The sequence below is a fragment of the Dermacentor albipictus genome, chromosome 6 (genome assembly GCF_038994185.2).
Source record: "Dermacentor albipictus isolate Rhodes 1998 colony chromosome 6, USDA_Dalb.pri_finalv2, whole genome shotgun sequence".
Lineage (NCBI taxonomy): Eukaryota > Metazoa > Arthropoda > Arachnida > Ixodida > Ixodidae > Dermacentor > Dermacentor albipictus.
The window spans coordinates 116,510,283-116,654,461 of NC_091826.1; the positions used below are offsets into that span (position 1 = coordinate 116,510,283).

Consider the following 144,179-nt stretch of genomic DNA (forward strand, 5'->3'; position numbering starts at 1 on the left):
ATCGAGCTGAAGCCCTTACCCACATAACAATAAATGCAGTTAAATGCGAATTTATATGGTGAGTGTTTACATGTATCGAGCCGAAGCCCTTACCCGCATAACAATAAATGCAGTTAAATGCGAATTAAAATTAATTAAACAGAGGCGCACCAGTCAGTATCCAGAATCGGTGATCTGTATGGGGTTACCGGTAAGTAACTCGCTGTCTGTTTTAAATCGTCAGCGAGTTACTCACTAGTTACAATAAGCTGCTATTTACAAATTTGGTCGACCCTCAAATAATAACATTAACTGTAAATGTAACATGTTTCTTTCAAGCACCGCACTGTGCGGAAACATTCAGCTGTCGTAGCGAGCTTTATCCCATGTCTTTGTAATGTTGGACGAAAAAAGCAAGGAAAGAGTGTTACAGGACCTCTAACCACGTGATCACAAAGTCGCTCGAATGCTCAGTCAGTGCCGATTTATGTTCCACATTCGTGTTGAATATATAAGAGACCAGCAAGCGCTGAAGGAACCTGATGACTATTGCTTCAATGTAAAGACTGAATCACGCCGCCATTGTCCACCCTATCCCGTCACTGTCACGTTTGCGTTGCGAGCGAGCGTTCTTTTTTTTTTCGTTGCTTTCTCTTCAAGAACGCTCTAAGGTCGCCGGCATACCAATTGTTTAGGAGAAAGCGGCGAGGACGCATTCACCCATGGCACAAAGCGGTGTAGCGCTAGTAATGGGACGGGGTGGATAACGGCTGAGGGAATGAGGCCTAACTGCGCCACACGACACTAATATAAGCTGGATGAGCAGAGGTAACGTGCCTCTGACAGGCTAGCCAACGCTTCGGCAGGTGGACCTATCTAGGTCTACCTATCGGAACGTTGAACACTTTCGCATAGGCGGCTTACCACCGTTCATCCCTTTTTTATCCCGCAGTATGTTTTCATTGGTTAGACGCCTTCCTGACTGCGGATGAAACTTTTATTTTCCTTTCCTTTGCGTAGGCAAGCCAGAAGTGAGCATCAAGCTGGGTACCGGTCTCAACGCCAGCCGCATCACGGAGGGAGTGGACGTGTACATGGAGTGCTCCGTCCTCGTCACCACAAGAATCACAGACGTTAAATGGAGCCGCGACGGCCAAGAGCTCGACGCGGACCTGATTGAGGGCATTGTGATGACTTCTCGCTACTTGGTGATCCGAGGGGTGACTCCCGGCCACGCCGGAAGCTACACGTGTCGAGTAACTAACACCCACGGCGACACCGTCGAGAGCACGCCGCTTCTCATCCGCGTCAGATGTAAGCAGCCGGTTACCCACTGCGGTGCTTCAATAACTATGGCGTTCGGCTGCTGAGCATGAGGTCGTGGGTTCGAGTGCCGGACGCGGTGGCCACACTCTGGTGAGAGGGAAGTGCACAAATGCTGATGCGCTTAGATTTATGTTCTTGTTGAAGAATCCCTGATTTCTAAACTTAATCCGGAACCCTCCACCAGGATGCGTTTTACGGAACCAGTGCTACTCTGGGCGCGATAAACGCAATCAATCAATCAATCAATCAATCAATCAATCAATCAATCAATCAATCAATCAATCAATCAATCAATCAATCAATCAATCAATCAATCAATCAATCAAGTAGCACGTTTGTGAATGTCTTTAGTGGGCCGAGTGCTGAGCAGACTAGACAGCACAGAATGAATGAAGTCGCCACGTTGCTTAGACACCAGGCTGAAAGGGAGTCATTATGACTATTTTAGCGGGCCTAATAGTTCCTCCACTACCTAACTACATAGTGGAACGCTATCGAACTCCTTAATGGAAAACGTTTGTTCACGTGTGGAGCACACTGAGTAAACATACTCCTTTTTCGGGTAACAGAACTCTTGGAAATGAAGCTGAATACGAGGACAATAGTTTTCCAGGGGGAAAATTATTCTTGGTACCCCATTGATTTTACGTGTGAGTAGTTCACAAATATCTATCTAACAATTAGGGGTCTGGTCGAATCACATTACTGTGTTTATTCGCCGACTGATAGGGCCAATATCTTCTGCTGCAGCAATGCACTAGCTTTATTTGCGCCCCACATTTCATCATTTTGTAGATCTAAACTGAAACTGCTTCACTTGTCAGCTTATACGTTAGCCTAGAAGGTTTTGCAGGACCACTCTTACATTGAAGAAGGCCGCACAAGCGCAACTAAAACAGCTATGCTGAGTGCACGAATGCGCATCGCCTTTCACAGACGTGGTGTTTTATGAACCTACCGGTCCCACCATAACTACTTCATGGAATATGGTCCGATAGCGATAAACGCACATGCGCATCCTGTTAAAGTTCTCTACCGCCGCCTTGCTCCTGTATCCACAAAATTGATATCCTTACCCAATTTTTAGGTGCTCTAAGTTGTAAATTAATTCAATCTCACACTGCCATGAGATCACTTCCTGCTTAGCTCAGATAGTGTAGCGATCGCTCCAGAGAAACACTGGTCCCGAGTTAAATCCACCCCCCCCCCTCTCCACGCTGGATGAATTTTTCTTCAACTTCGAAGCATTCTTTCTGTGACACGCGCATGTACGGGTTGCCTTTTCAAAGCTTTATGCGACACTAACGCGTCGCTGACAATGATGTTCTTGTTTCATTAAGAAGACTGTATTTGAGGCTACTTGGTCATATAACGATACGATTGAAACGTTTTCTCATTTTTGAGGTGCCCATAATGTTAGAAACCAAACTGCTAACTAAACAAGGTTTAGTTATCAGTTTAAAACACCTGGTATCTATATTACACGTCAAAAGTGTTCGGTTATTTCACTTGATACAATGGACGTGATTTTCCATATTCGAACCGCACGCCGCTAATGTGAAAAGAATATCATGTGGAGAGAATGTGCTGTTCTGCTCTAGCCACCTGGTGTTGTCACTTTCATGCAGACCCTCCCAGGTGCGGTTCTGAGGAAGATAGCATCGTGCGTGTTGAGAGAGACGCTGCCGTCAACGTGACCTGCGACGTGCGAGCCGATCCTAGCGTAGGCCTGCGCTATTTCTGGCTCGCGGAAAGCGCTATGGAAGCCACGGAAACCACGCTGAAAAGCCGGCCCATTCGGCCCAAGCAAGCGGATTGGCCGCTCGTGACGGCGTCGAATCGCCTGGAGATCGTCGCCAACGCTTCGCTCTTCAATGCGGCTCTCGCATGCTGGGCAGAGAACGCCGTGGGAACCCAGAGGAAGCGCTGCCGATTCAAGTTCGTATACAAGGGTGCGTACGTAATTAGTCGTTCGAGACCCTTATCCTGAGAGTGAAATGATTTCAATGGGGTAGAATTTGGAGTGTTAAAGTGGCAAGAAGTGTATGTGAGTGGAGTGTGGGGGAGAGAGAGAGAGAAGGGAAGGAGAGGCAGGGAGGTTAGCCAGACTGAGTCCAGTTTGCTACCCTACATGTGGGGAGGGGACTGGGGAAAGAGAGAGAGAGAGAGAAATCATGAGTCTACACCGCACTTTCACATGAACTAAATCAGGTGTAGGATGTCTACAGTCGGGCACTCAAGCCTCTTGCCTTTAGGTAAGGAAGAAACGCTCGAACTGCTATGTGGACTGTGGGAAGCCGGTCACTTGCTAAAGGTGCAGAAGGGATGGGTGAGATTAGAAAAACGTGTGTGCGCGTATGCGTGTGCGTGTGCGTGCGTGTGTGCCTGCGTGCGTGGATCAACTGACGATGCGCTGCTCCGGACCTGTCACTTGCACCTCGCTCATTGAACCATGGACACGGAAGGTCAAAAAGGTGCGACGTAATGCTAATGCATTTCTCTTGCATTTACCAGTAAATCGCCACTAGTTTTTACCAGCCCTCCTTATTCTTCGAGCTACTGCAGATTGAAACGGCTTTCCCGTGATTTTTTGTAGTAAGATCTAACCCTTGAACCATTCCGCGTGTTTCCGAGAATTTCGACAATAAATCAAATATGACGAATGACGCTGCTGTATACACTTTGTATAGCAAATGTGTTGTTACTAGCCACAAAAAATTTCAGGGTCCTATTCTGAATCGCTTCCTTCTCGCCTTTCGTCAGTGGTCTGAGCGGCGCTCCATCGGCGTTGTCAACAGGAATGACCGGTCGTGGACGGCGAATGTTAAAAAGAATTATAAATGAATGAACAAAACTTTTATCGAACAGAGGTCCCGGATAATGAGACCTCCTCCTTTGGGTGTGCGTCCACATGCCCAAAAGGAACTCGCTAACTATATTCTCGGTAAACATTAGAGTTCCAGCTGTTTCACGAAGTCTTTGATCATTGATATCACTTATCAAACTTATGTCTTTGCTAAGCAATGGAATTTGTAGTGATACCTAGAAACAGCGTCCCTCTCTCGTGTGCGCAGGAGGGGACTCACCCAACCTGACTTGCACAGTCGGCAATTACACGGACAGTTCGTTCTCGCTGACCTGTTTCACACCTCTTGTCGACGGCACGACTATGACGACGTCAACGAGACTGAGACAGCAACGGCGACTCCGAGTACAGGTGCTTGACACTAGGAGGGGCAACCGGTCTGAACGGAGCTTCTGGAGCACGGACCTGGGCCCGATACTCGTCAACCGACTCCGCTCTTCCACCGAATACTTGGTCGTGGTTCGAATGCCTCCGGATGCGAGCTTCCGGACCTGGGTGCGCACTCTGGGCCCAGCTCAGACCCTGATTAGTCAAGGAGGTGAGACTGCGCTAACACGTGATGCTTCAATTCACGCTCTTTTTTGTCCTGAAGGTTTCGTACAACGTGTAAAAGAATACACTGAAGTACATCGTCGGCTCCGGTTCGAACCTGACAGGACTGTGTGACTGAGCGCTTGTATTCTTTTGCATGGGCAAACTTTTCTTAAGATAGTTTGTAAAGAATTTTGATTGTCTTACGCATAAAACGTAAAACTCCGACCTGTGACTACGCCACCAAATCTATGTCGTTTCTCTCTCGAAAGCGTTCGAAAGCGAAAGCTAGAGTGTGTCGGTTTCCGTCAACAGATGGCGTCACAGCAGTTAGCGTCAATCATGTACAATCATGTAGGGCCATCTGTTAGATGGAAGTCGACACACTTTTTTGCGTCCATCACCGGTGAGATCGAGTGGCGACAGCATGCGCCATCCCTGTAGGTCTAGCAGTGTAAAAAAAAAATACAAACAAGTGTGCCGTATGGTGGCTTTGCCCCAACATGCGTCTAACTACAGCGGTGCCCCCTTATCAGGGATGCAGTGCAACCTGGTAAATTCACGGCAATATTGACGGTAATTGCAGCCGTACCGTTGATTTTACCTACACTATGACTAATTCTTGCTTCTTGTGAGAACATCTGAAGCCACATTTAGTAATTATTGCCATGTGCAAGCACTGCTTAGTCCAATCGAGCTCGCTCCATTCACCCATAAGTATGTCACATCGAGGCTTTGTCTCATCAAGTCTCCCACTACGGCGGTGCACTCTTTACAGGGGTAAAGCGCAGTGTGGTTGATTTTTTATATATTGGTGCTAATTGCGCCTTTAGTGTTATGTTTACATCCTCTGCGAGTAATTGTCACTTTGTGTCTTGTTGAGACCTGAACTTCCTTTTTTGTACCTCTTGCGACGCGCGACGACGTTTTAGAGGCGCGAAAACGTTACAAGATACCCAGAACCCAGACATGCCAACCCATGTGAGTCAGCTGCGACCCTGCCTTCAAAACAAGAAAATATAATATCAGGTTATGTAAAGATAAGACAAAGGTGAATGGCGTTGATGTAAACGAGCTATGGGCTACGGATGAGGCCAATGTCTTGAAAGAATATCAAAAGGAATACTAAGGTTGCCTTAAAAGCACAGGACCTAGCATTTGTTAAAAAGTAGTGGTTCTTAGAAAGCATAACTCATTCTACTGAAATACCAAGTTGACTGTTTATTTTTTAAATCTGGAAACTCCCACAAGCTTTCCTCGTTGTTTGTAACGCACCAAAGCTATCTCAACGCAGGTTGGTGATCAATCCAAAGTGGTACAGGCTCATTAACCCAAGCTCCTATACAATCTTAAGATATGACGCTGAAATATGGTGAACACAAAATCTTCTGAACGACTCCCTCAGAGCCATTATCCTGACATTAACCTGACTTTGCACTATAATATCTCGGGTTTCTCAGGCATCTCTCAGGGATATCTGAGCAACTCAAGATATTAACGTTTCTACCAAATTTTGAATGCCTAATTTAACCCTCCCGCAGATATCAAGAGCAACAGTCATGACGTACGCTGGACACTTGTCCTGAGCGTCGTCGTGTTGGCATGCAGCCTGGCTGTCACTCTGATGGCAGTGATCGGCATCTACTGCACGCACACCCGCAGGAGGCAGAGGAGGAAGCGACGAAAACCACCGGACAAGAATTTCAAGAAAGACACCAGTTTGAATGGGTGTGAGGACGTTGACTCTGTGCACATTGGAGACCACAAGGCCTACCTCGCCACGACGGATAGCTGCTGACAGCTCAGAGCTCACGTGCTGTATGAAGTATACTGAAGTTAGATGGGTAGCTACCGAAATCACAAGGAAGAGCTACCGAGATTTCCTGATGTGGAATGCCGTTTGGTGATGCGCGAAGTAGATAGGGAAAGGAGCTTCGCGGACGCCTACTCACATTATAGAGTTTTGGCTCGCCCATAAAATTATGAATATTTATGGAATACAATGTTACCAGAGCCGTAGACGGCACTCGCAACGCTGGTAGCGACACACTGTGGTGCATTGTCAAACCTTAACGCGTGAGAAGTTTTTTTAGCTGCATGGGTGTTCCCGTCGAAGAAAAAAAAAAAGAAACGGTGTGTTAATGACCACGTTGCTACCAAATCTTCAAATCAGCAGCTACGTGCAATATGATTGGTCACAGCAGTAGTGCCTCTGTGTCCTCTCTGGTCAAATTCTATGCCACAAAATGTCGCCAACAACGCGATTGTTCAAGTTCTTGTCTCGCGTCAACCGAGAAGGGTAAGGCGTTTTACGGACAATCTAAATCACTCTAGTGTATTGCGAGAAAGGCGACCGAGATTTTATGGTCCGTACTGCGTGAAGGTTGCTAGCACCAAAACGACCTTTCTTTTAGATGAGGTATCTTTAACCAAGTAGAATAAGTTCGCATATTTTAAGTACTGGTGTGTTGCTTCGAGGAAGCCGGATTCTGCTACAGAATGTGACTGCGTCACATGGGGCTCAGTGTGACGCTGTATATCTGTATGCGAAACCGATACTCTTCGGGAGCATGCGACGCTTTGACATGCTTTGTCACGACGATAGAGGGACATGAGAATAGTCTGGATAGCTCGTTGTTTTCTTTTTCTTCTTCATCTCATTTTACTTTTCCGTCATTTCTTCTGTCCCTTTCGTGAGCACGAGGTCGCCTGTGGGATATATCGTCTAGTCTAGTATCGTTTCTTTATTTCCTTATCTTTGATCTTTCTGTTTATCTCTCAGGATATGCATGCCGCTTCTCGACGGGGAAGCAGATAAACTCAAAGCACAATTGAAATTAGAATCAACAACACGAGATCTCTGCTCAGCTCTATACCCAAGCCTTTTGTCGACCTCATCTCTCTTATCCGCACTTATTTCAATTTTTTGTTACACGTGTGGGGAGGAAATGCGCACTTCGTGGGGCTAAACGTTCACTAACAAATGCCCCAGTATCCGAAGAGGACATCCAGGAAGATTTGCCCCCCTCCAAACTTCAGAACTCTTAATGACATGATGCGTTACAGAGAGATCCGCCCTAGGCGTATACGCATTTTTTTTTTTTTTTTGCAACGACGAGTTCATACTGGTATACGTGAAAGCTACCCCCGTGCTTCGGCTTACCCTCATAGTAAATAATGCGCCTTAACTTGAAGGCAACGCTTGACTTCATCTGAATGAAGCCTGGAGTGAACGCGCCCGGGACTTCTATTGTGTTTCTTTCGGCACGTTCAACTCAGGCTTCATTTAGAGCTAGTCAAGCATGGGCTTCAACTTCAGGCGCACCTCAGAATACACGGGCTAGTCCCAAAATATGTGTTTCCTCTTTGAGTTGCGCACCAAGAAAAATAAAAACTTGCTCGCTTTTATATCTGTCCATGGAGAATCCATTTTTTACGAAAAATGGAATAAAATGTTATTTGAGTGAATGACTAATTATTATTGCAATTCGATTATTTGTCGTGATGAATTATCTACTAATGAAAATTTGCTCTGGCGTATCAAAAACGCTGCTACAGCCTATGCATTCAGCTTATTTTCATGCCTAAACCAAGGTTTTGAGGCAAAAAATCCATTGTAGCATGTATGTATATATGCATTTGTGCATGTATATATGCACATATGTATGTTTGTACGTTGGTAGGGGGGTTTTACGTACCAAAACCACGATTTAATTATGAAGCACGCCATAGTGCGGGATTCTGGATCAATTTTGACCACCACGAGATCTTTAACGTGCCCCCTATGCAAAGGCATTCATGCATGTCACCTCCATTGATATGTGGCCGACGCGGCTGGGATTCGATCCCGCGACCTCGGTGGTTGGGCGTACGCACGTACGCAAGGTACTCGCTGGTGCGTTCCTTGAAGAAACATGTCGCTCACGCGAGCTATAATCTGTGCCACAGCATGTACCAGATAGCGAAAGTTAAAAAACCAGTGGTACCCTTAGCAGGTACCATAGCGTCCGGAAATAACCACCACTGACGTGACATTTTAAAAGGACTTTCATGCCTCAACTGGCAACGCCATCGGTCAACCGTTTTACTTGAAGAAGGCTTTTAAGTAAATAAACGCGTATTTTTTTTCTTTTACTGTAGTCCAATATCATCAGCCGGCGAAAAAGATGACCCACAGCATGGCCTAAACAAACTTTTCAGCGTGTCGACTTGTGTATTTAAACATTTGCTCACTGCCTGAGGCGGCACTTGCTCACAATTTCCTGGCAAGTTCAAATATACGCCAACAGAGGCGCGAAGCTACTCTGTCGGCTCACGCGAACTCTCTGTTTGAAATTAACTAGAAATAATGTTATTTTACCCCCTACAGTCTGCAGTCTTTCGCACACTTAAGACAATCAGTACGTGAATATTTATACACTAACGTGTTCATCGATTCGAAATACTGGCTTTTAAATAACCTCTTAATTACAGCAGAGCGCACTAGACCTCATACGTGCCACTTTTTTCTTTTCTCGTAACGCTGCATAAATAATGAATGAATAAATTCTGGGGGGGGGGGGGTTACGTGCCAAATCCACGATTTCATTATGAGGCACGCCGTAGTGGTGGACTCCGGAATAATTTTGACAAACGGGGAATTTTTAACGCTCTACTAATGCACGGAACGTGGTGCAATTATAAAGGTATATTGAATTGACTATTTACTCCTAAAAATTCGCCATTCACTCCTGAGGATCGGTGCAAATGCGTGTATTCCAGATCACTAGGACTGCGTATTTTCGTTTTATAATCCTCTTCCACGAAGGGCTACGTGTCCGCGAGCTGAAGCTACTGTGGACACGAAGCTAATTATAAACGCTTATTTTTAAATCGGTGGCATCCCGCAGTTACGTTAGTCCCGATGCAGTCATACTGTGCAAGTGTTTCGAAAAAAAAATACTCACGCACAAATTTGGCAGGATACGTGAAACTCTGATGGTGTGACGTCACGTCACGTGATCCGCGGCGCAGAGGCATCGCAGCTGCTCTCGCTCGAGTCTCGCCGCTCTGTACCACGTGACTAGGCCGGGGTTTAACAGCTGCTTCGCCGGCGTTTGGTCGCGCTCAGCCTCACCATGGATGAAGCACGCGCCCGTACGAGCGCGTCATCTCTTCGCGGCAGGCTCCAGGCTGAGTCTGAGCACCCTACCGATACAGCTCGCCGGGAAGACGCACTGAAGAACCGCGTTTAACCATGCTTAACACTGTTTTCGCTCGTATAACTAGGTTAAAGGCACGTTGAACGCCAGCCATTTATTTTGGCGGCCAAAACGCACTGCGCGTCGCTCGAGGTCTGGCAACCCTGCCCCGTGCGTGGGCTGCGCATGCGCACCTCGATTGTTGGGCATCACTAGGGCGCAAAAAAAAAAAAACTTCCATGGCGCGAGTGCGCCTACAGTTTACGCGTAAATTGCTATCGTAATAGTAAAACGCTTCGGCTGCTTAGTTGCTATGGTGATTTGCTTTGGAGCACTCTGTACGTCTCTGTTTAGATTGTAGGTCACGACAGCCATCTTACGATGGAGACAGTATGCACAAACGCTGGTGCGCCGTGCTTAGCTTTCTGAACTATGAACCGCTTTCCTGACCTCAGCTATGCGTCAAATTTTTGATGATGTCAAGCGCTGAAAAAAAAAAGCGCTCGTGCCTTACGCTGATTATTGAAAAAGAACATGGAAGTGAGAGTTCCATTTTTTGTTTTTTGGTTGCGCGTCAGAACTCCAGTACTCATGCATAAATGTGACGTCATAAATTTCATAGTCTTTTCGCGTATTTTGGCCGCTGTGGCTTAGTAAAGCTTGGTGAAACTTAGCAAGCTCAGCCTCTGGCTCTTCTTTTTTTATATTAGCATTGCACTCCGCCAATGTAAGTAGGCCCGATCAAAGAACCTCAATATTTGTGACGTTGCGGCTGGATGCTGCGGAAACTTCAAGCGGTCGTCGCCTCATGCATTTTGTTTTCACACCTTTTATGCCTTTAGCAAGCCTTATCCCATGCTAGGAGTGGCTTTCAGAGTTATTCTAGAAAATATATTTGCCTAGACTGTCCAATTTACATGTTCTCCTTTGTGTCCCGTTGGAAAACTCTACGTGGTCAAAATAAATCCGAAGCCATCCAGTACGGTGCATGTTTTGTCGGTTGTCTTTAGTTAGGACTTGGAACATCAAGAATCAATCAATCAATCACCTTACAAAAATAAATGTGAGTGAATAGGGGAGCAAGCCGTCCTACTACGACTGTATCCTCTTGTCCCAGACTGATCTCAATATGGTCTCCGAAAACTGGAAATGCAATGGCCGGTGAGCTGTGGGGCTTACGTACTACGGTCAGAATTATGTCTTCCATACTTTTAGAAACAGTGTATGGAGTCATTAATAAATCCGCCTTCACTTTTAGGTTATTTGAGTGTAACGTCGAAGCAACGTTTGAAGTCTACGAAAGAAAAAAAAAAGAAAGGGACCGGAAAGCCAGAGTTGTCGTCAACCCCAGAGAGCATAGTGGCACTTCGTAGTAGTGATGCGAAGATAACATTTATTTCAATAATATTTTGTTATTGGCTTTCCAGTGCACCAAAAAAGAAATAGGGGGGGGGGGGGAAGACCAGAAATAAAAAGAATGGCTTCCCAGCCCCTCGCCAGCTAAGCATAGCACTGAAGATGAAGCGGCTCAAACATGAAGCGTCATATGCACGAAGCTCACGCTGATAGCTCTTAGCAAACTGAACAATGTCTGGAGCTAATAGCAAGCAGTGTAAAGCTGTAAAGTAAGATCTTCCACAATAGCCCGAGAGTGGCCTCTTTTCTGCAGTTCATGTCGGTATTCCACTCCGGAAAACGAAATAAGGTGCGTCATTCTTCCACTGCTTTTGCATTGAAAATATCGCTAAGCTAACTTTAACGCACATTTGTTTTTCTTTATAGAGAGTTTGCTAGACGTCACCTTGTCGGAAAGAACTTGCGTTCCTGACGTTGAAACTCTTAAGCAGTTTTTCCGATGTTGTCCACCTTATTGGCTTATGTCGCCGTTGGCTTGCTTCAAGAAGGAGAAAACAGAAACGCTTTGAGGCTTCCCTGGGGTCCTCGTGTCTCTCTCACTGATGAAATATCGTGTTAATATTGTACATACCCCCTTTGTTTAAATTCTTGCTATCTGTGTGCTGTACCCTTAGCAGTCCGTTTGTTTTTTAACCCATTATCCCGCCTTTCATCTGTTAGACGTTCAAATGTCAGCCGTACGTACGTAGGCAGTTCCGGTGTGGCCAACAAACTTTTTCTGTCTCTTATTTATCCTAGCAACCACAGCGTCAATATTATTCTAGTCATGCTGCTCATGAAGCAAAGGTGCATTTTTGGGGACTTACTTCTACGTACTGCTCCTTGTAGATATACTATTTACATTTAGATAATCCTAGTTTCCCAAAGATGGTACTTTTCGAGGTTGTTTGGCTAATTTGTCTGTCTGGTTTGGCTAATGGTAGCTGTTCATATTTACGCGCAGATGAAAAACAACATTGAGCTTCATCGGTGGTTATATACAACAATAGATCCAACAATGTCGTATAGACGCGCATTCGTTTATAATCTGATAATATTATGCAGAATATTAGATACGTGAATTCGGCAACGCTTGATATGCTTAAGCGTGACAACCTGATTTGGCGAAGATATGACAGTAGAAATTGTTATTTTCAAGATCACGAACTTTGGGATGGTACACTGCTAGACGCTGACAATCACAAGCATGTGCCAGATGAAAAAAATAAAAATACGCAGTCCAAACTTCCATTTTGCAACCTATTTGAAACAATGCATTCGTGAAGCGGATAATTAAATGCTATGAAAGTGTTAACACTATCACAAACGCGTCTTGCAGCTTAGCTATTGCGCGCCTGTCCGGAAGATCAAGAAGAGGTCTACGTGGACCACGTAATCTACGCTCGTGACATACGATCGTGATCTACGTCTACAATCTACGTGATCCATGCTAGCGCGGATTATGTGGTCTCCGGTGCTAGGTCCGCTTTTCGTCACGTGATATCTGCGCGGTAAGCCCCGTCCACTATCGCACTATCTTCTGGGCCGGTCCACCTTTTTTCGGCAAGAACCCGACCAAGCATGCGCTTCAAACTCAGAGAATGCGAGCATAACAAGCTTTCCTTCAATTGCGGAAATATGCGCACGTAAGCTTGTACTTGTCGCACTATACAGAGACATTTAGGCACCGTCTGCGGTTTTACTGCGTAGTTTCGCAGAGAAGAGAGCCGGAGACTAGCACATATGTAGGGGCAGTGCAGGTGTTTGTTTAGATATAAGCCGTTCTCTTATGCGGGTGTTATATTTGGCAAGACCGCAGACGCATCCATGGTCAAGAATATCCAGCAGGGTTCCAATGAAGTTAGGGTAGGGGCTTGGAGGAGTTGGTCGTGGTTGATAACGGCGGTGTTTACGTAGCACGCGAAAGTAGGAAATAAAGACCAGTTGGAAGTTAGCGCACCTTTACTCGTCTCTGTGCTTCCTTTCCTAATTTCGTGCGCTGTACGCAAACACCACCGCTAAGTTTGAACAGGAATTAAGCTTTGCTCTGAAAACGTTAAGCCACTAATGCAGTAAAAGTAAGCTGTAAACAAAGAGATAGGAACATTAGGAGCCATTGCGCAGTATTTGTGCACTTGAATCGCGTATTCGCAAGAGTGACAAAAGCATAATTGTGCTCCCCATCCTTGCTGGTTCATCGGCTTAAGAAAGGCGAACGCTGAAACGCCTGTTAACAAACTGCACAGCGTGCGCTTCTAGCTAACTTTTGTGAGGGTGACGAACAAGCTTCAAAGAACCTTGCACCCTAAGCCCCTTGGGAACAACTTGCCCAGAGGGAATCCGGCGTAATTATTCAGAATTAAAGCCGAAGTCCCTAGACACTGTTACCGGGGGCAACATTTCTCTCCGGTTCCCAGTGTCGCACACTTCGAGAGACACTTTGCGAGGCTTAGGAGGGACCTATCACGTTTGCTTGTTTAGCAGCCTTTATTTAAGCATTTTAATTAAACGACCTTACCCGACACGCTTCGTACTCAGAGGCTATGCACTCTAGTAATTAGTCGTTCGTGTATTCGCAGAACGTGGCACTCGCTTGGAGTTTGAAGTACAATCGTGTTTTCCGAAGAACAGCTTCTTTTTTCTTTCTAAGAAAACGGTTTCTCGAACATACCTAACCTCAACGAGCTTGCCCATGACCGTGCGCGAGATCTAACACGCCGCGGCGGCATGGAGGCCTTATGGGGACAGGATGAAATCCAGCAGAACGATCCGCTCCTTACTTTTCACGAGATAACATCTCACTATCGGCTTAGCAGAAGGGCCTATCCTCTTCCTCACCCGAAGTTGGACAGGTCTCAGACAGTTTTACTTAGAATGCTCCAGACGGGCTCATTCCCTTCGCTGGGCTTTCTCAGCCGTATCTACAGAGACGTCGATTCAAGCTGTCCGGACTGCAATGAGATCTATTGTTCCTTAGCGCACATGCTCTGGCAATGCCCCGCGTTACCTAACGGCCCTCTCTCCAGCGAAGCCGACTGGGAAGAAGCACTCCGGAGCCCATCGCTCCAGACACAACTAGAGGCAATCCAGAGGGCCCGAGAAAGGGCGGAACATCACGGCGTTCCTGCCCCGACTTGGACGCGGCCAGCGGCTTCCGCGGGTCCCCGATAGGGGCCTCCGCTGAAGCTCCTCAGGATCAAATAAAGTTCGTTGTCTGTCTGTCTGTCTGTCTAGCAGAATACTGATTATTTCTGAATGGGATAATGCCTCTTCTAAGAGAAATAATTTGTGGTCGTCATATGAAGAAAACATCGAGAGTCAACTAAACCGTACGACGCGACGACGTTATTAAGATGACCCGAGCGTTCTTTGCTTGGGCATTCGCCGCCGATGCATTCAAGCAGTTACGACAGGTGAGGCTCAGAGAAGAGCTCGAACGTATGCAGACAAACCGCGCGAAGTTGCTCAGTCAGTGAAGGAGTTTCGCTTAGCGTAACGCGCAAATAACAATAGTGAAACTGCTGCGACGAGTTTTCCTTCAGAGCACGGGTAACGAGTTTCTCATGCAAATTTCAAAGCCACTGCGGCATCTACCTTGCACTGCGTGGGTGCGTCCCGCTGAGCCGTGAATGTTGCAGCATAATATATGCCCGGCTGTCACGCTACCCCAGCTTTGAAACTTAGGTCACAGGAAATTTCGCAGAGGCATCACGGAGGGCTTGGGAGGAAGCTCTAGCATGGTAGCGCGAGCTCCCACCTAAGACATCATGGTTTCCTCGGGCCACAATGGTTGAGAAAAATATGCTTCGGCCATGTAATCGCCGTGGAATAATTCGTAAGCGGGTGGCGTCATGAAAGTTCCAACTTCTTTGTGTGTTGTTAAGAGAAGTTCGTAGTGCAGGTGCTCGCAGAAGAAAGTAGAATAGTCTTTCTTCTTTCACATGTCTATTATTATTATTATTATTATTATTATTATTATTATTATTATTATTATTATTATTTTGGAACCCTGATTTCAAACAAGAATATGTTGCTCCCCGTGCACTGCGGAAAACATTGCGTTTTGTAGTACCGCACTGCAACACAAGATTTGGTAAGGCTAGTAGGTATGCTTATGTCCCAAGAATATTCAATGATCTTCCTGATCATATATTTACTGCAACTTCGAAACGAAACTTGAAAAAAATGTTGAAGGCACTGTAAGATATGTATAATACTGCATTTCTCTTTTCTTGTATTTCTTTTGTCACTGATTTCAGCTGATTTTCTGTTTCATTTTGTGTGATGAACTTCAGGAGCTTGTCATTTCTATACATGTTGCCATTTTGACTTTGTTTGCCGACATGCCGGGCCAAGTCACGCAAGCCACTTCGTTGGCTTTGACGGGCCTGCCTTCTGATGTACGATTATTGTAAGATGGCAACAATAAATATTATTATTATTATTATTATTATTATTATTATTATTTTGAAACAACATATACACTTGAAAACAAAGGGAAAGAGAAGAGCAGCCTAAGGAGGAAACGGAAACGTAGAAATGTAAGATAGGAAAAAGGGGAGGAAAGAGGAAAGAAAGAGCAGGATGACAAATCTCGAAGAATAACTCAGAACACTCACAGTACAGGTCACGCACAGTGCAGGGCCGGTCACTGCAGGTCGCGCTGCTAAAGAATGTTGAAATAGAAGAACTAGTGTCTGAGGTCATGTCACTCGGAAAACGGAAATATGCTACAAACGTGAACCTAAGTGAGCGACTTCTAGAAAAGTAAGGGGAGCGCAATTAGCCAGATCGCGTGGAGACGCACGACCACTGGGGTGCAAACACTAAGAACATCGTAATAACGCGCAAGGGGAACCGAAGCGCGGAAAGCTTTTCTTCGTTTCTTAATGGACAGTCCCATATGCTAATTTATAATCACCTAAAGATTCTTCTTTTTTGTTGGTTTTGCAGTTTAATGTTCTCATTTTCACTTACGTATTCATTTTATATATAGATCTCTTTATCACATGTTTTTTTCCAGTGTGTATTGCTTCTACTTCTTTACGTATGTCGGTCACCATTGCGCCGGATGTCTTAACGCTTGCCTGGATCCGAAACTTTTTTTCTAATTTCGTGGTTTAATTTCTTCTTATTCTTTGGCAGTTTGTCTATGTGCCCCTTATATTAAGTGTCATATCCCACCTGCTAAATTCATCAACGATTCGCACACGATGACGCTAGTTTGTGAGCTGGTCACTGAGCCTAGGCGCTGATCTATTTTCATATTCATGGACACATATTTCTTACCCACAAAGGAAAAAACGCTTCGAAGAACACAATTGGGAAATTACTCAAAGAAATGCTTAAGCAAAATACGTTGAGCTTTGCCCGCGACTGTAACAATAAATTTTTTGAAACCTTTCTCAAATTGATTTAGCGCTTCAGCAAGAACGAAGTGGTCACTGGGGCGCAGGGCACGACAAGAAACATCACGGGGTGAAATATTTTCGAGACGACATAGGTACTTTATGATGAGTGTTCCTTGAAATAACGTAGCGAAACTGAACTTGAAGGTATCTCTCATTTAAAAGATAGAGTAATAAATTATAGTGCAACACCCACCGCCGCAGCTCAGTCGATGTGGCGGGCTTGATGCTGGTACTGGGCGTCTCATTCCAAAGGAGGTGGACTGCAAAAAAAAAAAAAAAAAAAGAAAACAACCTCAGGGTACCATTTATGGGGTGAAACGTAAAGAGCACCGGGTGGCCGCAATTAATACGGATTTCCCTGCTGCTGCAGGCCTCGCAATCCGGTCACGGTTTGGACGCGTAATAACTCGAAGTTTAAACCCGCAACGCTCGAACACCTTTCCACGTGAAAGGAAATAAAAAAGAAACTTGCTTACAGGTATTTCTGGTCAAAAAGTATATTGTCACGTGGTAGTGACGGCGAAGAAAGAAGCAGTACGGTGGAATACAAAACTATCTTTTATTGGGCGAACCTGTGCCCACAAAACATGCTACACTTATAGCACAACGAAAGCGGCGAACACAGTCGGCGATCGTCGAAAATCTGATCAGCGGGTCAAGCGCGTCGGCTTTTATAGATCAGTCGTCGAATGTTCCAGATTAACTGATGGGACCCGCGTGTCTTCCACAAAGTTCTACACCATTCGTGTCACGCGATGAAATCTGATAACACAAGGTTCGGCGACAACAGACACGCGGATAGAAGCGTCGATAACTTTCCAGAAACGTCGGATACATGCAGGCGTGTCCCTCGCTGTGCGATTACAGTTGTTAAGCGGCGAAACGTGGTTGCCCGATAAAGATAAGTACACGTGTCAATATATTCTTATAAAGAAAACGCCGAAACTTTATTTTAGTAAAATGAATTAGTACGATAATTACTTCGATAGTAATTCATTTGCTGAGCTATTCGCAACTGAACACTTCTTCCAGAGTATCAAAAAGGCTAGTATGGGCGGTACATCACGTTTACAGCACAAAATGAGGTTTTTCATGCATCAAATCCTGCATATAAAAAATTATACGTTGGGCTTTGTGGGGTTAATTAAATTATTGCGACTCTTTAGAGTGAGACTTTTTTTTTTTGGAGCCACGAATACATAAAATGGGTAGGTCTGATGCCCCAGTGCGACTTATACACATTGTTTTGTTTTGTTTTTTTCGAAACATGCGAAAACTGGGTGTGGATGTGAGGGTAGTCGGGGAGGGTGTTGCGAAACTTATAATCCGGAAAATGCGATACCAGGGTTCTGTTCGGCGGTTCACGTCCTCGCTCGAACGCAGCGCCCAGCAACTGCTGCAGTGTTCGAGCACGGTCGTAACCGGTGACGGTTCCCGCGCAGACTTCGACGCATCACCGTGGCATCAGCTCTCAACGCCGAGGTCATACAAGCCCCCAGCTGACCTCGAACACGGAGCCGGTAGAACGCTACGTGAGAAAACAAGAATTAGGGGTTCAAAAGTAAAGGAATAAAATTAGAATTGAAACAGACGTGCATATATTGTGTTTTCTACAAGGGACGTGCCGAAAGTAAGTTCCGTTGTTCTTTTTTTTTTTTTTTGAAGAGAAGGTGGCACGTACACCAGGCAAAACAAGCAATCGTAATAAGAATCCACGCCCGTTGCTGGTTCGACGACGGAAGGAGCTTCAGCGGAGGAGGAAGGACGCATGCGTAGAGCGCCGAAGAAGAGAGAGTAGCAGCAGACCTGCGTGCTCGAGGTTATTCGAGTACAAACCACGGTGGAAGACGGACGTGTGCTGACCACGTGGTCGCTTATGGAAGTGCGTGCTGTTATCCGGTATGAATGAGCACCTGTTCCCGGCATTTAAAGGCGCCCTATCGGGACGTCACTTCGAAAGCACTGCTGAGGTGGAGCAGGCTGGGCGACAACTCCTTCCATGGCAGGGGGGCACCGAGTTTTATCAGAGTGATTTCTTCAACCTGATTGCTACTACGAAAAATGTCTCAACGTCGGTGGCGACTATGCGAAAAAGTAGTGCAAGTAGTTCCTGATGCCATGGTGTACTTTCTTTTTGCAATAAAGTTTCGGGGTGAAAATAAATGACGAAACTTACTTTGGGAATTTCCCTCGTATTTGAGTGAGACGTACGCAAGAAAATTGTTTGTCTTACCGACACTGCCGATTACGTTACAGAGCAAATTCGTGGCTATGACACAAGATGCGTCACATTTAGATTTGGTGACGTCCATGCGGTTCCACGTCGCTGTACGAAAAAGCAATGCACAACTCACCTTAACAGATTGGATGTGAAAGAGCAAAAAAAAATGTTCACCGCGAAGTTTGTGATGGCACACACGCGCTCCAATGGCAGATATAAAATTCTGATAAAGTGCACTTGTTGAATCGTTTAACCCGAATCAATATTCACAAAACGTTTTCAGTTTGCTTGAAGTCGCGTTCTGTGGGATATCGCCTCTAAGACGCAGCGGCATTGAAATGCAATAGTGTCGAGAAAATGAGCTCGTTGCGAAGGGTGTATCAGCAGGTTCTCGAACATCATGATGGCAGCAATCACAAACGGCGACGTTGGAACAACAAAAGAAGTATATTGATGAAATTCGTGCTGGAAGTAAGAGCCTCGTACGGAACTGAAACCAAACAAAAGCAGCCGAAATTGCAGCAGTGACAACAAAACAATCAAAATAAATCAGGAAACGTCATTATACCTCGCTTCCTGTAGAAATCGGCGAGACGCATGCCTCTTTCACTCGGGCAAATGCATACACCAATGCAGCTACAGCTACACACACACACACAAACCGCGCAACTCTGCTTGCAACCTTTGCGCAATCAACCAGCCGGTGCTCAGCCGGCGACATTCCCAGACAGCGCGCGAATCCCGTTCCCTGTCACGTCCTCTCAATGTGAGCGCAAATCGAGCGTAGAGAGAAGGTCGTTTCCCCCGCCTGAACGGGGCGGTGGCTGCTGGCACGAAGAGCCTCGTCTTTCGTTTTGTTCCGGTGTCCGAAGGCGCGCGAAAGACGATTGTCGAGGCCGACGCTCGAGTTCGCAATGGGCAAGTCTCAGGAAATGGGCAAACCACGTGGTTTCTGCAAGAGCGAGATGGCGAAATCATGTGCCGAGGCACTCGCTCGGAGACAGGCCTCTCAAAGGTGCGTTGTGCGTTTCCGTGGGTGGTGGGGCGAGGAGAAGCAAGGCTCGGCGGTTGGGGCAAAGAGAGCGGACACCCTCGGCAAATCCTTACAAAAGCTAAGATTGACGTTCCGGAAGTGATATAAGGGAACTTTATTTAACGCTGTGTAAGCTCAACAGGAAACTTGTGTTCTGCTCTTTAGTGAGGGAAAATTGTTGCGAGACTACGTAGGGACGACCGGCGCCAAGGAGCATAAATACGAAAATGAGAACAAAAGGCCTATCTGTCCTCGCTTCTCTGAGTGTGTTCGTTCACGCTTTTCGCTCACTCAGCTATGTTTCAGAACAGATAGTTTCGTGAAAAAAAGTCGCAGTTTAGGCGAAGCACCGATTGCGATAACAAATTAGTGGATGGCTGTGCGAAGTAAAGATGGTAGTTTTAGAGGCTGACTGAGCTTGTAAACAATCGCTTACTGACTACAAAACAATGCTAAAATGTGTAAGCGTGACCGAACGAGGACGCCGGAAGAAACAGACACACAAAAAACGCTATCTTTCTGTGCCTGCTTCTTTCTACGCCTTTGTTCAGTCGCGCTTACACATCCTATCATAGATTGGAACCAAGTAGCCCGCCAACGTGTTCTAACTAAATTGAAAAGCACGGTGTCACGTGCGCACAGATAAACATGAACACATCTCGCTCGATAAACGCGGCAACTCGCTGTCAAATTGTGGGAGTGAGGAATCGCGGCAGCAGCAAGCGAACTGCCCTTCGTGAATCTCCCGCTTCTACGCGAACGAAACGTCGAAAACGCCGCGCATACGAAGCTACCGGCACTAAGCGCACTTTGAAAACATGACAGATCGCTTTGAAGATGAGGCCCGCGCGGACGCTCACCTTTGACAGGTCGCAGATCGCTTTCAAGACACACGAGCGCGCCAACGTTTTAACGCGACAGCGTTAAGGAGTTCGTGTCGCAGAAAAGCCGGTGTCGTCGGCGTCGGCGGCGGTGTCGGCGGCGTTGGCCGTGAGCGATAAATCCCAGCAGGCCCTTCATGAATAAAAAACAACTTGCAAGATGGGCTGGGTGGGAATCGAACCAGGGTCTCTGGAGTGTGAGACGGAGACGCTACCACTGAGCCACGAGTTCCATGCTTCAAAGCGGTACAAATGCGCCTCTAGTGAATGCGGTGTTGCCTTAGAAACGAGCTCTTCTAAGGCTCAGGCGTGCGTCGCTTGCTCAGGCGCACATTTCGTTGCCGCGCCGAACGCTGCGTTGCTCGACGCTCACCGCGTCCGATGCAGGGCGCGTAGTCGCTGCGCCGATGTCCATTGTCTTACATCCCTTGGCGGGTCGACGGGAACGCTGTGGCGTTTCACTCTTGAAGGCGAAGCTTAAGCGTCCTCCAGTTTTTTTTTTCGGCGTCCGCCAAAGGCGTCTACTACGGCGTCCACTAATCGCGTGCTAACACCGTAGCAGACGCCGCGGTTGTCTGCGCTCTGTATGGATCGGTGGGCGAGGAGGATGTCGACGCACCCGAGCAGCCGCCGGAGAGGTACGGCCCTCCTCCCTCACCTGACGGCCCTGTATCGCGCGCGACCGAAGAGGGCACGCTTCTGGCCCGCGTTCCTCGCTCACGTACGTGACACTGAACCGCGTTCGCCGGCTCACACTCGCACGCTTTCACTCGCGCATACGGCATACGGTGCGTGACGATGATTTTATCGCATTTGGACATTAAACGGAAACTCACGGCGACGCCGACGCCGTCGGCAGAAATGCGTCTGGAGTGTTCATATCATTGCTATCGCAATAAAAAATCTCGATAGGGTTAAGGAGCTTTTGAGAATCTGTACGCGTGTACAGTATCTGATCGGCTTAAGACTCAATGTCTTTTATACTCCTAGTTCTCAATCCCTGCGTATTATCGCGGAAATATTACAAAAAGCTTGTTGACAATCATGATAATGACGACGACAGCGAAGGTTATGATGACAATGATGATTGTGTTATCATAACCATTGAAACGACATGGTGGCACATGCTCCAAAGCTTTTCTTGCATCGTGTTTATTATATTAGCATATTTGAACATTTCTATACAGCGATAATTTCAAAGCCCGGGCAATTTCTACCCGCCTCGCCTCGCATACTAGGTTATCCGCAATGGTTCTCGGGGTAGAATCATGCCCCAAAATTTTCCTGGAGTTTGAAGGAAAAGGAAAATACGAGAAATTAAAATCACTCTTGCGCAGCAATCAGAGATATGAGAAGAATTTACTGCTTAGATTGTAATACTTGGCGCGTTTTAGACAACGAAGAGACCATGCTTTAAGCAGTTCGTAAAAGCACGTTTATAAATGTCAAAGAATTTCTTCTGGTCGAATGGCTATCTTCAATGTAAGGCCGCGAAATCGAAGACAGGAGGATAGGTTTGGAAATTTGGCATGCGCATGTAGTCCCGGTTGTGGATGTTTCACAAAGGGAGAGCAACACCGCTGGTTAGATGAGCGTGGGTCTAATGGTTGGTTCTAATGGGCCACATGTCTTTTTTTTTCCCGTTCTTTTCTTTCTCCACAAAGCGGCGCAGCACAGATATTGACAACGTGGGATGGTCATCCACGTCATTGCATTCGTCATCGCAAGAATTTCGATTTCATAACCGTCAGGGTGGCTCGGGACGTCGGAGAGGTCTATCTTTCTTCTATAATGCCTTTATTTCCCGGCTACGGCTCTTATTGCCCTCTTTATGGATTTGCCTGAAGGTACAGCATCGCTACCATTAGAGTGCATTCACTTTAAAACTCTTGGCACTATACGCTCACTGCCAGCAGATACAATGAATCTGCCGCCAGTTTCAAGCGGTTTCGAAGCAGTGAGTATCTCCTCCAACACACTAGATTCCTCACGATATCACGATTTCTAGCATTATGGCTTGCGAGAGTGTCTCACCGTGAGCGCGCCCAGCAATTAACTCTCTTAGCAACCCAGGCGGCGTACTTCCAGCCCATCGATCATTCGCGCACGTTACACTGGGCGCTTTGGAGATCATTATACGACACAGGCTTCCCTGCAGCAAAGTGTTCTCTAGCGAATGTTGCCGGTGTGTTCGAAGAACAAACATATGGCTCACTTGTTTGTCGCAAACTTGTTTAACTTGGTAGTAACAAGGAATCATGTTACGTGACGCATATGGGCTTCGAATTATTGCTGGAGGCCTGCGACAAAGAACGCAGCGCAAAGGAATGTATAGTCATTTGCTTTGGCTCCAGTACCACTGGACCTTTGCTTAAAGGGACAGTAAAGCGAAACAATAAATCAGTTTAGACTAATGAATCATTGTTTGAGAACCCTACAGGCAGTCATTTCAAAAAAATAGTTCGGTTAGTATATGAGAAAATGAAGGTCCAAGTGTCAGTATTTGAATTTCGCGCCGATGCCCCAGCACCGGTACGTCAGCGTGACGTCTGGGATTCCAAAGGATGTTGTCGCATTTGGGCCGCGTTGGCTGAGTAAAGGTTCCCGAATCTTGCCATGTTTAATATTTGGTTCCTTTACAACACAATGTAGTCAATAGTTACCGCTATATATAATTAGAAGGCGCTAGAAGACGCCATCAAAATTCAAGGCGTCACAGCCCCCAGGTGCGGGAACTCAAGTAGGCGTTGCCACTCGTATTTCATTCTTGCGATTTGCCCGGCTTACCAAACGTGTTATAGTTGTAAGAGTGCAATTTTTGGAGTCGTAAAAAGTTAATTTACCGATGCAGAAGAAATCATTTTTGACTGTAGTGTCCCTTTAAATACAAAATCGAGTCGCGGGAAGGGCTTTTGTTAGTGCAGTCACTGCAAGAGATGCACACATTGCCTCGAACCCTGGTGAGTACTACGAATGTTTACGCTGCCTAGTTCATGGGTGAACAAATTTTAAGTTTCAGTTCACGTTTCGGGCAATAGATAGCGCGCCCTGCAATTTCTCTGTTCCGATGCTGAATTCAATTATGTAAGCAACATCAACATATTGTTTTTTCTTGTAATTTCGTTCAAACGAAAACGATCAAAGCGAAACAGAACTTTATGAAAGCTTTATGATAGCAGTATGTATTCTTTCACGCGCTGCTCGGCCCGGGAAGACGTCACGAGGACTGTACATGTCCGCTCGGGGGCCGAAGAAATTAAGACAAAATATGAGAGTCATAATGTTTGCTAGTCTCACCACGAGATTGGATACCATGAGGAAATTCTAAACAAATGTACATGAGGTGCGTCAAAGCTACAAAAGGGCAACTCTGGCTTCGAGGCATGGGGAAGGAGCATGGCATCGGGCTCCCCTAGACTGGAACATTTCGGTATTGAACACCCCGCTTTCGTTTTCTCTGTTTAGCGATATAGATCCGGTTTATCAGCGCTGGTCGCCGATACGACGCCCTCTGTTCTCGTAGGATGGGCTAGCTCTTTGGCAGGTAGAAAATATCGCCTGGAGTATGGCTTTAAGCAGCTTCTTTCTATATCTCAGCTCCTGCTGCAGTGATAACTACACCGTCTTTTATTGCGCTGATCACGAATACAGCTCCGGGGCTCTTTACGCTGATTACACAGCGACGCCCTTATAAAGCAACGCGTGCGCTTTTTGAAGAGCGCATTTCATTTGAAACCAGAAGGACGTCGTTATTCAAAGGACCAGGCCTCGAGCAAGGAGAAAGGCAACGCGCTTGGAGAGCCCTTGGGATCACGTGTCACGTCGCCCATTATTCTCGAAAGCAGACGAAGAGCATCCCGTTCCACGCACCCTGGATCACCGCACTTCGTTTTTTTTTTCTCAGTGCGTGACCTATTTCTTTGCCCTTTTCAAGAGGGCCCCTACCAAGTTTGGCCGCTACCGAAGAGGAATCGCCACACACCTGTGCTGCTCACTTTTGTACTTGCTTTAGAAGACGAGCCGGACCTCAGCTGCTACGTGCCAGCGAAGCAGTGAAAGGCATCTGGTCTCGTCGCTGGATTTATCATGCAACCACGTCGCAAGAAAGAAGAAAAGCGTAACTCTGGACCTAACCTGCTCCCGTTATAAACACGATATAAGGAGGCACGGTTTACGCCAAGTAAAAAATGGGAGGGAGTTGGTGCTTAGCAATCTGGTCCAAAGCAATGCGGTGGTTAGGTGCTCAGAACCCAGCCGTAATGGGGAGCAGAACATATAAATCGAGTTATAGAACGAAACCTACGATAGCAAGGGAGAAGCAATAGGCAAGTAAGTGGTCAATCAAACAAAGGAATAAATGTCGTGAAATGAGTATACAGCGTATATAGAACCTGAAGAAGACAGAATAAGATGCATATTTATAGTTGAAGAAGCTCCTTAAGAAAAAAAGATATGTGGAGCACAAATATTTTCTGCAATAACAAAAAGAAGCCGACCCGACACTATTATCGCGAAAGAGTATAGAAAACCTGACACTAGATTTCATTTCTGTGACCTAATCCCGTCCGGGAAAGAACACTTATGTGGCGCGGCCACAGAAATGAAGACAAATGAAAGCTCGCTTAAGCCATCGTGTTTCCAGCGTCAGACTAACTCGCACAAAGGTGTGTTTTCCTGAAGCCCATGGCATATACTCCGAGGGCAATAGCAACGGCGCAGCTATAGCTTAACTGTATCGAATTCTAACCCGACATTCATTATTGTATGCGTCAGGTACACCTGCCAAATACCATTTCTCTCCCCCCCCCTCTTAGTCCAATAATTGCCAAACACCTTATGACGTCTACAAAAGTTACAACTTCACCTTTATTTCTGGCCATGGAAAATACATTTGCACAGAAAAAAAACCCAAGGAAACAAGTCCTGCTAGAGTTGTAAGATAATTAGGACTCTAATTTATTATTTAGTAACTTCTTTGCCAAGCTATTCACTACTGAAAATTTACTGCAGAGTATGGAAAACACCAACACAGGTAACGTGGCAATGTTTGCCGTAATAAATGTATACAGTTCGAGGTATCAAAGGAGCGTAAGTACACGATACACTAGGGACTGCAGGGTCGATCGCGACTGGTGTGTTGGCCGCTCACGTGCTCTTTTATTGACACCGCTGTCATCCAGTCTTCTAACATTTCGCCTGTCATTCTTTTCGTTCCACAGTTGTCGAAATTGTTCCGAAACCCAACACTCTACGGAAGCCCCTTCATTGTTTCGTGCGTACAACCCCAAAACTAAATCAAAATCGAATACAGAGCACGGATGACACTCAGAAGAGAATAAAGTATTTCTTCCTGTTGCCTTTCCTTTCTGTACCCACCTCTGATGACTCGCCATGGCCATCCTAACGCATTATACCCTGAAAGAACCCATACCAAGACCTTCCTGAAGTACTTATTCCTCACATATGGCGCAACACTCGAACGACCTTCCCTCCCATGTTGGTACCGTATTTACGGATGGTACCAAGTTAAAACGGCTACCAGGAGTCATCATCTAATATGTTCATCATCCTCATGTAACGTTCCGCCGGTACTCGTGATGTATGATTGAATGAAAGAATGAAATGAAATGAAATGAAGTGAATGAATGAATGAATGAATGAATGAATGAATGAATGAATGAATGAATGAATGAATGAATGAATGAATGAATGAATGAATGAACTTGCTTTAGCTGTGAGCCCGCTAGCTCAGATGAATACCGATCCCTCATGTAACGTCCCGCCTTTACCCTTGAGCTATGATTGAATCAACGAATAAAATGAATGAACTAATTAATAAATAATGAATAAATAATGAAATGTGCTTCGGCTCTGAGCCAGCTAATTCAGTTAAAAACCAATCTGTCATTTTTTAATAGAAAGCTTCAACCAATACTGATGCTGGACGTATTATTAGTGAAGGCAGCCACCCAGTGACAAAACAAAAGAATAAAGTTTTTAACAACAACAACCAGTGACAAAGAGCCCTTACGAAAGAAAAGGTTTTGTGAATTCGGCTTTTGTTCTTTTGTTGAGGAGGCAGCCCTAACGAGATTGAATGCCTTTTTGCCAGAGCTGACGCTTCCATCGCATTCATCATCGTGGATAAAACCTTTTTACCTTTGGCCACACTATCTTCACTCCGCACTTCTGAATACACCTTCGAATCTTTTTCTTATTTTTTCTTTTTTTTCTTCGCTCCTTTTTCAGGTGAGAGCGTCAAACGGTGAACCTACTGCATCCGCGCCGACAAAGCGCAGGTCAGGTGCTCGGGCGATTCGTTCGAAAAAGTTTTAGCCGCATGTATGAACTGCTTTTCTTTTCTTCCTGCCGCGGTCCTGTCATGCTACGTTCCCATGGTCGGTATAATATATCGTCCTTATTTTCGGTTATGCGGCCTTGTTTGATTTTCTTATGAATAAGTGAAACCTGCCGGAATACCCCGGTAAAATGATCCCGAGAACAAAGAGCTGATACCTTGAGCTTCATTACACATGAGGAGCTTTAGCTTTTCAAGGCTCCAAGTACTTGTCTTTTGTTTGGACATGAAATTTACACGTACAGTAAGTAGGCTGGCTGTGCATTACAAAGAGCGTAAGTTTGGCCATGTTGGTATTCCATAACTTTTACGCTTTTAGCGCACGAAAAGTGACGAAAGATAGAAGTACGTCGCGGACACAGCGCTGTGTCCGCGTCGTAAAACGTAAAAAACGTAAAACGTAAAACGTTAAAAACGTAAAAGTTATGCATTACAAACTTCCTCACATTGAAAGGAAGCAGTAATTAGGGTGCTTTCCGTAGAAAATCTAAATACGTGTAAGCGATTGAAGCACCAAAGTTACGTGTGTGCCTGTGTATATATATTTATATCGTTGTTTGCTTACCTATTTGTTCGCATATCTTTCATTTATTTACCTGCATAGCAAAAGACCTGGAAGGTCTGGAATGGACTATGAGAAGGGGTGGCATACTTTTCTTTCTTTATTTTTTGAAAGCCATTTATGCAAAATATTGTGGAATATTCGGAATGGGCGGAGAAAATTGGGCAAAATAATTACAACGCAACGAAACGTGTGCCAGAAGCATAGACGTTTCAGCAGACGTTATGCAGACCGAGGTGTTCTGTAAAATGACAAACAAATTAAAGAAAAAGTAAGGTATAATGACAAAGCGTTGCTGCAAGCAATTCAAGTTCGGTCGTATTACCGTATGGAGAAGGAATGTAGAAACACTTTACCACAATAGTCGCACACCGACACTTGTAATTTGACTTGCGTCGCCTGTGAAGACGCCCATCAGTGCTAAAGTAATCTGGTATCAGGCTTCCAGCTAGAAGTCGACCGCACAGTTATATCGGAACTACAGCATACGTTGAGTAAAAGCTTTTTTTTTTTTGCTGTGCTAGGTTAGTCATCCTGTAGGCAATTGTGTACGCTTGACAGTAGCAGGCAGCTTTTGCTCTGAGATGACTCCAATTTACCTATTCAAATAAATACAAAACGGAAAAATTCTTTTATGAGACAACCGCAAGACCGATTTTAATAAGATATGTTGAATTTGAGAAACAAGTTTATTGCCACGCAGCCCCGATGCAATTTCTCATTAGTGAAAATTAAAAGATGTGGATATTTGATTCTCGCGATGGTGAGTGTATTGTTACGAAGAAAACCATGAAATAATAATTCGTTAAGAATAAGTACTAGGGCAATCAGTTAATTGATAAATAAAATAAATTAAATTACGGAGTTTTACGTGCCAAAACTACGTTGTGATTGTGAGGCACGCTGTAATGGGGGACTCTGGGAATTTGGACCACCTGAGGTTTTTTAACGTGCCCCTAAATCCAAGTACATGGGTGTTTTCGCATTTCGTCCCCATCGAAATGCGGCCGCCGTGGCCGTGATTCTACACCACGACCTCGTGCTTAGCAGCATAGCTACTGAGCAACCTCGGCGGGTAGTTGGTAATTGCCGAACTGTCCACAATTGCAACCTCCCTCCAGAATATGAAGGATGCTATAATGGGCTCGTCATTGGGCTTTGGGCCCTTAAATCAGAGCATTTAGTTGTCAAACTCAGCATTTCAAAAGTCATACGTTGGACTTTGCGGTCTTACTTTATGGCTACTCCACCAGAATAAAATTCCTACTTATATTTCGACATTTATGCGGAAATTGCCGGAAATCCGTAAGCTCAACGCATAAACGAAGACAATAGGAGACAATGTAACCTTCATGATCGCCGTCTGGATACCGGTTGAGCGGTATTCATCGGCCTCGAATCTTCCGCCCACCCTTAGCATACAAAGTTGCAACCCTTCGAGATGAGCAGCAACATTGCATACGATGGTGCGGAACAGGACGGTAGCGTGTTACGCTCGGCCAGCGAATGCGGGCGCCGCCATCTGCAGAAATAATGAGTTCAATCTCGTTAGCGCTGTGGCCAGTGCCAAACTGCCACTATGGAGCGCCGTGGGCGAACTCTGGCCGAACCCCAAAAGACATGCTTTGCGCAGTTGTTCGGTCACCGCTACATTTAACTTTAATTTCCTTACATTGCACATCATATGCCTACAACTGGACCCAGTTCTGCCAACCAAACTTTCTGCATATAATTGCATGTAATTACAGCAATATATTAAATAATCAATTTGATCGCAGTGCTTAACACGAACATGGCATGAACCAAGTCTAATAAAAAGTGCACGCATAGCCATAGGAAGAGCGCTCACCAGGAGGCACTACGGCAATTTGATTGTACTGCTGAATTATGCTGAGACCGTCCTATAGGGACACGAAGGAAATGGCATGATTTCGTGAGCAATGAAAGGCACGCGCCTAATCAACATTTGCATCTGGCCAAGTTCTTTTTTTTTCCGTAGCAATTTGACTTCTTAAGAGGCGCACGCGCTCAGACGTTCTAGCCTGCACTCATATGTGCACTCACATCACCACAAGCTAGGCAGATGTGCCTCAACATGAGCGGAGAACTTGCTGACGTGAAATGAAAGAGTGACCTACTAAAAACTGTTTCCACCACTCGCCAGGCAGCGTAATGCGGCACTGCTGCTGCTGCTGCCACTTGAAATTTCACCACTGCTTCCCTGTTGGTCAGGACAGTCACCGCTGGAAGTGCCGGCGCTGCAGTCGTTCGTATGTCGACAGTGGGATCACGTGACACCGCCCCCCACACGAAGATTTTCATCCCGCGATTTCTGAGGTTCGTATTATTTTTTACTGATCTTGAACGATGCCCCTCGTTGTTCATTGGTGCTGACTTTCGTATTATAACGCTTTGATTTTCCTTGTGCTTTCTCTCGGGCATTTTCCTATGCTAAAAGCAGAAAATTACAGCAATATGACGTCCGTCCTATCGTGTACTTGGGCGCATGCGAACGAGACTTGACTACGCGGCAAGATAAGTTTCTTGTGCAGGCTATGACGAAGGCGCGCACCGATCCCGAAGGCTCTTCACTGCACGATCGATAAAGCTTGACCTGGTGCTGACGCTTTTCGACCGGCAACGTCGCCTGGTAAGTTATGTAAGAAATATATTTGCTGCATCAACATGTGCAGAGATAATGAATCCACTTTTCCTAGACATGGACGGTAAACGATAGTGACCTCACTGATACGAACGGTGTGGTACAGGTGCGGGAGCATGTTGTCCATGAGAAGAAAAAAGAATAATAAAACTTAGAAGTAAATTACGATCATCTGCGACAAGATTCCTTCAAATGGGAAAACCAACTAAGGTTACTTGATTTACGAAATTAGATGCTTTACCTCTGGCGTATGTTCGCTTGAGTGGCTGCATTAGTCGCGTATATCTCGCCTCATGTATTTCACAGCTTCCCTGTTGCCAACGGAACTTGGTAATTTTCACACGTATGTGCTCGCTTTAAAATGTTCCACCGGGATTTAACGATGACTGAGCTTCTGAAGGAGCTGCTGTGCTTTCCATTTCTGCAGTAGCACGTAAAGCAAAATCTGACTCACATCTGAAAGGAGAAGCATCGTACATTTTCATACAGCATACGAAATATTATAATTAAAATAAAGAACAAGCCCGATGTAAAACGTCAACGTTTAGCTTTTCGCGGCAAAAAAATGGACAGCTTCTTAAGTATCCTTATGTAAATCTACCTTAATCCACTTTATTTCACCTTCATTTATTTTACCTCACCTGAATTCCCTTTACTTCACCTTAGGCCACCTTACTCTAACTTCCCAGCTCCACCTTGATTCACCTTAATCGACTTTAATACACCATCATTCACTTCACGTGCAGCGGTGGCGTAAAGGTAGAACGCCCACCTTGCGTGCAAGAGGTCAGTCGTTCGAATCCCGGTGCCACGCAATTTTCTAGCGGATTAAAGAAAACCGCGTGTTGATAAAATTGCATAAACAGGCCTGGAGTGTGGCCTGATCCCGGTGACCAGAACCGGCGACGCACTCCCTCACCAGAGCAGGATTGGCCACCCTGGTGCAATACTTGGCCACAACCTCCTATATGAACACAAGAATCACAACCCGGCCCTCAGTCCCCAGCTAAGCCCCCACCGGGGCTTAGCGGAGAAAAGAGAACTAGGACTCGGATTCCCGATTAATAAGAATATAGCCGGTAACACACAGGAATTATATAGCATTAATGAGAGGGTGGCAGATCTTCTTGTGAAACTTAACATGAGGTACAAATTGAAGGTCGTACAGATCTACGCCACTACATCCACTTATGATGACCAGGAAGTCGAAAGTTTCTATGAAGACGTGGAATCGGCGATGGGTAAAATGAAGTCAAAATACATTATACTGATAGGCGACTTCAACGCCAGGGTAGGCAAGAAGCAGGCTGGAGACAGGACAGTGGGGTAATATGGCATAGGTTCTAGGAATAGCAGGGGAGAGCTATTAGTAGAGTTTGCAGAACAGAATAATATGCGGATAATGAATACCTTCTTCCGCAAGCGGGATAGCCGAAAGTGGACGTGGAGGAACCCGAATGGCGAGACTAAATATGAAATACACTCTATACTCTGCACTAACCCTGGCCTCATACAAGATGTGAACGTGCTCGGCAAGGTGCGCTGCAGTGACGATAGGATGGTAAGCCCTCGAATTAGCCTAGATCTGAGGACGGAACCGGAGAAACTGGTACATAAGGAGCCGATCAATGAGTTAGCGGTAAGATGGAAAATAGAGGAATTACGGATCAAGCTACAGAATAGGTATTCGGCCTTAACTCAGGAAGAGGACCTTAGTGTTGAAGATGTGAACGACGAGCGTAAGGGCATCATTATGGAATGTGCAATAGAAGTCGGTGGTAACTCCGGTAGACAGGATGCCAGTAAGCTATCAAAGGAGACGAAAGATCTGATCAAGAAACGCCAATTTATGAAAGCCTCTAACCCTACAGCTAGAATAGAACTGGCAGAATTTTCGAAGTTAATCGACAAGCGTAACACAGCTGACATAAGGAAGTATATTATCGATAGAATTGAACATGTTCTCAAGAACGGAGGAAGCCTAAAAGCAGTGAAGAAGAAACTAGGAATAGGAAAGAATCAGATCAGCGTTAAGAATCAGCATTAAGAGACAAAGCCGGCAATATCATTACTAATTTTTTTATTTATTTTTATTTATACAAGTACCTGCAGCGCCACAAGGGCATTATTGCAGGGGGGGGGGGAAATTGAAGAAAAATGAACATGTGGCAAAAACTTGATACAGTAGAGCACAGGTGGTAAAAGTAACAAAATACGTAACATCGATGAGCCATCTCGACGGCAAAACGGTCTTCAGTGAAATGCGGTGCAAATTTGCAAGACAGAAATGGAAAGGGTCACTACCGCATGAAGTGGAATGCCAGCCAAGTGATATAAAGAAAACGGGATAATATACTATGACACACTGCGTAACAACAAAGACAGAAACTCTGAACAGGTTTTACATTCACCAATGCTCCTGGGAAGCCTATTCCAGTGTGCGGAAACATGCGGAAAAATGAATTAAGGTAGACATCAGTACGACAGCGCATTTCAAGCACTTTCAGCTCGTGATCACATCGTTTAGAGATGAAGTGGGGAGGGAAAATGCACAAGTTCTTGTTTTCCTGTGAGATCAAAGTAGATCCGGAAAAAAATGCTAATTTTGCAGTTAATCGGCGGTGTGCTAGTGTTTTCCAACGAAGGTCCTCTTTAAGTAATGTAATACTGCTACGGAAGTTATAATTACCAGAAACAAATCTTGCAGCGCGGTTTTGGACGCGTTCGAGCTTTTCTATAAGTTTAGAGCTTTGAGGGTCCCATACCTGGCAAGCGTATTCGCAGCGTATTCGCAGTAAAGCAGTTATTTTACTTTCTGGGGGGCGTTATAAAAATTACGTCTAACAAGGTTTAGTATACGAGATGATTTAAAGGTTAAGTATTCAATATGTCTGTTCCATGTTAAATTTTCTGAAAAATAGACCCCGAGGTATTTGTAGTGTTGGACCTTTTCAAGAAGTAGTCCGTCCAATTTATACACTCATCTCACAGGAAAGCTTTTACAGGTGAATGACACAAGTTGGCATTTAGCATTGTTCAACGACATGCCCCACTTAATGCACCAAGCATGAATTTTGTTTAGATCATTCTGCAAACTACTAATATCACAATCATTTTCTACATTCTTGTATATGGCACAATCATCAGCATATAACCTCACTTTGCAGTCTAGATTGTGGACAATGTCATTTATAAAAACTAAAAATAACAAAGGCCCCAAAACAGACCCTTGGGGCACGCCAGAGGTTACGGTGACAGGTGTTGATTTAGTGCCGTTTATTAAAACATGTTGTGTTCGTCCAGACAGGTAATTTCCAATCCAATGTACTATTCCAGGGTTTATACCGAGACAAGATAATTTATGTAAAAGCAATGCATGAGAAACGGTGTCAAAAGCTTTCCGGAAATCCAAAAATATACAGTCTACCTTAAATCCAAGGTCAAAAGAGTAAAAGAGATCATGAGGGAACTCTACCAGTTGAGTCGTACATGACAAGCCGGGCCTGAACCCATGTTGAAAATCCGAAAAGAAATTATTGCTTTGGAGGTGTTTCATCACAACACTATATGATGTGTTCTATTGTTTTGCAACATACATAGGTTAGAGAAATAGGCCTATAGTTTTCTAGTACATTTTTGGGACCATATTTATGTATGGGAACAACGTGGGCTACCTTCCACTCTGCAGGTAATGAAATGGTATTTAATGATTTAATAAACAGAGCGACTAAAAAATGCGCAATTTCTTGAGAGCAAGATTTCAATACCTGCGACGGAATACAATCAGGACCGCCAGCTGCTTTGTTGTTCAGATTGGAAATAAGCTTCAGAACACCGTTATATGTCACAGTGACCATAGGCATATTCTCATAGACTATTTCTTGTATTTCAGGCGGTTCACCAGTGTACGTCTCAGAAAAAGCACTTTTAAAATAGGAATTCAGACAGCAAGCATTCTCATAATCGTTGAAGTGGCTGAGGAGTTATATAGAGATTTATACAGTACCAGTGGCACCCACGACGATAATAGAAGAGAAAACAGTCTATAGGAATTTGAAATCCCACAAGTAACGCCGGAAGAAGTAAAGAAAGCCTTGGGAGCTATGCAAAGGGGTAGGGCAGCTGGGGAGGATCAGGTAACAGCAGATTTGTCGAAGGATGGTGGGACGATTGTTCTAGAAAAACTGGCCGCCCTGTATAGGCAATGCCTCATGACCTCGAGCGTACCGAAATCTTGGAAGAACGCTTGCATAATCTTAATCCATAAGAAAGGGGAAGCCACGGACTTGAAAAATTATAGACCGATCAGCTTACTGTCCGTTGCCTACAAAATATTCACTAAGGTAATCGCAAGTGGAACCAGGGACATCTTAGACTGCTGCCAAGCAAAGGACCAGGCAGGATTCCGTAAAGGCTACTCAACAATAGACCATATTCACACTATCAATCAGGTGATAGAGAAATGTACGGTATATAACCAACCCTTACATAAAGCTTTCATTGATTACGAGAAAGCGTTTGATTCTGTCGAAACCTCAGAAGTGATGGAGGCATTACGGAATCAGGGTGTAGACGAGCCGTATGTAAAAATACTGACAGATATCTATAGCGGCTCCACAGCCACCGGAGTCCTTCATAGAGAAAGCAACAAAATCCCAATAAAGAAAGGCGTCAAGCAGGGAGATGCGATCCTTCCAATGCTACTCAGAGCGTGTGTACAGGAGGTATTGAGAGATCTGGATTGGGAAGAATTGGGGATAAGAGTTAAGGGTGTATACCTTAGTAACGTGCGATTCACTGATGATATTGTCTTCCTTAGTAACTCAGGGGACCAGCTGCAATGCATGCTCACTGACATGGAGAGGCAAAGCAGAAGGGTGGGTCTAAAAATTAATCTGCAGAAAACTAAATTAATGTTTGACAGTCTCGGAAGAGAACATCAGTTTACGATAGGTAGTGAGGCACTGGAAGTGGTAAGGGAATACATCTACTAAGGACAGGTAGTGAATGCGGGACTGAAATAATCAGAAGAATAAAAATGGGCTGGGGTGCGTTTGGCAGGTATTCCCAGATGATGAACAGCAGGTTTTCATTATCCCTCAAGAGAAAAGTGTATCACAGCTGCGTCTTACCAGTACTCACTTACGGGGCAGAAACCTGGAGGCTTACGAAAAGGGTTCTACTTAAATTGAGGGCGACGCAACGACCTATGGAATGAAGAATGATAGGTGTAACGTTAAGGGATAAGAGCAGATTGGGTGAGGGAACAAACGCGAGGTAATGACATCTTAGTTGAAATCACGAAAAGAAATGGACATGGGCAGGACGTGATAATGAAGAGGGAACATAACCGATGGTCATTAATGGTTACTGACTGAATTCCAGGGGAAGGGAAACGTAGGAGGGGGCGGCAGAAAGTTAGGTGGGGGGATGTGATTAAGCAGTTTGCAGGGACAACGTGGACACAATTAGTACATGACTGGTGTAGTTGGAGAAGTATGGAAGAGGTGTTTGCCCTGCAGTGGGCGTAACCAGGCTGATGATGATGATGACGATGGGTGAAGTAGCTTTACTGTGTCACATGTGGCCGGGCGTCGCATCTACCCATGCTTGTTCAATGTGAACAAGCTTTTAATATTGTTACGGGAAGGAAGAAGCGTTTGTCTATTTACAAGTGGCTTTTAATGGCTGAGCCAACAAGCGTAGAGCAGCGATAGTATGGTATGGTATGGTATGGTATTCCTTGAGCGATGGCGCACACCCACTGTGGGGGATTGGCCAAGATTTGGATGAAATTAGGCTATCTTTATTAAAAAACTGAAAATGGTAAAGCTAACTGGAGGAAAAGAACAAAAATAAAATGTTTATTAATTCAAGACAACCTCTTCGTAGCAATTATAAAATCCTCCACGGTTGAGCAAATATCCCTGTGGCACTGTCCAAGAGAGGAGGCTCCTAGAGAAAGGATATTTATAATTGAAAAGCTCAAACCAAGCTGTGTAAATCTTGATTCTAGATTTTATCTTAAAGAAGTGAAACGGCGGCAGAATATGAAAAAATGATCGATTGTTTCATCTTCTCCACAGACTGGGCACAGAGGGGAGGGCACCAGACCAGCCCTGTGACGATAAAAGTTTAATTTTGGTATTCGACAACGTAATTGGGTAAAGATGACTTCCGTTTTTCTTGTGTGAAAGGAATTTTTAGGCCAAGGGAATAGGAGGTGTCGATACTCGGAAAAATTTGCTACAGCTGGGTTCAAAAAGTCTTGAGTAATTGTATATCTCCTGAATCTAGTAGTCGTCAGGTAAGCTATTGTAGGAAGTAATGGTAATACAGGGCCACTGAGGGCCGCTCTCGCGAGACTGTCAGCCATTTCATTCATGACTAATCCTTTATGTCCAGGCACCCAAAGCAATCTAATTAAATTTATGTGGGCAGGTACTAGAAAATGAAATGTACGTAAAAGGTTAGTGACACCATTTGCTGTTAGCGAGGAACATAAGGATAAAGAATCTGTTATAATTACTACCGCCGATGTTGACAAATTTAGTTTGCGTAAGGCTAGGACTACAGCTAGAAATTCAACCAAAAATACGGAATAAAAGTCCGGAATCCTGATTGCAAATGACCAGTTTAGAGCGGGAGAGAAAATGCCAATTCCAGATTTTTCTTCACACTGTGAGGCGTCTGTCGCAATGACCGTACTTATAGATAAACCCAATAAATGGTCCTGTAATAAGCCGTTTAATATATTATAAGGAAGATGTTTTGCATTATTTGGGTAGATGTCATCATATATAATTTTTAGGTTCTCTCGCACATCACAAATAGGCGATACCTCCCAAAGACGTACATTTAAGGGGTTTATCAATGTTTGTACGAAGACCACCTGTGGTGTATGAAAACGATGCCAGTGTACTCCGAAGAAAAGTGCAGGCTGGGAAATGAATATGTATTTCAATCTTCTAATAGGGGATTCATACAATTTCAAGACTGTTTGCACCGTCAGTAACCGAAATCTACACAATATTGAGGGCAACCTGACTTCTTGGTGTAATATGTTATTAGCAACATATTTCGGTAATCCACAACACAGTCGTAGGGCTTCCCGCTCAAGTAGAACAAGGGGACGTAATTTATAAGCTGGGGCACCAGAAAATAAAACACATCCAAATTCTAAAATGGGCCGCACATACATTTTGTATATCATTAAAAGTGGATCTCTCCGCATTCCGGACCGACTATTGCACAGCTTACGTAGCATACCAACTGCTCGTACTCCTTTTTTAACGATATGGTCGATATGGCCGAGCCAGTTGAGGGAACCGTCATATACTACACCTAAGTATTTCACCGACTCCACTTGAGGTATAGTCTCGAGGCGATAAGATATCGATATATTAACGGGATTATTAAGAGGAAAAACCAATATCGAGGATTTTCTAACGTTAAGTGAAAGGCGAATTTTGTTTAACCAGGTTTCTATGGCGTTGAGGTAGTTTTGTAGTCGATAATATAGAGAGTGAATATCACTGTCTGATGCGAAGAAAGCAATGTCATCCGCGTATACGTATGTTTGTACATCTTGATGAAGAGGAATGGAACACATCAGAATATTAAATAGTAATGGTGAAGTGACAGCTCCTTGAGGAACACCTCGTGATTGATTATATATACTAGAGGAAACGCCTCTCAGACTGCAGTAAGATGTTCTTCCATTTAAAAACTCACCAATCCAGTTTGAAAAATAATTTGGAATCTCTAGATTTCGCAATATATCTAATAAAATTAAGTGTTCTACACTCTCGTAGGCTTTGGAAATGTCTAATGTCACAAGAGCACCTATTTGCCTCTGTCGTCGTGCTAATTTTATTCTACTTTCTAGGTCCACGTGAGCATGCCAAATTGAACATGATGGTCGGAATCCAATTTGGCAGGGGCTAAGCAAGTCCTTGTTCTGTATAAATTTAATCATGCGGGCATATAGAATTCTTTCAATTAATTTAACCAAATTTGAAGTTAGCGCAATTGGCCTAATGTTATCTATTGTATATCCTTCCCCATGATTTTTAAGAATAGGGATGATTTTAGCAATTTTCCACGCAGACGGAATCCATGAGAAGCGAATTGAGTAATTTACAATAGCCAAAAGGTCATCAGGAGCTTCCTTAAATAAAATTCTGATCATAGTAGATGTTACCCCATCCACACCGGGAGCTGAATCTGGAAGTCGCTCCACGATTTCAGCCAATTCTAACATAGAGATTTCTGTAAAATCATCTGATGCCCTTCGTAAGCGAGAACCACTTGGTAAGACAGAAGAAAATCTAATTTCTAATCCCTTCGCGATTTCTTCTAGTGATTGTTTCATTTCATCGCTACTTAAGATTATAGAGTCAATATTAATTTGGCGCGGAAGAATTTTCCTACCGCGGAGAAAACGGAACAATGCACGCCTATTTTTATTGTTAGATAAGAAATCAAAATGCTTACAGTCGAATTCATCTTTGGCTTTAGAAACTGTATGTTTAAAGACAGCTCGAAAAAATTTATAGTCACTCCAATTTTGGGGACTCTGGTTATGCAATAATTTTTTCCAAGCAGCTTTTCTCTTTCTGTAGTCTCGAGTGCATTCTTCATTCCACCAAGGACTGTAAGAATTTCTTTTATTCAATCCAATCTCAAATTGAGCCTTTTTTTGAGAACTTTCCAAAGCGGAACAGATAATCGTGGTTTTTTGTTCTGTAGGCGCATCAGACAGAGATGAAAGAACATTTCGTAGGCATTTTTTAAAAATGTTGTAATTTATGAAGGTTCGAACCTGGTCACCTATAAATGTTACCGGACGTGCAACGTCAAATACTATCGGAAGGTGATCACTGCTTGTCGAACAATCAATAGTCGACCAAGAAGTTACGGAGAGACTCGGGCCAGAGAATGTAAGATCTAGTGAAGAGTAAGATCGGCCTCTAACAAACGTAATAGATCCGGAGTTTACACACGTGAGGCGATTGTCCAACGACCAGTTCCACAATCGGGTGCCGCACAAATCTGTTCTTAGACCCCATGAGATATGGTGAGAATTGAAATCACCTGAGATTACAATGTCACGTCCACAAGAGTTAATGACACTATACAGTGTGCTAGTGTCCTGTACGCCAGATGGAAAATATGCATTAACTACGGTAAAAGGAGCACATCCCGGGAGAACCAATTTTATAGCTAGGATTTCACACTCTGGAGTAGAAACTTGATATGAAATTTTAGCCTTATGGCAAATTTTAGATGAGATAAGTGTAAGTAACCCGCCGCCTCTTGTAGGACGGTCTAATCGAAATGACCTGTAGAATTTCAGTTGAAAAGACTTCTCAGGTTTTAGCCACGTTTCTTGTAACATAATTAAATCAGGATTAAGTTGAGAAGTTAAACAAGTTAAATCTACTGATGCAGAATATAAAGAGCGGCAGTTCCACTGAAGCACTTTTAGTGATCCTATTTTTTGGAAAGTGCCGCAGTCGAAACTGCCTTCTGCAGAATGTTATCCTTTAGCACATCACTGGACTGACTTTTCTTCGCTTTTGAGTGAGGACCGGAGGAGGAGTCTTCACTAATAGACGACATGGTTCTTTTATATGCTCGAGCATTTTGTTCTACCTCTGTCATCTCCAAATCTGTATTAACCAGATTACAAGTTGTAGGACCCGCAGAAGAGGGATTTGAAAGTCCAATATCATTATTGCAAGGATTGGCGTCTGATCTTTCATGATTAGTTTGGTGCTCAGGATCAACTGTTTGCGTTGGTACAGGAGCTGGGCAGGTAGTTTGCATCAAATGAGATAAATGACTAGAAACGGCTTGTGAGATACATTCACCAAGGCTCATTGCCAACCTTTCCATAGCCTTTGTAACTGCCTTTTCCACAGCGGCCTCTATAGTTGCAGTAAGTGATCGGTCCGGGGTAAGATTTTGTCTACCTATTATCCCCGCATAGCCAGATGCCCTTTCTTTCACAATGTTTATGGCCTCCATCCTAGAGCAGCGTCGACGATCAATTATTTCAATCACCTGTAACTCTTGAGCCCTAACAGAACAGTTTAAATAATTGGCTGGATGATTTCCATCACAGAGGCAGCATCGCTCTTCTTGGGCATTACAATCACTTTGAGCGTGTTCTCCCCCACATGCGCAACAACGTTGTCTTGATTTACACCCTGCCATACTATGGCCGTATCGCCAGCAATTGCGGCATTGAATCGGACGCGACGCCAGGGGTTCAACTCTGAACACAAGGGGCCACACCTTTAGCTCTGACGGGCAGGAAGTTCCAGCAAAAGTCGCAATCACTGATTCTGTTGGGACCCGCTTATTGTCTACCACTCGAGTGCATCGGTAAACAGCAATTACTCCAGTCCCAGACAATCTCTCAAGTGTTTCAGTGGGAGAAAGATCAGCATCGACACCTCTGACTATTCCCTTAGTGCAGGCGAGGTGAGCAGGGATAAAGGCACTCACCGGTAATGACGCGAATGACGAGCACTTTAGCAAATCCGCGACACAGGACTGGTCTGGTGACCGACACACGATACCTCCTCGGCCGAACTGCCTCACTTCCGTGATGGTCTGGTATGAAGAGGTAGCAGCTTGCAGGGATTTCTGGATCGCCTGGGGGTTGGTTAGACGTATAAAGCCTCCATTTGAAGGAACCAGAGCCACCGGGATGTTGCTCACACCACTGCGGATGAACAAATCTAGAGGTAATTCATCCGTTGGAATAGAGGCCGCCCATGGGGACAAACCCCTGCCTGGGGAGTTTTTAGACATCAGCCTAGGAAGAAGGTGGCGTTAGAATTAGTGAGAGCTCAAGAAATAAGATTAGTAAAGCCTAATATCACCCAAAACCTGGCCAAGTGACAGAAGCCGCAGCGAACGAGCAGGACGCAGGAGGAGCAGCTTCTTCTAGCGATACTGCTAAACACTGCTTCGTCGTCGCTAAGACCACCGTCAGCGTCGTCTTCTTTCCACATCACCGACTGTGACATTACCCCCGTCGGGAAAAGCACCTGATTGGTACGGCTCATCGGTCTGAGAAAGGTAAGGTTTGAGACGGCTGACGTGGATGATGTCAGAGAGAGGTGAAGGCACCGTAGTATTCAGCCGAGACACTTCATATGTGACAGGGGTCACCTGGCGAAGGATGCGGTAAGGCCATAGTATCGCGAGAGGAATTTCTCGGAAAGACCAACATGCCGAGTTGGATACCATACTAGCACAAGAGCACCTGGTTCGTAGTTCACGTCGTGATGGCGCTGGTCGTAACGGCACTTCTGGTGTGTCTCTGAAGCAGAAAGACGAGTGCGGGCAATCTGGCGTGCTTGGGTCGCCGTGGCGATTACATCTCGAGTGTACTCTGTCGGCGAGTCGAGTGTGTTCGAAAGGAGAGTCTCGAAAGGCAAAGTCGGCTCACGGCCGAAGAGGAGATAGAAGGGTGAATAGCCAGCTGTGTCGTGGCGCGAGGAATTGTAAGCGAACGTGACAAATGGTAGAGCAACGTCCCAGTCGCGATGATCGGAGGAAACATACATTGCGAGCATGTCAGTTATTGTGCGGTTCAGGCATTCGGTAAGACCGTTAGTTTGAGGATGGTAAGCGGTAGTAAGTTTGTGTTTAGTAGCACATGATCGAAGTAGGTCGTCTATTACTTTGGCAAGAAAGTATGTGCCGCGATCGGTGAAAAGTTGACGAGGTGCACCGTGGTGCAAGATAACGTCGTGAAGCAAGAAATCAGCGACGTCTGTAGCGCAGCTGGTCGGTAGGGCTCTAGTAATGGCATAGCGAGTTGTATAGTCCGTAGCGACGGCAATCCACCTATTTCCGTCCTTGGATATAGGAAATGGTCCGAGGAGATCAAGTCCAACGCGCAAAAAAGGGTCGGTCGGTATATCCAAAGGCTGCAGAAGTCCGGCAGGAGGCAGAGCTGGTCTTTTTCGGCGTTGACACGACTCACACGCGGCAACATAGCGCCGGATGGAGCGGTTGAGACGGGGCCAGAAGAACCGTCGCCGAATTCGGTCATAGGTCCGCGTGACGCCAAGGTGTCCAGCGGTGGGAACGTCGTGCAGTTGCTGCAGTACAATCTGTTGCAGATGCGACGGAATGACGGTTAGGAGCTCAGGCCCATGGGGTGCATGTTGCGGCGATACAGGATGTCATTTTGTAGTAAGAACATGTGAAGGGATGGGTCAGACGGAGCAGAGAGTAGGCGTTCGATAATGGGGCGTAACGACTCATCGCGTCGTTGTTCAGAGCCAAGGTCTTGCAACGCTGAGAGCGAAAGAACGCAGATCGGTGCGACATCCACTAAACCGTCCGGTACATCGACGGGATGACGAGACAGGCAGTCGGCATCCTGATGTAGTCGACCCGACTTGTAGACCACAGTGTATGTGTATCCTTGCAGCCGTAGGGCCTAGCGACCGAGGCGTCCGGTGGGATCCTTGAGGGAGGAAAGCCAACAAAGGGCGTGGTGGTCGGTTGTAACGGTAAATGGTCGACCATATATGTAGGGTCGGAACTTGCCCACCGCCCAAATGAGGGCGAGGCACTCGCGCACTGTAATTGAGTAATTGCGCTCGGCGGGAGAGAGGAGGCGACTGGCGTAGGCGATAACGCGGTCGTGCCCACATTGGCGTTGAGCTAAAACTGCGCCGATGCCGTAGCCACTGGCGTCAGTGCGGATTTCTGTCGGAGCGGAGTGGTCAAAATGGGCGAGAACAGGAGGTGTGGTAAACAGCGTGATGAGCTGCGAGAAAGCAGACGCTTGTTCACAGCCCCAACGGAAAGGAACGTCCTTCTTCAGGAGGTCAGTCAGGGGACGGGCAACATGGGCGAAGTTTTCCACAAACCTGCGGAAGTAAGAGCAAAGGCCCATAAAGCTGCGAACATCTTTGGCACAAGTTGGTGCGGGGAAATTCTGCACAGCATGAACTTTAGCGGGGTCGGGGCGAATTCCTGACGAATCGACAAGGTGCCCGAGCATGGTTATTTGGCGGTGACCGAAGTGGCACTTAGATGAGTTGAGCTGCAAGCCAGCGGTGCGAAAAACAGAAAGAACAGATGAAAGTCTTTCAAGATGAGTCGCAAAAGTTGAAGAGAATACGATAACGTCATCCAAGTAGCACGAACAGATGGACCATTTCACACCACGCAAGAGCATGTCCATCATGCGTTCAAAGGTCGCCGGGGCATTGCACAAGCCAAATGGCATTACTAGGAACTGATATAGGCCGTCTGGCGTGACGAATGCGGTCTTTTCACGGTCCATTTCATCCACGGCAATTTGCCAATATCCAGAGCGAAGGTCTATAGATGAAAAATAAGTGGCACCGTGGAGACAATCCAGAGCATCGTCAATGCGGGGAAGTGGATATACATCTTTTTTGGTGATCGTGTTTAGATGACGATAGTCAATGCAGAATCGCCAGCTGTTATCCTTCTTTTTGACGAGAACAACGGGGGACGCCCACGGGCTGGAAGAGTGTTCAATAATCCCTTTGGCAAGCATCTTGTCAACCTCGCTCTGGATAACTTGTCGCTCAGAGGGCGACACCCGGTATGGGCGTCTGCGAACAGGTGCTGCATCGCCGGTATTTATCCGATGCATCACGACCGTGGTTTGACGCAAAGGGCGATCGTACAGATCGAAAATGTCGGAGTAGGACTCGAGGAGGCAACGGAGCTGTGCGGCTTGTTGGGTTGAGAGGTCCGGTGCAATCATCTTTGTAAAGTCGTCGGTCGGGGCTGATGCAGAAGGCGCAGAATGAGCAGTGGTCGAAGACGGCGCGACAGATAGAGCAGAAATGTGGCACTCGTGCGTTGGTGACAACGTGGCAAGAGACATGCCTCGAGGAACTACTTGCGGGCACTGTCCGAAATTTAGGATGGGAAGACATGTCTGATTGTCCACAACAGAAACGATGGTGTGTGGGAAGGAGACATTGTGAGAAAGCAGGACTGACGTCGCAGGAGTAAGGAGATAGTCTCCGTCAGGTACAGGTGGGCTGGCTAAAACAGGGATGAAGGTTGCTGCAAGAGATGGCAGGCGTATAAAATCCGCGGAACAAAGCTGAGCTGAAGCTTGAGCAGGAAGGTCGATGGGAACACGTAGGGGTAGGTCAAGTTGTACAACACCGGCGGAACAGTCAATCAGAGCAGAATGGGCGGACAAAAAATCGAGTCCGAGGGTCACATTGTGAGGGCAGCGTTCAAGCACACTAAACAAAGCGGACGTGTGGCGACCGGCGACGCTGACGCGAGCAGTACACATTCCGAGCACAGCCGGAGTTCCACCATCGGTGACCTGGAGCAGTCGACTCGGAGCAGGAGTAAGTACTTTTTTCAAGCGCGTTCGAAGCTCCTCACTCATGATAGAAATTTGGGCTCCAGTGTCGATGAGTGCTGTAACGGGAAAACAATCCACGTCCACGTCCAGAAGGTTCCGATTAGTAGGCAGGGTCAGCAGAGGAATTTCAGGCCGGTGTTCTAGAGCAGCGTCACCTCCAGGAGCTGCTCCAGTTAGTTTCCCGTCGGAGAGCGGCGGCGGTAAGCTGGGGATGGAGAGCGACGCAGCTCAGGCGAACGGGAGCGGCGACTATGGGGTGATGGCGATCGGCAGGTCGCGGTCGCTCGAGCGTTGTCAGGTGCGTCTTCAACCTCGGTGGAGAGTAATGGCGGGCGAGGATTCAGTGGGGAGCGGCGGTAGGCGGGAAAGTTTGGTCGAGAGTGGGCTGGCCAGGAACTTCGACAGTGGCGAGAGATGTGGCCCACACGTCCACAGTAAAAGCAGATGGGTCTATCGTCATGGGTGCGCCATTCGGCCGGGTTGCGATAGCTCGGATATGGACCGTATCGGCTACGTTGAGCAGGGGCAGAGGCAGCAGACGGAGCAAAGTCAGGATGGCTGGCGGAGCAGATGGATGGAAGACCGACATTGGCAAGTTCTTGGCGAATGACCGACTGAATGAGGGACCCAAGCGGTCGGGAATCGTCAAAGCACTGCGTCACTGGCGTGACAGGAGACGCTGCTTCGATTTCTCGCCGAACGATACGTACGACGTTCTCGGAGGAGGTGGGCTCACGCGGTGGACAAATGTCTTCGCACGTCGATGAAGCTGCGGTATTAGGTAGACGCGTAAACTGTCCAACTATGCGGCGACTCTTGGCGTCTTCAAAGCGGCGACATTCGTTAATGATCTCGTTGACCGTTGTGATGTTCTTATAAACAAGCAGGTTAAACGCGTCGTCCGCGATGCCCTTTAAGACGTGGCTGACCTTGTCTGCCTCTGCCATATTGTTATCTACTTCGCGGCAAAGAGCGAGGACGTCCTGGATATACGCCACGTAAGATTCAGTGGACGTCTGTACACGGGTCCCAAGGTCCTTCTTTGCTGCACGTTGGCGGCCGACGGGTTTGCCGAACAAATCTCTAAGCTTCTGTTTACACTGCTCCCAACTAGTAATCTCTTCTTCATGTGTTTCAAACCAGACCCGTGCTGTTTTCTTGAGGTAGAATATTACATTAGCCAGCATAAGCGTGTTATCCCACCTGTTGTGTGCGCTGACCCGTTCATAATTCTGTAACCAGTCATCGACGTCCACGTTGTCAATCCCGGAAAACATGCCAGGGTCGCGAGGCTGGGCCAGGATGACCGTCGGTGGCGACGACGGGGCCGCGGTTGAACTCTCTCCTTCGGATGACATGGCGGCCAGGTTACGTCCGCTGCGGAGCTCCGTCTTGCTCGAGTTAATACCCCGCACCTCCACCAATGATGTTACGGGAAGGAAGAAGCGTTCGTCTATTTACAAGTGGCTTTTAATGGCTGAGCCAACAAGCGTAGAGCAGCGATACTGCTAAACACTTCTTCGTCGTCGCTAAGACCACCGTCAGCGTCGTCTTCTTTCCACATCACCGACTGTGACAATACATAAAATAGATGTGAGTTAAGAGCATCCCTTCTTATGGGATAGTACTGCAACGCAGATTTGATGAAGCTATCTCTAAGGAGAGCTTGTGTTATCCTGTATATCATGGGTGAAACGTCCGAAAGAATTAGAAATATTCAAGTTGCAAACATAATACAAGCGCCAATAAACTTCCGCTTTGAAACATCCAGCCACCCAATGCTTAAACGTATCTGCAATGGTTGCTGCGGTCGAGCTAGGCTGAGACCCACCAAACAGTGCCCCAGTGCTTCCGACGGGTGGGATCACTCATTCATACAGCTTCCCCGTCTTTTATTCACTAGTGGCCAAATTGAAATGCATCGGTGAAGCTTTCTTTCAGAGCTCTAGCTGTATGGCGCGAAATACGGTAACTACGGCTTAAGTTAGCGTCTGCTAGCCGCTACTTGTATAATCGCAAAAGTGTTTTGAAGAACCTGACACCACTCGTCTACCTCGGAAACCACCTGTAACTTGCAAGCTGTCGGCATTGGCGTTTTTAGCGTATGAACACGCGCGCGCACGCACACGTCGCACACACATGCACACGCTCACACGCACGTAAGCACACCCACACCCACACACACACACACACACACACACATGCACACAAGAAGTTGGCTGAAACATTCTGAAAAATCCTTTGATGTTTCTGCTGCTGCCTTTCCATGGCGTTTGCTTATTCTGTTGGCCCGCTGACGCAACATGGTGGCCCTTTGTGTAGTGACATGCAGATCCAGAGTTTGATTATCAAAATTATTGGTATCATTTTGACCATGGAGGAGAGCGACAATGCACGTGCACACTGGTTTCTGTGAACAGCAGAAAAAAAGAAGACGTTCAGAGTTGATCCGCATACATCGCATTTTCTGCCTCATAGCCAAACTGCAGTTAGGACAAAGCTCTTTGAATTGACGTCACTGACTGATTCGCCGACTAATGCTACCCAACATGACGCAAACGAGCTCGCCTACACACTAAACATCTTTACACCCTTATGGGTGTTAATAGGGGTGCTTTCGGCATTTACACCCATGCCCACACCCTTCTAGCACCCTTTTCGGCCAAAGCACCCTATCACAAGGGTGGATACCACACATAAGGTGTGACTTTGCTCAAAGAAGGGTGTTAAATCGACTCCTGAAGGGTGTTGAACGTATTGATGCATAAATCTGAGTAACGTGTACACGTCCACGCATTGAGCAATGTGTGTATGTATTGCATCTTTAATGCGAAAGCGTTTCATGGCCTTTCAGGTAGGACAGGTGGCGTTCTCCGCAACAACAATCCATACGGGACCCTGCTCATGCCAATCTAGTCATTTCCCTTGAAAGCATTCAGAACCGCGCCGCCCGTTTTATTTTCTCAAATTATTCACTTCATTCTAGCGTCACGCCCATGAAAAGAACACTAGGTGAACCTGACCTTTGGTTACGTCGCAAATACTTTCGTCTCTGTCTTTTTCATAGAATATGCTAATTTAACCCTTCTCGTAAAGAAAATCTTTTCACCACACCAAGTTCTCGTCTCGCATCGACCATCAACACAAAATTGATGTGCCATTCTTCCTTTTTGCCAAGAACAGCCACTGTATGCAACCGCCTTCCCGCCTCCACAGTCTCAATTTTTGACACCACTAATTCAAGGTCGCCGTTCAAATTATCTTATGGTTTGATTTTCTATTTTTGCGCTGCATTGCAATTATTGCATATTTTCACCACTTCTTTTTGTTGTGCCTACTAGGCCTTGAATGTATATAATAAATAAATAAAATGTGAAGTCATCACCGTCTTGTATGACGTCAGTAGTGATACAGAAGGTAGTAAATACAACAACGTTAAGTATGAGCAATTATGGGTAAATAATGTGAAATAATGTGAATAAGGGTGGAATAAATTGCATAAAGGTTCGTACAAACTATAGCACGGTGGATTACGGGAGATTAAGGTAGAATTGTGAAGAACACGTGACAATGTATGAACTAACGTATCATGGTCACGTGACAATTGCAAGTGTAGATGCGTGAAGCGACTAAGTTTTTCCATTCCTAAGTGACTGTTGATATTTCTTCAAGGATTCTGATGTTACTGGCATGACGGCCACTCCAAAAATGTATCATCCAGAAAAAGAACGCCCTTTCACTTACAATTCCATTATCATTATTTTTCGTGCTCACAGGAATATTAATATGCAATTAAACACTTCTAGAAAAACTGCAGTAGCAGAGCGAAAACACGAGAGCAACTTGCGCAATTCTGCACTAATATTTCGGTGCCCTTAATAGCCAAACAAAAAGTGGTGAAATGGAAGAAGCTGTTTGGATACATTGCTGAACAAACAGGGACGTGCTGTTGGACGAGCCTCTGCTGTACAATGGCATCAACGTACAATTTGCATGGTGAATCCATAAAGAAGACTTATAGAGGCGAGATCACGTTGGAAGTTCTCAAACCCGAATTTCCACGTACCTTGCCTAATTCATTCAGAGGTTTACTAAGCTACTGATCTGCTTTCTAAGTGCATCCTCAAATACAGCTTGTAAGGCTGAGCCTATATATTAAGGGCTGGTGTCGTCAAAGCTGTAATTTCTTGTCCAGAGCATACGCACTTGCAAACGCAGTCTTCAGTCTCCTCATGAATGTTTACGCGTCGCTGTCGCACGACCAAGATGTGAGCGTCTTTATCGAGCCATGATATAGCTGAAACTACGCTGTGACCTCGCAATGCTGCTTCGTTAGGACGCAGCGAATAATATAATCGCACCAGCAGAAGAGCGCCGATCGTCTCGCTCACGGTCCCGATTTGTGTACTGTACCCTCAGTGATGCAGCACAGACTGCGCCCCCCACCCCAAAATAAAATGCCCGGCACGAAACGTAGTAGCAACTACCCACCTCACCGCTCTAGTTAGAGACCACAACGAAGCAGCAGCAAACAGGCGGCCATGCGAGCAAGCAAACCTGTCAGAATAAACGTTCAATTTGCGCGGCCGCCCCATGCCCAATGAAAAGCGACCGGAAGTGACGGCCGACGCTGTACCATCACTTCGGCGCGCGGCAGGACGGGAAGGCGGAAGCTGCGCCATCATGCTCGTTTTCGCGTGCGTTCGCGTCGCGCGCTGTGCGAAGTAATTTTAAACGTGTGATTAGTTTTGCGCGCGGGGTAGAAAAAGATGTGGCCCATGCTTTGTGTATTAATCGTGCCCCACTTCAAAGCAAAGCGTTCGTACGCACTGGAAGATGATTCCACGAAGGCTGAAACGAGAAGTTGCAACGTGCCCGGTCGGTAGTACTGGCATGATGGAAACTTTCAGGCAAGTGCCCGTTTATTTGGTATTTGTTTTGTTCGCTTTAGAAATATCTCACTGTGATCTCGTAGCATAATTCATGATTCGCTAATGTAAGAGCAAGAGCAGCTGCACTTCTACTAGGGCAAGTTAACTACCTCGATCGCGTCCCATGTGACTAATGTTTGTCAAATCTACATCGGGCGTGGTGCGCCTGCATAGTTACGCTTTGTTTCTCAGCGCTTGAACGTTCATTGATGTGATTCTCTTGTGCGTTCAGCGCGGCTGCTTGTAATACGGTCGTTCGCACTTCAGTTAAATGTGGTCGACCACTTTTGCGTCGCGTAGAAAAAAGAACTGGCTTAGCCACCTTTCGAAGGAACCGGCGCGGTATTGGTTCTCCCTGATGCGGTCGCGTGCTGCTGTTGCTGCTTGCCGGACGCCTTCAGCATTTTTTTCGGCTCGCTTTGTCTGTGCGTGTGCGTGTGCGCGTGCTCGCGCTCGGCTTGATTTGTGTGTGTGTGCGTGCGTGTGTGCGCGCAGCTCAGCTCGCTTTGTGTGTGCGTGCGTGCGCTCGGCTCGCTGTGTGTGTGCGTGCGCGTGCGCGCGCGCGTTCAGTACATGTCGGTTTGTATGGGCCGGCGTGTTTGCGCGTGTCTAGTGCGTACGTGTTTTGTGAGTGTGTTGTCTGTGGGTCGCTGTGTGTGCGTGCACGTGTTAGCGTGTCTGCCTCCATGCATGTATGTGTGCTTGTTTGTGTTCATCAATGTGCGCGTGCGCGCTTTTGTGTCTGCGCTTTGTTTGTGTGTGCGTGTGGGTGCGTTTTCTGTGCGTGCGTATGTATTGCATGAGGCCGGTAGAGTTTTACTCGCAATAAAACTCTTCCGATTTGGTGCAGCGAGTGTTCCCGCCTGAAAGCTGTGTTTGGTTTCAAGCCACCCTGGACAACTGCTGTATGAGGCGCCGTTTCTCAGGAGGACCAGTGGGAAGGCGCCAAGTATACGCTTCGTCCTTTTTCCTCCCATGCCCTGATCAATCGATATGCTTGTTTTTTATTGTGAAAGGAACGTTACATCCAGAGCATAAATAAATGATTAAGAAATCTGGTGGTGTGTTTCGCCATTACAATAATTCCGATCTTAAAGACGTGGATTTCCCATTAGCCCACATTTCCTTTGATGCAGACAACTGCTGAAATTGTTAGCGGCAGGTTATTCGAGACGTTCTACGTATATAGCAATTGTATTCAGGAGCTTTAATGAATTTTGAAAATTTGAAGTGTTGTGCTTTAGAGGTATCATATACAAGCTTTAGGTCTCCGGGTAATTTGCATGCCCTTCGAGAGCTGTCGCCTATAGCCCTATTGAGATTCGTAACTACAGTTTGGAGCACTGGAGAAGCTAGAAGGCTTGTCCTGGCTCTCGAGAAAGTGTTTAAGCTGGAGGTGTAGGTTGAGGAGTTTGGGGTTGGTAACACAAAGGATTTTTTATGCCTTAGCACTAGGAGTGACACAGGATAAAAAATTGTATGTGTGTCAAGCACAGGAAGCTGCTCATGTGGTAGAAGCATGTGTGTGCGTGTGTGTGTGTGCGCCCATGCGTGCGTGTGTGTGAATTCTCTCCTCAAATGGGAGTATGTGTGTAAGTGAGCTATTTCATTGCTGCTCTGTTTGCCAAGAATTGGCAAGAAAACACAATAATCAATTTAACTTGAAATAATAAACTTCAAAGCATACTGGCGACAGCAGCATACAAGCATGAAGCTGTGTGACAATCTTAATGCGTGACTGCAACATCTGGAAGGAGGCTTGCTTCTTCTTCAGTAAGCAGCACAAAGTCCATATTCTTGGCTTTTCTCGTGCATACCAAAACGAGGCTCATTGCCAATGATCTTGTCCTTTGCTCTAATAGTATTTGTTTATCTTGTACTTAGAGCGTCGTTTCTCGCTGGTCATGCAGATGGTAGCAGCAATTTCACAATGCCCAGCCTTGGCGCCCCCCATCAAGAGCAAGCCACTTGCGTTCGCCTTCAGACAGATGGTTAATGTCTTCTTGAAAGCGGTTGAGAAGACAACATTGTAAGTAGATATAGTTGTGTAGTGTAATATAATAAGTCAAGTTATAATTTAAAACTCAGGCTCCTTGGCCGCCTAAGCTTGATATAATGTGCAGTTGTCTGTGGTTGTAAATATTGCCGATGGTACAATGCATACTGCAGGTATGACTGCTGATCCAAAGTATACATTTGCATTTTCTTGATGGTCTTTCATAATGAGGATTTTCTTTGGGCAAGAATATTTACAGAATACCGGGGCATTGTAGCATCATATTCTTTATTGTGCATTCACTGCTAATTTCGTCTGGCCTTCCTGCTACCAATTTATTTGCAGGAAAGGAATATTTGTTTACTCTCTGCAATGAGCCTGTTATTTGCTCATTGCATTACACTCTTCTACCTTTAATTTATTCCCATATAATTATCAAAACCTTAAAATTTCAGCTGTTTTTATTTTGAATACAATATCAAAATCAAAATGCACCGGATTGCAATCTAGACTGCAAGGGATTTGAAGAAATTACAAGAAACCAGGACCTCTCGGGAGCGTTAAAAAAACGTTTCCGCAGGTAATGTGCCTAATTGTACTGAGCTAGCTGCTCACGAAAATTGCAAGCATATTTCATTTCACATAGTTTTGCAGGATATAGCAGGCCTATCATAGTCTCTGAGCACAACCTTACCTCATTTGCATCATGAAAATGTCTCATGCCTAATTTGGGACAAGTTTTGAAAATTAATGTATCATAATTTTGAAACTACACAAAGTATTGGTTGAGGCTAGACAGTTTTCAAACAACTTGATCATGTTGAACTTAGCCATTACAGGACGAAAAAAAAACATGCACTGGAGCACTCATTCAATGAAATGTGATGCTTGTGGTTATTTTCCACATGCAAAATGTACTTTTAAGCGAGAGAGGGCAGGTAGCCAATTTACAACCATTGTGACTCATGCGGGTAGTAGCAACACAGGATGAGAAATGGTTGTGTCTCTGAGGTTCATTGAATATGTGAAAACTCATATGCAGTACCCCCCCCCCCCCTATGAGGGGTAACCGGGCAATATGTTTTGGGCAAGAAAGACGATTGTTCTAGGAGACAAGAAATTTCAGGCTCTAGTTGAGAGGCTACAGAACGAAGGACTATGTAAATAGTCACAGATTAACATAAACTGCATCGGAGTGGCATCACAGTTTAGAACATGAAGTGGGAGCATGAGGAAGGATCACAAGTTTAAATAAGGGAATACCACTTGTCAGTGCATCGCCAAGCTAACCCATTGAAAGAAGGGGGCGTGCTCTAACAAAAATAGTTGACAACACATGCTAAATTTTCGAGGAAAGTATGCCAAAATGCCCATTCTTACTAAATTAGTAAATAAGAAATACACGATAAATTTTAGGATGCAGAAAGTGTCTAATAAACTGCATTGGAGAGTTGGATATTGTTGGGCTGGATGCATGTATTGCAGGGCAAATGAGAATACCAGTGGGGATTCCCTCATTTTCATTTTGTGTGCACTCTGTAAAACAGTTCTCTTTGTCTCCTAGTGTAATAATGTCGTGTAAAAACAGTCATTTTTTAATGCCTTGTGCATTTCACTCTTAATGTGCCATATCCCGTAAGCTTCTCACCTGCAGTACTTATAAAGTGTAATGCAGATATATTGCAGATTTCTTAATGTCAATTTTGTATTAAGGTCACATACACACTCTTGGACAAATGTCTGTTGTTGAGAGATGTCATTGGTAGTCTTTAAACTTTATTCACTCTTATTTTCTATGGTGAAAAGGCTACTGTAAATTTATGTTTTTGCTGCTGTATGTGCCGTGTGTTCACAATGATATAGTGGTTTAGCATTCACAGTAACATGCAATTCCTTAATTTGCAAAATAGAAACTTCTACCTTTCACTTGTCTTGCCCAGTTGCCTGAGCGGTGCATTCTGCCCAGTCACATTAATTTTGTTACTTTGAGGAGCTTGTTGCTTTATAAAATTTTCCTCAAAGTACATGTGTAATTGCACGGACTGAATTCTCATGATTCTCTTCTTATTTTGCTAATGCAGGATGCAAGATTCCAGCAATGCCATGCGCTGCATTTATTGGTCAAGATGCTCAGAGAATGGAGTCCCTGCACCTCGTGGTTAACCGTGAACATTTCTTTTTCTTTTGGAAAGCTAAAGGCCATTTGCTGCATCACTTGCATTTTTGCAGCTCAGATGTGTACTATATTTTTCTAATTTTGAATCAATATTGGCTGTTCAGTATAAAAAATGACGTACAGCGTGAAGGACAAGGACTGGGAGAGACACACTCCACTGACTTTCAACAATATTTTATTGCGTTGCCACATCGTGTGTGTATACACAGAGGGGTCATGCGCAGAAAATGAAAGCCAGTCACAAGGGGTGTTCTAACAGCAAGTCATTGTGAAAAGAACATGGTCACATGAAAAAGAAACATCACAATTTCTATCTGTTTAGATACAAAATTTCACTAGGGGTCAGCGTGATAGAGGGGGCACTAACGCACACACTACCCAGTTTTCTGGTGAAATCAGCTTCAATAATTTACCGGGTGAGCTGTGTCTCGCTAAAATTCCGTATCCCAAAGAGGGGCATGCAGCCGCAGTCCCGGCAATGAATGCCCAAGTGGCCTTGAACAGTGTTATTGACGTTGTTATAGTGCTCTCTTAAACGATCATTTAGGCGCCTGCCTATCTGTCCAATATATTTACTGCCTCAAAAAGGGAATTTGGGAAACCACATTCGTGGCACACATCGCAAAACGTTTTCTGTGCCCGGCAGAGAAACTCTGACGTGATTTAGGCGCGTTTACACACTTACAGAGCCTTGCCAGCTTTTCCGGGGCTGAGAAAAGGACTGTGATTTCTGCAGGTTCCCTAATCTTTTTTAGCCTATGGGAGACATCATGAACATACGGCAGCACTGCAAACCTGTGTCTTTCAACCGGCTGGTTCCTTGACCGAGTGCGCTCATAATGTTTTGTGCACTTCAGAAGCTGTTCCGCTATGGCTGAAATTAAGGCCAAAGGGTAGCCAACCCAAGAAAGGTAATCAGCCTGTGCAGCAATGCTATGTTGCATCTCGTGTGAGCAAGATTTATTGAGGCTGTTAAGGAGGCAAAGCTTTACAGTATCTCATTTGACTTTGTTGGACAAAAAGGCAGGCGCCTAAACAATCATTTAGGATAGCACGATAACAACGTCCATAACACTGTTCAAGGCCACTTCGGCATCCATTGCTGGGACTGCGGCTGCGTGCCCCTCTTTGAAGGTACGGAAGCTTTAGCGAGACACAGGTCATCCGGGAAACTATAGAAGCAGATTTCACTAGAAAACTGGTTAGTGTGTGCGTTAGTGACCCCTCTATCGTGCTGACCCCTAGTGAAGTCTTGTATCTCAACAGATAGAAATTCTAATGTTTATTTTTTTCAAAGGACGATGTTCTTAGTACAGTCACTTGCTGTTAGACACCCCTTGTGACTCATATTCTGCGCATGCCCGCTTTTGTACAAATACACATGATGTGGCAACGTAATCAAATATTGTTGGAAGTCAGCGCAGTCTGTCATCTCTCGCAGTTCTTGTCATTCAAGCTGTACATAATTTTATCTCATTAATTGCAAACTATCCCAAGAAACTACCCTTGTTCAGTATAATTATGATGTTTGATACGACCATTTGCTGGCAAATGTTAGCAGTGTGATATTTAACTTGAACTTTTGCATGACTGCCTATGCCTGTGTTCTTTTAGTAACCAGAGTATGGCTAATTTATTAAACCATATTTGCTAATTTGCATGCTCACATGCTATAGCATGCCTTAATCTTGAATTACTGCATCTAAGTGCAAATAATTTAGAAATTTACTATGTATTTTAACACACTGTCCACATTTTGGGCTCAGCAAAATCGTTTAATCAACAGTGGTTTGTTTTTATCAGGCCTCCTACTGCACTTTGCACCCAGGCACTAGTAGATGTGGAATATGCACTCTTTTGATTTATAGTAAGAAAAGAACCTATTTTCAAACTACATATTGTATATGTACCAATGCCTTAGAGTTACAAAACAAAAATTTATAGAAACTGGTATTGTAGTTAGAAAAACCGCTACACAGCACCTTTAGCCCAGAGAATTCTCGTTTCACAAAAGAGGACAAACTATGTAGGCACTATGAAATTCTACGTATTTTTTGTGCTCAAGTAATCTTGTTGGAAATAGAAAATTAGCAATAAGGCTCCTGGCATAAACCTCACCTAAAGCATGTCTATGCTTGGAAAGTATTGTTTCAGTCTGAAAAATGTTGGCCAGTTATGCTTTACATCGACTTTCCAAACTTTTCATAATGCTTTGCAATTATATTAGTGTACAAAATAACAGGTGTCTTTCTTGTGCGTTTGCTCTGCATTTCAATTGCTTCCCTAATTCACCTTTGCAATATGCCTTTTTTTAAGGCATCAAAACTTGAATTTTCGTTCACTGGAGCCTAATACTAAAAATTTATTCCTTTATGTGGCCCAAAACACTGCGAATCAACCCAGGCTCTTTCAGTGCCGCTATACATAGTTTCTTCTCTAATAACAGATTTGATCAATACATATATTTTAGCTACCTTTGTGGGGAATATACATGTTCTTGTACTTACCGATGTGTTTGGTGATTGTGCATGTTTATATTTCATGTGATTTATGTATATGTTGTACTCTGTATTGCAGCATGCAATAAATATATTTGCGTTTTCTTGAAAATGCAGCATATATCTTACCAGTCTGTGTTGCATGTTATTTGGATATGGAAATCGTGATAACCTTGGTGTTGATATACATGCTCGAAAGTGTCAAGTTTGCTAGGTTGTATTTGTGCAGCGAAGACAGGTTTTCCAATATACACCATGAATTACTAATATGTAATGTGATCCACACGTATAGGTGTTGTGTATGCCCATCGAAGCTTCAAGGCCGGCTTTTCGACAGTGCGTTTGGTAGCCGAACTTGAACCTTCTGGCACACGCAATAGTTGCGCGTGGATCGCTGTACATAGTAGTAATTGAAGGCGTGTACTGCCGAATCTGCCTTCCATACACGCTAGAAATAAAAGGGTGCACACCCTTCCAACACCCACACAGATGGGTGTTAATTTGGACAAGCACCCTTACACCCTAAATTTATTTTACTGGACACCCTTCCTTTAGGGTGCTATAGTGGCACCCCAACTGTAGGGTGTAGACAACAGCACCCTTAGGGTGTTCGTCTGGCGACAAACTGATTTACACCCTTAAGGGTGTTAAAATGTTTAGTGTGTAGTCGTTACGGTGAGATATAAAGGATTATCCAAGAAGTAAAGTAAAGTAGGACACCGCAACTTTAACCCAGGCCAATCGTGAATAGCACATATTAAGGTTTACCAAGCTGATGTGGTCAAAACACCCGTGCGGGCATGTTCATCGGTTCATCGCACTCGCAATCAGGCTGACAAAAAGAAAACTCACACGTCTGTGTTTTCAGCGGCGACCTTCTTTATAGTAAATATATGCAGTTATTTAGGTTTGTAGGGACCGTCTGGCAGACGTGCCAGCAGAATTATGAAGATCAGACGCTCTGATGTCTGACACAGGTTCGTCATCAGCAACTCTTCTGGTCTCAGAAGAATAACAATCCAGAAGTATCGAAGCAATAGATTTGGTGTTCAAGACGTTACCTCCCCCAACTCCAATTATCGACAGATCTAGCTGCTGTGACAGTGCAAGGTGCTACTGCGTCTGATATTGGAGCTTTAAATACGACTTTCATCGACAGCGCAATACAAAGATATTGTCGCAAATATGGTTTTAAGTCATAACCGAAGGCCTGTTCCCTCCGAACGTTAACTTTGTCCGGATATTTCAGATAAAGGGCAACGCGCAGTACTACAGCGTAGCATCAACACGAACGCCGCCTTGAAATTAATCGCTTCAGCAGACGCACAGCAATAATAGAGAGAAAAGTATCCAGATGGGCGCATTAAGGTTGGAAACTTCAGAAATAGCACAAAAGGAGCACAATAATTAGGATCGCAAACTGCAGGAGCACAATAAATGAAAACAAAACAAACAGACATAAAAGTCTTAAATAAATAGGTCGACATTTACTAACCGTTGCCAATTTCGAAGAACAAGTTTCGCATCGCTAATTTTATTTGAATGAAAGGACATCAATAGTTCACTATGCTCATGTCGCGCGCATAGGAAGTGAGAAGGATGATTGAGCAGGGTAACACGCAATCATTGACCACGAACGTTAGGTGCTCCTGTGATTCCAACATTCATTTCTTGAACGTCGACATAGATGCAGAACTTCATCTTTCCGTCTCGTAAGCATTCACCAATTTTCAGGGAATAAATGTCTCGACTGAATGCGAGGTGAAAATGTACCGATACGTCTTCGTCGTGCTTGCAGTAACAAGGCATCAGACAGGAAATCTACGAATGATCTTTCTCTCCGATACGACCACACACCGTCACGTACCAAATAGGCGGAAAATACCTAGAGTCCTCCAGCACCCCGTAAAACACGATATCAATATCGAGATAAGAATTAAAGGCATTGCAGTGCTTCCAGACTGCAAGCGTAAAGTACGTGTCCCTCATGTGCAACACCGAAATCTGAGCAAACTTCTTTCGTTCTCCCTGCCATTAAATAACTTCGTCGCAGTTTTCCTGGGTCAGAACAAAAACCACACTCCCGATTTGTGTTACCGAGGCGGGTGTCGTTGCCAGCGCACTAAATAAATTCCGCATGCTAAATCGTAAAGGCGTGCAATAGGCAATAACACGGCTGGAGAGATTCCAGAGCATTGAGTGACCGGTTGGTGCATTGTTCCAACTTTCGGAGTATCAGTGCCTCTTCCGAACGCCACGACAGCCCCTACGACGTGATGGCTTCCTCCGCCGGATTTTGCAGAGAAGTTAACTGGTGCGAGACTCTCCGGGAAATCATGGCGGCCATTTGAGTCATCTCGCCCTTCAAATTGTGCTCGCATGCTCCGATCTCGAGAGTGATCCCAGCGAATCTGGTTTCCTGGCTTCTGACTTGTTCTGTAAGCTCACTCAACTGACTCTGGATCACTGCCAGCAGCTATTCGTGGTTTAGACATCCCAACATCGCCTTCATGTCTTGAAGGGCAGAGATCGTCTTCATGGGTCAGTGCTGTATGTTCTGAGGACTGGCACTCTGTAATCGCAGAAGAAACACGGGCAGTGCAACTGGCAGCGTAGTGCGTTGGCAGGTCTCTGTGCTGGACTCTCGCCGCATCGCAAACATTCCACGGTGTGAAATGTGCATTCGTTTTCGTTGTGTTCCAGCACGCGGTCCATGGTACCGGTGTACTCGCAGCCGTGCTCTTTGTTCCAGCAGTACCCCTTAATACCAGACAAAAGCAATCACCCCACAAGTCTACATGGGTGCCGGAGATGACGAGAAACGCTCAATTCCTAAGGCCCCCGTTTCCGTTTTCAAGAAATAAAAATGTATGGGCGTTTGTTCATTCATTCATTCATTCATTCATTCATTCATTTTTCTGTCAACACAAGCATTGCTTATGCTACACACAATAAAAACTTCAATGCAAAATATAGTTTTCGTAAAGGCTTAGGTAATAAAGCACGGTGTCTTAAAAAAATAACTTAGAGCATATGCTTGAGCGCTCTAAGCGTTCTAATTATATGCTTGAGCGCTCAATTATTGACAAATGGAAACTTCCGCCTCTGCAGCGAATTTTCGGAGGGATTTAGTAGGGTACAAGGAATTTACCTTTTGCCGAACAAGCAATATATAATTTAAAAAAGAACCTGCGCATTCAGCTTGCGCGGATATGGACTCAGAGTCTGCAAACTTAGCTACCGCGGCGCCGTTTCCCCGCCGACTTCTTTGGGTATTTATGTTTCATTCTAGAACCCTGGGTGTGTTAGCCAGTGCCACCGCTCACGAACGTTGACAGCGGATGTGGAAGATCCTTTCTGGCGCCGGCGTCATAAGTACGTGATCAATTTTGGTTGAAGGCAACCCGTCAATAAAGCCACACATGCTGCCTGAAGGCGTCAATATTGCCGGATTCGAGACCCTCGTTATGTAATGAGCCAAAATAAAAGGAGTTAACCGGGGGGCTAGACCTTTATTGATCCTATCAGAGGAAGCCAACAAACATCGACATGAACAACAAAATAGTGTAAACTAGTTGTACCCAATGAATACAATAAAGAAAATTATAAATTAATGGAAATGAAAGTTGATAAAAAACATAACGCCGCAGGTGGGGAATGATCCCACGTCTTCGAATTACGCGTGGGCTGCGCTACCAATTCAGCTGCAGCTGCGCTGTTTCACATTCCATGTTGTCGGATATATATATCTTTCCTAGTAGAACCCTGAAAGTGTTAGCCAGTGCCACCATTCAAGAAACCTTGGCGGCGGATGTGGAATATCTCTTCTAGAGAGAGACCATCAAATTTTACAGAAATATGTATTATTGCGCAAGTAAGAAAAAGTGCATGCATGCTTTTCAGAGTCTTCATGAGAAACCAAAAACAACCCTTTATTTTCTGACACCCAATTGGACTAATGAATTTAGCAAATATCTATGGCTTGCTCTTATTGTGAACATGTCAGTAGAATCGTACGAAACGAAAGCAGTGCCAGTGGTGTCCTGTACTCGCCTTTTCCTGCGTTTATTAGGGCTTCAAGGGCTTCAAACTAAGCAGGAGTAATTGGAGATCGCAGGGACAGGCCTTCGTCCTGCACGAGACATAAGATAGCATGATGATGACTATGATGACATTTGCTGAAAGGCGAGAAAGCCTGCCTAATGTGAAAGATGCTGCGTGACCATGCACTTGTGCGCACGTGATAGCGGCGTCATTAAACTGCCTCAGTGGGAAAGCAATATGAACACGATTTTCATCTATTATATACAAACGGGGAAATAAAAGCAGCACTTCCAGTGGAAAAGTTACCACTGCATACGGAAGTGTCCTATACTTGTTTTCAGTTCGCGATGACTTGCATAATTAATAATCTGAAAGCATTATATGTCCCGCGAGGCAGAAAAGTCGGCATTCTAGGCAATAAGTGGTACCAAAAGACATCAGCATCAGCAACATCATCAGCGTCTTGTATGACGTCAGTAGAAATACAGATTTGAAATTAGAACAAGAAAAAGGCGACTTACGAGGGAGTGAAGTGAATCAGGCTGAAGTAAAATGAATGAAGATGAAATAAACTGGATTAAGGTCCATTCAAGCAGATTACGGTGGTTTAAAGTGCATTAAAATACAAGGTGGATTAAGGCTGGCACAAATTGGAGCAAGGTCGACTAGAGGTTACTAAGGTAGAGATGTGAAGTACACGCGACTGTGTGTAATGTCAGGTATCACGACCTAATTAAAGAAGTCATAATGCTTTGACAATCATAATTACGTTAGGATATTAAGTCGCTGCCATTTCTTTTTCGACGAGGCGGTTCAGATTAGTTGTGCATCGGTTTGCTTGTGGTGGTGAAATGCACCGTCGTCGTCCATCATCAATTGTAAATCAAATGGAGAGTGTGTTGGACCCTCGATTTACATGAAAACATAACGACCAAATATAGTAAAATAAAGGCCACCTTGCGTCTGTGTCACTCGAATTGACCATGGCTTACATGCATGTTCCTTTTAAGCTGCGATTCATAATTTTTGTTAGTCTCTTGACATTCTCGCCATTCAAGGCATTCTGACATTCTCGCCATTCTTGACATTCTCTGACATCCAAGGTGGAGCATTTTGGATGTCAGCTGAGCCTTTGCACAGCTACGGTGGCGCAAGCTGTGGGGATGTTATATTTAAGCACAGCTTCTATTTGCACAAGAGCGATGAAACATCGGAAAGAATGCAGGTTGTAAGCATAACCGATATAATACGCATCCCCCTTGAAACAGCCGCCAGAATGCTGCTTGCAAATTCAGTTCTAACAAGAGAGAGAGAGAGAGAGAGAAAGGCAAAGGAAATACAGGGAGGTTAGCCAGAGGTTATCTTCGGGTGGTTACCTTGTAGTCGGGAGCGGCAAAGGGATGCGATAGGTGAAAGAGAACACACAAAAAAGAACATCCCAGCAACATACGCTCACGATACACACGAATTGTTTCTTTTTGTAGTAACTGTCATGCAGTCTCAGAAGGCGTTCCTTGTGTTACGCAGTGTCACCGTCGAATCCTACGTCACACAGTGCGCAGTCACAATTCGTCAGCAAGTCCCGTGTATCTTAAGTACCGCAGCAGCGCCATCATAATGGATGGCGCTGATGTTCGTGTAGGCCAGTTTCCCAGGGACGGTGTTTTCTGTCATTGGGCGCATGTCCAGTTTAACGGCTGCTGCGTTCTGGCTGTGACCAAGCTGCGAGCCAGCAAACAGTGTCCTAGTGCTTTCGATGCGTGGCGAAACTCAGTCACACTGCTTTGATGTATCAGTTGCCAGGTTTAAATGCTCATGTGAAGGTTTGTTCTAGAGCTTTACCCGTATGGAGCAAAAGAGGAAATCTGTAGCATGATTTTGTGTCTGCTCACCGCTACACGTGTAATAGGAAAAGTGTTTTGAACAAAGTGACACCACTCATCTACCTAAGCAACCCCTTGAAAGTCGCAAACTGATGCCTTTGGCGTTGTTTTAAAGTATTTAAATACACACAGATGCTTATGATTGAAATTAGCTAAAGCATTCTTACGACTTTAAGATGTTGCTGCTGCTGCCTTTGCATAGCGTTTCTCTCCTGTGTACCCAGAGGCACTAGGGCGGCCCTTCGTGTGATGAGATGCAGGCTGAGAGTTTGATTATAAAAATTCATGCTATCATTCTAACAGTGCTGAAACGCTTAAATGCCCGTGCAGGTTCGTTTCTGTGGATGGCAGAATCAAGCAAGATTCAAGTATTATTCCGCATGCTTCATATTTTCTGCCGCATAGCCGAACTACTTTTAAGACAAAGCTCTAAAAACTGGCGTTACTGCACCGATTCGCCAACTAATGCTTTCAATAATTAAACAAATGAGCTTCTGTAGTCGGGAGGTCAATAGATCACTGCAAAAACTGAAAACAGCAAAAAATTATAGCACATCGGAATTTAACGCAGGACATGCGAGAAGAGCGCCAAGTTCAATTATAGGCGTTTGAAAGCAGCGACGATGTGAGGGTGTTTATCGGATCATCACAGTGTCAAGCAATGTGGAAAAAATAGACGTGTTCTTCAGTCGCCGCTGGTTCTCTCGCAAAGATCAGCAGCTTTAAAGGTATCCTCAGGTCTTGCGGCAGACGTGCCAGTAGAAATACGCGGATCGCTCGCTCTGATGTCAGGACGCACTTTCGATATCACTATCAACTCTATTCTGGCGTAAGCCGCATCCCAGCTGAGAAGCATCGAAACAGGAGCTTTCTAGTTCAAGATCTCATCTCCAACACCAATTATCTGAGCAGTACAGCTATTCGAGCTGCTGTAGCAGTACGTCATCTGATTATGTGTGGTAATAGAGTTTCGAATACACCGGTCATTGACGGAGGAGCATAACGTGTATGCCGAAAATACGGTTTAAAGCCATAAGCGAAAGCTTGAGCAATGCGAACGTTCACTTTGTCCGAACATATCAGATATAGGGCAACGCGCAGTACTACAGTTTAGTATTCACCACGAACGTCGCCTTCCATTTATTCGCATTAGCAGCCGCCGGCAATATTCGAGAGATTATCCAGGTGGACGCCATAATGTTAGAAACCACTCGAGGCGCACAATACTAAGGAACACCAACTGTATTAGCAGAATAAACAAACAACCAAATGTGCAGACAGTAATGTAATAAAAGATTACGTTGGCAGTTACAAAGGAAATTACATTTTCAAAAAGACATTTCGCAGTGCCAATTTCATTTAGGAGAAAGGCCATCAAAAGTTTCCTGCCATAAAAAGTTCCCTAAGCTCATGCCACAAACATGGGAAGTGGCAAACGCGATCCAGCAGTGCATCACACATTCTGGAAGGCCGAACGTTAGGGTGTTCCTTTGACGCCACCGTCTACCTCGCTGTTGGTGAGCGCGATTTCAAATTTTAGCTTTCCGTCTTGGAGGAAACCGTCATCTATCAGCGAGGCAATACGTACATGGAATTCGAGGTGAAAGTGTAGCAACGAGTCAGGACGCCGGTTGCAGAGACAAGGCAGGGCACGGGAAGTAAGTGAGTGACACTTGGGCGTTACATAATCGCACACTTCCATGTGCCAAAAAGGCGGCGAACACCTAGAGTCCGCCAGCATCCCGTTAAACTCGATCTCCACAATGAGAACCGGTGCCGCGCTATCCAAGCACTTGAAGGCGGCAACCGTAAAGTACGTGTCTCTCATATGCCACACCATAATCTCAGCAAACTTTCTCCTCGATCCCTGCCAGCAAATCATTTCATTACAGTTTTCCAGGGTCAGGATATACGTCAAACTAATCCGTCTGTCTCTCGCTGACAGCACACTGCTTAAATGCCTAATGCTAGAGTACAGAGGCTCACAATGAGCAATGACACCGCTAGAATGAGGTGGTGCGGAAGTCTGCCGCAAGTGCCCCAGAGCACTGACTGACCGGGCGGCTAAGTGTTCCGAATTTCGAAACATCATCGCCTTTTCGAGACTCCAAGTCAGTGACGATGAGGTGCCGGCTTCCTCCTCCGGATTTTCCAGAGAGGTCAGCTCGTGCGACACAGTAGATGAGATCGTGGCTGCTATTTGAGCCATGTCACCCTTTAAATTGCGCTCGGACGCTCTGACCTCCCGAGTGATTTCAGCGAATCCGGTTTCCTGCTTTCTGACTTGTTCTGTAAGCTCATTCAACTGACTCTGCATCACTGGCAGCAGCTGGTCATGGATGAGATCGCCCAGCATCGCTTTCAGGTTTTTCATGTCAGCGTTCACGTCTTCAAGGGTCAGTGATGTAGGTTCCGAGGACGGGCACTCTGTGACCGCGGCAGAAACACGGGCAGTGCATCCGGACGCGTAGTGCGTTGGCAGGTCTCTGTGCTGGACTCCCTCGCCGCATCGCAAACATTCCACGGTGTGAAATGTGCATTCCTTCTCGTAGTGTTTCAGCACATGGTCCATGGTGCCCGTGTACCCGCAGCCGTGCTCTTCGTTCCAGCAGTACACCTTAATGGATAATAAAGTGTATAAATAACACAAATCACAATTTTTGGACGACAAAGTATTTTTACATAAGGCCCGTTGCTTCGCGCTCCCTACCATTCAAAACGTACCTTTACGTGAAGTCCGGTGCGAACCAACGTATACGCGACATTCTATAGGGAAGCAATGCTCTAGGTGACCCAAGCAGTATCTGTCTCTCTCCAAACATTAAGAGGCAGCGAACATGAACAGCAGCTAACGGTGAATCACTTAATTTTCATCCTAAATAGAAATACAGATAGTCTAACACTTGAAGCAAGTTTCGTAGCCAGAATCGAGAAAAAATATGCCATACTTCAACTGTTCTTCAAGCTTCTAACTCTTCTACGGCGAGAGCAGCATAGTTGTGCGGTGAAGACCACCTCCTGCTTCTCGCTTGCTAGTTTGCTCCTAAAGTAAATGCGCTCACCCAGTACACGCCAGATAGCTTTTATAGGGTGGTTTGTAGGGGGAAACACGGTGGGCGGCAGCTATTCAGGAATAATGTCTTTAAGTGGGAATTTGAAGCAAAAGTAATGTCGGGACCAACACTATTGCTTGGAAGAATCCCTCGTGAATTATTATTTACCATGTATCCAACTTGCAATTCTGATGATTTAGTGCGAAGTTCAAGAGAATGAAGTGTAATGCTTGAAGAGAAAGTGGTCATTGATCATTAGATGAAATGGACCGATTTGTCAAACTCGCTTCAAACGTCGCGTCCAAACGACAATACCGAAACATCAGTGCGAGTTTGGATGTTTCAATTTACTGCATTTTTTCGTGCATTTCCCCTTCTTAATCTACTACACTAAAGAAATGAAGGAATATTGAGGTCGAACAAAGTATCTCACATGAAGCTACATTGAGCTAGTGTTCTTCTAGCGTGTTAGTTTTGATAGATATAAAATTACCGTTCGACAATAGTAAATCGCACACTCTTATCGTTAGGCATGTAGGTAAGAAGCAGCGCAACAAATTCTAATGCATAATTCCCCTAGTTCCCCTTCGTCCCCCCCCCCCAACAAGGAAAGAAGAACAGAAATTGCTATCTTCCTGCTCACCTTCAAGGTATTCGCGATCCTTGTAGGGAATTCATACGTGAAACACTCCGCTTCGTCGCATTGCACTTGATCCAATGGACACTGGCCAACGCCCCCTGCGAGACTGGCTGCGTGGCAAGATTGGCACAGGGCGTGTGAGCATGGCAACAGCACCATCCGTTTTGGGATCGTGCGGCAGAGGCCGCATACACGTGAACTGGGAACCTCGTCGACGAACCGCGTTGGTCGCCAGTTGACGCCAGCGACGACATGGTCTCGAAAACGATGCACCCGTCCTTGTCCGTGATCCGGCATGGCGGTATCCTCAGGCACAATTCCTACGTTCGCAGCAGAGGACAGCGGTTTTTTTTTTACCGAGCTTATCGCTACTGATTGGTCCGGCACACTTTGGCTAATGTAGCAACAAGGGCGGATAAATCAAGCCCTGCGGCACCACCGTAGCTCATTTGACAGGGGAATTGCACGTGTAATACAAAAGCGTGGGTTCGCATCCGGCCTACTGCCAGACGTTTCATCCATTTTCATTTCCATTAATTTATCATTTGTGTAATTAAATAAAGAAGTACTTGCAATTAGCCATTTATTTGTGCCTGGTGTTATCATTTGTTGGCTTCTTAAACAGGAGTGTGTGTGTGTGTGTGTGTGTGTGTGTGTGTGTGTGTGTGTGTGTGTGCGTGCGTGCGTGCGTGCGTGCGTGCGTGCGTGCGTGCGTGCGTGCGTGTGTGTGTGTGTGTGTGTGTGTGTGTGTGTTTCTGTGCGTGCGTGTGTGTGTGTGTGTTTCTGTGCGTGCGTGCGTGCGTGTGTGTGTGCGTGTGCGTGCGTGTGTGTGTGCGTGTGCGTGCGTGTGTGTGTGCGTGTGCGTGCGTGTGTGTGTGCGTGCGCGTGTGTGTGTGTGTATGTGTGTGTGTGTGTGTGCGTGTGCGTGCGCGTGCGTTCTTGCTGCAATATAAGCCTTTTCCACGAATACAATCTCATGCTGCAGAAAAATCCGAACGGTACATCGCCGTAGATGTCGAATTCGGCTGTCGCGTATTCGGTTGTCCCGGAATTTGATTCTCGCATATTTAAATAAATTTAAAACACACAAACGCTTTAATGAAGTCACCCCTGAACCAATTACAACTTATTTATTTTGAATTTGTGAGACAAAAATCAATTATAGCGACTGCCAGACGCGAATTGTTTATTTCGAGGGTGAAACTTTAAAAAAATGCTTAAAATTTGTCTACAACAAGAAAAGCACATAGTTTACGAATGTGTAACTTTGCGTCAAGACATCGTGGTATGCATTTTAACAAGAAAGTACGCCAACAAAACGAATTAGTCGTGGACGTACGAAACTAACCCGCCGTAGAGAGACAGCCGAGCTAAATATCCGGCTAGAGTAACGGTTTACTATAATAACGGCATAGTGCAGTAACCAGGAAAGGAAAGCACAGGGCCCTTATTTTTTCCGCACCAGTGTTCTTATCGCGAACGCTCTACAAAAGGTCACGAGTCTAACCATCAACAAAGGTTGAACTGCGAGGAACAAAATAATAATAATTATGGGGCTTTACGTGCCAAAACCACTTTCTGATTATGAGGCACGCCTAATGAGGCACACCTAAATCTAAGTACACGGGTATTTTCGCATTCCGCCTCCATCGAAATGCGGCTGCCGTGGCCGGGATTTGATCACGCGACCTCGTGCTCAGCAGCCTAACACCATAGCCACTGAGCAACCACGGCGGGTGCGAGAAACAAAAAAATATTACGTGCGAGAGCGCTCAAAAAATGAAGCAGTGTCATATCGAAGACAGTAATTCAGTCATCCCCCATGACCGCAGGATATATGCTGTCTGCAATTACGGTTTTTTCCCTATAAATCTTAAGGCCTATGTGAACTAAACGGCACTTGTACCTGGCATAAAGAGGCACAATAACACATGGCTGTCACTACTAACGCAGTAAAACGCAGCAAACGAAAGCCTAGATTGGGCAGAAGCAGCGTCGACTTACCGTCCAAAAGCTATCAGTAGCGAAGCCCACTTATTCGACCACAGCTAGGGCGTCCACATAAAGGCAGCGTTACACACGTCGATAGCGTTGTACGCAAGATAGCGGCGCTGCAGCAGCGACGAACGAGTAAGTGGCACCGCGAGCGCTGCGCAGATCGTTGGCTACAACTGGAAAGCTATTCAGTGGGATTTGTGCAACAAATGCGCCCTGCCTTTCTGCCAACGCCATTTTGCCCTCTTGCGGCTTCGACTTGCGTAAACGAAAAGGACCCACGGCGCCCGGGATAGCATCCGCGCCGTCACAATCTCAGAGGCTCTCTTTACATGGCCCGGTTGTGGCGCATGCGCGGTTGAGCGCCTCTATTCAGCCATGGTTGTCGTCGATCGTACAGCGCACACCTCAGGTCCGTTGTCGTCTGCGTCGTCTGCCTACGCTTTTAGCTTCCTCCACAACTATGCAGATGTGGGCATTGCAAACAGACGGCGTCTTGAGCTGATAAGCTAAAGCTGGTACAGCGCAACATGGAAAGGAAGTAACAAGCCTAGCCGGGCAAAAGAAAGAACAGGGCGCTAAAAAAAAGAAAAATCAGCACTGTTGTTTCTTTTGGCCGGCTCGCCTTCTTTCTTCCTTTCCGTGTTGCAGCGTACCAAATTTAGAGTGCAATAGCAACTCGCCCAAATGACGGCTTGCAAAAACGCTGTTGCGCATGCCGAGTACATGCAGTATACATAGGCCAGCATCGGAACTGTTTGATCAGGTTCCGCCTTCGTCAACTCGTAGTGCGTGCTTGCCGGAGTGTTTTCGTTTGTTTTCGAGCATGTTTTCGTTCTCGTTGCCCCCAGATCTCCGCTGCGCGGCCATGCTCGAGCTGCGTACTCGTGGCCAGTGCAACGAGAACACACGAGCACTTAGGATACATCACATGCTTTTAGCTCTTTGTCGCAGCTCTAGAGGAATGCTGCAGTAGATCTACGTGGGCGGGCGTAGTACGCGTGTGAGCGCATTTCACCAGCGGGCAGCAGCAGCACACGCTGTGGTCGCCGTTGTGTCGTCCCCCCAGAATCGAATGCGTTTACATTCTGGACTCCACCCCGTGCGTTAATGCGCGACCAAGCATTGCAGCTGCAGTGGCGATGAAAGCAAGACTGGTAGAATATAAAACACAGGCGCAGAATTCGCGACGTGAATGCAAGAAGCTTGTGTCGTGACTCCTCGTCACTCGAAAGATAACAGCACCAGCGAAAAGTAGAAGTGCCGGCTTGCGTGGCTTTCTCTACACCTGCATTGACAACCAAAAAAATGCTTTGCGAAACATCACAATTGTGATAACTTTACTGATATCCTTGCTTTATTTATCGAATATAAATATCTGCTCGTAACAAATCAATGCGTGAAAGGAGTTCGAGAACAACCCAGTAAAGCAAACTTGCTCTTTATCGCGAAATAGCACAGTGTGAAAGGCATGCTTTTCGGGCAGTCGTGATTAGGACGAAGAAAAAAAGGACAAGCTAAAGTACTTCGAAAGAATTTTCCCGGACATAAATAAGTTCCATTCCATGTGGTTTCTGCCAGTCATGCGACGTATGCAGGCAAAGCCTTTGCACAGCGGCAGACGATACGCTGTAGTCCATCACGCATCAGCTAATAATGCGCTAGGCGTTAATGATTTTCCCCCCATTTAATGAGGCACCGCATGCGCGTTTCTGAGCCGGCTATGTTACGCGTGATCTCAATTAGCGACAGCGATTGTGAAAAGGCAGAGTAATCTTGAAGCACTAAGCCAAATATGAGCCGACGTGAAGGATGCACATGTGTTCAGGTTTTCATACACTCTCGGCGGGCGCCATATTGAGTCACCTTGTGCACCACCTATAGGCGACGGAACTTGAGAGTACTTCTTTCCTCTATAAGAGCCGGTTCTCATCACGCTACTTGCTGCTACTGAACTGGCTTGTGCCAGCGCCGCGACGGTATTTCGACAATTTTATATTGTGACTCTGTACCTCTGTAACATGTTCTTTCTTTGCTGTTCTTTGGCTTATGTATATTGTATACTTACAATCACTGCGTTGGGTATTGTAGAGTGACCCACCCTTGTAGCTTAGTAGTTTAGACGTTACGCTGCTAATCTAGAAGTCACGCATTCCATCTCTGTGGCAGGGTCCGCATCTCGAGGGGAGCGAAATGAAAGAACGCTGTTATAAGTTGCATTCATCAATGACCGCGAGGTGAAAAAATTTTTTGCAGATCAACCTAATTATCAATGGTTGTAACCTAAAAGGTACATAGAAAATATCTAATTATTAGATGGCAATTTGAACGCGTGTATCATTTAGCTCGTAGTTCGTAATGGTTGTTTCACTCATCGCGCTATAACGGCTTCATGTTGGAGGTCGGCTAAGTATTTGTACAGCTGCGGAGACGTAAACTGCGTGTACGATGTAGCAACGCAGACAGCGTGAGCGCTATCTCTAAGTACAGCTTGTGGTATTAAGTACACTCTAAGAACAAGTAATTCCGGGAACTTTCTTTGAGGGAGTATCTGTTGTCCCATATTGAACTCCGTTTTCCAAAATAGATCGACCCCTCTAGAGAAAGAATAAATCCCCCGACATAATTTTAGGGCTCCACCGAAATCCAGTGCTAGTACTTTTCCGCAGAGTGCTAATACTCCCTCCCCAGAAAAGTAATAACATTCCCCCAAGACAGTGTTCTTGCTGCTCTAGACTGAGTGCTTCTACTCCTCTAACCTTGTATTGCTACTCGCTCAATCCGAGTGTTTGTACTCCTCCTAGTAGAGATTACATTCCTTGAGAACAGAGTGCTAGTACTCTGCCCGATAGTGTGAAAGCCCTCACGATGTAGATTCCCAATACTTACATGAAGTAATATTTGATTCCTTCATAAGCAGCTTCTGCATTTATGCTTGCTGAATTATATTTAATCTGTAGCCGCCGTGTAATTGAAATGAAACATTTTTTTTCTTTTAAAAGGTCAAAATCTTTATTATGTCGCAAGACAAACTGAATAATTTTTCCAACATACTCACACACATATAAATTCATAATACAACGCTATCCATCAACCTTACAATACTTCTGGTGATAAAACATCAGTATATTCACTGAAGTTTCCTCACTAGTGCAATGTAAAAATATTCCATATTTTCAATTAGCTTCATTTTTTCTCTCAAATATATGGTATACTATAAACACTAAGCATTGAACTAACGTGCGCGAACTCACAGAGTATTGGCACCATGACCAAAGAGAATTATTCACCACATTACTGCCCTGCAAACGTATTTCAAGCACAAAACGCAGACACGTATAAGGCAAATGTTACCAGATCAGTTGTGAGCATGGGGCTGGTGCTTGTGCTATTGTGCATACCATTGACGAAACGGCGAGCTAAGCTGCGAGCCAGTAAACAGTGCAACAGCAATTCGGAAGGGTGAGATAACTCAGTTACTCAGTTTCGCTGTCTTTCAGCCGTCAGTTGCCAGAGTGAGATGCTTCTGCGAAGGATTCTTTCAAAATTCTACCCTTCCGGCGCGAAAGATGAAAACTTTGGCAAGTTTTCGTGTCTGCTCCTCGCTACATGCGTAACTGCAAGTGTTTTGAAGAAAGCAACACCGCTCACCTAACACGGCAACCAATTGTAAGTGGCCAACTCTCGGCGTTGGCATTTTTTAAATGTCTTTAAATACGCACGAGTGCACACAAGGGCACCCATAGACACACATACTGTACATCTATACTTGAAGCTCACCGAGGCATTCTGAAAACATTTCTGATGTGGCTGCTGCTGCCTTCAGATTGTGCTTAATTACCCCGTAGCCCGACATACGAAAAAGGGCGTCCTTTCGTCTGAAGAGAGGCAGGTCGACCGTTCGGCCGGCATCGAAATAAAAGTCATCATTCAAACAGTGGAATAAAGCTCAAATGCCCATCTACGTTCCTTTCTGCGCACTGCATAAGCAAGAATGCATTAGTGAATAATTCTTATGCCTTATATATTCCGCCTAATAGCCAAACTACAGTTAGGGCAAACTTCCGGAATTGGCTTTGCTGCACTGATTTGCCTACCAAGGCTTTCAAAAATCAAACAAACGTGCTTGTGTAGTCATTGCGGCAAGAGATAACTGCAATAACTGAGAGCGGTAAAATAAATTAGGGCACCGCAAGTTTACGCATGAAAGCCACGAGAAGCACCAAGTTCAAGTGTCTTACCAAGCAGTGACGGTCAAAACACCTGGGTGAGCATGCTTATCGGTTTATCACACTTGCAACCAGGCTGAAAAAAACTCATATACGTTTGTCTTCAGGGACAACCTGCCTTCCTGTAGATATTGTCACGTGGTGGTGACGTTGAATAACACAGTAGCAATACTGTGAACGACAAATATAACCTTTATTGGGCGAACCTGTGCCCACAAAACAGGCTACACTTATAGCACAACGATAGCGGCGAACACGCTCGGCGATCGTCGAAAAACTGATCAGCGGGTCAAGCGCGTCGGCTTTTATAGATCGGTCGTCGAATGTTCCAGATTAACTGATGGGACCCGCGTGTCTTCCACAGAGTTCTACACCATTCGTGTCACGCGATGAAATCTGATAACACAAGGTTCGGCGACAACAGACACGCGGATAGAAGCGTCGATAACTTTCCAGAAACGTCGGATACATGCAGGCGCGTCCCTCGCTCTGCGATTACAGTTGTTAAGCGGCGAAACATGGTCGCCCGATAAAGATAAGTACACGTGTCAATATAGACAGTCTTTTTCAGGTCTTCTCGGGACCTCAGGCAGACGTACCAGCAGAATGGTAGAAGTAAGAAGATCGCTCGGTCTGATGTTCGGACGCAGGTTCGCCATGATCATCAGATCTTTTCTGGTCCTAGCAGCATCCCAACTGGACACAAAGTCGCAGTTTCGTCCGAAAGGTGAAGCACCGATTGCCCTGACAAACTAGTCGACAGCTGTGCGAAGCAAGGATAGTAGGTTTATCGGCCGTATAAACTTGAAAACTTAGGCATTATAACTAAAGTAACAAGCACGGTGTCGCTCGTGCTAGCAAACATCAACTCACCTCACTCGATGAGCGCGGAAATTCGCTGTCAAAGCGGTTGAGCAAAGAAGCGTGGCAGCGGTAGCAGCGAGCGAATTGACTTTCATGCTGCGTCTCGCGTCAACGCGAACTAAGCCGCGAAAACAGCGCGCGGCGGACTTTGTCCCCGTCGCAGATGGTTTTCAAGATACAATAGCCTGGGCGGGCGGGCGGGCGGGCGCTGCTGTTTGGGCCACCCGGCGTAAAACGCGCCCCCCTTCCTCCCTCTGTCCAGGAGTCTCGAGTGACGGAAGAAAGCGCGCTTTTTCCAGTTTTCCTCCTTTGCGGTCGCGAGATGAAGCCGCGATAGTCTCGCACATAAAGCATACGGTGCGTGGCGACCATATTATCGCCCTTGGACGTTATACGGAACCCCACGGCGGCGCCGACGCCGACGGCGCTGATGAGGGCAGATATGCGCCTGGTGAGTCCTTGCGATTGCCTATCGCAATAAAACGCATTTCGACTTAAAGACGTTATCACCCACAACGGCAATTATGTGACAAATCGAGCTGTAGACACGGCGCGATTCTGAGTGCTATTAGAGCTTTGAATACATCGTCGATCGATGGCGGAGTACAGAAGTTTGCTGAAAACTGGCTGTAACGTCATCAGCGAAGGCCTGAATACTCCGAACTCACACTTTGAAGGCCACACAATGGGCTGTCACCCATGAATGTCGCCTTGAAATCAATAGCTTTAGCAGGCGCACGACATTAATAGAGAGAAAAGAATCCAGGCCGACAACATAAGGTCAAAAACCGCCGGAGGAGCACAAAAGGAGCACAATATGATAAGGAACACAGACTCTAGGGCACGACAAATAAGCAACAGACTGACCAGCCAGTAAACGTCTTAAAACCATAGGCTGACAATTACGAAGCATAGAAGATTACAAAGAAGAAAGTTAGCAGCGCTAATTTTATTTAGCAAAAAAAAATACTTTCATTAAGTTTATGTCACACATAGGGGAAATGGCAAGGAACATTAGGAAGTGCAATGCACATTGTGTTGACGAGGATTAGCTGCAGCTCTCACACCGCCGTTCATTTCTTGATAGTCGAGATAGATCGCGAATCCGATCTATCAGTGTAGGAGGAAACCATCATGTTCCAGTGAACACAATTCCGTACTGAATGCGACGCGAAAGTGCACCAGTGAGTCTTCATCGTACTTGCAGTTACGAAGCTTGCGAAAGAAGTGAACAAATCAACTTTTTTTCGTACTGTATCCCACGCATCCACCCTCCAAATAGGCGGCAAACGCCTAGAGTGCACCCGCATCCCATAAAACTAGATCTGCACAGCAAGATCACTATTATAGTAGTTAATCCAGACGGCAAACGAAAAGTACGTGTCACTCGCGTGCAACGCCGTAATCTGAACAAATTTTCTCCTCCCCCTCTGTCAGTGAATGATTTCGGTAGAGTTTCCAGAGTCAGAACATAAAATATCCCAATTGCTCTAGTCCGGGCGTGTGTCGTTGACAGCGCAATGCTTAAATGCCGAATGTCAACTCCCGGATGCTCTACGGCAGGATTCAGGCTGCGGAGAAATTTGCTGCGAGTGTTCCAGAACATGGGCTCGGAACTAGCAGTATTTCGAAGCGGTGAGCTGAGTTTCAATAAAGATTTCTATTCGTGCGTATAAATTACCAAGGTTATGGCTTTGGTGATGATGAATGATACGATTAACACTTTAGCGAAGTATTGCAACTTCCCAAGTGCCATCGCCACTCCCGAGCGCAAGGACCGCGGCGACGACGTCCTGGCTTCCTCCGCCGGATTTTGCTGAGATGTCAGTTGATGTGACCTGGTCGATGAAATCTTGGCGGCGATTGCAGCAATCTCGCCCTTTAAATTCTGCTCGCATGCTACGAGCTTGCGAGTGATCACAGCAAGCCGGGCTTCCTGGTTTCCCACTTCTACTGCCAGCTCGTTCAACTGACTCTGCATCACTGGCAGCAGCTGGTCGCTGAGACGTCCCAAGGCCTCATTCAGGTCTTGTAGAGCAGCAATGTCGTCTGCTAAGGCCATTGCTGCGGGTTCAGAGCACCGGCATGCTCTGATCGCGGAAGAAGCACGGGCAGTGCATCCGGCCGCGTAGTGGGTTGGCAGGTCCCTGTGCTGGACTTCCTCGCCGCAACGCAAACACTCCATGGTGTGAAACGTGCATTCCTTCTCGTAGTGCTCCAGCATGCGGTCCAAGGTGCCCATGTGCTCGCAGCCGTGCTCTTCGTTCCAGCAGTACACCTAAATAACAAAAAAAAAACAATGCAGCTTTTTGGCAGAGAGGTTTCTACTAAAGGCGCGCTCTATCACTTTTTCTCAGACTTAGAAGGTATCTTTAAATCTTCGCAGGCGTGAACCAATGTATACGCGAAATTCTACAAGCACGTCAATATACTCGAAATCATGCAGCAATATTTGTGGCTGTCTAAACACTAAAAAGGCATCAAACTTGAATTGTGGTCAAGGCTAATTACCTAGTTATGTTTACATCAGTGGGATACGTGTGTGCCACGGTGGTATAATGAAGCAATCACAATATGTACTCGTAGCGACTTGGCGATGAATTCTAGATGGTGCCGGCGATGGGTTCCGAATGAGATGATGAAAAGGTCTGAATGGTTTATGAATGAACGCCGAGAAATGAACGCAGATAAATGAAAGCAAAGAACGATACGCAAACAGGTTGTACTTAAGAAGGTTTTGTTGGTGATTAAGTTAGATAAGTCGTTATGCGTTCGCATTCAAATCACGTAAGGATACCTTAGTGACTAAGCTTTTACATCCTAGCTTGATCCTCAAAAACATTAGCTCACCCAATGCAGGCCAATACAGTTGTTGTAGGGCAATTGGTTGGAGGAAACAATGAGAGCAGTAGCGGTTGAGGAATAATGTCTTAAACTAAGGATTTGGAGAAAATATAATGTCCGGAGCAACGCTATTGCTTACAAAAAACAAGTAATGAATGCATCTTTTTGATGTACCCAACTTGGTTTCTGATGTTTCACTGCAAAGTTCAAGACAAAGAAGAATAATGTTTGAAGACAAAGTGATTATATATCATTAATTTAAATTGGCCAATTTCTGTTCGAATTTTCTCTCGAAACCAGAATGCCAAATCGTGAGCGTGACATGGCACATTTCAAAGTATTGTGGTTTTTTTGTATTTCTTTCTCTCGATCTTTGACACTAAGAAATTAATAAATATTGAGTTCCAACACAATATTTCACTTGAGCGCACCATGACTTTGTGTTGTTCTAGTGTGTTAGTCTTGCTAGACACGAAGTCGCAGTTTCATCCGATAGGCGAAGAATCGATTGCGATAGTGAATTAGCGGGCAACCATAAGAAGTAAAGATAGCTTTATAGGCCTTGTAAACCTCCAAGCGTAGGCGCACTAAGTAAACAAACAAGCATGGTGTCCCACTCGCACAAGCAGACATGAACACATTTCACTCGATGACCGCGGGAACTCGCTGTCAAAGCGCTGGAGTGAGGAAGCGCGGCAGCAGGAGCGAGCTAATTGACCTTCGTGCTACGTCTCGCATCTACGGGAACTAAGCCGCAAGAGCACAGCGCACGGGCCTAGTCTGCTCGCTCGCAAATGGCTTTCAATATGCCGTGGCCTGCGCTGGCGCGCGCGCCCACCCGGGCCTCCCAGAATAGACGCAACCCCATCCCTCCCTACCTTCCACCCGGAACATTCGTTGTGACGGAACACGGCGAAGTTTTCCCCCGCTTTCCTCGTTTTCGTGCGCGAGATTGAGCCACGATGGCCGACTCACCCTCGCAAGCTTTCACTCACGTATACAGCATACGGCGCGCGGAACCTCACGGCCACGGTGACGCCGATGGCGCAGGCACACCGGGAATGTCCATATTATTGCTATACACCGCAATAAAAGGAACATTTAGTCAAAGTGAATTAGTAGATTACAGTTCTGCAACAGTAAAACGGCCACTCTTATTGTTAGGCATGGAGATATGCAGTAGCGCAACTAATGCTAATGCATAAATCTCCTCCTTCCAAGCCTCCTCTCAAAAATAGAACGGCAGAATTTCGCTTTATTTTTTCTACTCACCTTCAAGCTCCTATTCCTGGCTGCAAAGTCGATACTATGGCATTCTACTTGCTTGAATGGCTCTTGATCTAATGGACACCGTGGATGAACAGCTTGAGAAATGGCGGCATGGCAAGAGTGGCACAGACCGTGTCCGCATGGCAACAGCAGCATCCGTTTCGGGATCATGCGGCAGAGGCCGCATACACGTGAATTTGGCACCTCGCCGACGAACCGTGTCGGTCGCCAGTTGACGCCGGCGACGGCGTGGTCGCGAAAACGGTACAACCGTCCTTGCTCATGATGCGGCATGGTGGTATCCTCAGGCGCGATTCCTACTGTCACGAGCTTAAGTAGAAGAAGACAAAGCATACAGCACCAAGCGGTAAAATTATGCTCCTATATTTTATGCTGGATTCCTGGCAAATATCGTGACCATCCGAAAATTGTGTCCAGAGAAACCTAAAATAACAATGGTTGCCGACGCGCTTTCGGTCTGAACACCTTTAACTTCTAACCATCGGTCACACTTGTTGGGCATATTTTCGATACTTGTCCCATCCGGAGGAGGAAACAGAAAGAAGAAAAGAAGGAAGGGGAGGAAAGCTGACGTGGCCTGGAATTTATGGAGTTTATGGAGTTTATGGAGTTTATGGAGTTTATTTATGGAGTTTATGCCGCTGCTGCTGCCTATGAAACTGCTGCCTCGGTCTGCTGTTCGGTCTGCTGCCTCGCCCTGTGACAAGCCCCGTGGACTCGTTCGGTTCTCCGGCCCGGTGTGCCCAAGCTGGATCTTGTTTGGTGGTTTGGCGGAGTTTTGGGTGGATTAGACCTAGTTATCTCACTTATCTAATTTTTGTAAGACTTAATTCGTGATTGCATCAGCTCTGATGTCTAAAAACTCTCCTGGGCAAGGGCCCAGCCCTTGGTCAGCCTCCCTTTCTCCTGACGATTTGCCTTTGCAATCTTTCTTCCGCAGCGGTGTAAGCAGCATCCCTGTCGCGCTGGTGCCCTCGAACGGAGGATTCATCCGGCTGAACAACCCACAAGCTGTTCAGGCCGAGCTCCAAGCCATGACGCATCATTACCAGATGATAAGCGATGTCCGACAATTTGGAAGAGGTGGGATAGTTTGTAGGTCATCAGATTCGACCTGTGTTGCAGACCTCTTAAAGTGTAAGACTTTCGCATCTGTCCCGGTGAGTGCGTTCATTCCTCCTCATCTGGCATGCACTAAAGGCATTGTCCGGGGCGTAGACTCTCGATTGAGCCCAACTGAGACTCTGGAGAAGCTGTCTGATGCTGGTGTTATAGCTGTATACCGATGTAACCGACTCGTAAACGGGGAAAAAGTTGCCACAGAATCGGTTATTGCTACGTTTGCTGGCATGTCCTGCCCATCTGAACTAAAAGTGTGGCCGCTTATTTTTAGAGTGGAACCTCTAGCTTCCCATCCACTTCAGTGTCGGAACTGTTGGCGTTTTGGCCATAGTGCAGGAGGCTGCAAATCAAATGGACGCTGTCGCGCCTGTGGTGACAATCATTCCCCCAATGAATGCACAGCTGAAACCGAGACGTGCTGCCTATGTGGAGGAAACCATGCGGCTGACTATGGAAGCTGCTCGGCTAGAGCTAACGAAATACAAGTACTAGAGATAATTGACAGGCGACGATGTTCGCGGCGAGAAGCTATTGCAGTCGTCAAGGAAAGAGCCTTTGGATACGCTGGCGTCACTGCAAAGCATTCTACTTTCCATGAGGATAACTTGCCTAAACTTATTGAATCAGCAGTAGAAAAAGCAATGACAAAGGCTATGCAACATATTGTCACAAGTGTTACCGAATGTATTTCACAAGTGTTTACCGCGCAGATGACACAGCTGTTGCAAACAGCTGCCACACCAATCACCAAATCGATTGTTTGTGCTGCAGAACAGGTAGCCAGTTCAGTTCTAGTGCCGAGTACCATATCGGACCCAACATTTGTAGGATCCGATCCTTGTTCTTCGCATCAGTCAGACTCGCAGGTCGACATGGAAACGGGTCATGACATCAGGCCGCAAAAGCGAACTGGTTCTCCAGTAACTAATTCTTGTCCTTATACCAAAAACAAAAAGGGTAATCCTATTTCTCATTCTGGCATCCAAGAAAGTTCATCGCGACGGTAGTCGCTGGATATCAATTAGATCATCACCATAGCTTTTTTAAAAGTACTACAGTGGAACTGTCGTTCCTTGTTCTCTGCTTCAACAGACTTAAATTACTTAACAACTGAACTTAATCCTGACGTCATAATCTTACAAGAAACCTGGCTTACCCCTGAGAAAAATTTTCATTTTAAAGATTTTCGATCTTTTCGGTTAGATCGCCTTTCACTAGGAGGTGGTTTAATGATTTTGTTATCATCTAAATTCTGTCATAGGGCGAAAATAGCTTTCAGGTTAATGTCTCCAGAATGTGAAATTTTGGCAGTGCACCTTAGCATCCCAGGCTACCGCTCATTCTCTATTATAGATGCTTATTTCCCTACGGGCGTACACAGTACATACCAATTGGATAGTGCGCTTGCCAGCTGCAAAAATGAAGTCGTCCTTACTGGTGACTTCAACTCGCATCACGTGTCATGGGGATACAAAACAGATGCATGTGGGACACGTCTATGGGACTGGACCATAGATAAAAATCTTTCATGCCTTAATGTCAGACGACCTACTTTTATCCGTGGGCAATCTCGCTCAGTGTTAGATTTGACGTTTTCTAGCACAAGCATCGCCGTGACATCTTGGACTACGATTGATTTCGGCACAAGCAGTGATCATCTTCCGGTATACTTTGAAATTGCATGCCCTTTAACATCAGTTGAACGACAAAGCAGAATATTTGTGAATAACAAAAAATTTAAAGACTGCTTGCGCTCCACCATTGCATCATTACCTAATAGTAATAACGAAGAAATTGGCTTGAACATTTGTTGAGCGTTACAGATTTCCCGACAAAAGTCTGAATTTGTAATTCAGACCGCTAAGCATTCCCCATCTAGTCCTTGGTGGAACAGTGAGTGCACAGGAGTTTATCGACGCAGGAAAGCTGCTTGGAAAAAACTTCTACATAATCAGAGCCCACAAAATTGGAAAGATTATCAGTTTATTTCTGCAACTTTCAAACGTGCTATTAAACACGCAAAAGATGAGTACGATAAAAACCATTTCGATTACCTATCTAAATCCAAAAACAAACGTGCTTTATTTAATTACCTTCGGTTTCGAAACAGACTCCCAATGAGCGTTAATGTAGACTCAATCGTCTATACCTCGCAGGAAATGCAGGAGTCCTTAGAGCTATTGGCTAAAGGATTGGAGAGCCGGTTCGCAACGCGCCTTCAAGCTTCTGTTTTTACTCCTGTATTATCGGACTACAAAGAGATCTCCTATTCGGAAGTAGCACAAGTTATGTTGCAGTTGCCAACTACAGCGCCTGGCCCGGACGGAATAACAAATGCAATGTTAAAGATTTTCTTTCAAGAAGCGCCACGTGAGCTTCTGAACTTGGTAAACTACTCTGTTAGCAATGCATGGATTCCACAAGAATGGAAGATCGCCAAAATCATTCCGTTACTTAAAAAGCAAGGGGCAGGGTACACCATCGACAACATCAGACCAATTGCGTTGACATCAAACATAGTGAAGCTCATTGAAAGAGTGCTTCTCGGACACATATTGGAGTTTATTGTCGGAAATCAATTGTTGAGTCCTTGCCAAATTGGATTTCGATCTGGCTATTCGATATGGCACGCGCATGTAGACCTTGAAAGTCGAATTAACATCGCCAGACAGAAAAAGCAGTACGCAGCTTTAGTTACATTAGATATATGTAAAGCCTATGACAGCATTGAACACACAATTTTAACAGATCGGTTACAGAGCCATTGTTTTCCAGGCTATATTGTAGCATGGGTGCATGAATTTTTAAAAGCCAGGGAATTCTATTGTTTTAGAAGCGGCTATTCTTCTAGAAAACATAAGCAAACAAGAAGTGTGCCTCAGGGATCGGTACTCTCACCAGTATTATTCAATATTTTAATGAGCACAATCCCCGTTCACCCAGGAGTCAGTACCTACGTTTATGCTGACGACATTGCCTTTTTTGGTATGGCTAGTGACATATACTCTCTTTACGAAATTTTGCAGTCGTATCTAAGGGAACTGGAACACTGGCTGGATAGCTTACACTTAAACCTGAATGCTAATAAATGTGCTATACTTGTTTTTCCAGTTAAAGACCCAGTATACATATCGCTGAACTACCATCTCGAAGATATTCCACAAGTAGAGTCACTAAAGTACCTTGGAGTTATTTACAACGGAAATCTTAACTGGCGGCCACATATTGAATATATTGCGACAAAAGGAGCTCGTACAATGGGCATTTTGCGCAAGTTAAGCAATCGAAGAACAGGTATGCGCAGAAAATCCCTCTTGATGGTATATAAAATGTACGTTCGTCCGGTGTTAGAATTTGGATGTGTTTTATTCTCAGGTGTTCCATCATACAAGCTTCGGCCGCTAGTTTTGTTAGAACGAGAGGCACTACGTCTGTGCTTAGGCCTTCCAAAATACGTTGCAAATACCGTATTATACATGGAAGCACGAATCCCACCCATATTATGCCGATTTCACCTTCTGACTGTTCAGACCTTCTTAAGACTATATGAATCACCATTAAACCGTCCTCAAATTATTTTTATTTCCGATCCAGAATTATTTTTTCCTGTTCATTGGCCCAGGTTTCATAGACCACAGATAATATTTGTGCAAACATTACTTGACCCACTAAATTTACAAATTCGTGATGTGCTTCCTAATAATACGCATTCAAATTACCCAGAGATCAGGTTCGACGACATTTTCCCGAACCACGCGAAACTACTCCCTTACGGCATCTTAAACGCCATGTTGCAAGACCACCTAAGCACCCTAGACACAAACATCATCATTGCAACATATGCCTCACAGTGCGAGGAAAAAGCTGGCATTGGAATATTTTGTCCTGCGCTCGACTGGTCTTTTTCTCTAAGATTGCCTGATTTTGTGCCTATTTTTCTGGCCGAGTTGTTAGCAGTAATCCTAGCTTTACGTAAATTAGACCCAATGATTACAACGGCTGCTATTCTTACTGACTCCCTTTCTGTTTGCTCTTGCCTTACCGCTACTAAGGAGTCACCCATGCTAAAACTCTTCCACTTACTAGTTCCTGCCCATGTGCTACGTATTCATTTGATTTGGGTGCCTGGTCATAAAGGTTTGTTTTTTAATGAAACTGCCGATTCACTGGCACATGCATCACTAGCCGGCCCTATTCTTCCTATTCTACCAGTGACAGCACAGATCACGGCGGCAAGATTTCGGATGAGATCAATTAGATCAGCCTTATCAAACCCACATTTGACAGCATCTCCAGAGTATAAACACCTGGCATTTCCCTGGCATAGCGATTCTTGTTATACAAAGATGCTTGAGGTCTGCCTCACCAAATTACGCTGCCGCATTCCCTCCCTAAATTTCTATTTACACAGGTCGGGTTTGGTTCCCTCTCCCCTTTGTTCTTTTTGTGAGGAGGAGGAGACGATACAGCACTATCTTCTATCTTGTCGCCGCTTTGCTGCGTTAAGAAAAAGATTGTTGGAGATGCCATTTAGAAGAATTGGCCTGGATTTGACAGAACCTGCAATTCTTTCGTTCGGGGCGTCCACTTTGGGTTTCAGCCACAGGGATGCATGCTTCGCTGTCCAAACATTCCTTACAGAATCTAAACGAATGCCCTGCTAAATTCTATTTTTTTTATTATTACTTTTAAATTAATTATTTCCCATTCAACAGCACCTTCCTGATTTTATTTTAGCCGGTTATTCAACCCTATTTAATGCTATTCCCATAGATAATAGGAAATTTATGCTATAAAATATTTTGGAATAATCCATCCATTTCTTGGCCAATCCCCCATCGTGGGTAGGAGCCACACGTGCCACAGGCTACAACAACAACAACAACAACGACCAGCGAGGTGGCAGGACACCGCTAGAGAGGAAGAAGAAGCAAGAGGCGCGATCGAGCACTTGGCGGAAAGGTGGTGAACCGCTGGCGTCAGCACCGATGACTTCGGAAGAAAAAGACACTAGTGGCAACACACTAGGCTGGCTTGATCTTCCACGCCCCATGGCTGTGCCCATTGGTCTCTGGCAAAAACTCAGAGTACAACGGTACCGTCCTACGCTACGTGGACTGTAGTGGTCGCCACGCATCTCCTGACCAGTGGTTCCCTCTGGTCATGAGCAAGGGGAGGTGTGCGACATAAAGCACTTGAAGTTTGGTTCTGAACGCGTGTGCTTCTCGTCTGGCATGCTTCGCTCCGTCGTGGTCTGCCAGCTGTCAGGATCGGGGGCTCAATTCCATCGCTCATGAACCGTTGTCAAGATTGTAGTCCGGCATGAATCCGAAGATAGCTGGCCCATGCCGTCGTCCAACTTATCCATGCTTAGGACGTCGATGAAGGGAAGGACTGCTTCTCATTGAGGACAAGGAATATGGGTTTATTTACAGTATATACATGCAGTTCATCAGTCTAGCATGACTGCGAGAGAAAGTACGTCAGTCTAACACGACTGCTCGAGAGAGTGTCTCAGTCCAACATGACTGCTTAAGAAAAGTGTGTCGAGTATCCGCACAACAGCGGCTTATAAGCACTCGGTCCCCCTTTGATTCCAAGGAGACGGGAAACGTTCGTCCAGTCATTGTAAATAGGCCGCCTCTCCCCGGGGCGGGTTGCACACACACACGCACACAGGTGCAAGGTCCGGAGCCGACGTCAGAGGGGCTTCGTAGAACTCGGAGCCGCCCCGGGTAGCACGCCGGAGTAGCACACTGTCTTGCGTCTTGGTAGGCACGTAGGAAGAAGCCTTCGTCGGCGTTCCCGCAGCAACTCCCCCACTCATTGCAGAACAGGACGGCGTTGTCGTGTTGCGCACAAAGCCTGCTTCGTCGAACTCCTTTAGTCACAACGGCGACGAGGATAGAGCGTAATGGTGGCGGTTTCAGCACAAAGCCTGCTTCGTCGAACGCATCCTAGCTGAAGCGACAGAGAGTGGAGGATGCGCGTATTGTTCCCGACACAAAGTCGACTTAGTCACGCCATGGCTAGAGGTTGGCGGCGGAATTCCAAGATGAGGTTGCCAGCGCTGGCGTAAATGGCTGGCAAACTTGCAATGCAGCTGGACGTTCTTAACAGCGCCTCCATGGCTCGGAAAATCTCGACTGTCTAGCGCAGATACCACTGGGCAGGAAGAGAACGGCTCGTGGCCAGGGGGTGATGCCTTGGCTCGCAGAGACCAGTTGTGTAATGTCACCGCCCCAAAACATCCAACAAGGACAAGCAACTGCAAAATGAACCCCACAACACGGCTCTAAGCCAAGATGACGTACATTGGCTCTCACTTTAGACCCGCTAGGTTCCAAAAAACATAAGTGCACAAACAAAAAAATGATGCATTTCGCTATGCCGATTTCTGAAGCAATTTCGTGCTGACAAATTCAGCAATCATGGAGGGAATCCTGCTGAATCAGAGGGTATCTTCTTGGCTTAATAAAATTAACACTAGTAACCCTAAAATTTAGGCGGGACCCTCAAACGCAAAATTTAAATTAGCCTGCTCAAACCACCTGCATTGCTATGGAACTTTCCCTTCTTATATCTAACGGAGAAGTTGTACTCTCGGAGAGTGAGGCTCCATCGGAGCAAGCGGCCATTTGTGTGGGACATTTGATTGAGCCACGTAAAGAGGACAGTGGTCGGTCTCGAAGATGAACTTCGCTCCGTACAAGTAAGACGAAAACTTCTAGGCGGCCCAAACTAAACAAACGCATTCCTTCTCTGAAGCGCTGCAGGCCTCCTCTCTTGCATTTAGTTTACGGCTGGCATAGTTGATAGGGTGCTCCTCGTTATCGTCGCCGACCTGACTAAGTACCACGCCCATACCTCTGTCGCTTGCGTCGCATTGAACTATGAATTCCTTTGTGTAGTCTGGTGCGCGAGGCACAGGTCGAGAAACCAATAGCATTTTCAAACTTTAGAAAGGGTTCTCTTTGTCCTTATCCCAGTGGACGCTACTCGGTGCTCCCTTTTGGAGGGCGTCCGTTAATGCATTTGCCATTTGCGAGTAATGTGGAATGTACCGTCGATAGTACCCCACAAGTCCCAAAAATGATCGAAGGTCTGTTTTCATGCGCGGCTGAGAAAATTGTCCAATCGTAGCTATTTTCAGCTCGGCCGGCCGTCTCGTGCCTTGGCCGACAACATGGCTGAAATAAGTAACCTGTGAACAACCAAATCTACACTTTTCCGCTTTCATCCTTAAGCCAGCTTCCCTCAACCGTGAGAACACCTGTTTGAGGTGCAATACGTGTTGTTCCTAGCTGTCCGAAAAAATTCTACATGATCCAGATACGGCAAGGCGAACTCCTGCAAGTCTTTTAGTACAATATCCAATAACTTAGAGAAGCTAAATGGCGCGTTCTTCAGCCCGAAGCTGAGTGCGAGAGGGCGAAAAGTGCCTACAGGCGAGATGAATGCGGCATAACGGCTGGCACTTTATGAAAGGGGAACTTGCCAGTACCCCCGCACGAGATCTATAGTTGAAATGCATTTAGCAGCGCTAACTCTTTCAATTCGTTCTTCAATGCTGAGTATCGGGTACAGCTGATTCCTAGTGATGGCATTTAACTTCCTATAGTCAACACACGGACGAGGGTCCTTGTTCGTGGTTTCTACCAGTATTAGTGGTGACGTGTAGTCACTCTCAGCGGGTTCAATAACTCCCAACTCTAGCATGCGCTGTATCTCTGCCTCCATAATTTCTCTCTGCCTTGGAGACAGCCAGTAAGGTTTTGATCTTATTGGTTCGGTTGATGTCAGCTCTATTTCATGCGTTATTAGTTTGGTTCTACCTGGCCGATCGCTGTACCTCTCGATATATTCCCCTAACACCCCTTTTAGCTCATCTAGCTGCTCAGGTCAAAAAGCGTGCGAGCTTACCGAGTGTTCTACTACTTCTTCTAGGCCGATTTCAGAGTTGGAGGTCGCCCTATACTCCTTAAACTTGGTACTAATGCCATCCTGCTCTTTGATGGTATAGTTAACGGCTCCGCTCCGCTCTACATACGGCTTCATCAAATTGCAGTGATATATCCTCAATTCCTTTCTGCGACCGGGCATTTTCAAAGCATAGTTAGTATCTGAAAGTTTGTGCAGCACTTTAACGGGCCCGTCCCAGTGAACTTCAAGCTTGTTCTTTCTTGAAGGTTTGAGGATCATTACCTGGTCTCCGCCGTTAAACGTACGAAGCCTCGCATTCTTGTCGTAATAGAATTTGGCGTTCTTTTGAGCTACTCCCATGTTCTTTCCGACTAGTTCTTGGGTTGAGCTTAGCCGTTCCAGCAAATTTAGCACGTATTCAACCACTGTTGGACTCTCCTTTTTCCTCCCACATCTCTCTTAACATTCTCAGTGGAGAACGGAGTGTCCTCCCATACACTAGTTCTGCTGGCGAGAACCCTGTGGCTTCATGTGGAACCATTCGCAAAGCAAACAAAGTTACCGGCAGACAGTTCTTCCAGTCCTCTTTGTGCTCGTAACAGATCGCACGCAAAACTCGCTTAAGCACTGAATGCCACCTCTCTACACTGTTTGACTGAGGGTGATAGACATAACTGTGTAATAACTTTACCCCACACTTTTGCAGGAATGTGGAACTCAGTGGGCTCGTGAATACTGACCCTTGATCTGCCTGAATTTCGGCTGGAAAACCAACTCGTGCAAACACTGTCAAAAACGCGTCTACTACTTCGGTGGAGCTGAGCTGTTTCAGAGGGATTGCTTCTGGAAACTTTGTACCCGGACACAGCATAGTAAACAAGTACCTGTAGCCCGATTTTGTTTTTGGAAGAGGCCCTACCGTGTCTATTACAAGTCGTCCGGAAGGCTCTGTTATTAAGGGTCGTACCTTCAGTGGAGCTTTCCATGTCTCTCCTGGTTTACCAGAACGCTGGCAGGCGTCGCATGATCTTACAGAGTTTTCTACGCCTTTGAAACAGCCAGGCCAGTGGTATTCCATAAGAAATCTTTCCTTTGATTTGTTTATGCCTATGTGCCTGGACCCCCCACTTCCATGACAGAGACTCAAAAGGTCCTCCCTATACTTACTAGGTACGACTAACTGATCTTAAATTCTACCCTTTCGATTTCTGTAGTGGTGATACAACATTCCTGCTCTCTCATTTATCGTCACGTTGCGCCTAGCAATGCCTTCTTTGGCTGTGTGATGTAATTTAGCTAAGCTCTCATCATTCATTTGCTCGGCTGCCGATGACTCTCCATCCACACGTAAGAGCTTATCAAAGTTCTTTGAGGCCGGAGATAATAACGACCCTATCTCGCTTGTGAGTGCGTCAGCTTGCTCTTCCTGCAGGCTTGAACTTTGACACTCTAGTGCTACGCTTTCATTGAGATGGTCAGCTGGCAGGCTCTCCTCAACTGTATTTTTGTCCCTCGGGCCTAGCTCGGAATCGGGTATTGAAGTTTTCCCCTTTTCTGCTTCCGCTGGAGGAGCTTGTGCATTTTCAGACGAAAGCGACGCGATTTTACGAGCTTGGCCTCGGGTCAATACCTGTACTATGCCCTCTCCCAGTTTAAGCCCTTTATGATGCAGTAGCTGATTCGAACGATTCGAAAAAATGTAAGGGTACTGCTGTGACAAAAATTTGGAAACTGCAGCCTCAGTCTCTAGCTCCCCGAATGGTCCACTGATTTTGACTTTGGCCATGGGCAGACACACGCTGTGTTCTTCTACAACCTGTTTGATCCATGCTACTTCTCCGGCGAAGTCATCTACCATCACGTAAGATGGATGGACGATGTCCATCGTGGCGGCACTGTCCCTCAGCACTCGGCATGTCTTGCCATTAACTAGCAGGTCGTGCAGATATGAACCTAAAAGTTTCATATTCTCGTCTTTTTCCTCCACGTAGCAGAAAACTACGATAGACTTCCCGCAGTTTACAGCTATATGTCCCAGTTTGTGGCATTTATAACAGCGAATTGGTCTGAAAGATTGGAATTTTCTTTTCTGTTCTTTTTGAGTGGTTTCTCCGTTAAGTTTCTCCTCGCTCTTTTGTGCGGGCTTTTCCTCCACGTCTACAGGCTCGCATCGTCTAGTCTGCGAACCCTTTTTGAACGGAAAGGGTTTCCGCGGTCCATTTCAACCGTCCCAGTTTCTGTCCTCAGCGTTCAACTTTCTCCGCGTACTCTTCGGCTAATTCAGCCGCCCTTTCCACAGTGTTTACGTTCCCTCTGTCTTGCAGCCACAGTTTGACAGCTTGGGCGAGGGTTTTGTAAAACTGCTCTAGACACCTGCATTCAATGATCATGTCTCTGCTGTCGTACGCTCCCGCACTTTTCAGCCACTCGACTAGGTTGGCATTTAGCCTATATGCAAACTCCGGATATCCCTCGCTATCTTTCTTGCCTGAGCTCCTAAACCTTTGCTGAAAAGCTTCGGCTGAAAGGCGGTATTTCTTCAGGAGACTAGCCTTCCCTTTTGCATAATCATATGCATCCTTTGCACTCACTCTGGCGATTACTTCCGCCGCCTCACACGGCAACATAGACAGCAACCGCTGTGGCCATGTACTCGGGCCAAAGTTCATCTTTTCACAGGCCCTTTCAAAATTTTTTAGGAACAAGCCTATGTCGGTCCCGACCTCAAATGGCTTTAATAGCCTGTCCATGCGGTACGATTCTGCCTCACTTGATTGTCCCAGAGCACCTTCACTTCCTTGAGACAACTCCAAACGTTTGCTTTCAAGTTCAAGTTACATTTTTCTTAACTGGCGATCTTTATCGCGTTCCTCTCTCTCTTTTTCCAGTTCTTCTCTTTCCCGTTCTTCTCTCTCTCTGTCCCGTTTCTGTCTTTTCTTTAGAAGTTCCAATCCCATTTCAATTTCTTCCTCACTGGCCTGATCGGAAAATAGCTCCAATTATTCCGATTTTAGCATTTCCTTCCGTATATCTAGGCCCAGTTCCTCACCAACAATTAACAACTCGTGTCTCAGCATTGTCCTTAACTCCACGATGGCAGCTTTACTGCCTTGATCCTGCTCTATAAATCTTGCTAGGAAAACGCAACCTAGCTAACACTCTACAATCTAGCTTCCCTACTGTTCTAAACAGAACAACCACAAAATGAAGTGTAGAGAGTTAAAGCAAGAACCAAGTACTCACCGCAGATACAGCACCACGTCGCAAAGTCCATCTCAACGCTGTCAGCCAGTTGTGAGGATTGGGGGCGCAATCCCATCCCTCATGATGGACGGTGATTTCGCGGCGAGCGAAGTGACATTTTGACGAGTTCAGCTGGAGACCGGCGCGGCGGAACACGCCAAGAATCGCTGAAAGACGGTCTAGATGCGTGTAAAATGTGGGCGAATAAACGATGACGCCATCCAGATAGCACAAATAGGTGGACCACTTGAACCCTTGAAGCAAAGAGTCCATCATTCGTTCGAAGGTGGCGGGCGCGTTACAGAGACGGAAAGCCATCACCTTGAACTGATAAAGGCCGTCAGAGGTAACAAATGCAGTCTTCGCTCTGTCCATGTCGTCGACGGATATCTGCCAGTAGCCGGACAGTAAATCGATAGAAGAAAAATAGCTGGCACCATACAGGCAGTACAGGCACCTTACCCCGCACCTCCACCAAATTCATGTTACGTGTAGCTGAAGCCCAATGCTATATACACTTTATTTACAGGGACGCTAATGGAAGAACAAAATGGCGGCGCTATATCAAGCTGGCCCACGTCGTCTTCCTCCTCCTCAGTGCAGCCACACTGTGGCGGCTGCTCCGTAGCATCATGCATGTTCTCCTTTCCGCGACAGATATGGAACAGCGAAGGCAAGACGTAATGGTCTACAACTTAAGAAACCCCGACGGGACTTCTCGGTAGTGAAGAACAGGCCTGTCGATAGTCGTTCTGGCACGCTGTCAAGAAGGAGCCACCGAAGACTATAGTACGGGGTGCGAGTGTCTAGCTGGGATGTCAGGCCTTTTGTCAGCCGTCTGCTTCGAGATGCCTTCCACAGTGATTCTCATTACCTGCGTCCTTCTTCACGCATCGGTACTGGGAGCACGCTTATCGCTGTCCGTTGGTCAGAAGATGGTATCCGCTGGCGACGAGTGCTCACCGAAGCCGCAAGTAAGGAACATCGGTGAGCAAGCTACTTGCACGTTCACGAGCAGCGTCGACGTGGACGCGACGAGAATCCCGGCCGAGCTGCCCGTGGTGAAGTGCATCTGCCCGAGCAGACTGTGCAGTTCCAAGGGCGACTACAGTTGTCGAGAGGTGAGGAGCACATTTCGTGTGCCCTGTCGGGGCGGCGCCAGCGGCTTGGAGCTCGACAACGGGATGGTGGAGCTTACCACGTCGTGCGTCTGCGCCGTTATCCAGACGGCCCGTGCTGGTTCTGGAGGTGGAGTCAGGACGTCCAACGTCGACAAAGAGCCGGTCTAGAGACAGCATCGAGTTCCAAGGCCTCGCTCAAACCGAGTGGAATTTAGACTCAAATGGCGTGTCGTCGCAAGTGCGTGCGAGTTCACGTTGGGACACCTAGAGTCGCTAGCTTCAGAAATTGAACCCTACCTCCCGCCCCCCTTATTTGGATTGAACTCATGGAAATCAAGGATTTCAACCGGCAAGACTTTCGAGTGTCGCCTCCAGACCCGAATTTCGTTAATTTCTTTATATCACTCAGAACAACGGCTATTTCTAATCCGTATATTTCTTGTTTCTTGTGGGGAAATCATTGCAGCAGTAACGTTTCGACAGATCTATGAACTTTTTATGGTGGGTTAATGAGGTAAAAGTTTGTTTCTTTCGACATGTCTGCCATGGTACGGTACCTTTTCTCTTGCATGCATGAGCATCTATTGATGAAGGATAATGTTGGTAGGAGATTATTGCGCTCAGTTCCTGTTTGTTTGTTTCTCTTTCCGCATAGTTTCCAACAAAATCCTCGATTTTTTAAGGCAGAAAGATGTGGTTGTTCATGGTGAGGTCAGTTTATTCCTCACACTCGCTTGTAGGTTAGGCTCTTCAAAGGGACCTAATGCGAGCAAATCTTCAGCGGGGCGTAGGCGTTGGCAATCCAGTGAGCTTAGTTTTGCAAGAAAACGGGAATTAACATGAGGCAGACCTCTGACGTTTAAGAAATTGAACAACAAATTAGAAAAACACCTTATTAAGAATTACAATGCTGATCCTATCCCCCAACCGAAGTAATATTTTTATGATAGAGTGTATTTTCTTAATTTTAGTAATCACTTAGATATATGTTCTTTACCTCAAATTTATTGTAAATGTTTTTTTGTACTATTTAATTATGTGCTTTATATTTCATCACTCTGCTCCATCTCTAATTTTTCGACGGTACGTGCATTCTTACTGATTACTATAATTTCTCATTTTTTTATCATTCTTAACCGGCCGACACCTCTTGATGCAATTCAGTTTCTTTCAAGGTTTTCTTTCTTCTTTTTAGTCTTTTGTTATTTCCTCATGTTCAAACAACCAACAGCATATTGCTATCGCTTGTTACTCGCTTGGTCAGAAAACAGAAAGTAAACGTCTAGTAAAGTTTGACGGAATAAAATCTGCGAACCATGTTCATGAATACTGAGCGGCGCTGCATATAGTTATAAAAATTAAGACACACACGAAGAATTAAAGCAGGATCACACTGACAAGTTGACGCGTCTGTATTATCATCTTTTCTTCGTCGGCCTTTTATTTGAACTGTGAGGTGCAGCTTAGACTAGACGATAAAGGAATACATGGTGTTTCAGTGAACACTTTCAAAAATCTTTAAAAGTTGCCTGTGCCAGATATCACAATTCTACTTCATGAGCTTGTATACTCCAAGCGGCGGACAATGCTGGCACTAAAAAATTGAGGTGCAAAATAGACTAATTATTAAAAATTCACTATTTAAGTTTTCAACTAATTACATTATGGGTCATATTGCAATTTACAAATTCTAGCCATGGAGTGCGCAAGACATGGAATGAATCTTGAAGATGGCACCAGTTTCGAGATATAAATTCCCGAACGTTGCGGAGAAATGCATTGGCGTCGCAGTTAATTTGTTAACAAAACGTCGTTTCATGTACTGAAGCACACAAGTAACTGGGACGTCTATCACCAGCTATGCGGAAGCACCAAGATTAGGTTCAGACAGCAGAATGATGGAAGCCTAACGTGTCGGCGTGTTTCTAGGCGTGTTCCTGCGTGCACACAGTGTTCCCTCTATTGCGCTTTCCTCTTTCTGTTCCCCCTTTTCCTTCCCCCTGTGTAGGGTAGCAAACCGGACGCTCGTCTGGTTGACCTCTCTGCCTTTCCTCTCTTTGCTATCTCTCTCTATCTCTCTCGCGCCGTCAATTTTTGTGCGTGTGCAACTATTTACAGTGGTTGACCGCAATCAATCTCAAACGCACATCAACGCATTCTGTTATTTGTGCGCGTAAATATTTTGCTTGCCGCGCAAAAGAAGCAAGAAGCAGCGGTGCGATGCTTCAATGGACAGCCGACACGCGGTCGAACTAGCACCATATACTGCGCTCAAACTGCTGGGGAGCGCGTCGAACGAGTGGAGTAGCCTGGGAAAGACAACGCGTGCCACCCCATCTCGGAGGCTATGTCGGCAGGTAATAACTCCGCGGTGGCGCCGCCAGGAGGCGCAGCGTGTCTAGAGGGAAGCGCGAGAGAGGTGCGTGTCTGCACTCCGCAGTACAGGCCTCATGCATGGTGCGTTTGGGCTATTGGGATACTTGAGCAGTCAAAGTATATAGGGCAAGTGCCTACGATTTTACTACTGTTGTTATATGAATAAGATACACACTCCATTTGTGCTTAACACTCAAGAGACGACCGACGTATGCAGAACGTTTTGAAGACAATGTCTTCTATGCTAACATTACACGCCTTTTGCGTATCTGGCTACCTATACAGGTGACCGCTTAACAAAAGGAACAATTCCTTCACTATAGAATGTCGTAGCGAGTCGCGAAATTATAAACATAAACTAATGCACGGCCAGTACAGGCTATAATTTGTCAGCACTAAACTCCGCGTGGGCGAAAGTGCAACTGGTCTTTCGTCATCTCTCTGGTCAGTCCACCACCTAGCTACCGCCTACCACCAAAGTCAAGGCCACCGATATCCAGACTGCAAACTAGTTCCAGCTCCACTAATTTAGGGAGGTAATTAAGAGGCTGGTCTGCAGAAAACGTTCTTCCAAGTCTCAAAACAACGATAACAATTGTGCTCCATTTATGTCATACTGTAATGCTTTTATGTGCAGTTGTCGAAGCCTTAATACTTGACAAGACCCCCCCCCCCCCCCCCCCGCCCTTATTGCTTCTGATTTTTTAGCGCTCCTCGGCCACATGAGAGCCAATTACCACAAGAGGCAAGTCAGTCACTTAGTTTCTATAATGGGATATAAACATCCACGGAGTGGAGGAAATTTGGCGGCAGTAACATCCGCCGCACTAATTGATTCGTATCACTGACTTCCAGGAGCGTGCAACTTCCTGTCGTACGGGAAGTGGGAGCGCATCTCGAGCTCTTAGCGCTCACTCCAGAAGTTATCGGGCGCCTGCCATCGTTGAAGACCGAAAGGAAGAGGAAGTATACAGCAATGTGACAGCTACGCCTGCATTTTCTGCTAACAAGCGCGGCTATAAATGACCGCAGCAAAGGATACGCCGCCCTCTCTTGCAGAAGAAACGCTGTTTGAGGTGGAAAGCAACTCCGTCGAGCTAGTCGCTGCTACAGAGGCTGCAAAGTTGAGCTTGGCAGATCACCTTGCGACAGCTGCGTAAGAGTGCCGCCTTATAGCCCGACTTGAGACAATCCGCCCCTGTAAAAGCAAAGGTCGTTTCGAGCACCAGCATGATCACCTCACCGAGCAGCAAGTCTCCGTGGCTGGGGTCAACTTTAGCTTCAACATTCGTATTCGCCTCGTTTCTGGCAACTGCGGTGTCCTACTCAGTGACCGGGACGGCGCACGCAACCACCAAGTGCTCCGAGAAGCAGTTCAGGTGCATAACTGCAGGGAACTGCCTGCCCGGAATCCGGCAGTGCGACGGAACGTCGGATTGCGAAGACGGATCGGACGAGCAGGACTGCAACGATAACAGGACGTGTTTTGATGAAGGATTCCGTTGCGAACAGGGTGGTCGGTTCATCCGGGCAGCTTGGAGGTGTGACGGCCAACACGACTGCGCAGACGGCTCGGACGAAAGGAACTGTACGAATTCGCCGAAATGCCCGGAAAACGAGTTCGCCTGCAGGAACGACAGTCACTGCATTTTGTCGACTTGGCGGTGCGACGGCCACCACGACTGCCATGATGGTTCGGACGAGGATGGTGCCATGTGCAATGAACGTTTTACCTGCCCTCATAACAAATTCCCTTGCAAGGCCTTCGCTTCCTTTGTCTGTCTCCCCACAGAAAGACGATGCGACGGCGACATTGACTGTGACGGCGCTGTAGACGAGAAGAACTGCACTAGACCGAAACTATCATGCGCAGAGAACGAGTTTACATGCGTCGACTTACATCAGTGCATACCTGCAGCTCTGGCCTGTGACGGTAAACCGGACTGCAAAGATCGTTCAGACGAAGACTGGGTGGGCTGTGTCAGTGATGCGCCTTGCCCGTCGGGCCAGTTCGCTTGTAGACGCACTTACGGGGGCTCAGTTATGTGCTTGCCTGGGACGTCCCTTTGCGACGGGCAAACGCAGTGCGTCGACGGCTCCGATGAAGTCGGTTGCGAAGACCGCATCTGCGAAGCGGGAGAGTACAGCTGTGTGGGAGGGCGCTGCATTCCGCAGCAATGGACGTGCAATGGCAAGCTCGACTGCCGAGACGGAGCGGACGAAGACGCGATGTTATGCCTCCTGTATAGGTCGGTGTGCCGTCTGGCGGGTCAGCTTCCCTGCGACTCGCCCAACGGTAGCACCATCTGCATCGGCGACGAGCAAAGGTGTAACGGGCACGTGGACTGCCGGGACGCCAGCGACGAGAGGCGGGACTGCGCCAAGTGGGCCTCCCATTGTCGAGGAAGCTTCTTCCGGTGCGATAACGGCAGGTGTGTACTGAAGCACTGGAGGTGCGACGGCGACGACGACTGCTTTGACGGAAGCGACGAAAGAGATTGCGCCGGTGGTCAGGAACGCTCCAAGAACTGCTCCATTGGCGATATTTCGTGCTTCTCGGGTTTCGGACTGCTCCTCACTCAACTTGTGGTGTGACGGCCGCCCCGACACCCGCGACGAAGCCGACGAGCGAGACTGCCCCATCCGCGACGTGTACTTTCATGTGAGGTCACCAACGCGAGGTGTCTTCAAAGGAAGGGTCATATTGTGCGTTTTTGTACGCGCAGAGACCAAGCGGCGCCGATTGGGGAACCGCCACTTGCGGGACGCAGACGTATACTCTCAAAAGCACTTGGTCGGAGACGAGCTTGGTGTGGCGTGTAGCATCGCCGACTCCATCTGGTTCCGATAGAACGTCTTCAGGGTGCCGTAGCCGCGCATGTGGCGGTCCTTGAGTAAGTGTCTCCTTGGCAGGACGTGCGAGTTCGTTTTGGCTTTGTGCGCCACTTGCAAGAAAAAAATGCTTCGTATTGACGTAGACAATCATCGAGGATGCTTTCTATCGTAACTTTTTTTTGTCGAACTTATACGTGGTCTAATGAAAGTGTTAGCAAAGTTCTACTTAACGTCTTTTTTTCATTCTGGCCACCGCAAAAAGTGTTTGCAATACCAGTGTTGCAGGCATTGAGTGCCCGACGATCAGTTGTTCTCCGCACTCCCAGTTAGCCTTAAGCCCTCCTTTCTTGTCCCTTTTCTTGCGCTGTTCTCTCTTTTAGGAATTTAAGCGTTATGTACCAACTAGCCTGACAGCGAACTCTCTTCAAGTTCTCAACTGCCCACAAACACCAAGCACCCCTGTTGTTTAATCTCGCTGTATCTTGCTCAGAAGCAGAACTTGTCTGTTAGATTGATGGGTGCCTCTTCATTCGTTGCTGGTCCAGTGATTCGTTAAGACATCGCGATAATCCAAAATATGTGTGTGACTAAGAGAAATACCAAATGACACAAGATAGCCAAATAGCTTTCGCGGCCTTAATTAGAAATTCCATTTGCACTTGAAGTGGGAGATTCTTTGTCGACTGAATGTCTTTCTAGCGTTCGGTGCATAGAGCTAAGAATAAACATGTAAGCCGCATCGTAGGACCGTGTCAACTAAGGCGTATAGTATATCTTTAGAAGCATGTTAATATTATTTGAATATTTTGTGGCTATTCTTACGCAAAGTGCAAATTTGGAAGCCTAATATAGACTAAGCTTTATTCCTGCAGTCTGTTGAATTCACGAAGATAACGTGCAAGCTATTTTGGTGAACAGATAAAAAAACATTCGCTTCCTTTCTCTTTCAGTTACAACGATTCTAGATTTCTTGCTTCAAACACGAAGTTCCTGCGAAAAAAGACTGTACCTCACAATAATTAGACCCGTCAAATGACACTCCGCGTTATATCGCAAGGAGCCTTATGATATAACTAATAAAAATCGGGCACTCTGTTTCCTTTCTTCTCGTTCACTCCGTGTTATTTTAATTTCGCGTTTCTAGGATTAAAAAGCCTATAATCAAAATTATGATGACAGGTGGCATAACATGACAAACACTGCAGATGATTCGACATGGCAAGCATTATAGGTAAATCAGTATTTGGTGCCGTTATAAAAAGCTGGAAGAGTGCTTCTTCTTCTTTGGCCACGCAAAAGCTTTTATGGCTTTCGCCGCAAGTTTCTTTTATTACAGTCCAATGTAAAGATTTCATGTTTGAAATAAATCAACTACGGCAATGGTCCAATTTTTCAGCTGTATTCGTGGTATCTTAAGACAACTGACACATTAACGCAAAGTGCAGTTTCTAGTTGTGCATTTCCGTTATGTCTTCGAGAATGCCTGTCTTACAAGCTGCTATTTTTGTCTTAAAGCGGGGCACAGGCTAACGTCTCTGATATTAGTGCTCGTGACGTAACTTGGCATTAAAGGCCCCCTAAAGGCAAATATCAAGCCGACGTGGACTGTTTACATACCATTCCAGAAACTTTGCAATGTTGTTTAGTGCCAAGACTTAGTTTACGAGAAAATTGCATCTGAAGAGTCCGAATAGCTTTTCGAAATTTAAATCTCCCGCCACCCGACCGGGGATGTGGTGACGTTGCACACACCATCAGCACGATTTTCTGCCGTCGGTGAGTGTAATGGCGCACGACAGACGGCGGTACCGAGCCAAGATAGAGTAGACAGAGCGGCGGATTCGCCGCTGCAGCTGCTTTTTGGTCAAGTGGTGTAGACCGTTCGGGCATCGATGCCGTGACACATGGAAGTTGAATCCTCTTCTACTTCCAGTTGGCGCGAATTTCGCAAGCCCACAAAACCAGCGCGGCATTACGCGATAACCCAACTAGTGAAACGCGAAACCATGGGCGGCGCAGGGTCGAGGGAAAACGAAACCTTTCAACCGCTCACGTCGTCGTCAAGAGTAATTTCATCGAGTTCTTTTTTTAATGAATTAGAGCTGGAGTAGTTACATTTTATGTCATCTTGTAATACAATACAAGGACGTTTTTCGCGAAGAGTAGTTTAGTACTAGTGACAGAATTTAACTGAGGAGTGTTTTCGTCATCGGGCAAATGCTTGAACGTCGTGCGGGAGTCTCTATGCTCTGCATTTACCGCAATTTCTCGATTATTAAGCCTCTGTTTGCGATAATATTTACACCTTAAGGATAATTTAAGGATTCTGGGGCACTAATCCATCACTTTAGCTTGAGTTAATATTCGTCGCTGGTCGACAGGTGTGAGTGACCATAAAATTCCGTAAAGGGGGTGATCTTTACAGTTTACAGCCTTGCGAAGTTATAAATATCATAACCGGACGTATTACGAGCTCAAGTCAAGCACGACCTCAGGGCGAAGATCCAACATCACAGCCCTGCCCGAGCCCGCATAAGAACTTGCATACCGGATCCATGATGTAGGGTAAGTGCGAGTCCGTGCGGTGCCGGCAACAGTTCCTCTGGCTATACAACACTGTTATTACTGAAAAACGCAAGGTTCATAAAAAAAATTAACATGCTTGCGGGGAAGATTTGGCTGAGTACCCAGAGCTGATACAGCAAAAATATCATATGGTTATCACAAAAGTTCCCACTCCCCTGAAGAATCCGCCCCACCCGCAGAAGAACACAATTACTGTAGCTCAAAAAAGTTTTCACGCTCCTTTACTCATTCACATGCTTGCCGACATTTACGTAAGGTTTGGCGTCGATAGCTCACCTAACAAGTGTAAATGGTCATATCTTATGTAGAGCCAGCGTGTCCCACATTTATTGCATACCTCACAGATACTCCCTGTCCAGAAGTGAAAACACGGCAGAAAACTCCCAAGGGTGCGATAGGCGAGGCCGAGAAGAGATAGCCTCTTTTACTCGGGCGTGTCTCTTTGGCTGCGCGTATATACGCTCCTAAAGGCCGACGTATCGTAGTACGCGTAAAAAAACTCAGCCTGTTTCCACGCACTGCAGCCCACCAAACTGGACTCGAGGCTCAATAAAGTACTGTGTCTCGTGGTTATTCCATTTTCGCCTCAGTTCTCACCGCCTTCATTGTCATCTTTCATTGCTATTTTTTGCCACCTCTCCTCCTTTCCCTGTGCAAAGCAACCTGGTCAAAACATGCTGACTCAGCAAGCAAACCTGCTGGCCTTTTCGATAATAATTTCTCCTAAATTTCTCTTCGCGCTATCGCCGAAATGACGAGCGAAGATTGCACGCCACTTACAACACTGAGTGGTAGGCCACTGCATCTGAGAGCTACCTGATACTGTGTCGGGCAAGGTCTTTCTAAAGGGGAAGTTGACTTGCTGCCTTAAACTGCAATCGGCTTTATTTATGGCTTGGGCCGATGCGCTTAAGTTATGCTTACTTTTTGTGTAGGGAGAGGTATGTTACGCACCCTCGCGAACGCTTTAAAAAAAATAGATAGTCGAGCGCAGGATAAACGGTGGAGAAGGCAGATAGATTTCTCTGGCTTGTAAGACCTGAGTCCCTGTACTAAATTTCCACATTCCTAGCCCATATCCAATGACCGCAAAAAGCAAGCTCATGAAGCTTCGCAACATCCATGCTGCTTGGCTCTCGTTCAACATCAGCCAACAAACACACCCGTCTATTCCTTACATATCGACCAATCACGCATCAGCAACAGAGTGACGTAGCCTTTCCTCCCTAGGCGTTGCGGAACGCGCTGCAATAAGGCTGAAAATATAGGGCATGCATGCAGACTTCGCCTGCGAGAATTTCAGAGCTTCACCGACATTGAGCACGCGCTCAAGCTCGAGCCTTTTCAAAACTGTTCCGCAGTCCAGAGGCTTGCAAACACCGCGCCACCGGTCGACAGCATCATCCCTTTTAGTGGTTTAGGCCAGAGGAACACATTCTCCTAAAGTTTCTCTTTTTTTGATCCCCAGCTGAACGAGGGACCGGTGCCGTCATGTCGCCGATTCCTGTAGCCCTCCTGTCTCTGTCGGTCTTCCTCAGCGCTCTGACCCCAGCAGTGACCTACAGCATTCAGCTAGCTCGAAAATCGGACCCTTGCTTGACAAACGGGTTCAAGTGCGCAATCAGCGGTAACTTCATTCGGGCGGCGTGTTTCTGCGACAGAAGGAATGACTGCGACGACGGCTCCGACGAACGCGACTGCGCACGAGGCAGCCGGTGTTCGGTGACGGAGTTCCGTTGCCAAGACGGCCAGTGCATCTCAAGCTGGCAGTGGTGCGACGGCAGGCCGGACTTCGACGAGCGCTTGAACGAAAGCAAGGCACTCTGCAGGTCCGAGACCTCTCGTCCTGATCACTTCGCGTGCACGAACCGCCCAGGCGCTTGTATTCCCGCCGAGTGGCGCTGTAACAAAGTTCGCGACTGTGCTGACGGCTCCGATGAAGGAGACTGCCCGAATGTGACCTGTTCGAATGAGACAGAGTTCGTTTGCCGAAACGGCCGATGCGTCCGGCGGCATTGGAGATGCGACGGTGACGACGACTGCGGTGATGGGTCGGACGAAGAGAACTGCCCCGCGCGAAGCATGCTCGTCGTCAAAGCTCACGTGTGGCAGCGGGGAATGCATCCCGAGTTCGCTACGCTGCAATAAGCTTCGCGACTGCCAGGACGGGTAGGACGAAAATTTTCGAAAGTGTACCCTGCAAGGGTGGGACACAATGACGAGGTTGCCTGTGCGATTCCCGCCGACGCTTGCCTTTCGCGGAAGTCTCGATGCGACGGCCGCGAAGACTGCGTCAACGGATCCGACCAAATGGAGTGCGTAAGTGCGACCTACGTCAGGTACGACGTTTCGTGCGCTAACGACCAGTGCTGCAGGATTTTGACGCACTGAGACCGTCGGCACGATTCATTCTTTGCCCGGTCGTGTAGCTAAGAAAGACAATCACTTCCTCTTGGAAACTTCTTTGTTTTTCTGAACTTTTGCTGAGATGGCCCCGAGAACATTGTTTTTCGCGAAATAGGGCACAGATCGCCAAGTCCAGGTCATTCAGCAGGCTGAAGAGGCCGCCAGAGCCCTAGAAACTCCTGACCACCTAGGTGATGCACCTAGGAGCGGCGTATTACTCCTACGCTTGGTTCACAACAAAGTTTTCACTCCACTCTGGAGTTGCAGAAGTTCCAACGAGGAGTGAATGTATTAACAGCGGTCAGTGTTCATTTCAAGGTTGCAGTGTGTGATGGATCTGAAGGCTGCCAAAGGCAGTTGGATGCGATCTAGTTAATCTTCAAAATTAGGACACATAATTTCCGGTGAAATTCGGAGATAATTCCAGAAGAGCTTGCGCTTCCTAGAAATATCGCTAGTGACAAAGACTATACTGCACTGCAAGCTGTCACGGAAGTACGCAGAGACAAACGCCTTCTCATTTGCCCACCTTCATAGAGACATATATAGTCAAACACTGTCTACACAGTCGCTGTAGGCCCAATGTTTGTGTAGCAACACCTGGAGAATACTGCGTCGACAACACACGCTCTCCAAAGATGCACAGAGTTATCTGACACCACCTCAGCCAAAGGATGGAAGGAATCAAAATTAAATACCTGAACTAGGGAAATTGTACTACATTTCTTGCTTCCTTTCTTATCTCATGGCCGTGCGTATAATGAAAATATCAGTATTCGCGTCCTAAAACCTAGCTGTTCACCTATCGAGTGCCTTTTAGCGTTCGCCTCCATTCGGTGGCTTCATGATAGTCACTTCTTCTCGTTTATAAAGATATTCAAAATACAGCCTACAAGCTTTGCCAAGACCTTGCACGGGTTTTTGTCATCACGCTCTCAAACATCACCATTTCTTGCAAATGCAATCATGGAAAAATAAAACTGAAGGTTATACGAAACATAATCAACTGCTCCTTCGGGGAGATTCTCCGGGATTCTGATTCGGACTGAACTTTCTTTTTTTTTGCTGGCATCGCAGTGTGTCAGTGCAATGCGGATGTACATGCACGAAGCGTCTTGCACACGTCCATCAGTGACGCACTCTCTGCAAGAAGACTCGGAATAGCGATGAGAACTTTCTGTTTGAATCTTTCAAGACTGTAGCGCTGTGTGTTGTATTTCGGTGTTTATTCTGGAAACAAGGTTTTCTTTCGTATTTCTTTCTCGGCAAGATTGTTTTTAGAACAACATTGTTAGTGTGAGTATTTTAATACTTTTATTTAAGGAACCACACTTCTTTACTTACACGGAACCGCGTCTCCTTTTCACAAATTTCGGCTTTCCATTCGTAGAAGGTGACTTCCTATGTGTGCACACTTTGCTTCTAGTTGGTGCGAAGACCCGCCACTATTACTATAAGCAACGCGAAAATCTAAGGATGCGTGGAGGGGGTTCCGTAGTGAAGCAAATGCAACTATCGCACGCACGTGCCACAGAGCTCGTTAAACGAGCCTAATATAAGGTGTGGACGTTGACAAACGGCTTGACGCCTGTGGCAAGGAGCACGCTTAACGGTTACCCGACACGTTTATTTGGCACAACAAGCTGTGGCCGATCTCTAACGCCGTCTCACTTGGCTCGGACTGGAGTAAGTCAGTGTAATGTCCTATTGTAATGAGAAAGAATGTATCTTTCCCGTATTACTCTTGAACGTGGACATCATCACTTCTTTTGTTGTTATGTCTTGTGTTGCCTTTTGTACGCAAAAACTATGAGATACAATCTATTTTTGAAAAAAGTAAACGCAATGTTTGAAAATAAATCCGAAATTATACGTACTTTTCCTGACGTATCGTTTCCTTTTCATTCGTTCTTTCTTTTTTTATCGTAAGTGGTTAGCCTCAGGCACAATTCGGACTTCAACCGGTGATGGGATTCGCAGATTTCACAAGTAACTTAAATAAAGTACAAAAGATATCATGTGTGTTTTGTCTAGCCAATTCGCTCGGGCGGGGTTCGCCTTTTGTTGCTTCCACACGATGTTGAGACGTCCAGAAAAGCGTGCATTGTTCGCGAGTGCTTTTAAAAGGCATCTGCTTATTAGCGAGGAACTTACATGCTACCCATACTTACAATATGCACTTACATGTATGTAAACATACATACCTTTACATGTAACATGTTGATGTAAAGATGTAACATGTAAACATGTAACATTTAACATGCAAACATGTGCATGTACATGTACATGCTTACATGCTACATGTAAACATGTACCAACGCCTCCTCTACGACGATGCCCGCAGCGTCGCTCGCTTACCCATTGTAGCTGTCGCGCGTTGAGTTGCGGTCGGTTGTCAAGAGATGGCGCCACCTACTTCCCTATCTCCGCCAAGAGGGCTGGGGGGGTGGTGTGGTGTCGCGGCGGAAACGGCGGCCGCGCCGGCCGCGCTGTCATGCGGTGATATGCGCATGCGTGCTTGTGTTGCAAGCGATCACCACAAAGATCGATAGCTACCACCTCAAATGGAAAGCAGGAAAAGGCAAAAGGTAAGGACAGCAGGTTTTCGACGCACGTGGCAGGCATCTTTCTAAAGGAGGCGTGGCATGTACCTTTACATACATACTAGTATCAAAAGAGTGGACCCACGTTATTGTTTGTAGAAAGGGCCAGATCCCTAAGTGGGGCCATATTGTTGTTAGGTAAACTTGCCCTCATTACTACCTGCTTGCTAAATGCACGCACCATGTTAAGACACTTCGGCAAATTTGATACTTTCTTTCTTTGTGTTCAGCATGATGTTCGTAAATGATTTAAAATCAAGCTCTCCATAAAACCTACTTTCTCATAAATCTAACATGATGCCTAGTAAATAAAGTGAATTTGGAAGGAAGCAATATGCGAATGGTGCAATGAAAGTGTTTGATGTAAAATAACCATGTATGAGACAATGACGTTAAAGACAACTTCGTAATGAAAAATAGAACAGAAATCTGAAGAAAGGGAAGGTCAAAACATACGGAAATCATTCTTGAATTCCTACCTGGCTAGGTACTTACTTCTCTACTCTTTTCACGGGAATGCGGCCACTGATTCTTCACCCGACTGCGTGTTTCTTAACATTTAATTACTTGTGACAACTATGATATCACATGCATCTACACACTGCTATAAGCAAGGAAATAAGGCGCAAACATCTATATGAACCTATTCAAAGTAAACGCGCACTGCTCACAATCTGCAACTGTGAAAAACCTCACTGCAGGCACACTTTGCATACACCTCATATTCAAGTCCTTGGCACACCATACCTTCACTAAAAAGTTTTTGTTGCATTTGGAAAGAGCGTGCAACTGGTCAGTACTTGCGCCCATTCACCACTGCTTTGCGTAAAATGTTTTTTTAATCCATCTATTTCCCACTTAACAAGAACTTGTGTGATAGCGTGGCGGTACACGCAAACCTTTGTGAAACTTCACACCAAGAAAAGCGAAACTGTGCAAGAAAAGGCTTTCCGAAAAGAATTCTCGCTGCCGCGTCACCTATGGTGGCGAACAAAAAAATAACGCTTACAGTTCGTCTTTTGAAACACAGAGGGAGCGCGAAGCCCTTCACTTGTTGTACCGCGTTCGGGGGTGGCTACTTTGAAACTGCATCTTTGCACCCATTTTCTCTCGCACACGGGGCACATGCCCCTTCCCGAAATTTCTGTGTAACAGGGCGTCCTTAAACACGACGTCATAAAACGATGTCGTAATGCGAATGAGTAAGTTCATGAGTAAGCAGTAAGTAAGTTCAATGAGTATGCATAGCTTCACGACCTCAAAGCGGAAGCTTTTCAAAACGAAGCATAGCTTCGCCTGCGGAGCACGTCAACTTCGCTCCTGTCAGAATCGCAAGAATTTGTGTCATCCACGCGCAGTATAACAGATAAATGAAATATTTGTAACCCCATTCCATGGTAATGCTTCAAAGCCAAAGCAACGTGTTCGTCAAAACATAGACATCATAGCAACGGGTCGATGTAATTTTTTTTTTCCTTTGATACAGGCTTGCTCCACATTGCGGGCTTCCGTAGAACGTATCTGCCCTATTCAGTGTTCCCAGTGCTTCGAGTTGTCGAATAATTTGCCCTCGCTCTACTATGTGCTAGCCTCCTTGGTTAGCCGAGAGCCGACAGTTAATCGAAGATACAAAAGTTAATTTCCTACTTAGGCACGGTTTAACAGGTAGCGTTTCAGTATGCACATTTTAGAAGGATGTTTTGGAGTGTGGAAAAATAGGCACCTTATGGGCTCGTGCAAGCACGTCATGTCCAGGTAAGCCGATGTACAGCAATCGGCGTAACGTAGGTTTAAAAAGTGTATAAAATAAAATTTTTATACATATTTATTTCCGTGAGACATAGAACAAGTGTTCCTCTGAGAACTTCACTGCCAGAACGCGCGCTGAAAGGCGCACGTCGCACATGAATTCCTGCAAATATGGACGTGCAGCAAAATTGTCGAAATTGCTAAATTTGGTAAAACGTTCACAAGATTACCTTTCAAGAACGTCCGACGTAATGGGTGAGAACATTCTCGAAGAACGGAAAAACGATAAATTATTTGTCCTATACGTAAGGTGAACCAGGCCAATAGCGCCTGCACTAACTAATTTGAAAATATTGTCACGCCTCATTGGCTCATAAGCTGATGACGAAATAAAGGTTGCAAATATTCGGTGAAGGTGCGGAATGTAAACCCTCGAACAATTAATTACTTGCAGCACGTATAAGAGTTTTGCTGCCAAAAACAAGTTGCACGCTTTAGCTCTGCCATAGATTGAGAGAGTATGCGGAACGAATCTTTGGGCATAACCCCATAGGGTTCATACTTGTTCTCTCCAGCATTGTGCACTTGACATATATGCATCCAATGGAACAACTAGGTATTTTGGTAACTCACAATATCATTCTATACGAGTAACCTGTGTCGGCTTAAAGATCAGTGGGCCAAACCACAGCCCAAAAACCTTTATCACTCTTCATTCGTACACCAGAGATGGTGGCGAATGTCTCTACACCGCACAGTTCTGATACTGAACTTGTCCGTAAAAAAAAAAAAGAAATCGAGGTGATCAGCATATGCCAGCACTTTTCCCTATGTTCCGTTAACATTGAAACCATGAATCTTGCTGGAGTGAATTACGTTTAAATTCCATGTAAATGGCGAAAAGTGATGGCAACAAAAAAAATTAAATTATGGGGTTTTACGTGCCAAAACCACTTTCTGATTATGAGGCACGCCGTAGTGGAGGACTCCGCAAATTTCGACCACCTGCGGTTCTTTAACGTGCACCTAAATCTAAGCACACGGATGTTTTCACATTTCGCCCCCATCGAAATGCGGCCGCCGTGGCCGGGATTCGATCCCGCGACCTCGTTCTCAGCAGCCCAACACCATAGCCACTGTGTAACCACGGCGGGTGTGATGGCAACAAGGGACACACTTGCTTTACCGAGGAACGAATGGACAAAGGCTTAAACAGGTGACCATTAACAATCAAATGAGTTGAATAATCGATACAGCATGTTTTACACCTTTAGAAATAACGCAGCCCACGCTAGCTTGCTCGAGAAGAGGCAACAGAAAAGAATGACCGACCCTACCAAACGCCTTAGTTCAGTCTACTCGGCGCATAGCTAGTTAGTTGCTCATGAGAAGTGGAACAATGTTTCATTACTGTGCGAGCTATGCGTATGTTTGTATTGAGCGGCCTTTCAGACCGCAGCTCTGGTGAGACCCAATAAGAATCGGCATTGTAAATTGTAGTCTGTTTGATACTACCTTAGCAAAAATTTTATAGTCTACATTAGACAGTGTAACAGGTCTGTATGCACTTGACAGATCGCAGTTTCTATTTGTCGGTGCATTTTAGAATGAACGTTGTGTTTTCCAGTGAATGATTGCGGAAGAGTATCCAGATCAAAACTAAGTCTGAATGTCTTGAGTGACAAGGGAGAAATTATGCATTTAAAAGCGTTATGAAGATCCCCTGGAATGCCATCCGGAGCCAGCGTCCTTGATATCGGTAATTGGTGAATAGATAAGCTATTTCTTGTTTAGTGAAAGAATCACGACGTCTCTGCAATGTACCCGAAACTATAGAACACAACTTTATTGACTGCAAGCACGCCATTTTGTTTGGGACGTTCTCCAAAAGACATGTAAAAAGGATGCTGTTGTAAATACACATAGGATACGATATCTTATGTCTCCTAAGTTTGAAGATGTGCCTTTTGAGAAGCTGCTACTCAAGGCTTTGTGCAGTTTTTGGAATACTCGCATGTTTGATTGGAATGCAGAACCAATTGTGTCTTCGCAGTCACATTTCATTCAGATGATTTCACAAATGAAGGACATTTATGATCGAAGGGACTTCCCACCAAACTGGATTCCACTGCTGATGCAGTGTATCCTTTTGCGTCGCTTTTAGAGTGATGTTTGCTTATAATAATTATACACTGAAGTGTTTTTCTTTTTGTGCTTGTAAACTGTTTTCGATTACTGTTTTGGCCGCTATCTAGATATCTTACGCAAGTACGTATTACATTCGTATTTGCGGTATTGGTACCATGGTACTTGCGTACCATGATACAAAAAAAATATCACCGACGTTGGCGATACTCCTTAATCCGATATTTGAGCGTGGCTGTATACGTGTTTTCATTTCGCGATATCTTTCGGCATTGTTTCGATCACCGCACTAACTGTCGGAGCCATGACGCACGGCGCTATATAGGGGGTCCCTACTGACTTTAGCCAGAGATTAAAAAAACATGCAAATGCCACGTAGCTGGACAGAACAACGGTTATGTTGTTTGCCGTCGCTTGGAGATACTCAAACTATCTTTTCATTACGCCTAATTAGATAATTAGTCTTGTTAACTGCTCAGCTGAAATATCATAATCAGACTAAAGGTGTCAATGAGAAAATTGTAGAGCGGCATGAAAAATTCACGATGCAGCTTTCTATTCCTCAATACGTGCTACATAAAACTGTTTTTATGAACGTGAAAGGAGCCTGCAAGTGCACTCACAATTGCCACGCGAGTGGCCGCTCGACGCACTTTTCGTGTATTCGCATGCTTCTTTCACGCTCGGAAAAACACTTTTACGCAGCACGTGTTGAGTAACAGAAAGCTGTATCGGGAGTTTTTCATGTCGCTCTACAATTTTCTCATTGACACTTTTCATCCAAATATATTGTTCTAAAAGTTAAATAATTATTAAGACTAATTATCTAAATAGGCGGACTGAAAAAATTCAGTATCTCCAAGCGACAGCAGCAACGTTACCTTTGTTCTGTCCAGCTATGTGGCATTTGCATATTTTCAAACTCTGGCTAAAATCAGCTGGGACGCTCTGTATACAGTCCGGTCACACAGTTGCCGCTTCCCGGCAAGTGCAGCTTATGCAAACGTGATCTTTACAAGGAAACATTTGTGGCGAAGGCTATGTGCGAAGGCGAGCTTTCTGGTTCTTTTTTTTCTTTCCCCCACATGGCTGATGCCGCCGCTGCCCCGGATGAGCGGACGTCATCGCCATCTGGTGGTGCTTCAAGGTGGCTTCCTCCATGTCCCTCCTCATGCTTCCGCTACACCCGCCTTCACCGCTTTCGTCCTCGCGCTCTCGCTGTATTTGACCGCTCGCTGACCTCCGCGTACGCTCTTTCATCTTTCGCTGTCCTCGTTCACTCAATTCACCGACGCTCAACGCAGGAAAGGTCGGCGAATATCTTCGCTTTGAAATACTCTTATTCAACGTAATTTACTGCTCGCTATTACAGCGCTTTCACCAATATGCACTCCATCGTTACAAGTTCTTGCTAACAGCTTACCTATTACCATTTAAATAGATCGGTACTCATTTACTTTTATTCCAAAAGACACTGACCAGATTAATTTACAGTTTTAGCCTCACTTTATCAGTGCGCAATAGGCGTATTTAGATTATAAAACGGCAATAGACGTTACTGCCTATATATTGTGGGATTCTATGCGATATACTGCAACACGAGCTAAAATCTAGGCACTGTTGCCGGCGATTTCTTTTCTTTAGGCCATCAATGTTACAATAAAAATTTTCAAAAGAGCCAATTCTAGGAAAATGAAACTTAAGATTATAACTCGGCAACTCATCAGTGAAAAATGATATCACATTTCTGTAAATCTCATTTAATAGCCCATCTATAGCGAACAAATTTAATCTATTACACATGGCTCTCAAATAGGCCACTAGTATGTGAACAATGTAGCAAATCCAAATAAGATATAATTTTTTCTACTAAATCTGTCCGCTTTGAATGCTCTAACGTATGCAATTTACAGTACTGTGATATCTGTTCTGGATGGAGAGCTACAAATTTGTAAACTTCGTGCTTCTATTTGTTTTAGACATGCACATTTTCATTGGTTGTGTTTAAAAACTCAGTGCTTCAATCAAAATTTTGCTTGCAACAGTCACTATGATTTACCTTTCTCTCTCAAGCGCAACAAATGTCACTAAAATTGACCAAGTGGTTATCGCAGAAAATCGTTTCCCCGCTTTACATGTATTTCAGTAGCCGACATCGGACTTTGGCCCGAGCTCAGGCGTCCTTGTCAGGGCAGCTTCAAAGAAAGATAGCGTGCTCTTGCTGCATGGGCGCGGTTTTTTATGATACCCGCCATCTAGAAACGACGGCACTGAATTAGGGGGGCCGAACTCTGCTGTAGCCTCATTTTTCTGCTCACGTTGAAAATATTAAAATAAAAGACACGTGCTATGAACAAAGCTGCCTAAATCTCTCTTTGCATATGTTAATACTGGCAACTGCTGGTAATACCGCAGAAAAACATTTTTACAATCGGTTGGGAGACCTAAGGCAGACTGACTCAGGTGACAAATACGAACAGCTACCGTAGACGAACGGCTCCATCAGCAGAAAGACACTAACGCTGTACCTTCCTACCACACGTTATACCGCGGCATAAGCGGGTCACTGCTAACAAATATTCGAAGCTGCGCCCGAAAACCTAAGCATAGATCGCTGTACGAAGTAAGGCTAGTAGCTTTATTGGCCGTATAAACTGGTAAGCATTCGCACACTAACTAAATTAACAATGATAGAATGTGTAAGGGTGACTCAACGAAGACGTAGAAAGAAACATACACACAGAGACATCGCTTTGTGTGTCGGCTTCTTTCTACGTCGTTATTCAGTGGCTCTTACACATTTTACCATGGATTCAAACCAACTAGCCCGCCAACGTGTTTTAGCTAAATTAACCAGCACTGTGTCACGCGCGCACAAGTAAACATGAACGCATCTCGCTCGATGAGCGCGTAAACTCGCTGTGAAAATTCTGGAGCGAGGAATAGCGGCAGCAGCAAGCGAATTGACCTTGGTGCATCTCTCGCTTCAACACGACTGAAACGTCGAAAGCACTGCGCATGCGAAGCTACCGACACTACGCGCACTCTGCAAACGTCGCAGATCACTTTCAAGATTAGGCCCACGCGGGCGCGCACTTTCGCCACGTCGCAGATCGCTTTCAAGACACACGAACGCCGGCAACGCGTCCCTGCGGCGTCCGCCAAAGGCTTTTACTACAGCGTGCGCGAATCGCGTGGCCAAAGCCGTAGTTGACTGAAATCATATTTAGCGCCAGCAAACAAGGGCAGAAGGGAGAGGACACCGCAATGCGCTCCCTCCGTCTCCCTTCAGTCCTTGTTTGCTGGCGCTAAATAGGCGTTCAGTTTACCAACACGCCCAACAAATGGCAATGCCGCTGTAGACGCCGTGGTTGTCTCTACTCTCTGCGGAGCGGTGGGCGAGGTGGGCATCGAAGCACCCTAGCAGCCGTCGGAGAAGAACGCCCCTCCTTTCTCGCCTCAACCCCCCCGCCCCCCCCCTCCCCCTCTGCCTATCGCGCCGCAGCAGAGGGCACGCATCCGGGCCGGGTTCCTCGCTCGCGCACGCGGGATTGAATCACGTCCACCGCGGCTCAACCTCACGCGCTTTCACTCATACGGAACCTCACGGCGACAACGACGCCGACGGCAGAACTGCGCATGAAGTGTCTATATAATTGCTATCTTAGTACCTTTCACGGTGTATTGAAATGGCCACGATGTACTAGTCGAGCCGTTGATAAAGGGAAAATCAGACATCCACCCATTCGTAGCAATTGCTACAAAGGCCACGTAGCAAGCCGTGATGTCAAGCCGTGATGGCGAACAACCGCAGTGGCGCAGCACAATTTCCGAAACAAACTGTTTATTGAGGGAGGCTGCGTCCAGCAAAACAAGTAACACACATCACAATGACAACGGCGAACACACTCGTCGAACGTCAAAATCTGATCTACGGGTCAGATGCGTTGGGGATTAGGAGCGAAGCTTTTCTTTGCCAACCGCCGGTTTTCATGACATGGATGCGGGCTGGCCGCTCTCTTGCCAAATATGCAGGCAACCAATCACTGCGGAGTACGCGCGCTGCTGGGTTCGTTGTTCCACAACCAGACGGCGCTTGCCTCCGCGCATCCGCACAACAAATGGACAATCAGGAAGGCTGAGATAATCTCATGGGTGGCGGCAATGGAAAAGAAACCAGCTTTCAGTAACCACTTATGAGGGAAAGAAAAGGAAATCGGGAAAGAAACAATTTATGATCACTCAAACCGAAGTTCATAACTTTTCGAAGCAAGATCAGGGTGCCTTAGAACAAGCCCTATAAAGCGGGTTACGAGAAAGAAGAAGAAGCATGTGCATGCTGCGGTAAAGCTAGGGAAACGACGGAGCATGTTTTCTTAGAATATGAAGATACCTACCCGGCTGTCGATTTAGGAATCACTGGCCTCTTTGAGGCCCTTGGGTTCAACGAGAGCAGGTGGAAGTAAAGCTGTCCGCAGTAGAGATTGGTACGAAGCATTGGAAGATTGGTGGAAAAAAAGTAGGGAAACGACAAACAACGAAGGCGTATGAAAACAAAGTTCCCAATAGGGGATAAGAAAGTTTGGTGACACGAATTTTTCATGGGCTTTTTTTATTTTTCCTTTTTAAACGTAAGTACTACATTAAACAATGTAATAGCAAGAGTTTGGAGGCGCAAGCCATCGCCCCGTTAAGGGCACATTCATAGCATCCATCCATCCATCCATCGACCGCAAGAGGCGACTGGAAGATTGGTGCAAGTAGGGAAGCGACAAACGACGCAGGCGTACAAAAATAAAGTTCCCAATAGGAGCTCAGAAAGTTTGGCGATGTGAATTCTTCGTGTTTGTGGTTTCTTAATAAGGCAGGTCACTAGCAGTACAAGAACAAGAGCTTGGTGGCGCCACTCACCGCCTCGTTTCTAGATTTCTAACTTCGCCAGCACGGCAGAGTAAGCTCGGGCCTCCGAATCTTTTGCCATGACCAAGATAAAGCTGATCACGTTGTCTTACGCAGGTGTTTCATATCTATAGCGCGGTACATTCATTGAACAAACACGGAAAGAAGTTGCATTTTCAGCGACACACTGTCGTTCACGCAAATTTCATTGTACCCTTGGTATTTTTTGTCTTGGCTCCAATGAAGGCTATTTATGCTGTCCTTCGCGGGTGATGATGATGATGATGATGAAAAACGTTTATTTGCTCTATTTTGCAGTGATGTTTGCGGCATCAGATGGAGTCTTCCATCTTCTCTCCACGGTCGGTTCCCCTAGTCCAGGGCTCCGCTGAGGGTAGCTGCCCTGCGTGCACGCCTTACTAGTCCTTGTTGGACTTTCAGGATGTCGCTGGATAGCATCCTCTCTCACTGTTCCGCACTCGGGTTTTTTATTATGGGTAGCCCTTCTGTTTTCTGACAAGCCCATGTGGTATGGTATAGGGTTGGTTTGTCTCCACACCATGGGCACTTGCTCTCGTACTGCGTGGGGTAGATCTTTCTTAGCATGTTTAGGCACGGGAATGTTCCCGTTTGTAGCTGTCGCCATGCTACGGCGTCTTCTCTGTTTAGTTGTTTGTGAGGGGGCGGGTATTTTCGTCTGATGCCTCTGTAGTAATTTAGTATCTCTGAATAGCTTTGGGCTACCGGCTCGGGTTCCTCAGCGGGGTCGGGAATGTTGGATGCTCGGTTTGTTGCGCGCCCTCGAGCTATCCTATCGGCCTCGTGATTTCCCGTAATGTCGGTATGTCCCGGCACCCAAACTATCGTGTGTTTGGCCTGGTTGTTGACGGTTTTGCCACTTGAGCGGAGGATGCGGAGCGCGCCGTGGCTGATTCTGCCGTTTAGGTAGTTGCGGCATGCTGCTTGTGAATCTGTGAGTATGGTTAAGGACCTGTTCGATCGGTAGCCCTCCGCTGCCGCTAGAGCTACGGCTGCCTCTTCGGCCTCAACTACCGTACAGTTCCGAATTGATGCGCTGGTGATTTCTTTTAGGTCCGAGTTGATCACCGTTGCGACTTTGCTTTTCTTGTGGTTTTTGTCCTGAGTGTAGGTAGCGGCGTCTACGTACACTGTGTCATGTCTAGTTGCCAGTGTTCTTTGTACATACTCTGCTCTTGCTTGTCTTCGTGCCATGTGTAGGTTCGGGTCCATATTGCACCGATACCCTTCGCGGGTGTCTATGGCCTACGGTAAGATAACCTGCTCCGGATGCTGTCATTAGAGCGATAGAACAATCAAATTCGCTTGAGTGTGCGTTGTCAATTATTGGCATTTTATCGCACTTCTTTCTAATAGCTCCATCAACGCACCTGATTGCCCTTGCTTATCTGTCGTTTACTTTTCTTGGGCTTATAAAAAAAAAGTATGCAGATTTTGCGCCCTCGCTCTGTGGCCAGTGTGTCTAATTCGTGCGCTTGTCCATGCTTTAAGGGCAGAAGAAAAAAAAAGCGACTGATTAACTGTGGCGGTGCTTCGCGATGGCTACCGCTTCTCAGACACACTTATTTGACGCGGCAATGACTAAAACCCGCCGACCTCGAGGCGAGTGCGCAAACTGCACATCCCGGCCCCCACAGGACACGCCTGCGGCGATACTTGTCCATACATTCTGACGCTTTCCCTATGTTACATGGTGCGTGAGATGGATCCATCCATAACGCACACGTCTCTCCTTGGTCGGGAAAGGGGCTCCTCCCGAGGTCCTTCATCTGCCGTGACCCCATCGCCGTACTTTCATTATTGCGGGACTCCGCCCATGTCGACGAGCACCGGCGAGCATCCGATGCATAGTTACATGCATCCAGGCGTGGCAAACGACGCGAAGCTCAAATACGCCATGTACACCCACCTGTGTGAACAGCGGCAACGCCTTTAATCTCGACCCTCCCTCGGAAATCCCTTTCATTCTTTTTTCGCTTGGCGGTAGCTCGCTGAGATAGAAGTGCCACATCAAGTTTAATGCCCTTGTTAGCGGTAAAGAAGAGCAACGACCAGGATACAAAATGTTTTGAAAAGATGTTTCGGCGGCCCCCCCGTCCCATGGAGATCTTGTTCTCAATTAACTTTGTGTGATGTCCTCCGACCAGAAGAAATCCTCTCAGACAATCGATTTCGTCCGCCCCGTTTACCCCAAAAGAAGAAAGAAAAAAAACAACGACATAATATGCTTTCATAACATAATTGTTTTCAAAGAGAAAGCTATGTTAAATTAAAATTATGGGATACTTACGTGCCAAAATCACTTTGTGATTATGAGGCACTTCGTAGTGGGTGACTCCGAAAATTTCGACCACCTGGGGGTCTTTGCCGTGCACCTAAATCTAAGTACATGAGTGTTTTCGTATTTCGCCCCCCATCGAAACACGGCCGCCGTGGCCGGGATTCGATCCCGCGACCTCGTGCTTAAAAGCCTAACACCATAGCCACCAAGCAACCACGGCGGGTGAGAAAGCTACGTTAACAGAGTACCCTTTCACTACACGAAAAGACCACTGTTACCACGAGAGAAGGCTGCGTATGGCAGAAGACACAAAAACGATAACCAAAAATAAATAAATTATTAGGCGCGAGCGGCCGCGCCAGCTTGAACTTCGTGTACCAGAATGTCGTGACGTGGTCACGCATTGTTGACGGCTCCTGCTCACGCGTAGGTGTAACAGCTTATCGGCAAATACAAGCCATCTTATGCTAAATGAGCCCCCCCCGCCCCCCCCCCCCCACAAAAAAAAAATAAACTAGAGAGATTCGAGCGAGCTTCGAGAACTTTTACTGTGCCGCAAAGGCCCGAATGTGAGAAGACAGGCAGAAAATCCATAATGTCGGACTAACGTACCGGTACAGGGGTTTCGGTGCTAAATAAAAAAAGAAGACGAAAAGCAAGTTTGGCCCTAATGTCCTCGGCTCGTAATCGAACTATTCCCGTGACATCAACCAATGTTTTTCTTTTTTTACAAATAACCTATTAGCCTTAACTGGTTTAGTGTTTGTCTTGATAGTTTCCTTTTGACTCGTGGGAATGCCTCATATATCCAGGCTGTGAAAGATGCCGCAGTGGAGAGCCCTGAAATATTTTGAGCCACTTAGGTTACTTAAAGCAGCAGTGAAGAAAAATATCACACTGAGTTATACCAATAGATTATTCGTATAGAAGTATATCATCGCCTCCTGGCGGCCGATACATGTCACTGTTCACTGTCACAAGTAATAGAAACGGAGATCAACTACGTGAGGAAGGGCATGGAGTTCATTAATGAAAAATTTGAAACGTTCAAGGCAGAAATCGTAGAAATAAGGAAGGAACTTGTTGAAGTCAGAGCCAGGAAAAAGGAAATTACGAATGAGAGCACCCACCTTTCAAAAGACTTGAAAGAAATTAAGAAAGAACTGGTCGACCTGCAGCAGCACAGTCGCAAAAACAGTTTGGAGGTGAAAGGCATTCCTGTGGCTCCAGATGAAAACCTTGCCTCAACTGTGAAAGCTATAGCTGTCTGTGTCGAATCTGAAATTCAGGATTCAGACATAGAGGTAATTCATCGGGTTCCCACAAAAGACAAGGCGAAGCAAAATATCGTACTTCAGTTTGCGTCCCGTAAGGTCAAGGACAGAGTCCTTAAAGCGGCTAAAAAGCACAGAATATACAAGCCTCATATTTCTCAAATTTTTATTAATGAACACTTGTGTCCAGCGAACAAGGTATGTTTGGGCAAAGCGCTGAGTGCAAAGAGGGAACATAACTGGAAATTCAGTTGGGTGTCTGACGGGAAGGTCCTCATGCGCAAAACAGAAAATTCGCGTATACTGCATGTGACGTGCCCAGAGGACCTTGCTCACGTGCAGCAAGCGTTAAAAAAAAGAGAAAAAAAAACCGACAGAAAAATGAAGACTTTAGCAGAGTGGGCAGGGCAGCAGCAATACAGGCCAGATATTCAAACGTTGTCTCTTCTTCACGCAGGTATGTTACCTTAAGAACGCCTATTGTATTCGAGCTGACAACCGCTTCTTATTGCTGATGCCTTGCCCACACGAATGTCTTTCTGCATGTATTTCTGTATGTGCTAATCTTGTTTACTGCATGAGCAGCCTCCTACTGAGTGGCGATATAGAAAAAAACCCGGGCCCTACAAAACGCTCCAGAACTCAAACAGATGATTCTGGCTCTATGGTATCCGAAATGTTCGCTCAGCTTCTTACCGGGCAAAATAAGATAACAAAGGATATAGCATACATGCGAAAATCTATCGACGCTAGATTTGAGGCCATTGAAAAACGCATAGTAGATCTTGAGCAGCAGGCACCCACGTTCAGCACAGCACACTACGATAACCTACAGAGCCCAATTAAGAAAATGGCATCCACTATTAACACACTTTCTTCCCGAAATGATGATTTAGAAAATCGCTCGCGTCGCAACAACCTTATTCTTTATGGTGTAACTGAATCTGAGCATGACACTAATGAATCGCTGGGATCTCAAGTTACGAATTTTTTTACTGACGTACTAAAGCTTGATTTTCCTCAGATTGAGCGACTGCATAGGCTTGGTAGACCGAGAGGTGGGAAACCTCGTCCCATAATTATGAAGCTCCTGGATTTTCGTGAAAAGATTAGTGCTGTAAAGAATGGCTATGAGCTAAAAGGGTCTCAGTGGCACTTATCCGAAGATTTTTCTTCAAACGTGCGCTCCATCCGTAAAAAACTATGGGACGCTGCAGCACAATTCCGTAACAATGGTTCAGTCGTACACCTCAGGTACGACCATGCGTTTGTTGATAATCAACTCTACAATTGGTATGTTGTTTCCAACTCTCTTGTAAAAGCTCCTGACCGCACCACTCACCATCATTCACCGCACTCCGAGGGGAACAATCCTTGACTTAACGAGCAGGATAAACTTAGTATTTAAATTTTACCGCAAGAAGCCTATCTAACAAATATTCAAGCTTTTCCCCTTTGGTGGCATCGCATTTCCCGCATGTTACCGGCGTTACTCAGACCTGCTTGCATAGCTACATCTTTGAATGCGAAGTAACTCCCACAGGATATAACGTCATAAGAGTAGACAGGAAAGCGGACAGAGGCGGAGGCGTTGCCTTGTTTTTGCGCTCTGACCTACAGTTTTCTGTACTACAATCCCCACCTGAAATCGAGACGATCTGGTGTAAGGTGCACAATATAAAATGAACGTATTCATTGGTGTGTTTTATCGACATCCCAGACATGCCTCAAATGAAATAACGATCCTTAACGCGTTCATCCAAGAGCGCGGTTGTGGCTCTTGAAATTTAATCTGCATGGGGGACTTCAATGTACCTAACGTCTCGTGGGCTTCATTATCGGTAACTGGTGATAACGTCGTTGCTTGAATTTTCACTATCCCTTGGATTGAAACAAATTGTATCTAACCTTACTAGAGAGTCCTCCATACTAGATTTGATTTTTCTAAATGCACCGCTCTTTACATGTGGCTTTGAGTGTGAGATTACGGATGGTATTTCCGATCACATTGCTACTATTATTCTTTCAGTTTCAGGGCGCAATTATGAATATACCAGTTTTTACGATTATAATAATGCAGATGATACGTCCATAGTTGATACATTAAGCATTTCATTCGACAGATTCTCCCGGTTATGCACTACCAGGGATATCAATGCTATAGTATCCCATTTTAAAAACATTGTTTATACTTCCACAGAGCCCTATGTGCCATTAAAAACAAAAAGAAAAATCTTGACCTTCCTTGGATGAGAAGGGAAATACTGCATTTGAAGCGCCGAGTAGCCAGAGCTCGTCGGAAGCGCCACATGAATGCCGAAACAAATGACCAGTTCCGTTTTATGAAGGAAAAACTCCATCAAAAAATTCATGCAGCTAAGAATTTTTATTATCAGTTCACTCTACCTAATTTAATTAAAAATAACCCACGAAAATTTTGGAGCTCCATTGCGCCAATGAAAAACGCCACCCAGACATTTCTATTAGATGATTCCGAAATAAGTGATCCTGGACATATTGCTAAAGCGTTCAATGAATATTTTCAATGTGTATTCACAAAGGACAATGGCGTAATTCCTCCCTGCTCCACGACAACTAACGTGTCCTGTGCAATTAACAATGTTGCAATATCTAAGCAAGGAGTCCTGAACCTTATTTCAAATCTTGACACCAAAAAGGGGCGCAGTCCAGACAATGTCAACAATGTGTCCTTCATCGTTATACGCCTTGGACGTGTCAATACCTCACATTGATTTTTGAGAAATCAGTATCTACTTGTACAGTTCCTTGTTCATGGAAATGCGCTAGAGTCATTCCATTGTTCAAATCTGGCCGGAAACAATCTCTTCTAAATTATAGACCCATTTCGTTAACTTCTCATACATGCAAACTCATTGAACACAATTTATAAGCACATTATCACTTTTCTCGAGTATAATAGCACTTTATGGAGCGCTCAGCATGGATTTCGTAGTGATTTTAGCACAGTGACTCAATTACCTGAATTTACACATGACATCAGTTTTGCTCTCGATTTAGGTCATCAAGTAGATGCACTCTTCATTGATTTCTCCAAAGCATTGGATACTGTACCACATCCTAAACTATTGCATAAACTAAGCCTTATCCTTAATAACCCTCTACTCGTTGACTGGATCCGTAGTTTTCTTTATGATCGTTCACAGTATGTTTCTTTTAATTCATTTAACTCTCCTGACGCGTCAATATCTTCCGGTGTGCCGCAAGGTTCTATTTTAGGGCCATTGATTTTTTTGCTTTATATTAACGACATTGCAAGCTCTGTTTCAGTAGAAATTCGGCTTTACGCTGACGACTGCGTTCTCTACAATGTCATTTCTTCACCTAACGATCATAACACCCTGAATCAATCTTTTATAAGTTTTTGTAAATGGTGCGTACTCTGGCAAATGATCATTAACTTTAAAAAAACAGTCGCCATGTCTTTTCACAAGCATGCTAATTGCTCATATTTCAATTACTCTTATAAACCCACTTTTCTGCAGCGCACATATGAATATAAGTATTTAGGCCTCCTCTTCACTCAAAGGTTATCCTGGTCAGAACATATTCTAACTTGCAACAAAGGACTAAAAAAACTTGTTTACCTAACCCGAACCCTACGTGCTGCCCCCAGAGAAACTAAGCTCATTACATACAAAACACTTGTAAGACCTATTCTTGAATATGCGGCTACCATATGGAACCCTTACAAAATTTCGGACATCCACAAAATTGAACATGTTCAGAAAAAGGCGGTTCGTTTCATTTACCGCCGTTATGACAGAATGTTTTCACCGTCATCTCATCTGAATACGCTCGGTTTAACCCCTCTTTCCCACCGCCGTCACATAAATTCTCTGAAGCTTCTACGCTCTCTATTTTATTCTCCACATTATGCTTCCCCTAACAGATATCTGACCCGCGCAAAGCCCCTACTCACGAGAAACAGCAATGACAAATTTATCTGTCTTTTTTGCTCTCACCAACACTTTTAAATACAGTTTTTTTCCTAGGACAATTGAACTCAGGAATGACCTGCCTGGTTCCATCCGTTGTTTACCAAATAGAGAATTTGGGGATGCGATTGAGTGCTCCCCTTAGCCATGTTACATATGCTTCTTTCTTATAGTGATTTGCTTTGTTTTTTCCACATTTTGTATTCACCCACTCCTGCAATAGCCCTTCCGTGATCCAGTATTTGTAAATAAATAAATAAAATAAATAAATAAACAGATATTGAAGAAACATGAAAAGGACATGATTTCTTGTCCTTAGTCCACTGCAACGTCCGTATTATTAACAGAAATCTAGACGTATTTTTAACCTACATATCGCAACACTCGTTTTCTTACGACATCATTGCGATAACGGAAACATGGTTCAGAAGGGATGAGAAAATAAAAATACCTGGATACACGATGCTATCGTAACCTAGATAAAGTACAGCAAGTGGTGGTGGCGTCGCGCTTTTTATAAACCACAGGCTCGGATTTCAATGCCTCGTTAACAGTTCGTACAGCAACCAAAGTGCAGAAACCCTTTTTGTGAAACTTGAATGTGGTGCTGTTATAGGCGTAGTTTACCGTACTCCTAGCTCATGTATTAATAATTTAATCTCTGTGATGGGAACTGTTATCGACCCTCTAATACATGTCCGCAATCCAATTATAATTTGTGGTGACATGAATATCGACTTGTCTAGAGATGATTGCTATGAGTACATATTTTTTCTACAGTCCTTTATTCTTAAAAATGTGATTTCATCCCCTACACGCGTTTGCAACATGTCTTCAACTCTCATCGATCATATTTTGTGCAATATTGATATCGATGTACGGGCAGGTGTTTATGACACCACAATTGCTGATCATTGTCCAACATTATTGTTGCTGCCTCGGGATTGCTTGCATTCTTTTCGCCAAACGCACCACAAATATTCCACAAGGCTTAACTGTCCTCGTGTACGCAGTATCTTACTCACTACAAATTTTGATAACCTGTACAATGACAACGTTCTCACGGGATGTCGAAACGTTATTGACTGCATTACAAATGCGGTAGAAGAATCGCGGTAGGCTTCACGACACAGCTATGATTACGCCATATGTCCATGGATGAATGAGTCCATACTTGCCCTACTGAAAAAGAAAGACTACTATTAAAATAGATGAAAACATAACAAAACTAACAACTACTACAAAAGCCAGTTTAAATTTTTCGAAACAAATCAGTTATGCAAATTCGCAAATCAAAGAAGGTCTATTATACGAACTTGATTAAACGACTAAATGGCAACGGAAGGCAGATATGGAAAATAGTAAGAGGTGTAGTGGGATTACAGGATAAACAGTATGTTACTCCCGAAAATCCATCCACTCAGATTGCTAATGACTTCAATGACTATTTCTCAAAAATTGGTGACAATACATCGAAGCAGTCTGTACTTTCAATTCGCTCAACCAGGATCCAGAGAAGCGTCGACAGTGATTTTTCGCTTGGTAAATAACTCTTGAGGAAACAAAAGGTATCGTAGGCAAATTATCGGTTAATAAGGCATCCGGACTTGACCGCATTCAAGTTAAGATATTGAAAAACAATATTGATGTCTTATGTGTGCCCTTATGTCACGTGTTTAACCATGCGATAAGTAGTAATGTTTACCCAAATATACTGAAAGTGTCAAAGGTTATCCTTGTGTACAAAACTGGCGATCCGAACCATCCTAATAGTTATAGACCTATTTCAATTCTTAGTGTAGTTGACACACTATTCGAAAAGCTCATTGTGCTGCAGTTAAATGCATTTCTTGTAAGCAATAACGTTATCTGTCCGCAGCAGCATGGCTTTGTTGCAGGTAGATCTACATCAACCGCAGTTTTAACACTTTCGCAATCGCTTAACTCTGCTCTTAACAAGAATAACATTGCTCTGTCAATCTTTCTTGATATAAGAAAGGCGTTCGATATGATTTCTCACTCCATACTGTCAGTAAAACTGGAACTTTATGGTATCGTTGGAAACGCGCTTCAATTCATCCACAGCTACTTTGAGGCACGAAGGCAACAAGTGGTAATTAACAAACATCGTTCTGCTTTCGCCGATATCGTATGCGGTATACCGCAAGGCTCGGTTTTAGGCCCCATTCTGTTTTCATTATACATAAATGATTTACAGGGCGCAATTAACCTGTCAAAAGTTTTGATGTACGCTGACGATACCGCCTTAGTTTACTCAGGGGACTCCCTCTCTCCATTACAAGACACTATATCTGGTGAACTGCTAAAAGTAGCTAAATGATTTTCAGAAAATATACTAGTCCTAAATACTGATAAAACTAAGTATATCATATTTCACTCTAACAGGAAAATACTAGACTACAATGAGTTCACTTTGACTCTAGCGAACCGCACTCTGGATTGTGTTTATTCATTTAAATATTTAGCTGTTACTTTAGACAGTCACTTGCACTGGAGAGAACAAATTAGCGTTGTATGTAGAAAACGCGCTTTCAGCTGTTACACACTGGCCCGTGCCCTGCAATATTTTCCTCGTGCTTTGCTTCGTTGCATATACTTTTCTTTGTTTCATACCCACATGAGCTATGGTTGTGAAATATGGGGCCTAAGATATAAAACTTACTTAACACCTATTGTGAAATTGCAAAAATGCGCCCCAAGAATAATACCATTTTCCTCTGTTCATAACGCAAGTAGCGTTCTGTTTACTGACCTTAGTATTCTTTCTTTCACGGAGTTAAGAAATTATTAGATCACTTGTTGAGTTCACAAAATACTTAACCCCAACTTTCCCTTACCCAACACCATATTTAACTTCCCACGTGCAAACAGCAGACAAGCAACTAACTTTAACTTAAACCTTCCTTATTGCAGCAATGTATACGGTGAACGATTAGAGGAGTTCTTTGGCGCTGTAACTTGGAACAGTGTGCCTGTGGAAATAAAAGTAACCAGCAATTTTGATCTTGTGTACAAACGTTTCTTCTTGTCTAGCCAAACGTAATAGCTCTCCTTTACAAAAAAAATGTGTACTTGTCTATGTAAAAAATGTTCTTACTCATTGAGCAGATATGTATTTGATTGACCTGTATATGTACTTTTGTGTATTGAACCAGCTACTAGCCACATAGACGATTAGTCCAACTATTTTTGTACACATTATTTCACTTGTTTAAATAAAGCTCACCTTTTGATTGATTTGACTGACTGTTGCATAGAATATTGCCGCCCGAGGTCCCGCTGCTGACCGTCAATTTGAATCTGCTGCGCCGAATCGGCCACGCCAAAGCGGACGAATTGACGTAATACCCACGTGAACATTCTTCTCTGCCGCGTCTCCGTGAGTCAGTCAGCGCTGACGTCACAGGTGAGTTTCCATAGTAAAAAAAGCAAATGGTGGCGCTCAGACATTCCATTTTAGTTATTTTCTGGCTTGCAAGAGCTCTGTATTCGCTGTGAATGAGGAGTTTCACTAATAAACAGGCTTAATCTGTAGACCTAGTTTACTTAATATTTTTCTTGAGTGTCCCTTAAACAGGCACTTGAAGCGCGGTGGACGAATGATTTAGCATTCCACCCCGAAAGAAATTAGGCCACCGCCACTTCATGCCACATACCCTGAAAGATATCCCAGTGTGGACTGCCCTGCCTGGGGACCAAGGGCAACATTGGACCAGGTGCTGTGGGAGTGTGAAGCCATCGGCTCCTCCTTCAGCGAGGATAGGTGGGCTGCGCTCTTGGGCAGCGCCGAACTCCAGAGTGCCCGCGATCGGGCCGTCAAGCTCGGCTTGGCGGTCCCTACGTGGGACTAGCCGGTTGGCGCGGGGTCTCCCCTGCGTCTTCTCTGGACAGAAATAAAGTTACCTCACTCACTCACTCACTCACTCACTCACTCACTCACTCACTCACTCACTCACTCACTCACTCACTCACTCACTCACTCAGTCACTCACTCACTCACTCACTCACTCACTCACTCACTCACTCACTCACTCACTCACTCACTCACTCACTCACTCACTCACTCACTCACTCACTCACTCACTCACTCACTCACTCACCGCCAGTTGGTTTAAAACCACAAAGATCCCGATCATAGCAGCAGACCGACGCTACCACAGCGACACTGTAATTGATATGCCGAAAAAAAAAGACAAAGAAAGGCACGTATGACATAAGCCATGAAGTAAATAAATAAAAGCACTTCCTAACCGGCAGAATTGAAGAGGTTGCAAAACGTAAAACGACGGCAGAGAAGAAAGCCGCACTAGTTATGCTTTTCATATGTTACACTTAATGGATCAGTTGTCACAAATTTGCAAGTGAAATTTATTTCTATATTCATTTAACTCTATCCATCTGAGTTGGCGAGTCCCCCATGGCGAGCATCGCCCACAAGTTCAGGGGAGAACAAGAATTATTTATGTAGCGCCATATTTACCATGGAACGATAAGATGGAACACAAACCGGATTTTTCTCGTTGGAATTGAATCTTGTGCCCGATTACTACAGTATTATTGCATTTGTACCTGCTACTTGCTCTACTAGAAGTAGCACTTGTGCCATAGAGGTTGCACCTTACAGGCTGAGGCCATGTCAAGGCGAAGCTTCGAGCTTTTAGCCTGTAACTGATCTCCACCAGTTGATTTAACACAAAAATTAGTTTAATGAGATGTCTGTAGTTTTCAGGTCTGCCACACCAGCTCTGAAGGATAGCAGGGAATTGGCAGGTCGTAAGCAAGCAATTCACCTAGTTTTCAGTGGTTTATTTCGTTTACAGACCACTATTCGCTGGGTTCGGGAATGAAGTTCACAATTGTACAGAGCATTCTTCCTTGCCTTCTTCTACGTAACAATATTTTTTTTCTTAGAATAATAAAATTCCTCACATTCTTGCTGGTCATCAGCCTTCATGGCGCGTCCCACTGTATTGTCCTCGACGCTATCTTCTTTACAGCAAGACAACGGTTCCCGCTGATAACTTGTAACTTATTTATGCGGCCTCGAATGGGGACATGAGAAAAAACATACAAGAATTCCTTCTTCTGCCCTCTGTTCATGCCAAGATGGCTTCGTATGCTTAGTCACACCAAGGTAGTGGGAGGCGGCAGTTCAACATAACCTATCACACCGAAGCAATGTTTCACGGCTATTGTACGCTTGCAGTGAACCGGGGGAAGAAGTCCGCCCAGTACATAGAGGGGGGAGAGGCGTGGCGATCACTGAGGAGTGTGGACGTGCTCGTGTCGGCTCCGTGTTCGTCAAATGATTTTGCAGCATTTTCTTGCGAATTCTGGCCTAATTTGTACACCAGTCGATCCGTGCAGATACCAGGCCTCCGTAGACGCCTCATTCTCAGGTGGGACACTCCATTTCCCTGAGCTACGGACATTTTCCTGGGCGGCGAACATTTTGCGAATCGAGCATGCCACCGTCGCGCGTGCACGCCGGGCGCACCGGATGCGTGGCGCGCACGCATCCGGTGCAACTGTTGTTATCGCCATCAGTGGCCCCGACGCGCCATATCTGGTCCGTTACGGAGCCACTTTGATCCCATGCTCATTGTTCCGCAAGGAAATAGAAATTTGCTACTGATGCGGCCGCCTCGGCCACCGTATGGATGTCTGCCCTTTTCCCAATAACAAGATCTGTCGAGGGTGCGGAGTCCGCAACCCACCTCCAGATCACATGTGTAACACGAAATGCTCATTGAGCGGAGGCCCTCATCTTACGGCGGACAAATCATGTACAGCTCGCTACAAGACGCCCTACGTTATTCGCAAGCGCATTGGGGACCGCCTAGCTGCAATGCGAGCCACCCTTCAAAAAAGCGACTTCCTGCCCTTGAACCCCAAGCCCCGCTCCAGATTCCGGTCTCCACCACGCTCGAGGCATCATTGTTCCCGGACCCCTTCACGTTCGAGACAGCGTCGTTCCAGATCCAGATCTAGCTCTAATCGACCCGCCACGTCTCCTACTAACAAGGTGAGCTTCGCAGAAACCCTTACGGGTGCCTCGCGAAGGGGTGGCAACACACGTTCCCCACAGCCCACGAACACTAATGATAATGCAGAAATAGCTCACCTCAAAAAAGAAAATCCCATTATGCGCCACATAATTCCCAAGCTCTAGCAAGAGGTTCGCGATCATAAACAATTCAAGACACCCACTCCTACACCACCCACCGAAGGGTCCTCCTTTAGTCACGACGCTCCACTGATACCGGCCCCCGAGAACCCGGCCCTCCAAGAGGGAGCCCCGGGCCAACCAAGTGCGCTCATAGGTTACGGACATGCTAGACTCACTTCAAAGCACGATGAACACACTCCAGAAGCAGTCAAATCCATGCAACACGCCGTTCTCGCCCTGGCACAGCGCGTCGCAAACATTTGAATCCACCTACAAACTCTCCCCCTACCCACGAAACCCTGGCACTGCCCATGATGGCATCCCCAAATCCCCATCATGGCCCACACTAACAGCGATGCACTTATCTGGCAGTGGAACTGCCGAGGCTATCTCCGCAAACAGCCAGTGATCCGTCAACACCTTCGTACCCTCAGCCGGCAACCGGACGTCATCGTGATTCAGGAAACTCATATGGATTCGGTCACCCTCCCGGGTTACCAACCATTCATCCCGTCACATGCTTCTCACCACCTCTGCACTTTCGTCCGCAAGAGAATAACCGCCATCGAACGCAATCTCCATGACCGAAACATCGAACACCTTCTCGTCGAACCTATATCCATCAGGAAACGTAAGGAAAGTATTTTTCTCCTTAACGTGCGCAGCCATCCCTCTGCCAAAGTTCGAAGCCGTTTTCTCACCCTCTTCAAGAAGGCCCTTAACGTGGCTTGCACCAACCCCCTCGTTCTCGGTGGAGACTTCAATCTCCTCCACACGGTATGGAGATATGGCTACTCGACCACGGTGGTTCAAAACCTCTGGAAAGACACCCAAAGCCTCGGCCTCACTTTCATTACAGACCCAACGATCACCACACGCCTAAGTAGCTCCACTTCCCACGACACGACCCCCGACCTGACATTTACCAAGAACGTCAACAACGCCCAATGGATGAATGAATGAATGAATGTGTGTTGTTTAGTGGCGCAAGGGCCAGGTGTGGCCAAAGAGCGCCATGACTTATAATGTTGGGTTAAGCGCTGATTTGTGAATGGCGATGGTGGGGTGTAGCATGGCTGTAAAGTGGCCTAAAATCAATCCGTATCATAGAAGCGTAAAATGATATATGGAATAAAATTATTATAGTGATACATGTAGTTGTCTATGGAGATAGTATGCATGATAAATGAACATTGTGCTAAAATGCAAGAACATGGAAATAGCACCTGTGCCTCCGGGAGGCCTTTGAGCCCAAAAGCTGGGAGGCAGGTGCTTTCTCTTAATGCAGTTACCGCAGCCGAGACCTCACGTAAGAGGCCGTGCTACGGACTTCCTGGTGATATAACATGAAAATTTTGCACATCTTTTAAAAATTCTAACAAGGATTGATATTTAAAGAGCGGTTCTATGCCTATAATCATAAGAGGATGAAGTGGAATTTGTTGCCGGTGTGGTAATGGAAAATGCTTTTTTCTATTTGCGTCTAATTCAGTACATTGCAGCAGGATGTGAAGCACGGTAAGTGGCTCACCACATTTATCACACATGGGTGGATCGCCACCGGACAAGAGGTATGTGTGTGTGCTGTATGTGTGTCCTATCCTGAGTCTGCAAAGTGTCACTTCTGTATGGCGATTCTTTGATACCGGCGGCCAGTTACCAAGATACGGCTTGATAACATGTAGTTTATTTTCTGTTTGTGTGTCCCACCAGCGCTGCCAGAAGGCCCTTAACTTTTTTCTTATTGAGGGCTTGAGGTCCATTACAGGGACAGTCGTGGAAGTGTTGGAAGCGTTCGCGTGGACGGATGTGGCTAGCTGATCAGCCAACACGTTTCCCTCTATCTCTCGGTGCCCCGGAACCCAGCAAACCACGATTTGCTGCTTGGATGCATAGGTGGTTAGTAATGCTGAGTACAGAGATACAATGATAGGGTTTTGATATTTTTTGACAGTTTTCAAAGAGTTTACGACGCTCAATGAATCTGTGTATATAACTGCCTTTGGGATATTATTTTCTTTAATGTGTTCGACGGCGGCCAATATCGCATAGGCCTCTGCAGTGAAAATACTTGTGCTAGGATGCAGAACACCGTAAACCGAAAAGGGTGGGCCTACGGCTGCGTAGGACACGCTAGAATAACACTTCGATGCGTCAGTAAAAAATTCAGGAGAGGAATATTTGTGCTGTAATTCTAGGAAGTGCATACGGATATGCGCGACAGGCGCGCGCTTTGTAACAGCTACGAAAGATGTATCACAGTGTATAGGTTGCCACTGCCAGGGCGGCGGCCGTATAACAGGGGGCATAAGGTGGTATTCAAGCAGTGGAACCCTTGTTTCTTCAGCTATGTCTCTAACACGCAGTGAGAAAGGCTTTGCCACTGTGGGCCGGTTGCGGAAAAGTTGAGAACTGAACAAATCATTTATAGTGGAATACGCGGGGTGGTCACTGTTTGCGTTCACTCTCAGAAAATACATGAACGACGAATATGTTCTCTGCAGATGAAGTGACCACTCATCCGATTCAACGTAAAGGCTTTCCACTGGGCTTGTTCTAAAGGCCCCTGTTGATAGGCGAATTCCTAAGTGGTGTACAGGGTCTAGCATCTTCAGAGCAGTTGGAGTAGCCGACTGGTAAACTATGGCTCCATAGCCTAGTCGTGTGCGTATGAGGCTTTTATATAGGTTCATGAGACATTTTCTATCACTGCCCCAGGTTGTGCGTGACAGCACCTTTAAGAAATTCATTGTTTTCATACATTTGTTTTTAAGATACTTTATGTGCTGTATAAAGGTTAATTTCGCGTCTAAGATTATGCCTAAGAATTTATGTTCCCTGTTTACGGGCAGACGCTCACCATGCAACACAATTTCAGGATCAGGGTGCAGGCCTCTTTTTCTAGAAAAAACGACACATGTGCTTTTTTGTGGGTTCAGTCTGAACCCGTTCTCATCAGCCCATTTGGAGACATTGTTAAGACAAAGCTGGACCTGTCGCTCACAGATTGCGAGAGAACTTGATTGAAAACCTATCTGCACATCATCAACATATGTTGAATAGAAGATGTTACCTGGTATGTGTAGACAAAGAGAATTCATTTTTACTATAAAGAGCGTGCAGCTGAGCACCCCGCCCTGCGGCACTCCAGTTTCCTGTACAAATTTCCGTGACAGAACGTTGCCCACTCGAACATGGAATGTGCGATTAGACAGATAACTTTCGATAATATGGAACATATTACCGTGTATACCTGACTGTGAGAGGTCTCTCAGTATCCCAAAGCGCCACGTAGTGTCATATGCTTTCTCCATATCTAGGAATACTGATACGAAAAACTGCTTATGAACAAAAGCTTCACGGATACGTGCCTCGATACGTATGAGATGGTCATTGGTGGATCGACCCTCCCGAAACCCACACTGGTATGGGTCGAGTAATTTGTTTGATTCGAGGAAGTGTAGTAGGCGACAGTTAATCATTTTTTCGAAAACTTTGCAGAGGCAACTTGTTAATGCTATTGGTCTGTAACTTGATACAGAGGAAGGATCCTTTCCGTGTTTTAGAATTGGAATTACAGTAGCCTCCTTCCAAACAGAGGGGATCTCGCCCGAAAACCATATAACATTGTAAAGGTAAAGGAGGGTTTTTTGTGTTTCGGAGGGTAGTTGTTTCGACATCTCATATATTACGCGGTCTGAGCCTGGGGCGGATGTATTACAATCATTCAGTGCTGCCTGCAGTTCTGCTATGGAGAATGGTTCGTTATACGCCACACTTTTATCACATGTTCTTTGTAACTTTTGCTGTTCTATTCGCGTTTTGTACTTTAGGAAGGTTTCGGAGTAGTGCGAGGAGCTTGATATGTATTCAAAATGTGCACCAAGAAAGTTGGCTTGATCTTCCAGGCTTTCTCCGTGGCTATTTACTAAAGGCAGGGAATATGTTCGTTGCCCATTGACTTTTTTCACTCTATTCCATACTTTGCTCTCATCTGTGTACGAGTTGATGCTTGCTATATACTTCGCCCAACTCTCTCGTCTTGCTTGTCGGCGCGTTCTCCTTGCCTGGGATTTGATATGTTTAAAGTTTTCCAGGTTTTCGGCTGTTGGAGAATCGCGAAGCATCGCCCACGCTTTGCTCTGGTCCCTCCGTGCTTGCCTACATGCATCGTTCCACCAGGGAACACGCCGTTTGGAACCCATGCCGCTCGCTTGAGTAATACATTTACATGCGGCATCAAGTATAAAAGCCGTAAAATATGCAACAGCGTCATCTAAGGTTATACCGGACATCTCAGACCAGGTCATATGTGTAAGAGTGCGGTACTGCTCCCAATCGGCTGAGTCAACCTTCCACCGCAGTACCTGCGGAGGAAGTTGGGCTTGTTTCGGCGTAGTTAGGATTATTGGGAAGTGGTCACTCCCATACGGGTTGTTAAGCACATGCCATTTAAAATAGGGTAAAAGTGTCGGCGATAAAATGCTAAGATCGATGGCAGAAAATGACTTGTTAGCCAGGTTAAAATACGTAGGCTCCTTTGTATTCAAGAGGCATGCTCCAGAGGAGAAAAGCATCTGTTCAATGACGCGACCTCGCGCATCACAGCGTGGATCGCCCCACAAACTACTGTGTGCATTAAAATCACCGAGAATCATATAGGGTTCTGGGAGCTCATCTAATAATGATTCTAAATCGCGTCTGTGAAGCTGATAATGTGGTGGTATGTACAAAGAGCAGATGGTAATGAGTTTATTTAAAAGTATGGTTCGAACGGCCACGGCCTCAAGGGCCGTTTGGAGCTTTAAAAGCTGACACGCTACACTTCTGTCAGCAATAATGGCTACACCGCCAGATGATGCGACAGCATCCTCGCGGTCTTTGCGAAATGTAACATACTTTTGAAGAAAGTGTGTGTGTATAGATTTTAAATGTGTTTCCTGTAAACACAGCACTTTTGGATTGTGTTTGTGGATGAGTTCTTGTACATCATCTAGGTTTCTAAGAAGACCTCTAATGTTCCATTGAATTATTTGTGTATCCATATTGGAGGTGAATAGGTGCTGTGTTAACGGAAATGAAAATTATGCCTTAAATTACAGAGCTCTTTCGAGGCCCTGTAATTGGGGTTTTGCCCTTTCTGGAGCGTTCGAGGGAGCCTCGCCGCTCCTTAGGCGCGTGGCGCGCCGTGAGGACATGTGAAGTGTCCATTGCCTCTTGCGAGGCGCCGGACACATGCTCTTGCGAGCGAGAAGTTTTCTGTGAGGGTCCTGCCTCGGAAGGCAAGACCCCTGCGGCCACCAGCCCGGAGGTCGGTGGGGCTCCCTGAGGGATCTGGCTGCGCCGGTTGTTGCCAGCGCTGGACGGGGCCGGGGAGGTTGGGGTAGCCTCGGCTGCGCCCACCTTCGTGGTCGTTGGCCCCGCCTGCTGTGGTGGCGTAGCAGCGTTAGCTGCAGTCGCCGAGGGGGCGGATGGCGTTACTGCCGCCTCACTGGGTGTGGGACGGACAGCCGCCGGAGGCCGTTGTGGCGCTGCCCCCTGACGCGCCACTTCGGCAAAGGTGTGCTTTGGCAGGAAAGATACCCGCCTGCGTGCTTCTTTGAAACTTATGTTTTCTTTTACTTTAATCGTAACTATTTCCTTTTCTTTCTTCCAAGACGGGCACGACCGCGAGTATGCAGCGTGCTCGCCTTCACAGTTTACGCAGTGGAGAGAGTTTTCACACGATTCAGAAGTGTGCTCATTAGCACTGCATTTAGCGCAGGTTTGACGGCCTCGGCAGCTCTGCGAGCTGTGACCGAAACGGTGGCATTTGAAGCAACGCAGGGGATTAGGGATGTATGGACGAACACGGAGCTTGATATACCCGGCCTCGATGGACTCGGGCAGGACACTTGAGTTAAAGGTGAGTATTAGGTGTTTCGTCGCAAGTTCCTTACCATCTCGCCTCATCTTGATTCTTTTGACATTTATAACATTTTGTTCACTGAAGCCCTCCGAGAGTTCAGCCTCAGAGAGCTGCAGCAAATCATCGTCTGAGACAACGCCGCGGGAGGTATTCATCGTGCGGTGCGGGGTTACTACTATTTGGGTCTCCCCAAATGATACAATTTTAGGCAGTTTCTCAAATTGTTTGTGATCGCGGAGCTCCAGGAGGAGGTCACCGCTAGCCATCCTCGACGCCTTATATCCTGGACCAAAAACTTCGGTAAGGGACTTCGATACAAGAAATGGAGAAATTGTTCGCACTGGTTTAGCTGGTGTTTCAGAATGGATAACGTGGAAACGACGGAAAGATTCTTTTTGCCTCCCAAAAAATTTGAATACTTCATCGGTGCGCCCTCTTTTCTGAGGGCGATCAGGGAGTGGAGGGAAGGAGGTAGCCATAAACATATGTGAGATTTCGGCAGTAACGCCAGCCACCCACCGTGGAGTCCTACAAGGGGACGCTGCAGGACCTGTGAAACACAGCCTGCAAACGCCAGCTGTACATTACTACTATAACCAAATATGAAATAACCAAGGTTGGCTATCCACACAGGGTTAACCCTTGCCGCCAGGAAAAAAGAAGTAAAAAGAAAAGCAGGAGACAGGAAAGGTGGAAAGTAAGAGAAAGACGAAGTTAATAGGGAGAGAGAGACAGGAAAAGGCAACTACCGATTTCCCCCGGGTGGGTCAGTCCGGGGGTGCCGTCTACGTGAAGCAGAGGCCAAAGAGGTGTGTTGCCTCCGCCGGGGGGCCATAAAGGTCCGAACACCCGGCATCGGCTCAACCTCCAGGATCCCCCTTTCCCCGGACACGGCTAAGCCGCGCACGGCTACGCGCGGGAGGGTCCAACCCTCGTGTGCTCGGGTACGTGGTGTCGCAACACACCAAACGCCTGCTTGCGCAGACGCCCCTGCGGGGAACGCCCAATGGATCAACACACAACATGATCTCCGTAGTGACCATTCCATCATTGCCATGCTCATCCCTCGAAAAGCTGCAGTTGCCGCCGAACCCCGTGAGTTAACCAGGGTTGACTGGGATGCATTTGCAAGCATCGATCCACTGACCAGCACGCGGAACGCATTGCAGACATTGATGTATGAGCCCGAAATCACCACTCTGACACCGAGGCAGCCACGCACACAGTTCCGCCGAAAACAGCAGTCTCAACAGGCACCTCCGCGCTAAAATAGCCCTCCTCAACAAAGAAATCGAAGCCCATTGCCTCACTCTGAGCAGTCAACAGTGGACTGAACGGTGCAATGCTGCTGTCAAACAGATCTACTGTTCCTCTCTTTGGAAGCTTCTCAAACACCTCCTCGATAGTCAAGGCACCCGCTCTTCCCAACAAGATCCCCTCTCTAAATTTCTCTGTACAGAAACAAAGAAACAGGGCCGCGCCCAAGTCTTAGACAACCTCACTGACAAGTATCTCGCTGTGGGCCCAGTGCAACATCATGGCTCCTTCACCGGGGCCCCCAACCCTCACTGGACGAAAACTTTAGTGTCGCTGAGACCCAAGCTGCCCAGCATAAATTAAACAGCCCCTCGGCCTCTGGCCCCGATGAGTCAGCTAAGAAAGCCCTCCGTCCCCTGGATGATGCCTCCGTCACCCACCTCACAGATTATATCAATGGCTGCTGGCGTAATGGCGCCATTCTCCCGGCCTGGTAAACAGAAAAGTTAATTATTATTCCTAAACCTGTCAAACCTCGATCCTCTTCGCCTTGTCTCACTAAGCTTATGTGTGGGAAAGGTTAGGGAGCATGCCTTCGTCGCCCGAATTAACACCCATCTGGAAGACACTGCAGCGTATCCTCACTCGGTCATTGGCTTCCAGACCTACTTGCCGACCAAAGACGTCCCGCACCCGGGGCTGACCCCCGCACTCGGGGCTGACCTTCGCACCAGGGGTTGAGCCGAGCTGAGGCGGTGCTGTTCAGACAATTGCAAACTGGCTCCTTACCCACCCCAGTGTTAATGACTCATCTATACCCGACATTATATGTGAATGATGTGTGCCGCGTGTGCCAGCGGGAGAGGGCCACCCTGACGCACATCTTATGGGATTGCACCAAGTTCCCCGACGAAGCTACGACAAGTGCAGCAATTCCGCCGCGACTCGCGGCTGCGGCGGAAGGCTACGACCAAGAAAGTCAAACCTGGGCCGTTTAGCAGCTCTCGGCGGCTCTTGGAATACAAAGGCTGAGCGAAACCGACGGAACGTTGCCCCTCAGGGCGACGGACCGCGGGAGTAAAACGCGCTGGAGTTGAGTAGACACCACCCGCTGAGAAGACTTCAGGGCCCGCGTCACCGTGCCATTTAGTCATGGTGTCGTTCTGCAGGCGACGAAATGAAGTTGTTTCTCTCTCTCTCTCTTTGACAGCATAGCCCAGTCAACCATTCTTGACCGAATCTCACGCCTTAATCTCGATGCGCGTGCTTATAATTACGTCAGAGACTTTCTCTCTGGTCGCACGGCCTTCCATTCGGTGGCGGATCTCCGCTCCGACACCCAGACTCTGGGCAGCGCGGGAACCCACCAGAGCTCCGTCATCTCCCCAATGCTTTTTAATCTTGTCATGATCGATCTTGCCAAGGAGTCGCAGCAAGTGGACGGTGTCACCCGCACCATCTACGCTGACGATAGAGCCATCTGGGCCCACCAAGGCAGTGACGGCCAAATAGAAACGGCCCTACAACCCGCCATTGAAAACGTCGAGACCTACTTCCAAGGCACGGGGTTTCGCTGCTCCAGTGCGAAGTTCGAGCTCCTCCTCTACAGGTCTACACTCCGTGGTCACCGTCTGAAATATTCCACTGCTAAACGCTATTATGAAGACATCGCACTTCATCTCACGGATGACAGCCCCATACCCCTCGTCACCATTATCAGTGTGCTCGGCATGCTCATAGACGCGAACGGAGCGAATTGCATGGCCCTCGCCAAAATCACGGTGAATAAAGCCAACACCATGAGGCCCTTGAAGCGGGTCTCCAACCACTGTGGGGGTATGAAAAAGGAGAATCGCCTCCGTTTAATCCAGTCATTCGTAATTTGGCACATCACCTACGTTGCTGCGTATCTAAACCGGTACAAGGCTGAACAAACCAAGCTCGACATCCTCCTACGCGGTGTCTATAAACAAACCCTCGGCCTGCCCGGTTCCACCAGCCCTGACCTCCTCCATCATCTAGGCGTGCATAACACACTGGAGGAGCTCATCGAGGCCCAACGCCGTTCTCAGCTGAAGAGACTCACTCTCACAGCGATGGGTCGCCACATCCTCAGCTGGCTCGGTATCACCTACCACCATCAACACGGCCACGAACACCAGATCCCTTGCACTGTACGAGCCTGGATTCACGCGGACCATGTCGACAGAAACATGCACCCTGAATGCAACGGCGTACGCCGCACAGTACCTGCCACTGCTCTCACCAAATCATTTGCCCGCCACTACGGTGGGGGTTTCATCAATGCCACTGAATATCCCCACGGTAACTGCTTTATAGCTGTCACCACGTGTGAAGGCTCTCTCCACCATGTTATCAGCACACGGTAAGGAAGCTGAAGAAGTGGCCATAGCGCTAGCCACACTAGACCTAACATAGCATACCATCGTCTCTGACTCCTGCTCCGCCGTTATCAACTATATGAACGGCCGTATATGACGCCAAGCCTCCGCATCTTGCAACAAGCACCCCACTCAACCGACCATCAGCTTACACTCGTATGGTTCCCAGCTCATGTAGGCACCATCCACCCGCACCTCCCCAACCTCAATGAGGTTACCCACTCCCTAGCGCGAGGGCTAGTTACCGCGTGGGAGACGAGGAGGCTGCCCCTACTGGTAGGGATCGCCTGACACGCTACAATGATCTTGTGAAATCCTTCTACTTAGAGCTTAGAACCTTCCCCAGCCAACACAACAAACTATCCCGAGCACAGGTTACAACTTTCCGCCTGCTACAAACCAATACTTACCCCTAGTTAAAACGTTACAACAAGATCTACCCAGATATTTACCCCAATCCCACGTGCCATATCTGCAAGACACAGCCAGGCACACTTCCACACATGCTTTGGAACTGTACACAACAATATCCCGACACTAACCCCACGACCCTCTCGTCGAGATGGCACTCGGCCCTGCTTAGCTCCAACCTTGACGACCAACTCTGGGTGACCCAGCAAGCCTGCGAGGTGGCGTAGAGGCAACACCTCGACGTACCCCCGTTCGAGGCCTAGGCCCAGCCACCACCTCTTGCTGGTTTCAATAAAGTTTATTCAGTCAGTCAGTCAAAGGATATGCGTAGGTTATTTATCAGCTGTAAATATTGCGAAAGAGTAAAAAAGATACTCTTTTGCCAATGCTTACGGAACGCCGCAGCTCGAAAGTCTCCGTCAAACACGGTATCCATGTTTGACAGATTATCCATGGGCGAGACACCGTCAAGCGCGCGGCTTAAGTATAACGAAAGCACGCCGCAAGCAAACCGATGTCTTCTGCTATGTGCCTCTTTATTTCAACAGCGTTCGATACAGAGAACACTGCCAAACTGAATAAATTGAAAGACACAAAACGCGCACGCTCCACATAGGCTCGGAATCATGGGCTGATGAACGAACCATATTAGGCGTCCTCTCACATCACGTCTTATTGAACATACCATGGTTATCGCAGCGTTTCCGATTTTCAAACCTCTTACGGATAGCGGCAAGTGATAAAATCACATGCAGTTATCTCGACAACGGGCTTTTTCGATTGACATCGAGAGACACAGCGCGCTTGCCTAGTCCGTTGTCAATCGCGCCTGCTAAGCACCGCGGCAACTTCCTGACGATAGCATGCCATATACGCAGAAGGTGCACCTAAGTTATAATTCAGTTACCGTGGAGGGTTTGATGTTATATGCAACCAACGACTGTCGTGCTTTCGCGGTGGCACGAGATGGCTGACACACGATCTCCCTTGGATGGCCTTCGTAGCTGCTCGCTGGACGGATCACCTTTCTCCGGTGCTCTGCTTTTCCGCGACGTTGAGCGTGCGCGTGGTGGGGGAACTCCGAGTGAAAAAGTAGAGCGCTCGCTCCGCGTTCCTTTGAACTGTGGCTGCCTGTTCTCTTAGAAGCAAAACGGTGTGCTCTTTGATCAGCGTGCGTGGGTGATAGATTGCTATGTTCGGGGCAAGCCTCCTATAGTTGAAACCGAAGGTCACGCAACGTTTTGTTCTGTGTTGCCGCAAGATTAGAGCGGGCATTCTGCGCTCTCTCAGAAGAGCTGAGTGAAGAGCACATTTCACCCTCTCATTGGTGACGCAGTGAACAATACATTTCCCTCCACTCTACATTTTGCTAGAGTAAAACAAAGCTGAAACAACGGTATAAAAATAACAATTTTTATAGTGTATGATGCACGAAGATTTGCAGAAGGCGAGTATTTGCTGAATGTTTTTAAAGCACATATATACAACAGGCTTCAAACACCTGAAAACGCCTCCTGTTTCCATCTAAATCAGAAATTTGAGCTATTTTTTTTAGATTTCTCAGGGAAGCAGGTAAACGTTGTAGACATTTTGCGTAAAGCATCTAAACGAGCCGGTAACGAGACCTTGAAATTTTAATTTTGTCCATAATTAAAAGGCGCACACTTCGATCTTTTCCTGCACAGTGAACCTAACTAACCGCACGTTTTCTCAAAAATATAAACTTCGTGAGTAATCTAGCACTTTCAGAAACCATCAAAAACAGGCACATAACGTTCCATGGCCCATATTATCGCATTAGCTACTTTGCTGTAATTACACATGGTTTACACAACATTAACTCTGCAATGCTTTATACAAGGCATACGTTCACATTACTGTTCAATTCTTCGCGCTACATAGTAAAACAAAGCGCCAATCACTTGATTGCTTTAGAGCCGAAGCTTGAATAATGCTACGTGCAAGCTACCTCACTCTGCCGCCGTAACAACTCTGGCAATACATGAGAATTCTTATGAAATTCCCCATCAGCAATTTGTGTCATCATATATTGTGTCTTTTAGTTTAAGAACATAATATTTTATTAAAGAGACGTGTATTTGTGTTTACGTTTGAAACATATCAACCTTTGCTTAGACAGGTAATACGTAGGGGCACAAAAACAATGAGCGGGACAGCGCACCATTGAAGTTGTGCCGCACTCTACTGCTTCAATGTTTCACCCGACGGGCGATACCTTGACAGGAAAAGCAAGGTCAAGCATTAGCTATAAACTCTCGAACGATGTTGTATCTGATAGGTGTACCTTAACGTTACACCTATCATTCTTCTTTCCATAGCTCGTCGCGTCGTCCTCAATTTCAGTAGAACGCTTTTCGTAAGCTTCCAGGTTTCTGCCCCGTAGGTGAGTACTGGTAAGACACAGCTATTATATACGAGGGCCGTTTTTTTTTCAACCCCCGATCGCTCCGTGCAGGCGTTACGCGGGCAGCAGAAAGCGGACATGCGCTGTAGGTAACTGCGCAGCTCTCGCGCTACACATTCCGCCATTGTTGACATTCAGGCGTCAGCCGGCATTGTGCTACAGCCACGTAAACATGGCTGCCATTATTGTTGCTCCCGCCAAGTGTGAATTGCGAAGTGTTATTCGTTTTCTACAGGCTGAAGGCCATGGTGCTGCAGAAATCCATCGGAGAATGAGTCGAATGTATGGGGAAAACTTCATGAGTGATGGTGTTGTGCGTGAATGGTGTCGAAATTTTAAAGATGGACGTAATGATGTGCATGATGAAGGGGGCCAAGGACGCAAATCTGTCGTTTCAGATGACCTGGTTCAACGAGTTGACAGAATGGTTAAAGAAAACCGCAGATTCACCATTACTGCTTTATCTACGGAATTTCCAGAAGTTTCAAGGTCTTTTTGTACTCTATTGTTACTGAACGGTTACGCTACAAAAAACTTTGTGCACGTTGGGTCCCAAAAATGTTGACGGACGGCCACAAAACTCGACGAATGGCGTCAGCTTTGGAGTTCCTTGAGCGTTATCGGGATGAAGGAGACAACCTTTTGAAATCAATCGTGACTGGGGATGAAACCTGGATTCAATACGACACACCGGAAACAAAGCGACAATCACAACAATGGATGCATTCAAATTCACCAAATAAACCAAAGAAATTCAAAAAAACCTTCAACATCAAAAAGACCATGGCTGCTGTGTTTTGGGATCAACAAGGTGTGTTGCTTGTGGAGTTTATGGAGCCCTGAACCACAATCACTGCAGCTGTTTATTGTGAAACTTTGCGACGTTTGCGTAGAGCCATTCAGAACAAACGAAGAGGAAAGCTGACCACTGGAGTTGTTCTGATCCATGACAATGCCCGTCCACACATTGCTGGAGCAACTCAACGGCTTCTCGAACAATTTGGATGGGACATTTTCGATAATCCGCCATACAGTCCAGACTTAGCACCCTGTGACTTTCATCTTTTTCCTGTACAGAAGACGTGGCTTGGTGGGAAGCGCTTTCAAACCAATGGCGACCTTCAAACCAACGTCAAGGACTACTTGAATTCATTGGCGGCAACTTTTCTTGAAGAGGGTATTGCAAAGCTTATCCACAGATATGACAAATGCCTCAATCACTTTGGTGATTATGTCGAAAAGTGACCGTAACTGTACTAATCTTTTGGTAATAAAATTATTCTTTTAGATGAACTTGTCTTTTATTTATAGCCTATCGGAGGTTGAAAAAAAACCGGCCCTCGTACTTTTCTCTTGAGGGATAATGGCAACCTGCTGTTCATGATCTGAGAAAGCCTGGCAAACGCACGGCAAACGCCTGGCAAACGATTATTTCCGTCTCATGATCCGGATCCGCCGTCACTACCTGCCCTAAGTAGACGTATTCCCTTACGACTTCCAGTGCCTCACTTTCTATTGTAGATGGCTGTTCTCTTCCGAGACTGTTAAACATTACTTTAGTTTTCTGCAGATTAAGTTTTAGACCCACTCTTCTGCTTTGCCTCTCCAGGTCAGTGAGCATGTATTGCAATTGGTCCCCTGAGTTACTAAGCAAGGCAATATTATCATCGAATCGAAAGTTACTAAGGTATTCTCCATTAACTTTTACCCCGATTCTTCCCAATCCTGGTCTCTTAATACCTCCTGTAAACACGCTGTGAATAACATTGGAGAGATCGTATCTCCCTACCTGACGCCTTTCTTTATTTGGGATTTTGTTGCTTGCTTTATGTAGGACTACGATGGCTGTGGAGCCGCTATAGATATCTTTCAGTATTTTTACATACAGCTCGTCTACACACTGATTCCGTAATGCCTGCATGACTGCTGAGGTTTCGACAGAATCAAACGCTTTCTCGTAATCAATGAAAGCGATATATACGGGTTGGTTATATTCTGCACATCTCTGTATCACCTGATTAATAGTGTGAATATGATCGGTTGTTGAGTAGCTTTTACGGAATCCTGCCTGGTCCTTTGCTTGACAGAAGTCTAAGCTGTTCCTGATTCTATTTGCGACTACCTTAGTAAATAGTTTGTAGGCAACGGACAGAAAGCTGATCGTTCTATAAGTTTTAAAGTCTTTGGCGTCCCATTTCTTATGGATTAGGATTATGTTAGCGTTCTTCCAAGATTCCGGTATGCTCGAGGTCACGAGGCATTGCGTATACAGGGTGGCCAGTTTCTCTAGAACAATCTGCCCACCATCCTTCAACAAAGCTCCTGTTACCTGATCCTCCCCAGCTGCCTTCCCCCTTTACATATCTCCCAAGGGTTTCTTTACTTCTTCTAGCGTTACCTTTGGGATTTCGAATTCCTCTAGACTATTCTCTCTTCCATTATCTTCGTGAGTGCCACTGGTACTGTATATATCTCTATAGAATTCCTCAGCCACTTGAACTATCTCATCCATATTAGTAATGACATTGCCGGCTTTGTCTCTTAACGCACACATCTGATTCTTGCCAATTCCCAGTTTCTACTGCACTGTTTTCAGGCTTCCTCCGTTCCTGAGAGCATATTCAATTCTATCCATATTATACTACCTTATGTCAGCTGTCTTACGCTTGTTGATTAACTTCGAAAGTTCTGCCAGTTCTATTCTAGCTGTAGGGTTAAAGGCTGTCATACATTAGCGTTTCTTGATCAGATCTTTCGACTCCTTCGATAGTTTGCTGGTATCCTGCCTAGCGGAGTTACCACCAACTTCCATCGCACACTCCTTAATGATGCTCACAAGATTGTCGTTCATTGCTTCAACACTAAGGTCGTCTTCCTGAGTTAAAGCCGAAGATCTGTTCTGTAGCTTCATCTGGAAGTCCTCTATTTTCCCTCTTACCGCTAACTCATTAATCGGCTTCTTATGTACCAGTTTCTTCAGTTCCCTCCTCAAGTCTAGGCTAATTCAATTTCTTGCCATCCTGTGGTCACTGCAGCGCACCTTGCCGAGCACGTCCACATCTTGTATGATGCCAGTGCCAGGGTTAGCGCAGAGTATGAAGTCTATTTCATTACTAGTCTCGCCATTCGGGCTCCTCCACGTCCACTTTTGGCTATCCCGCTTGCGGAAGAAGGTATTCATTATCCTCATATCATTCTGCTCCGCAAACTCTACTAATAACTCTCCCCTGCTGTTCCTAGTGCCTATGCCATATTCCCCCACTGCCTTGTCTCCAGCCTGCTTCTTGCCTACCTTGGCTATAAAGTCGCCCATTAGTATTGTGTATTTAGTTTCCACTCTACCCATCGCCGATTCCACGTCTTCATAGAAGCTTTGGACTTCCTGTTCATCATGAGTTGATGTACGGGCGTAGACCTGTACAATGTTCATTCTGTACCTCTAATTAAGTTTCACAACAAAACCTGCCACCCTCTCGTTAATGCTATAGAATTCCTGTATGTTACCAGCTATATTCTTATTAATCAGGAATCCGACTCCTAGTTCTCTTCTCTCCGCTAAGCCCCGGTAGCACAGGACGTGCCCGCTTTTTAACACTGTATATGCTTCTTTTGGTCTCCTAACTTCACTGAGCCCTATTACATCCCAATTACTGCCCTCTAATAGCACTGCTAGACTCGTCTCACTAGATAACGTTCTAGCGTTAAACGTTGCCAGGTTCATATTCCAATGGCGGCCTGTCCGGAGCCAGTGATTCTTAGCACCCTCTGCAGCGTCGCATTTCTGACCGCCGCCATGGTCAGTTGCTTCGCACCTGCTGGGGACTGTGGGCCGGGGTTTGATTGTCGTGTTCATATAGGAGATTGTGGCCAAGTACTGCACCAGGGTGGCCAATCCTGCTCTTGTGAGGGAGTGCGTTACCGGTTCTGGTCACCGGGATCAGGCCACACTCCAGGCTTGTTTCTGCAATTTTATCAACACGTGGATTTTTTTCTTTCTTTTTTTTTAATCCGGTGGAAAATTGCCGGCACCGGGATTCGAACCATGGACCTCTCGCACGGGAGGCGGTTGTTCTACCTCTATGCCACCGCTGCAATATGGAGTTCAGCTCTGATGCATCTGGCAGATCAGTGTGATCTTCTGTGGTAAATATAGAAGAAAAATAGGTATTTAAAGTAGAAGCACACTGATTATTTGGAATGGCGGTGTTATTGTTGTGTAAAGAAAAGTTAGAGGGGTCCTGATCTGTCCTTATAGTGTACCACAATTTTCTGAGATTATATTTTAAAAGAGATGGTAGGTCATGAGTGAAGTATTTATTTTTAGCTGAAGACAGAGCAGAACAGTAAATTTTCAAGCTTTCCTTGTAAGTTCCCCATGCTGCTTGCGTGCGCATGCACTTCGCACTTTCGTAATGGCGGTTCCTCTTATTTCTCAGTAAGCGTAAAGATCTGGTGAACCATGGGTTACATTTATCATTGGTTATCCTACTGGTTAACCAAGGCAGAAATCTTATTCCAGATGAGTATCCAATTCTCCTCCATGGATCGACTGTGAAATGAAGGTAATAGCGCTTGGAGAACAGAATATATCTAATTCCGAATTCATACCGTTGTAATTGACTTTGGTATAATCACGTATTTTTTCAGTAGCGATACCTGTAAAGATGAGGGTACCTTGAGGGTTGCTTGGAGTAAGGTATGAGCGCTAAAACCTATAATCGACACAATGGGATGAACTGCATCAGGGGCTGTTGTGAGGATTAAATCTAATATATTATTATCCCGTGTAGGCTACGTAACAGCCTGGAACAGGTTAAAATATAAGGTGAAATTGATGAATTCTGTCGAAGTATTACAGGATGAAGGTAAGTTAATCCAGTCCATCAGAGGAAAATTGAAGTCGCCCAGCAGATAGATGGCATGAAACGGTTGAAGCTTCGTTACTGATTTTATGTTGCTGTGCAAGTCATTAATAAATGAATTAGTAGAATTTGGAGGTAGGTAACATATCCTATAAGTACTCGCGAGTATGACAACATGCATGCAGCGCAGATAATTTCTAGGTTAGTGTATGAGTTAATTACATAAGATGGAAGTGTTTTTCTTGTTCCTAGACCGACGCCGCCGCCTCTTTTATCTTTTCGGTCATATCTGTGAATGTTTACACGTGAACAAATTGAAATATTTCTTTCTCAAATATATCCGGATGCAACCATGTTTCAGTTAATGCAAGTATGTCAGATTTACTATCTTCAAGGAAGGGAGAAAGCTGGTCGCGGTTACCCACCCGGTTGCGAATGATAGTTAACCATAATGATACCGTAGGAAAGGCATGATAGTAGTTAGGCCGATTATGGCGTTTTGGACACGTGCTGCCCTTGAGCTATCTATTGGAAGGAATAACAGAGCTTCTAGCGATATCAAATAATTATGTCTTGTCTATGCGCGGCCTGTGAACTGTATAGTTTCAATTGCTTTTTCTGGGTCTTCGCGAATGCAATGAGCTGTCATCTCGCCTGCCGTGTATCTGGGCAAAAGGTTCCACTGATAGGAAATGACGGTCCTTTGAGTTTACGGGTTTACATCATATAGTTTTCTTTGACCTTGAAAAAGATTATTTTGCTAATATTTGCCTGCGTTTATTGTCACTCTGCCTGCCTATCCTATGAACAGATTCAAGTTGGTTATTTGTTACAGTAACTTGAAGCTACCCTGAGGAGAACTTTGTTCTTTTTTGTTCCGATGCAGCCCAATCTTC

General features: G+C 45.8%; 4 protein-coding genes and 1 pseudogene across 6 annotated transcripts in view; 2 read left to right on the forward strand and 3 right to left on the reverse strand.

Annotated features, from left to right (window-relative positions):
• Positions 1-8,093, forward strand: part of LOC135908292 (basement membrane-specific heparan sulfate proteoglycan core protein-like) — an 87,928-nt gene extending 79,835 nt beyond the window's left edge. Inside the window, exons 6-9 of the mRNA XM_070541274.1 lie at positions 1,000-1,293; positions 2,934-3,257; positions 4,380-4,709; positions 6,244-8,093. Of these exons, the coding sequence (XP_070397375.1) occupies positions 1,000-1,293; positions 2,934-3,257; positions 4,380-4,709; positions 6,244-6,500 (1,205 nt within the window). The 3' untranslated portion in view covers positions 6,501-8,093. The remainder of the gene's footprint in view (positions 1-999; positions 1,294-2,933; positions 3,258-4,379; positions 4,710-6,243) is intronic.
• A 7,807-nt stretch (positions 8,094-15,900) lies between these two features.
• LOC135908294 (uncharacterized) lies at positions 15,901-69,155 on the reverse strand. 3 transcript variants are annotated; one of them, XR_011515378.1, is made up of 5 exons: positions 68,032-69,147; positions 66,031-66,347; positions 18,031-18,216; positions 16,882-16,948; positions 15,901-15,943 (listed from the first exon to the last, which is right to left on the reverse strand). XR_011515378.1 is itself a non-coding variant. In XM_065440048.2 (3 exons), exons 2-3 carry the CDS (start codon positions 66,322-66,324, stop codon positions 63,812-63,814), a joined length of 1,434 nt encoding a protein of 477 aa, XP_065296120.1. In that variant the 5' UTR covers positions 66,325-66,347; positions 68,032-69,155; the 3' UTR covers positions 63,376-63,811. The 3 variants fall into 3 exon arrangements, 1 of the variants encoding a protein (XP_065296120.1); XR_011515377.1 differs by lacking the exons at positions 15,901-15,943; positions 16,882-16,948; positions 18,031-18,216 and adding an exon at positions 60,315-60,539 and having other exon boundaries at positions 68,032-68,648; XM_065440048.2 differs by lacking the exons at positions 15,901-15,943; positions 16,882-16,948; positions 18,031-18,216 and adding an exon at positions 63,376-64,951 and having other exon boundaries at positions 68,032-69,155.
• A 4,879-nt stretch (positions 69,156-74,034) lies between these two features.
• On the reverse strand, positions 74,035-77,541 carry LOC135908320 (E3 ubiquitin-protein ligase PDZRN3-B-like). Its single transcript, XM_065440076.1, has 2 exons — positions 77,232-77,541; positions 74,035-75,393 (listed from the first exon to the last, which is right to left on the reverse strand). The coding sequence occupies exons 1-2, from the start codon at positions 77,520-77,522 to the stop codon at positions 74,776-74,778; spliced, it is 909 nt and encodes a 302-aa protein (XP_065296148.1). The 5' UTR covers positions 77,523-77,541; the 3' UTR covers positions 74,035-74,775.
• Positions 77,542-83,994: 6,453 nt separating this feature from the next.
• Positions 83,995-88,179, reverse strand: LOC135908337 (uncharacterized; annotated as a pseudogene).
• Positions 88,180-94,074: 5,895 nt separating this feature from the next.
• Positions 94,075-96,983, forward strand: LOC139061350 (sortilin-related receptor-like). Its single transcript, XM_070541277.1, has one exon. It carries the CDS (start codon positions 94,265-94,267, stop codon positions 95,627-95,629), a length of 1,365 nt encoding a protein of 454 aa, XP_070397378.1. The 5' UTR covers positions 94,075-94,264; the 3' UTR covers positions 95,630-96,983.
• Positions 96,984-144,179: the final 47,196 nt, after the last annotated feature.

Coding starts and splice junctions, on each gene's coding strand:
- LOC135908294 (XM_065440048.2), bottom strand. CDS start 66,324: ATGCCGGATCACGGACAAGGACGGGTGCATCGTTTTCGAGACCATGTC. Junction 64,952..66,030: donor GGATCGCGAATACCTTGAAG/GTGAGCAGGAAG, acceptor TTATCCATTAAG/GTGTACTGCTGGAACGAAGA.
- LOC135908320 (XM_065440076.1), bottom strand. CDS start 77,522: ATGCCGCATCATGAGCAAGGACGGTTGTACCGTTTTCGCGACCACGCC. Junction 75,394..77,231: donor CCAGGAATAGGAGCTTGAAG/GTGAGTAGAAAA, acceptor TTTGTTATTTAG/GTGTACTGCTGGAACGAAGA.
- LOC139061350 (XM_070541277.1), top strand. CDS start 94,265: ATGATCACCTCACCGAGCAGCAAGTCTCCGTGGCTGGGGTCAACTTTA.